Raw genomic sequence first — 121896 nt, 5'->3', positions numbered from 1 at the left:
AACAGGGTCGGCATTACTCATGTGTAGATAAGGTTGCTACTTTCTCCCAGGCCTGAAATCCTACCCCAAGAGATAAAAGGTCATTTGCCTCTGGGTCTGGTCTTCTAAAGCAATTAAGAGTTTATCAATCCATCATACATATCCATGTGATTTATTCCTAATCTGGCTTCCTGGAACTGGGATCCTGGGTGAACACCCAGAGCTTCCAACTGGAAGCATAGGTTGGGAGGAGGTTGCTACGGGCTCCCGAGGGGCCCACACTAATGATAAAGATGAAGTCCTTGCAAAGGTGAGTGTGGAGGAAGAAAGTCTTTGCCTTCCTGATACTTGCCCCAGCCACACACTTCGTTTGCCTCCCGAGGTCTTGGTTGTTTGGGAGAAGGTGTGCACGTGGGTAGTGGAGCTGGAGACTCCATGGACATGTATTCCTTCACGGCTATGTGCTCCTGTAATAATAGCTTGGGCACTCACCTGTAGGGCCAGGAGAGGATGAGGTCATGAGGACAAGGGAGGGAGGACAAGAGAGGGAGGAGGGATGTCCAGAGGGGTGTGCCCATGCTCTCCCTCTTTCACTCTCTCATATATGTACCATGCACACATTTGCATGAAGAGATGGAGTATGCAGGAGAGTGTGAGTGTAGCAGTCAGTTAGCAAGCCTTACTCCCTGATCTCTCTTTATTTCCTATTTACCTTTCTCTGATTGGTTACAAGAGCCAGCATTCTTTTCCTGAATAACTTCCAGCTCTTCCATGTTCTTTGGAAGGTAGGATACAGAGTTTACATTTACTTGCTAACTATTAAGGCCTAGTTAAGGGCCCTAATTAGTGGGACTAGGGAAACTAGATCTTTCACTGGGAGGGAATGAAATGAGACCCAAGAAGCAACTTCCTGGCCCAACAATGTGCAAGAGGCTTTAGAAAAAAGATGTAGATCTTCTTCTTAGGCTTGGGGACCCCTGGCATTGGTGAATGTTAGGCAGATGACAGTGCATTTCCACGGCTCTGCTTTCATTTCCAATGTGGTAAAGGCAGAGCTTTAGTTCTCATGTCTTATACTTGGTCTGACTTGGTAATTCAATCCTTTTCCTGCGTCCTCTGTTTCCCAATCTCTCCCAACAAGTGGCCATATGAAGTGCCTCAACCCCTCTCAGAGCTCCTCCAGGCAAATGTGGATACGTGTTTTTGTCTCCCTCCGTTTGTACATCAGGAAGTCTACGGTACACACCGTTCTTACCTTTTTTCCTCCACTTATATTTTGGAGATCTTTATATACCAAGTCCTCATTTTTGTTAAGAGCTCCATAGTATTTTGATGAAGGGTTGTACCTTGATCAGAAGGAATTATGTCACCAGATTGGCAGTTTTTAAAACCCTTTCCAGTACATGAGGAAGCAATGTAGAAGAATGACCTGACCGAGGTCACTGAGAACAGAATCCAGTTTCCTTGAAGCCAAGCCAGTCCCTGCTAGGGAACTCGGAAACCTTGCTGAGAGTTCTGATGGTGGTTTGAGGCTATCCTCTACTTCTAGCCCATTCATCTCTAGCTGGGCTGTTCCTACTTTGAATCTGAGACCACTTCCTCAGCCTGTGCTCCCACCCACTCTTGCTATCTCCCTCATGATGCTCTCTGGGCTCAAAAGGTACCAGGCTCCGCCCCAGAAGAAGAGAGAACCCTTACCTTTTGCACGAATCAGTACCTTCCAACACCAGAATGCTGTGTCCACAGCTTGGAGGCTCAGCTAGTGTCTGTACTGCAGGGTGGGCAGTCTCCTCCTCCTTCACCTCAAGAGTGAGGCATTGAGAGTCATCAGTTCCTTAAATATCTGTCCCTCTGGGGGTGATCCTTTACTCAAGCTCTTCCTTCAGCGAGATGACACCTACTCTGGCAATTAGTGGTGGTTGTAGGGGGCTGCTGGATTCAGGATTGGAGGAAATCTGAGGCCCAGGAATACTTTTCTTGTGCCCGGTGGCAGAGATTTTGCTTTTCAGTGCTGCTGGATAGGACCTGTGAGCTGAGGGGCTCAGGTTAGTACTTGGTCTTACAAGACCACTTTGGGGATGCAGAGGGGGATGTGAGCAAGTCACTACTGTTCCACACTACAGCCCCTGGAAAGGGCCCCCAAATAAACATATCAGCCAGCCCCATTCTTATCATCTGCAGTATGCCCTGCATAGGTGGATCCTTGACCAACCTACCCAAGGTTCTAGTTTTTTTTTTTTTTTTGGTATGGGGGATCAAACTCATGATCTCATTCTTGCCAAGCAGGCACTTACGCCACTGAGCTAAATCCTCAGCCTGATTCTGGTATCTTGTATGGACCTGTTGGCTAATTAACAGCCCTGCCCTGCATCCCCTCCTGCCCCAGAGTGACCCCAACTGCTATCAATTGTGTTCACAGCTACTTTTGCTCCATCCCAGGGGCAGCAGATAAGAATAGAGGAGGATGTGTCCGGGATGGCTTAACATCGAATTCCTGGGCCCTTGGGAGGGGTGACTCTCACAGCAGAAATGGCTGGGCTGCAGCTGCTGCTGGGAGCTGCCTGGGTGTGACTCCAATGTCCCCTTTCCCCAGCCTTGGTCTCTGTGGCGCCCTTGTTACTGCTGGTGGCCTCCCCATCACATTGGAAGCTTCCCGTAGCTGTCTTTGAGGCTTCCTCTAGCTCAGGGCACTTGGGCAGGTTAGGGTTGACAGTGTGTAAAAATTATGCAGAAGAGAATTATTTTGGCTTTTAAAATTTGGACTTGTGCCCATAAGGGGAGCCAATGAGCGCAAGCACGGGGCTCAGGGCGCTTGGGTAGGGGGAAAAAACGCCCAAAATCTTGAGGTACCCAGAAACAGAGAGTGGGGTAGAGAGGTAGATCACACAGACCCAGGAGCCTAGTTTTGCTCAAAATGCTCTGTTTATTGCTCTATTCAGTGACCACGGGCGAATTATAAAAAGACACCAAATGTCTTTGTCATGGAGTAAATATTTAAAGTCAGCAATAAAAACACGTGGCTCCAAGATAACACATGTTGCCAAAGAGTCATGCACGCCCTGCTGAAGGGCTCTCAACACACGCATGGACACGGGAACACACGCAGAGCGACATGAAGCGACACTCTTGGGGCAGCTTCCCCACCTTGAGGCAGGAAGATGTGTCACACAGATGGAGGGGGTGGAGTCCCCGCCCCACTCTCACTCTCAAAGCTCCCCTCTCACCCTTTCCAGGGCCCAAGCCTTGGGGCTCCACCCCCACCTGACCCCTTCCTGTCCCAGGCCTCACAGGCTGATCCCTGCCACCCCCAGGCACCTGACACCCCAAGGCACCTGGTCTGTGATGCCCACCCCAACCCAGAGACTGTTCCCAGTTGGGAGCTCCCCATGCCTGGCCTCCAGGTCCTCTGCAGTCCCACCCTCTACATCCTGTGTCTCATTGCAGTGCAGCCTGCTTGTTGGGGGAAGTAGGGTGGGGGGAGCCAAGGCAGGCACCTCTGCCTGGGTGCCGAGGGGCTGGAGCTCAGACCCCTTTCCTGGGCTGAGGAGACACAGTGTCCGGTACAGACAGCAGAGATGGATGGACAGACAGAACACGCTGTGGCAGGACACTCAAGAGTGCAGCACAGGAATATTTTGGATCAAGTAGCAATGGAACCATCGTTAAAACTGGGGTCCCCTGGCTGCACGGTATGGGTCAGGCCCCGGGGCCCCAGGCCTGGCCTGGCGAGTTCCTCCCTGTCCTCCCTCACTCGCCGTATGTACAGTAGGAAGAGCTCTGCCAGGGGTGGGGCCAGGCCAGGCTGCTCAAGGGAGGAAGGAACACACTGAGGGGAGGAGAGAGGGGCTGGGTAGGAGCAGCCCAGGTCCCACGGCAAGGTCCCTGGCTGTTGGGCAGGGCCCCGAGGACCTGGGAGGAGGCGCATGGTCACTCTGGGGACTGGCGGGACAGCTGCTTCTCATAGAGGCTCATGACGTGGTGCACAAACTGGTACTGCTCACATGTCTGGATCATGCCACCCCTGCCCAGCAGAGACGCACAGTGGGGACAGGTCGCCACAGGGACCCCAGGCCCAGAAGCACCAGTCACTACTCGCTGGGACACAGACCAGGTGTCCTATTGCTCCTGGTCTACCCATCCATCAGCCGTCTCCCCACCCTGCCCCTCCAGCTTACTCATCTGCTTGTTGCCCGGGCCTGTGCATCATCTGCCCCTGTCCCCTGTGCCACCACCCCGCCATGGGCTGACCTGTCCTGTCGGAGCTGGCACGTGGTCTTCAGGATGTCCACTACACCCTCGTGCCGCAGCTGCTGGCAGCAGATGCTGGTGGCAATGAAGCAGCCAGTCCTCCCGATCCCCGCACTGAGGGCCATGGGGGAGGGCGGGGTGAGAGGTGGGGCGGCCCAGAGGCCAGGCAGGTAGCCCTGTCCCCATGGGCACAGGAGAACCCACCTGCAGTGCACGATGATGGGGGCACAGTGGGGCCCCTCCTGCTGCGCCGCCTCCTCCACCTCCTGCACCAGATGGAGGAGTGGGGGTGCCCGGTCTGGGGTCTTCTGGTCAGGCCAGGATGTGAACCAGTAGTGCTTCAGGCCTCGTTCTTCAGTTCCGCTCTGCTCAGGGACAGAGGCCCAGCCCACATATATGTGAGCGCCCTGAGCCCACAAGTCCCGGAGACAGAGATGGGATGCAGGGAGGAGGAACATGGGAAGGAGGCGCCTTCTATCCTCTCGTCTACACCCCACTGCCCCAGGTACCAGACAGAGGCCTGAAGGCAGCCTGGCAGTCTCTGCTGGCCTGCTCTCCAGTGCTGTATCATCGACACCAGGATCATCCAAGAGGTGCCATTTCCAATTCATTGTTTTCTATGTTCCCTACCCTGACAAATGTCCCAGTGGGCCCTTAGTCACCAGGCCTGGAGCCCCAGGACTTTCTTTCCTCTGGCTGTGCTTTGTATGCCCCATTCCACTGTCCTGTCACCTTCTCCCCCCACCGCCGCTCTCTCCGTGGCCTTGTTGAGATGGGGACGGTCTATCCCCAGCACTCCTCTGCGCGTGCTGCTTCCACCCCAAAATCTGTATGTGCAAACCTAATTTCCAGTGTGAGGATGTGTAAGGGTGGTGTCGAATCTTGGACTTGCCTGCCTACAACGGGGAGAAACAAACCTGCTGTCCTTAAACCACCCAGTCTCTCATACTGTTACAGTAGCCTGAACCGACCAAGACTCCCTTCGAAGGCTCTCACTACACTCTGAGGAAAACCACTCTCCTTAGCCGCAAGCCTGGAAAGCAAGATGCCTAGTGACACCTACTCTTTGGGGCACATCTGTACTGCGTCCTTTTACTTGAGCTCCTGTGTTGTAAAAGGTTTATGACAGAATCTGTGCAGCACAGTATGTCCATGTAACACCCCCCCCCCACATACCCGTGCAAGCACACACACGTCACAGAGCTGTTGCATCATGCATGCTTTAACTGTTACCTTTTTTCTGCTCCTGGCCAACTCTCTCTTTTCCTTTCAGACCCCATCCAACACCAAGACTTCCAGGAAGCCCTCCCTGAGCATGACAGCTGGCAGGGAAGCTCTTGTACCCTCATCTATCTCTAGCATTTACCACCTTATGGGCACTTCTTGACAAGAGAATCTAGGCTTTGGACAGCTATATTCCTGGTCCTCAATTCAGAACCAAGCCCAAGGCAGGCAGTTGTAACAGTTTATGGACAAAAGCAAATGCCCTCGCACCCCAAGATGCCTTGGTTCTTCCCCAACCAGCACTGAAAGATGAACATTCCCTGCCCTGCGGCCTCTTTGTTGGGAATCTCCTTTCGAGAAGAAGGTTCCTTTAGTTCCTAGGTTACTGAGCTGTGGAAGATAGCACAGCTTTCCTGATCTTTCAGATCTTCCAGAAAGGCTGTATCTTGGAGCCATTTATGTGGGCATGGGCCTAGCATCCAATCCAGGGAAAGAGGGGACAGCTCGGAGACTTGAGTTGCAGGCCTTGAACTCATATTTTTGGAGCTGAACCTCGTGGCTGTTTCCATCGTGGACTTTGCAGCCTGTGTCTAGGTAAGGCATCTGGTCCTGGTGCCTGGCTCACCTTTCACACTTCATTTATTATAATGGACTCTACCTTCCTTAAACTCAGATCCTGTCATTTCCCAGAAACAGAACCTCCAAATAGGAAAGCTTCTTCTGTTATGCCACCCTGGAAGAAGCACAACTTCGGGGTGGGAGGGTACCTCCCCCATTCTTCTGAGCTGTTCTGCATTGCTAATATTGTGTGCTTTCCTTTTCCTTGCCATTTTCTGTAACCACAGCCTGCTCAAGCCCGCAGCAGCGAGGAGTGCCTGCCCTCTGGTGGACATGTTGGGCACTGCGGGCTAGAGCCTGGCACCCACTCTGCAGAGATGCTGACAATGCTAGAGGATGCCCTTACCCAGGAGCTCCCGGCCTCATGCAGCATGATACAGCAGCCCAGCAGCACTGACAGCAATGGTGGTTTGGGAAATGCACCTGGCACTTAGGCGTTTGGCCCCTGTGTCCATCTTCCCCTCCCTCGCTCTGCCCCTAACCAACACAGGACTCTATTTCAGCTTCAGTGGACCTGTGGGCTCTGGAGACCCCAGCCCCATCCTCCCAGCCCCAGGCCTCACCCGGAGGGAGATGAGCCGCAGCCGGTAATCCTCAGTGTGAATGACCTTCCGAATGGTGATCTCCATGCCGTCATACACCACCTGCTCCTCTGGCCAGTACTCGGTACACTTCTGCAAGGGTTCAGATGAGGCTGGGACACACCCTGTACCTCCCACACTCTCGATGCCCCTTCCCTCCCTGGAGCTGGTGGTGGCATATACAAGCCCAACAAGTGGGCTGTCAGTGTGGGGTTCAAATCTCAGCTTCATGACTCATAAGCAAATTTTCTTTTCTGGGCCTCAGTTTCCCTATTGATCTGAAAGACTTTCCTGGAAACTCAATGACATGGGCCTTTGTGGCAGCAGACAGCTAGGGTAGTTGGTGGCCTGGGAGGAGCAGATGACTTGGCCTCACCCAGCATCACATCTCATCTCAATAGAGGAGTGAATGCTCCTAGGTCCATGGAGGTGCAGTGTGGAGCACGAAGCAGCAGCACCTGGGGACGAGGCAGGCATCCTACCTCGTTCATCTCCTCGATGTTGGTGATCATGACGATGATGGGCGCGTGCTCCTGCCACACCATGCGCCAGAAGTCGGCCACCGTGCTGACGATGGGCCCCTGCGTGGCGATGTACACCTTCTCCTCCCCACGGTAGCCCTGTGACCAGCCAAGCCCACACAGTCAGAGTGAGAGGCAGTGCTGCTGGGGTCCAGTCCGTCCCTACACCAGCTTCTTCCCGGGACCCACAGAAGCCACCAGAGCGGCTTGGTGACAAGCCTGCAGGCTGGATCCCCTTCACTGGGAGCCCGTGAGGAGGGGCCTACATACCCGGATATAGTTGGCATTGATGTAGCTACTCAGAGGGTCTTCAGGGTCTGGCGAGGTCAGACACACTCTGCTGTGGGGATCTGGGGTTGGGGGAGACAGGTGAGGCTGGGAGCTAGGCCCTCTCATGCAGTCCCCACTTCTATGTCACTCTAGAGTACCTACATTTCTTGAGATCTTACTGCTTCCTTCTCCTCCCGCCCAGAAGCAAGACACTGCTCCGCTCCTGGTCTGTGAGGACTCGGATGGAGAGCAAGGGAGAGACAGGGAGGGACCCCTTGGTCTCACCTCAGTGGCATCAGTGCCTGCCCTCTGCCTGCCTCTCAAGTTTCCCTGTGCTCACTGCATCCCGTGCTCTGGAGTGGAGAAAGCCAGCCAAGAAAGCAGTGACCGGGGGACAGGTCCCAGGCAGCCCAAGTCTGATCATGCACCGTCTGTGTAACCCTGCAAAGCACAGAGCCTAAGTCTTGAGTTTCCTGATTTGTAAAATAGGCTGCGAAAGGGTCTGCTAGGGCCGCTGGGAAGATCCTCGAGGAGGCAGACGTGGAAGTGCTGCGTGAGCCGTGAAGTGGTGGATCAACACAAAATGCTGCAGAGTTGGGTGGACAGTGGAAAGAAAAAACCAGGATGAAAGGGCAACGTTCTCCATGTGTGGGATGACACTGTGGGGTTCCAGGAGCACAGCCACACGTGCTACGAGCTGCCCCCAATCCTACCCATCAGCTCCCATAGCAACAAACTCAGCAACAGCTTGTGCTTCCTGTAGAACGTGTCTCCTTGCAGCAAAAGCCTCCCTGTGCTGATTGTTAGCCCATCAGGATGGGGCTGTACTCAGGGCAGCGAGGTGGCAGATCTCACTCTGCTGCCGGCTCCATTTCATCCCTTCTCTTTGCCTCAGTTTCTCCACTGTACCAGTGGACTAAACGTACTGCCACTGTGCATATTATGGGGCCCTCGAAGGCAGTGAGAGGTGTCAAGAAGAGTCTATAAATCCGAGCCAGAGAGCCTGGCTTCAAATGACTTAGGGGAATTGAGTGTCTCCATGATTTACTTGTAATGTCAGCCTGGGCCAACTGTCCTCCTGTACCTTCTCCGTAAATTGGAGATACTCCTGCCATAATGACCTCACATACCTTACTGTTTTTGTTTTTTGAAACAGGGTCTCACTATGTAGTCTAGGATGCCTTTGGATTCACCATGTAGCCCAGCCTCAGCCTCCCAAGTGCTGGGATTATAGAGTGTGCCACCATGCTCAGCTGAAACTCACTTATCTTACAAAGGTTAAGGATGTTACCATCAGTACAGAGAGTGCCTAGACCACGAGATGATGTGGCCAGTACCTGGTAAACATGCTGGAGCGGGTACTGAATGGGTATCAAGAAAGATCTACCTGGTGGGGCAATGGGAGGTGACAGGCATAAGCCACCCTCTCCAGTCCTTTCTTAAGCCGGGGCCACTGATGTTTAAGAACCACTGAGAAAGTGGTGAGGATTCTCTTCCACAAACCCTGGCTGAGAACTGACTCTGTCTGGTTCTGTGCATGTGAGGAAGGGTCTTAGATCTACAAGTCTGGTGTCCACCCCAAAGAAGGCCCAGTGCAGACAGGCAAGCCAGTGGTGTGTGTTAAGTGAGCACTGCACTGGGGCAACACAGCAGCCCTGGACTGGGCTTCCTGGAGGAGGTGGTGCTTGGCTGGGGTTGGAGGACCTGCAGGAGGATGAGAAGGGAACCCTCTTTTGTCTGATTCAAAGGCACAGGACCAAGATCAGGAAGGTGAAGGAGGAAACTGGGCTCTGGAACTTAGAAAGGATGACAGGTGACAGTTTTGAGAAGAACGGCAGGACCAGCTTTGCACTCTGCATCCACCGGTGGTCATGGTGGACTGGATGGAGAGGAGACTGTGGAGGTCAGGTAATCACAAGGGTCACTCTAGTATCAAGAGTCAAGTTCACAGCGCTGCCCTAGCTGGTATGACTCTGCAGGGTACGTCAGTCAATGCAATGCGTACTCCCTGGAACTGGGGAACACCGAAGCCTGAACCCCAAAAAAGTCATTTGGCATGGAAGATGGAGAAGCTATATGTGAGCTATATGGGAGCTATATGTGAGAGACACAGTAGTCCTTCATGCATTAATTGGTTCAAATAGGTGCAGAATGCTGCCACAGGCCAGGCACTGTTCTGGTACCTGGACACAGTGGAGAAGGAACAGGAATTGTCCTCATGTGTCTTGTTCTCTGCTGCTCACTGTGTGGCTGACCACTCTGATGCTGCCCATCTGAAGAATGACCTAGAATGACCTCACTAGACTTGGAGCAACAGAGAGCACAAACCTCAGTGTGTCTTGGGTCTGCTGAGTCTGACCTGTCCTTTGTCCCCAAGGACAGTCTGAGGACACAGGCTGGGCATGAGTCTCTGTTGGCCTTGGGGACCTCAACACTCAGCAGTCAGCAGTCCAGGGGAGCCCAGCTGGCACATGGCCTGACTCCACCGGCTGCTCAGAGAAACCACAAAGCCCTACCTGAGCCCCTCCCTCCACACAGAGCTGAGAAGGAGAGGGTAAGAGAAGGGAAGAGGTGAACCACACTGAATAATGCATCCTGCCCTTAAATGGTGCTTTGTTTCACCGGAACTAACCTAGAGCCTGTGTAACCATAGCAACCACAAGTCGATATTTTAAAAGTTAAAAATAAGTCATGACATCTTACATGTCATTGGAGATGCTGGTGGCAAAACTGCTTTTTTAAAGCCATGCTACTCAACAAACCAAGCAGAGCAGGCTTTTGGGGATTCACTTCCAACAAGTCACACCCCCCTCCCCAAGCTAGCCCTGAGGTCTGGGTCCAGATGTGCCAGGGATAGTAAGCAGTTAGGGACTTGATGAAAGTTACCTGAAAATGACACCACAGGGACGAAATGAGAAATTAGGTCACATGGTCTAAATGCCCCAGTGGAGAAAAGCCCCTCTTGGGCCTGGAAGGGACAGCTCAGATGGCCTTGCTTGAACACACTGAGTGATGAGAAGCTCATTACAGGACAGAGGCCTGCTGGAGGATTGACAGTCTGATCACACTGAACACAGGTAGACAGAAGTGCCTGGTTTGGGGGTCACAAAGGCCCAGGCTGGAAACTCAGTTTTCTCCTTCCTAGCTGGGTGACAGCAGGTAAGACGCTTAACCTCCCTGAGCCTTAACTTTCTCTTCCCAAATCTACTCACTCTGAAGAGAGACAGGATGCAGACAGGTTTCAGGAGCCACCGCTTTTCTCTGGGTTTCTCCAGAGCCCGGCTAGCACCTGGCCTGGAAGTGGACCAACCTCTGCCCTCATGCTGGGGTGGCCTTCTCCCTTCCCCTTTGTCCCGTTACCCCTGGAGGCCTGCCCTAGGCCAAAGGTCACACCTGCAAAGGGTGAGCTCATCCCCTGTCCTGTGCAATGAGTACTCACTGGGAAGGATGGTTTTGTATCTGTTCTTCCGCACCAGCCCGGGGATGTCGTACTCTTTTGGATCCACGAAGTTCATGGGAATTTCCTGCAGAAAGAGGACCCGGGGGTGTGAGCAGGGATGCGTTGACCTTCAGAGGTGTTCAAACCAGGGGCTACTTGTCCTCAACTTCTCATCCAGAAGCTGGCTTGATGGCATGCATTTGGGTGACCAACACTGACTATTAACGTGGTAGCACCCACAAAACATTTAGAATAGTGCCTGACATGTGCTGAGTGCGTAACAAACGCTATGGTCTATGGAGGGTCAGCCTGGCACATGGTAGGCACTCTCTACATGGAAGGTGAATGAAGAACCAGACAAAATATGCCCAGGTAGGGCCAGAGATATGGCCCAGCGGCACAAGCTGCCTGCCCACCTAGCACAATGTTGTGAGTTCGAGCCCTGAAAGAAAAAGAGTGACTTTGTAATCACTGCGAATTCAGTGCTTTCTGCCTCTGCTTAATCCAGTGGTTCGGGGCTGGGGATTTAGCTCAGCAGCATAAGCGCCTACCTTACAAGCAGGCAGTCATGAGTTCGATCCCTGGTACCGATAAAAACGAAAAAGACAAAAAAAAAAAAAATCCAGTGGTTCAGCACTGGACTGCACAGTCTTGTACTACCCACTTGTGCAAAACTGCCTGTGACAGGTGCTCAGGCCAGGCTCCTTCTTTTCTGGCAGAATGTTTAACAGGGCATGCAGGATGCCAGCTTTCTTCTTAGGAGGTGACGGTGGTGGGAGCCTGCAGGGGTAGCTGAGGCCCAGGGAGAATGTTTTCCAGAGGCATCAGGGAGGAAAGGGGTGAGGAGGGTATAGGGGGGCCTGGCAGGAAGTGGACAGATCCTGCAGGCTGGGGGTGCAGTATGAGGCCACAGAAGGAGGCAGAGCAGACAGATTTTTTCTGCAGATGGTGCCAAGTTCCGAGAACTTGGAGCCGTGAGTCTGAGGGGCATAATGGGTGAGCTGCCTGGCTGGTGAGTCTGATTGAGGCAGTGAGTCTTTGAGTTGCAGGCCCTTCCTTCCTCCTCTGCCTCCTCCTCCTCCTGAGAAAGAAGTATGGGGGTCCCTGATTGGGCAAGACCCTCCAAGTAACAGAAAGTTTGTCTGACTCTGGGATTGGGTATCAGAAAGCTGGCTCTTGCCATACACTGATGAACCTCCATCTAAACCTATGCTTTTGTGACAATAAAGGGGACACTGGTCTCCTATGCCATCAATCTGTCTCATCCTTACAACAACCCTGTTCTTTCATCCCATTTTCCAGCTGAGAAAAGTGAGACTCAGAGGGGAAGCAGTTTGCCAGAGATGGTGGGAGAGCTGATAATGAGGTGACCTCAGTCTACTCCAGGTGCTAAGCTCGAGCACCAAACCCCACTGCTGGCTGTGTGGCTGAGAGGCATGCATGGAAAGGTTGGCCTGGTGTTGGTGGCTGGCTCAGAGGGACTCACAAAGAACTCGGCTTGTAGCAGGAAAGGATCCAGGGCCTTTTCGTGCAGTTCTTCAGCTCGCAGAACCCGGGAGGCACTGAGCAGGTACTCGTGGGCCAGCTCCTCACGAGGGGATACCAGATAGCCAAAGCCCTCCTCATTGCAGCCAGGGGTGCACATGTCCAGGGTCAGGGAGACATTGGAGCCCCGCCTGGAAGGCCCAGGAAAGAGGAGGTGAGACTCTGGCAAGGGGAAACTTTACCTGGGGACTTTGGGAGTGGAGAGAGGAGGGAGGGAGCAGGAGGGGGAGCCTGACAGGACCCTATCCTAAGGAGCAGTCTCAGCCCCCAGGCAAAGGCCTCTCACAGTGGGGATTCAGGGTTCCAGGTCAAGGCAAGGCCAACACAGCCCTCCCCAGCCTCTCCTGGGTCACTGCTGCCCACCCCCCAATCCTTTCCTGGGTTCCAGGCAGCCCACTGAGGAGACATGCCCAGGGTGGGCAGAGAAGCAGGGCTCTGGCCGAAAGGTCAGGTCCAGACCTCCACATGTAGTTCTGGCTGGGCAGCCTGGGGTGAGGCTGCCAATGGTTAGGCACGTCTCATCCAGCAGAGGGAGGGCTACCCCACTGCCACGGAAAGGAGAGTCCCCAGGGCAACAGGGTAGCAGCAAGGACAACTATACTGGACAAACCACTATGCGCGGTGTCTAAAATCGTTGAGTAGGATGGGCTCTCATTATGCAGGCAGCGAAATCTGAGGCCCCATGAAAGGACAAAAATTGCACAGGCTCTAAGAAGTGAATGACAGAGCTGAAACAAGTTTCCTGACTCCTCATCCAGGGCTCTTTCTGTAACCTCTGTGGCTAACTTGACCTGTTTGAGCTTCGTGACCCAGTCAGGCTCTGAGATCCCCAAGGATGCTCTAGAAAACAAGGGTTCTGTGGCCAAATGACTTCGGGAAGTGCCACATACTAGGCCCTTGCTGGTTTACAGTGGACATAGGCAGGTTAAAGGCCCTGAAAAGCCCTGCAGCCAGGTGACCTGCCCTTTACACTCCTGTGAGCCCGAGAGCACACTCCTGCTGTGCCTACCAGTGCGTGTGCAGAACAGGATCTGATAGTGTTCGCTGTGAGCCGCTTTAATCTACATCAGTCACCCGATGAGTAAATGTCTACATTGGCTAAGCTACGAGGCTAGCTCTGTCCTGGGCAACCGGAGTCAGATGGTATCCCATGGCCCAAGGAGCCCGCTCCTCCTCCACCCCTCCCACCTCTCCTGCAGACCCATGGACTTGACGGTCAGCGAGGCGGGGTCGGCCTCAGGCTTGATGTCCATTGTGCAGTCAAATACGGGTGTCTCAGGCACGGGGTCCAGGTCCAGGAAGTCATCCTCCACCTTGTCCTCCATCCACTCCGAGTAGGTGAAGGAAGGCTGGCGGCTCACAGACTGGCGCCTGTCCTCCGGAGGCAGTGGGGTCGGTGCCTCTGGGGGGGCCTTCAGGATGTGCCACACCTAGTTGGGAGCACAAGGATTTGGGGACCACAGGTTCTACCACATCAAGCCCTTCAAGTTCCCGGAGCTGTTTACAAGCCACTGCCACTTACCTAAACGGGAGCTCAGGCCCCACTCTCTTGCCAGCCACACCCTCCCCCCAGTCCCCAGTCTCTTGTGGATTCAAGCTTTTAAGTAGAGCCTGGGGTTTCCCTGCCTCGGCCCAATTCCCTACCCCAGAACACAGCAAAGCAATGTTTAGGAAGCAGGAGCGTTGCACCTCAGGCTGGGCACCTTGGTGGAAGGAGATGGGTATCTGTCCCTGTCCCACCCAGAACATCTAGCTTGCAGTCAGGAGCAGGCAGGAATTGAGACCCCGAGGGCAGAGGAGGAAAGCACTGGGTCAGGATGGGGCTCACCAAGGTGGTAACGAGGACCAGGCCCACAGACAGGGAGACCAGCAACAGACTGGGGAAGCCCCAGGTCCCGGAGCCCAGCCAGGCCTGGTGGACATAAGACAACAGGTCAGGGTGGTAGTGGGGCAGAGTTTTCTTCCATTTTCAGGGCGACAAAACAGAGGCTCTAAACACTGCATCCCACGTCTGGGATGGGGAAGGCAGAAGAACGCCAGGGGCTCGGAAGTCTCCTGGGTTTAGAGAAGCCCCTCCTGGGGTTGGGCTAGATGGGACTGGAGTCCTCCAGTGATTCCCGACCCCGACGTTCCCCAGAGCCTACTCACCGTGGGTCCCAGCTGTGTCAGGAGTGTAAGCGAGGTGCAGAGGAGGTCTGTGGCATTCTGCAACCAAATGTGGCCATAGCCGCTGAACCAGAGCACCCCACAGGCAAGCTGGGGCAGTCAGGAGGGATGGGTTGAGTTCAGAGTTGGGGCTCCCTGCTGCCCCTCTGTCACCTTCAGCCCCAACCTGGGCACCTCTTGGGTTCAGACTGGGCAGTTAAGAGTTGGGCCCAGCTGCCGTGAACCCAGAGGAGGTCCCAGGGACTGTCCCTGGAGAAAAGCTGACTAATGACAGCCATGACAAAGCCCTTCCAGAAGGGACATCACAGGTACATGCGAAAGGAAGTCTCCCAGAACAGCTCCACAGACAGGAAGTCCGCAGGATCAAGGGAGTCAAGGGTTGGGGCCCTCTTGTTCCTGGTTCTCGGGTTACGGAAGACAGGGCCTGAGGGGCTTTGCTATTCAGACTGCTGCCCAGAATCCCAGCTTTCCTCTTACACCGGTCTTGAAAATGTGGGGTTACTGAGGAAGCCCCTCGTCCTTCCGCCTGCTCAGGTGGCCATAGTGGGGAGGTAGTGGAGGGCTGGCCCCCAACCCACCCTCTCTCCAGGCTCTTTCGAGGCCTGTAATATCCTTACCAGCAACTGCAAGGCAGCGAACAGGCACAGGCTGCTCCTGATGGTGAGGGAGTGGCTCCCAGCGCCTTGAGGTGGCGGTTTCTGAGCAGGCTCTGAGGGCGGCGAGGGCGCTGGGGGCGGTGGCATCTCTCTCTGCGTGTCGGGGAGCCCTTCAACCTTGTCCAGGGCCTCCATCACTACCGGCTGGGGAAGACCTGCAGAAGGCCGGACACACAGCCAGTGGTGACCTGGGGCCCTGCTCGCACACAGGCTTTGCCGACCCACCTCGGACGGCTCCTTTAGGGGTTGCTGTGGCTTGCTCTCAATCTGGGATCAGTCAGCATGGCTCCATTTCCAGCAGTCACCCTCGATTAACAAGGCAATATTCACCTACCTTCGTCAGAAAGAGCTGAGTGTGGGTGGACAAATTATTTCTCTTTTATTTCTCCAGTAACAGAGTTAAAATGGCAGGAGGTTTTTCAGAGTTAATATCGTTGTATTTACGCAGTTCATTCTTTTCCATTTCTTAAGGAAACAAAAAACAACCACCTCAAAATCAATTAAAAAAAAAACCAAAAACCGTGAGGGTAGGGAGAGGCAGCACAACCAGGCCGTGACCTGAACAACCCACCCATGCCCGCTCTCTGGATTTTTTTCTTTCATGGTCTGTGCCCTGACTGGGGATAGAAGCTAGAATCTTGAGCAGATCATTGCCATGTGCCGCTCCCCTCGACTTTAACCCTCACACTGCAAGCGAGTAGGGACAACCAGGCTGACATGGTGGACAATCTCTGTGCAACAGAATTGAAACCCGATGTCTGGGATCCAGTTCTGGTTGTCCTGTACTAGGGTGATCTCAGCAGTCATTCCCTCTCTGAGTTTCAGTCTCTTCCCCTGGAGAATGGGGTTGGGTTCAATCCCTGGTTTTCTAACTGTGCTTTACAGAGTTTACATGTTTCAAGTGCTACTGGGACTGTTACAAGTCCCACTGAGTCCCTCTTGCTGGGCCTCAAGGGCACAAGCTCTGCTGTGCCCATTCCTGGCTCGGTTTCTGCTAGATTACTTCACCAGAGCTCAACAACTAACACATCTGAACACTGCGGGCTCAGAACTGAGCCTTTAGCTATAGGAGAAACCAGTGGCATTTCCCTGGATGAGTCCCAGATGTGGGAGATCCCCACCCAAATTCAGGTTTTTGTTTATCATCAAGAAGTGAGGGACCAGGGCTGGGGATTCAGCTCAGAGGCACAAGAGCCCAATCATGAGGCTGTGAGTTCAATCCCTGGTTGAAAAAAATAAGGTAGTAAGGGACCAACCAAAAAGAAGTGAGGGACCAACGAAAAGGATGTGTTCAGCTTGATAGCTGCGATGAAGCTGTTCACACATCGCTGTGTATATGGCACAATTGCCAGCTGAACACACAAGGCTTAATATGCACTCAATAAACCTTTCCTGAGCTTCTCCCATGGCCTAACCAACAGTGTGTGCCCCGGTGCTGGAGACACCCCTATATCAGCATCATGGGCTTTTCCTTCCCAGCTGCTGACCCTGGCTCCTAACCACTGTGTTCCAGCCACACCTTAAAGGGTCCCACAGGCGAGTCCATCACTGTGCTCTGCCTGAAACATCCCTCCAACACTCTGCTCCCTTCTTCTGCCTCCCATACACTCTGCCAAGGTAACTCCTATTCATACTGTAGCTCTCAATCAGTTTCACTGCCAGTAAGTCCTGCCCCAGTATACACCAGCACCCTGTGCCGCTCCTTTCCTACCTATGAGTGAGGCTGAGTGCTTTACATTTGTTTGTGTGGTTAAGTCTTCACAGTAGCTGGTACTGTGATTATCCACATTTTACAGATGAGGAAGAGGAGGTACAGAGTCATTAAGAAATCTGCCCACTGTCACCTAGCTGGCAACTGGCAAAGATAGGTTCAGTCTGAGGCAGGTGGATGGATTCCAGACTCCAGGTACGCTTGCTATGGTTTGCAAAAGGACCTGAAGAATATCATTTCTACTTGACTAGGAGTCTTGTGAGGGCTGGCATGGTAGCACTGAGTTTTCTTATCATAACTGCCAATAGCATAAGTGTTGGAAAGTAAGTCTACAGTGAGTATTTACTAAGTGAGTGTAGGCTGACAGGCAAGTGACGGCTTCTACTCTGTCTTCTTATCTGGTAATAGGGAATAATACAACTTTGGAAAGCTGTTATGAAGACTCTGAGTTCTACTGATAAAACACCTAGCATGGTCCCTGGCATACTGTAAGAATCCGGTAAGTGGCAGAGTGAAACAATAACACATAATTTTTTCCTAGTCTCAAGGGTGAGACAAACCAGTAAATACATGTTTACAATCCAGTGCATGAAGTGGAATCTGAGTGACACATCTATACACAGAGGGTACAGGTACTATGCGTCCATGAGCAATCAGCTCAGAAATGCCATCAGCAGATGGATCATGTGGCAAGGCAAGAGTTCCTGCCACGGACAAGGAGAGGGGTGATTTCTTAAAGGCAAGGTCCCCACCCATGCAGTGAAAGTGATGATGCCCAATGTGGATGAGTGGAAGGGGCCGGGCCCAGGATCTCCCAGCTTCTGTGACCCAGCTTTGCAATACCTACATGCATGGCACACAGAAGTACTTGATAAATGTACACAATAAATGGGGCATAAGCCAGTTGTTAACAACTCTCTCTCTGTGTGTGTGTGGGGGGGATGAGATTAGAGGTGATTTTATTTACATATCCCAAACATCTTCTAATAAACATATAAACATATTCATAGAAAGAAATAACAGTTAAAAAGAGATCAAAAGGTTCAATCTCTTCTTTTCCTTTGGTCTGTTTCCTTATTCATAGAAAAGCTACTTCAATTAGAACTCAGTGTCCAGATGTTTCTGCCAGGCTCAGAGGGGAAGAAATGTATGCCTGTGGAGAATAACTGCAAACTCACACAGGTTTAAATTTTGCTGTTTCGTTTTAAAACTCATTCTGTATGCTACACTGCTGTGTATCTGCGCTCATTTTGATATTAAAATGTTGCCCGCCAAAGCTTCGAATCAAATTATGCTTCAGGAAGACGTGTGACATTTCATCCCGTGGCTCTGCCCTCTGGGGTACATGCACCTCAGTCTGGGGGAGCACGAAACTTGCCTGCAATAACATATCATGCAGCCGTTATAAATGACTGTGTTGATGAATATTTAATAACACAGAAAGAATTTTGAAAGCATGGAGTGTGAAAGGCAAGGTTATAAAACAGCACCATCTCACTGGCCTTGAAAATGAACGAAGTATACATGTGCCTAGAAAAAGACGGAGACTGATGAAAGAGGTTACAGGTGGCCTTGAAATGCACAGTGCAGAACAAACTGAATGGCTGATATTCAGGAAGTGCTTAATAAATACTGTACACAAAAAGTGAGAATAGAAACCAGGTGTTAACAAGGTCTCTTCGGGGAGAGGATGAGATTAGGGGTGACCACTGACATTTCCTACATTTCCTCCAGTAAATACATAAACATATATTTATAGTGAGAAAATGTATTTAAAGAGATCAAAGTTCTGATAGTTCTTTTGCACACAGGACTTGGACCAGAGATGGAGGGTGGGGAGGAAAGGGGAGAGGAAGTGGATGAAAAAAAGAATGACGGTGTATCATGTACATGTTGCCAATGCTCTGTCATAATGGAATCATTATGTACTGCAAAATGGTACTAATTAAAGTAAAAACTAAAAAAAGTTCTGCGTTCCGGTACCATAAAGCCTAGTGAGTGTTTCCAGGTCTCTCAGGTCCTCTCATCTGTCATGTCGAAAGGCGTGCAATGCGATGGGATGGCTATGAGAGACCGACAGCTCTGTGAAGCCTACCCAGCAGGACAGCTGCGAGAAGTCGAGCCCATCGGAGTATGTGTGTTCATCTCTGAGTATAAGGAAAACAGCAGGTTACCTGCCTTACCCACTAAGGGAAGGAGAAAGACTGCAGGCTGATGGGTCGCTGTATGCAGACATTAGAAACAAATGAGGATTTTTAAATTTTAAAAAAAGACACGAGGCACCTGGCCTGCTGGATCGAAGTGATGGGTATTATCTGGGCACGTACTGGACTTTTTCTTTTTGAGACAGTGTCTTGCTATGCAGTTCAGGCTGGCCTTGAGTTCACTTTGTAGCCCAGGCTGGTCTTGAACTAGTAAGGATCCTCCTGCTTTATCTCCCAAATACTGGGATTATAGACGTGTCCTACCATGCTCGGTGATGACAGACTTAAAAAAAACAATTACTTATTTATTTTTGCTGTGCCCAAGACTGGGTCTTGCTATGTTAGTAAGTTCAAGCCCAGCTTGAAGTTATGATTCTTCTGCATCAGCTCTCAGAGTACTGAGGTTACAGGAGTGGCCACTATGACTGTCAGATGTACATCTTTCAGAGCACGGTTTAGTTACATGTTTTCCTGGGCAGAAATTGGACATCTTTTTATCCAGGATGGTACATTTTCAAGTGTGCATGATATAATTTGAGGGCATTCACAGATCTCAAGAATCTCCAGTTGTATGGGCAGTGGGGGTCTGTGGTAAGGAGTGTGGAAAAAGCTGGGAAGTGGAGAACTGGGCTAGGAACTCCTCTCTGATTTGTTTCTGCTCATTTGTGCATGAATCCAACATATATTCATTGGGCACCAGATACGCACGCACTGAGTATTGTCAAGACTGAGGTCGATTTCCACGGCCTTCAGGAAGCATTTACTGTGTCTATTTTGCCACCCAGTGGGCTAAGCTCTGCGACGTAGCAGTGAACGAAACAGTTCCACCTGCTCCGACCACTGGGGTGCTGGGCCCATTTGTCCTCTTGGCTTTTGTCCTGCGCCTGCATCCTGCATCATCATCTCCTTGCTCTGCCCTCTTTTTTCCTTTCAGTCTCATTCTGGGAACCATAATGTCACCTTCCTGGGATGGCTCCGGGCAGTTTCCAGAACCCTTTTGCGCATGCAGGTGCATATGCTTCTGAGGTAGACATTATCATCATCAGCCCCATTTTGTCAGGGAGAGGTGGCTGCTTGTGTCAAGGGCTGGCTTTTCAACAGTTTTTACGGTGAGGTAGCTGCTTTGCTGTATGTGAAGTCCTGACTCACAGGCAGCTTGCTGACGAGTGATTTAATATTGGGCTCCTCACGGGCTTATCCTCTTGTACAGGGTGAAGGAGATTTTCCGGGTGAAGACATTGAAGCTTAGCAAGGTTCAATGCCTTGCCCAAGTAAGATCTGAGACTAATGTCAGGGCTTGCTGACGTCACGCAATGGCTCTGTTTTGCCATGTCACAAAGGGTCACCTGAAGCAAAGCAGGGAGGACTGTGAGTTTGAGGGAGGGAGGCTGTTTCCATGGGAACCCTGAACCCTAACCAAATGCCCAGAGGTGGGTGATGGTACCTGTAGTTTAAATGCCTGGTACCCTGCTGATGAATCCTCACAGCTCAATGATGTGAAGGTCAGGAAAGTACTGCAAGGTGAGGGCTGTGTATCCTTCAGTTCCAGGCATCCTGCGTCAGGCAGGCAGGCAAATGGCCTTCAGGTGTCCCCTGCAGCACATGGGGCCTTCAGATGTCACTCTGATCCCTGCTGCCAAATCCCACCACTGGACTCTACAGCTACTCTGCCCCAAGGGCTGGTGCCGCTGGAGCCCGCAGCAGCTGCTGTCAGTGACTCATCCTTTGAGCTCCCAGGCAGAGGCTCCAAACCAGATCAGGAGGTTGGCTCAGCCTGTTCCTGTTTACAGAGGAGGGAGGCTCTGTCCCATTCAGCTTTCCAGTGTGGCCGGGAGTGACCTCCCAGCCAACCTTACACAGTCGTGAGGGACATCTGAGCCAGCCTGCTCATTGCTCAGGTGGAGAAACGGATCCAGAGAGGATACACGGCCAGTCCAAGATTGACAGCTGGTCAGTGGCAGAACTTGGGCACCCACAAGCACCATCAGCTGACAGATTTGAGCGATAACCATGTGCTAGCTTGGCTCCCAGTGGTTTATATATACATGGACACTTTCAACCTTCACAACTATCTAGCAAAGGTAGGTGTGCCTTTACCCACCCTGACCCTTTACAGATGAGGAAAGGGAGGCACAGGGAAGTCTTTGCCCAAGGTCACCCAGGCAGCCACATGATGAGCCAGCACGTCATGGACCTGATGCTATTCAGTACTCACAGCTGTGCTGTGGGCTGCATTACTTTCTCATCTTACCACACATCTTGTAGAGTCTTAAAAGCAAAGCAGTTAAGTGACTTGTCCAGGATCATACTACCTAGAAGTGATCGAACTGGGTTTTTTAAACAAAGGAAAATGGGCCTCCAAATTTAATGATCTTCCTCTTTATTTCAAATGGAAACCCAAAGAGGGATAAAGCGGGACACAGGGCTGTCAGGATTGCTTTGAAGTTTTGCTTGGGTAGAGCCTGCATACAAAATCAAGAGAGGTGCCAGAAGGGTCTAAAAGGAAGAGGCCCAGTCAGCTGTTTCTGCCACCACAGTGACCCTCTGAGAGGGACAGCCTGGCCTTGCTGGGCATGACTGTGAGCTCTGTTCTCCCTAGAAGAAGTTGGAGGGGTGATGCTTGACTTTCTGCTGGTTTTTGGGTGTGTAGCAGGCAAACTAGGGCTTGGAGGGTATGTGGTAGGGTGAAGATAGAGTCTCACAAACCGTGCTTTCATTGGACTAACATTTACTGAGCATCTGCTCGATGCCTGGTCCATCAATAAACTCACTTCCTGCACTAGAGAGGTTTTTGTGTCTCTAATCCAGCACTGACCAATAGGACTTGCATGAAAAACATTTCACTTCTCCCAACAAAGATAAATGAATGACAGAGCTCAGCTTCTGGGACTTTTTAACAGGCTCTTTCCAACTCTTCCACCCAATCATGACCAAGAGATCCACAGAAAAGGCAGCACGATGCCATGGGCCTGGCTCGGCAGTGAGTTCGTCTTGGATGGGAAGCTGGCTGAGGGCAGAGCCCACATCTTACTCCCCTCTGAATGCCCCAGGTGGGCAGGAAGGCAATGACAAAAGGAGACAGAGTCTGACATAAGAAGTCGTGGACCTGCCTGTGAGTGCTCTCCACGTACCAGTTATGTGAGTTGGGCAAGCTGTTTGATCTCTGTGCAACCCAATTCCTGTGGTGGTCTTAAAATGTGTAAATTCTTACACCAAGGTGGTGTGCATGTCCCCCTCCCTGGCTGAGTGTGAGTGAAGGAAGAAAGGAACGTGGCAGAAGTGGTGTCACAGGATGGTGAGTCTAGGTTAGAAAAGTCTGTGATCTTCGTTAGTTTCTTATAAGGAAGCTGGCTGCCCTAAAGCTGCCTGGTGGGGAAAGGAGACTTTCGGGACTGCTTTACAATTAGTGACTCACTCAAGTGTGTGACACAGGTCATAGGATGGTCCTTTTACAGATGGGAGAACAGGAGCCGAGAGGAAGTGATCTGGTCAAGGCCATCAGCGCTCAAGAATGGAAGAGCCAGGACTTGGACCAGGCTGTCTGGCTTCAGGATTGGTCCTAACCGGACTCTGCACTGCCTGCCCCCTCCTCTGTCCTGAGGGGAGGCTACCTGAGGAAGCGCTTCCAGCTCTCCCATCTGTGGCTGAGTTCACCATACCCTGGGTGTGGGGCTTTTTTGGAGAGGGAAACACAGAAAAGTAAGACTGAGACCAAGTTGATGGAAAGAGGTCTGGGAACCAGGGGTGTCTGCAGCTTAGCTGGACTTGCAGTAGGGCTGACTGCTGTCTGCAGACATCAGAGAGGCTGTACTATGCAAGGCGACACACTGGCAGGCAGGAATGGGACTCTGCCTGGAAAGCTTGAGGCAGGCAGGTCTCCAAGTAACTCAGACTAACTCCGGGTCTGGACCTTTAGAAGTCTCTACTGCAACTCTTCCTGATTCCAACAAGTAGATTTGTTTCCAAAAAGGTAGCTTCTGGTAGCCAGAGCTTTTAGACTCCTACAGACTGGGGTTTGTGGCCTGGTTTTGCTATGTGCTACTTCCTTGACCTTGCGTAAGTGACAATCTCTCTGAACTTCAGTCCTCCCCTGGAAAGCAGGTGTCCTAAAACTCATCTCAGAGGACAGTAGAGATGCCGTGAGGTAAAACGTGCCTGGGACAGGTGACTGCTCAGGAAGTGGCAGCCAAAGCCATCAGAGATGAGGAGGAGTGGGGAGGGAAGCGTGCGGGAGAGGCGGCTGTGAGGATCACCCTTTCATCTGCCAGATGAGCCCCGGAAAGATGATGGGAGTCCCACCTGGACGTGGGCAGGCACTTTGAGGCTGCCGGCTGGAAACTGGGGTCAGCGGATATAGAGTGGGCACGGACTGAGGGTGGGGAAAGCAGGGCAGCTTTGTGCCTGCCAGTTAATTAACTCCAGAATGCTAACAAGCTTTCAAAACAAAATGCAACTCAAGTATGCTTTGGATGGGGTATAATAAAACGGTTCTATCGGAAATTGCAAACAGCTTTGTTGCTGCAAACAATGGCTTGGTTCTTTGAGCCTCCCTGGAGTGGAGGCCTTAAAGTACGAGGGTGAAAAGGGTCAATGAAATCTTGAGGGTGCACCCCACCCCCACACCGGCTGAGAACAAAAAGAACCAACAGTGTAGGCCTTGGGAAAATGGTACTGGAGCCTGAGACTTAGGCACAGATGCATGAGGGGGATGGGACAGCCTGAGGGTATCTGGAAGGTGTGAGGCCTGAGGTCCCCGATGGCAGTGGGAGGCTGAGTTCTAGCTTGGGGTTCTTGGATGAGTCTGTTAAAACCCCTTAGAGGTCTAGGAAAGTCTAGATGACAAGAGCAAGACATGACCAAGACTCCCCCCAACCAACATTGGTGTCAACAGATTTCAAGCCTCTATGGGGTTCATCCCAAAAACGCACAATGGGCTCGAATTCTATCGGCTGTGTGATGCCAGGCATCCTCTTGCCTCTGTAAGCTCCCAGCCTTTCGGTGAATTCAAAGAGTGGGTCTTTAAAAGTCCTTCTAGCTCTGAAAACCTACAGCTGCTTTAAAGAAAAAAATCCTAGGCCCCCTGCTTTAGCACAATTCAATGACTTGCCTCTAATCTTAGGCTAAAGACCAAAATCCTTGCCACGGCCTTTAAGAAAGGCCAGCATGCTGTGCTCAGCTCCCCAGGCTCCACTGACATCCTCCTCCTCCAGGTTCTTTCTGCTCCAGCATCTTCTGGGTCCTCTGCTGGAACTGATTTGAAACCAGTGATTCTGTTCCAGAGTGTGAATGCCAAGGGAATTTTCACAGTCCCTATGGGAGTAAGCAAGCCAACACTCCTTCCCGTACTATTAGTGGCAGAGTGGGGGAGTAGAGGCACCACTGCCAGGGCGACTGTCAGCCAAGTGTTCAGAGACATAGCAAGGAGTACTTGCAGCAAGGTATAGGGCAGGTTAAAATATACAGTGAATGTTTAAATTCAAAAAGCTTATTATAGTAAGGACACATTTCTACCCATGCCCCCTCAAAGTACGCTCTCTCATTTCAAGCACAATCATCCCATTGTTTTGGCCACTTTATGAAGCAGTTCTGCAAGTCCTCTTTACGGAGTATATGTAGTTGTGCTGTTATGGTTACTTTGGTGTCTTGAAGTGATTCAAAACAGTCACTTTTCGTGGTCTTTTTAACTGCAGGGAAGAGCCAGAACCCGCACCAGTGCCAGACTGGTGGCTGAGGTGAATGAGGACACACCGTAATGTTCTTATGAGCCTGTCCTTCTGCTGTGTGGTATTCAAGTTCAGCATTCATTGTATTTTTTTTTTTTTTTTTTTTTTTTTTGGTATCAGGAATCAAACTCAGAACCTCAGGCTTGCCAGGCAGGAATGCGCCACTGAGCTAAATCCCCGGCCCTTTTTTGTCTTTTTGAGACAGAGTTTCGCTATGCAGTTTAGGCTGGTCTTGAACTCACTGTGCAGCCCAGGCTGTCCTTGAACTCAAGACAATCCTCCTGCCTCAGCCTCCCAAGTGCTGGGATTACAAGAATGCACCACCATTGCCCAGCTCATTCACTGTTTTTTTTTTTTTTTTTTTTACTTTTTTTTTTTTATCGGTACCAGGGATCGAACTCACAACTGCCTGCTTGCAAGGCAGGTGCTTATGCCGTTGAGCTAAACCCCAGCCCCCATTCACTGTGTTTTGAATCACACCTTGCAAACACCTGACAGAGGACTTCCGAACAGCTCCAGAGAGTGGCAAGAATGATGGGGTAAGGGTATTCAAAGAAAGGGGGAGAATGTTGAAGGGGGTTGAGGGCAGTGTGTCCTTTACTGTGATAAGTTTTTAAAATTTTAAACATGCATCGCAGATTGGGATCACACCTTGCACATATGGCAACTTGATCCTGCTGGATAAACCAACAGAGCATCAGGCTCAGCCATGCAGGTAGCTGCAGTCCCAGTGGTTTGCTCTTCTGGCTGCCTGGGAGCCATGGCTCACTGCTCCTGCCCTGCTGCTGCTGAGGATCATACCACACACTATCAGCACCGGAAACAATCAACATTTAAAGTCTGAAGCTCAGTTTCTATTGAATATGCATTGCTTTCACATCACTTTGTTTATTTATTATATTTGGTCTTTTTGAGACAGGGTCTCGCTATGCAGTTCAGGCTGGCCTTGAGTTTACTTTGTCACCCAGGCTGGTCTCGAACTCTAAATGATCCTCCTGCCTCTGCCTCCTGAGTGCTAGGATTACAGGTGTAAACCATAACGCCTGTAATCATTTTAAAGTTAAAAAAATTTAAGTCCAATTGTTGCAAGTCCGCAACCATTTGGACACAGGACAGGAAACACCACCACCCATTCTCAAGGGCAACATGCACAGGAAACACATGCCAGAGGGAGGAGCACAGCAGCAGGAGAGGAAAGGAAATAAATAAGTGAAGGAAACCAGAAAGGGGCCTTATGCAGACCACTGAAAACGCACCGTGGGCCATGACCCATGTGCATGTGACTAACAATGCTCTAAATACTCTCAGTAACCTCTGGGTTCTCCAGTAAGGAAACCAGAAACAAAACCACTGAGTTTGAAGTTGGACCAGTGTCCAACAGGAAAACAATGAAGAGAAGCTGATGGCCCTTTATCCTGTCTGCATCCTGGAAGTGGATGGGCGGGTAAAGGGCCCAACTTCTTGGCAACAGCACCCCAGACCTCAAAGGGGAAAGACCCGAGTTTTAGCTGCAGCACAGCAACTACCCAGGAGACCCTAGGTCTCTTCTTCCCTGACCTGGTTCACCGACGTGACTTCTAAGAAAAGAATGATTTTTTAAAAGATATGGAAATAACCCTTAACATAAAGAAAACCCAAATCATCTGTAATCTTGCCACACTGGGAAAGGCACTGGTTTTTCTCTTGATGTATTTTCCGGTATTTTTCTTTCTTAGTGGGTGGACTTTTTCCCTATGACTTCTGAGTCATTCTGTTTTCTTTCTACTGGGAGCGGGGATTCCATGCTTTGCTGGCTGCCTCTGTACAGGGGCATATTCTAAGAATATGTCTTCTTGGATTACAAGGATTCAACTTTTAGGCAATAGGACAGATATCCTCTAATGTGGCCCTCAATGCTCCCCACCTCCTGGCACTCACATCAATGCTCCCCACCTCCTGGCATTCACATCCATGTGCAGTCTCTCCCACATGGTACCAGGGTTAGTCTGCACGGCCGACGACACACAGCAGAGGGACAGCATGTCACCACTAATATTAGATTAGCAGAGACTGTGATTTCTGTTCTGGGCCTTCTCTTGCTCCCTTTTCCTGCCTGCTCTTTTTAATCAGTCACTCTGGAGGAACCAGCTGCCTTTGGGGGCCCACTCAGACAGCCCAGGGAGGGACCTGCTGCTTGCAGAGGAGCTCAGACCTCTGGCCAACAGGCTGCAAGGAACTCAAGTGTGCCAACAACCAGTAAAAGGGCTTAGGAGTGGAGTTTTAGCCCCTGTCAGCTCTTGCGATTCCTAGAGCAACAGTCAATGCCTTGACATGTGAGAAACTGAGCCAGAATCACAGGATGAAACCTTTCCTGAGTTCCTGACTTACAAACTGTGTGAGACAGTAAATGGCATTGCAGGATAATTTGTTGTGCAGGAAAATAAAACACAAGCAGTTTCATCTATTCCTTAGGCAATATAGACTTTCAAAACAGGCTGGAGAGACGCAAGTCTAAGAGGCTGGGGTTGGTTTTGATGCAGGATGCCAGGACCTGTGAGTGGGCTGCTCAGATTGGCACAGTGGCCCTAGGTTTGGGCCTGGTGAAGGACAGAAGCTCTATTCGAAGTAATCTTGTTCATGATGGAGAAATGCTCTGAAGCTAGACACTGTTCAACAGGAAGATAATCTTTTTGAAGATCTAATAGTCCCTGGGTCGGACAAAGTCAGATTGGCTTTCCCTAGACCTCACGTTTTGGTGCAGAACTCTGAGAAGTCGTAACTTTAACCTGACTTCTAAACTATTCATACTGACTGGGTGGATTGAAAACTGATGGCCTATTTAAACATCAGCTAAACTGAGGCAGTGTTGTGTGGACTGTGGAGGGTCCATCTGAGGATTGTTGCCTGCATGAAAAGGAGATCTGGAGAAGAAGAGTAACATTGTGGGTTCTCCTAAGCACTGCTGTTGTTTGGAGCTGTTGGTTCTCCTGGAGGAGCTTGTCATGCTGGCTTCCGTGATATAAACTTGGCTGTTATCATCAGTGAAGCTTGGGACCTTGCTGGTGAGAGTGGCTGTGATTCACTTGGGGGGAGCTCTGGTCCTTACTTTGAGCATCTTTTCCTGGTTCCAGAGGAGAAGATGTGTGCTGCTAGGTCTCCAGGAGAAGCTTGTGATGCTGGCTTCCTGATATGGACTCAGCTGTTCTTGAGAATGGTTGTGGTAATTTCAGGGGATCCCAGGTCCTTACTGTTTCCTGGCTCCAGTGCAGAACCTTCAACCTACTGGCCCAGATTCTTCCACCTCACTTGCATAGACTTTCTAGTTTCCACCACTGACCTTTTGGTCTTCCTTGTGCAGGCAGATCTGTGAACAGACCTCCATGAGTCATTGTTGTGGGCAGTAGGTCTCCAGTTACACTGGTGGGGAGCACTGTCATGGGCTCTAGGTCTTCAGCTGGACCCATGAAGGACACTGCTGTGGGGTCCAGTATGTGGACAGATTTCTGGCACTTTTTTTGTGTTTGACTTCTTGGGTGGCCATTTTAAACAATACTATAAATTCTGTGTCCTGTATGTTAATTGTTTTCCTTGCAACCCATGACTACAACACTGGACAAGGTACAAGGCAGAACACATTTTGTTTCCAAGTTTATTATCTTGATTTAAATGCTTTAGACATAACATGTATGGGGTGGGCATGAATATACATGTGTGCTCTTTGCAGCGGCAGGGAGAAGAAACTAAGGAAGAAAAGCCAAAGGACCAAAGATTTAAGCTTAATGGGGAGCAACTTAAATAACAGAAGCCTGGGGGAAAACAGGACATGGGATGGAGAGCGAGGGAAGGAAAATTCAGAAGGAAATTAGAAGGCTGCTCTAGGGAACTCAGGATGGTTGCAGACTCTGTAGACATCTATCAAGAAGTGGCATTTATTTCCCACCTCTTAAATCTGAGCAGGCCCTGTTACTTGCTGTTCAGACCCTAGACCTTAACAGATTTGAAGCTTCTATTTTTGCCCCTTTGGAATCCTCCTCCTTGGAAATCAGCTGGGGATACAAATCCAATGACCGTGAGACCGCCATGCTGTGAAGAAGCCTGAGCTAGGCATGTACAGAGGTCAAGGGGAAGAGCACTGTCTTCCAGACACACAAGGAAAGCTGCCTAAGACACTGTCTCAGCCAGCATAGGTGAGAACAGTGGACAGCTTCGGCTGACGCCACGCAGAACAGAAGAACCACCCAGCTGAGCCGCACAGAACCCTGTAGGCCATGGGAAAATAAATGGTTGTTGTCTGAAGCCACTGCATTTTCAATTTTTAGGCAGCAACCAAAACAGATGCTGAGATTTGAAAAGAACAAATGAAACTGAAGAATGTCAAAATTTTTTATTTATTTTTTGTCTGAGACAGGGTTTTACTATGCAGTTCAGGCTGGTGTTGAACTCACTTTGTCACTCAGGCTGGCCTTAAACTCACAGCAATCCTCCTGCCTCTGCTTCCCTGAGTGCTGGGATTACAGGCATGCACCAAACACACACACACACACACACACACACACACACACACACACATTTTTAGAAAGATGTAAAGAAATTTCCTGACTGCTCGGTACTTTGTCACTTGGCAAGGCCAAAATGAAAGGAGACAGCACTTGTCACTGCATGTCTTAGGAACATGGTGGATGCTCACTTATGTTCTGGTTTCTGAATGACCTTGACAGCCAGCTGTGTGAAGGCAAGGGGCTTGGACACTATAGGCTCTTTCTTCTGGGTGCATAGACTCTTTTTAGCATCCTCATACCTCCAGATAGCTCCCTATACTATCAGAACTGTCTGTGTCTTGGTGGAGGAAAATGGGCAAATGACTGCCCCCCTACCAACACTGTCCTCCTTTCCTGCTTGACTCTGAAAGCAGATAGCACTCCTCCAGCCTGAGGCTGTGATGGCGCTGTGGGGGCCTAGGCATAGGGTATTGAGTCATGGAAAAGCCACACAACATACTGCCTTGACTGGCCTGGCCTTGATGCCTGAGCCCTGGGAACAAGACAGCAAAGATGCAGAGGTTTCCTTATCATGGAAAGATCATTAGCATCATTATTAGTTACTATTTACCCAGCACTGTGTAGAAAGCACTTTGCACCATCAACTTATCATCCTCAAAAATCTTTGTGAAGATCTTACAACGTTACCATCCTTAGTTTAGTGGAGAATTTGAAGCTCGAAGCAGTTAGATAATTTACTGGAGAGCACGCTGCTGCAGGGGCTCAGCTGGGATATGCACCCAGGTCTGGGGGTCTGGGGGTCTCCCCAAAGCCCAGGTCTGTCCAGGACACCACATCTGTCCTGGTGTCTGAGAACAGCTGACCTCTACCTTTTCTGGCCAATGGGCACTTGGTGTGGTACTTCTTTAGACAATACCGCTGCAGAATGCTACCCCATTGGAGTCCTAGCACATCCAATCACGTTTTCTCTTTATCCATTCTGAAGACTCGAGTCAAAGACAAGTCACTATAGGCAGGTCTGTTTTCTCTACCTTTGCTCATCTGGGCTCCTCTATCTGCTCCCAGGACAGTTGGAACCAGCAGCAGACACCAGTTGAGGGATCTTTATAAGACCAGGGGTTAAGAGATGGGAGACAAGGGCCCTGAAGGTGGTGAGTTACCAGCTCCCTAAATGCCTGGCAGCAGTTCCTCCAGGCACAAACTGGCACCCAATTATCACCTTCCCATGGGGTCCTGTAGTCTTTGAGAGCAGGCAGCATGTCTGTCGTGCCCTTCATTGTGTCACTAATACCTGGCAAGCATTGGTGAATGCTCAATAGATTTGGCTCAATACAAGGGTCTGAGGCTGCCTTTTCAATTGGCCTTATTGGCTCTGGTGCAAGACCTCATCAGTGGCATGGTGGAACAGTGTGAAAGCCATGACCTGATCCTTCTTGACAGACAGAAGTCACTGCATGATTAGCACAATGAGGCCTTCCTCAATACAGGCCTATATCCCATTTACTTTATAAAATGGCACGCAGGTTGGGCAGGGCCTCTGCTGAGACCTAGACCTTCTTCCTGGCCTCAGAGGAGGGTCTATCTGGTGACCCTGTATTGGGATGACACAGGGAGAACACTGGGCCTTGGGCTGGCAGGGTACTGCTTCAAGGCACCAGCATTTAAGGTGCAGTGGGAGGCCCAGAGCCTCCAGCCCAAGAAGTCACCTATTCCTACCAAAAGGGCAGCATCCTAGCTGGGCACGTTGGCACATACCTATAATCCCAGCACTTGGGAGGCAGAGGCAGAAGGATCACTACAAGTTCAAGACTGGCCTGGGCTACAAAGTGAGCCCAAGGCCAGCCTGAACTGCATAGTGAGACCCATAGTGTCTCAAAAAAAAAAAACCAAAAACCAAAACCAAAACCAAACCAAACAAAAAAAGGGCATCATCCTAATTATGTAAAACCTTGAATTAATCCAGTGATTATTACATAACACACAAGGTGGCAGGGACAGTCGTGATTGTGGCCAGCTGCCAGTTGTAAAGGGACTCAGGGAGGACTCTGCTTTCCAGATCAGTCTTGACTTTTGACCTGAGCCCTGCATTCCCCTCCTCTGGCCATGCCACTCCTTATGGGGTGAGATATCCCCAAGTCCTGGAGACAGTCCCCTATAAGACTTTGATGAGTGCCTGGCCTTTATTCCCTTTCCAGGCCAAGCTCTGGCTACTAGGACTACAGAATTCCCCAGCCAAATGGCCTGCTGGCTGCATGGGTCTTTTCCCAGGAAAATCCTTCTAGGGAGGGTACACTGTTTCCTCTTCCCTTGGGTTTGAGAGTTGGCCAAAGGGCAGCCACTTGCTTCTGCTTGTGGGACCACACCTGAATACACATGCATGCATGTGGGGGTCTCCTCTGCAGTGCAGAACAGGGAGGAGGTAATTTACCACAGGGCCTTCATTTGTGATCAGGCCTGAGTCCTGAAAATGCTAGGTGCTGGGATGCCCATAGATCTGCCTGTTGGAGACAATCAAAGCAAGACTTGGTGACACTGCTGTATCCCATGTCCTGGTCATCAGCGACACTTAGTGCTATCTAGTTCCTCCCTGTATCCCAGGCTACAGCCACATTGGTGTTGGTGGTGGCAAGGAGCAGAGGGCTGAGCGTGAGCCTTGTTGCATGCCTTCTTGCAAATATGAACACCTACGCACAGAAGAGGGGGAGAGGGGTTTAAATACACCAGTGTGTTTGGGTGACTGTGAGTGAGTGAAGCGGAGCAAGCAAAGCAGAGGGAAAGAGGCGAGAAGGATGGGGACCATGCAAATGAGTGTGTACAGAAGGGAGACAGCACTGTGTACCCATGCGGTGGAGAAGGCAGTGCCTACCTGCAACCACCTCGCCTGCAACAGGACCGGGGAGTGTGCATGACTAAAGGCCTGGGAAGAAGACAGAGACTGCAGAGAATCCTAGCTTTTATGCATGTGTATGAGAGGTGGGGTGCAGTAATGGGGGAGAGACAGGCCTAAAGGGGGATGGAAAATGCTAGCGAGTCTGTCTATGTCCTGGAAGCAAGCGTGGGGGAAGCGGGTGGATGGAGCGGTGGAGCCAAGAAAGCTGATTGTGCAAGAGGAAGGAGACACGCAGGTGTGTGTCCTTTGGAGGTATGTGCCTGCCCCCACAGGGCCCTGTGGGAACGAGGCATGCCACGTGCCTGGTGACTGTGTGGGTATGTGCACGTGTGTGCGTTAGCGCGTGGCTGTGTCAAGTGAGAACACGAGTGTGCACACACACGTGGGAGTGGGGGAGGGTCTGTGTGAGCTGCCTGGGAGTGCTGAGATGCCTGGGGATGCTTTCACTCTGGAAAGATCAATCTGAGAGGACTCTATGACCCGCCTGATGCTAGCTCAGGTTTGGGTGACCATGGCTGGGAGCTGTGGCAGTGTCGCCCTGCCCAGAGGTATGTGTGGGACTGAATGAGTCACCCAGGCATGGCTGGTCCTCACTCTGCCTGCCTCTTCCCAGCGGGGAAGGCAGCGGGGAGGGGAAGAGAGGACTCAAGGGCTGTATTTTTACACCAGCCTTATGCAACTGCTTGCAGCATGCATGGCTCTCTCCTGGCCTATACACTGCTGTTCCTTTCATGTCCAGGTGGCAGTTTAGGTCAGGGGCTTTGGCTGGCAAACATTCATGGTAACCTACCCCACACCAAGTCAGGTCCACATATTTACAATGCCAAACTACCTCTGAGTCTTTCCCACCCACTTTTTAATTTCCTTTATAACACTTAGCGCTATTTGCCAGATTATCTATCTTACTCACTTACTGCCTATGTTTCCTTTAATAGCAAATGCCTATATAGCACTTGGTACGTGCCAGCCCCGTGTGAAGCTCTCTATTAATTCATCAAATCATCCTCCAACAATCCTACATTGCAGTGATTATGATTCTTGCCATTTTGTAGATGTGGGGGACCCTTGGATGACCCCACTGTATTGCTTGCTTTCTTGCAAATATGGTGGGTGTGCAGCCCCTGCTCTTACTCAGCACATAAAATACTGTGCTGTGATGGGGAGCTTTTCTTAGTGTGGTTAATGTTGAATCTCCAGGGGTTACAGTAGCACCCAGCATATGTAGGTGCTCAATTAATAGTGAATGAATGAAGAAATGAGTGTATAAATACTGGGCTTGGAGGGACTGATAAAATAGAGAGCTACTTGCCTTCACAGGGCTCACAGTTCCATGGAGGACACATAATGACTGCAACACCATCCTGGGATGGCATCATGGGAATCTACGGTGGGCTCATCTTGCCTGGCAGTAGAAAAGGCTTCTCAAAGGAGGGACACAGAAAGGGACAGGCATAGTGACACTACCTACCTCCTCCAAACTCCTCCCTGGGGACACACATCCCTTAATTCTGTCTCAGTCCACAGGGTGCTGGAAAATGACAGTAGCTCCATAGGGACAACAAGGGCAGAACGGGTGCATCTGGCTCTGGAGGTAGATTGCCTGGGCTGAATCTCGCCTCTACCAAACACCAGCTAAGTAACCTTGAACAGGAAGCCTGGCCTCCCTGGGCCTGGGTGGTCACATCTCTAAGGTGGGGGTAGCGATGGTTCCAACTTTGTAGGGTACCGTGTAAGGAAGGCAAGGCGCCAGCTTCAACGCACATGACTAACACTGTGCCTGCATTCTACCTTGTGTGCTGGCTTTGGGGGAGGAATGGAGGGAGAGAATTAAACACATTGTGCTTCTCATTATCTCTGCTATGGCTTCATCCCATTTTTCAGAAGTAGCTCAAAGCAGAACTCATCCGTGAACCTTTACCGGGGGAGGCACTACGCTACCCCAGATGTAGCAGCTGCTCGACAGGTATTTGATGAATGACTGATTACATTTTTTATGCCTCCAGGACCTTTGTAAGGATAAGTATTTATGTGGCTTTTGTTTTCTTTTACAAAGGACTGGAGGTTCACCGAGGTTAAGGGAAACACAGTCTGTGAGCAGAATAACCAGACTCACACGCCAAACCCCATGTTGTCCTCCACACCACGTTACTCCCTGGACTCCTATGCATCATGTCCTACTTTCCATGGGTTGTTCTCCTTGCCAGTGGGGCCATCCCTGCCTGTAGAACCATCTCCAAATGCTATGAGTCATCTCTGAATCACAGAACTGTTTCGGAGTTGAAAGGGACTTTTGATGTCATCTACACCTCCCACCCACTGTGGAAATTTCCTCTCCAGGGCCTATCTTCGCAATTCTTGAATGCCTCTAGCGATGAGACACTCATTTTCTTCCTCTGGACTCATTAAGTTCTATGACTGGACCACTTTTATGGTTAGAAAGTCGCATATCCTGTGGGCTATCGGGCCTCTTTCATGTGCAGGTACTGGGCTTGTGTCATCTGCCTACGACACAAACAACAGGTCTGCCCCCTTCACACAACAGCCTTCTGAGGAGTCTTCTCTTCCAGCCAGCTGTTTCCAATCTCCATGACGATGGCTCCTTCCACAGCTGGACAGGCTGTTCAAATGAGCAATGGTGCCCCTACTGGACAATGGGGGAACTGCACCAAGGGGCTCACTCAAGGGGTCTGAGCCTTTTTATCAGGAAGCAGGCACTCACACGAGTGTGAATAAGTAGCTACTTATTGCAATGTGATGAAAAAAAGCTAAAAATAGCAGGCTATGGTGGTTCATACCTGTAATCCCAGCACTCAGGAGGCTGAGGCAGGAGGCTGCTTTGAGTTTGATGCCAGCCTGGGCTACACAGTGAGTTCAGGGACAGCCTGAACTACATAGCAAGGCCTTGTCTCAAAAAAAAAAAAAAAAAAAAAATCATAGAAGAGATAAAAAACATTTATAAAAAGAAAAAATTAAAATCCTGTCTTGGTCCATCACAGCCTGGGTCTGTGATCTCCAACTGACAGAAGTGCTGCTGCCCAGTGGGGTGGGAGCCTTGGTCGTGTCTCCATTGTGACCGCCATGGCCGGGGAGCAGACAGCTAGAATCCCACCAGGGGACTTCTGGAGTCTCCAGCAGCAGCAGGTGCACACTGAGCAGGGCCCTCAGCAAGGGTGCAGGTAGCTCTGCACTACATCCTCTCCCCTCCTGGTGCAGGCTGTACTCATGTGGTTTGTGTCTCCCGTTCTTACCTATTGAGGTCTGTTCCCTGCCCTCCTACATTGCCAGCCAATGTTCTTATCCTTATTGGCCGTAGGCCCCAACCTTCCTGCTTCCCTCCATTTCCCAGCATGCTCTGGGCTGCCTGCTCTTCCTCTAAGTGAGCCTAGAGTGACTCCCAATGATAAGAGGATGGAAAGACATCAGGGATTAGAAAAACAAATCTCCATTTAAAGTTGGTTACCATTTAAAGTTGGCACACTCCTGTCATCTCTGCACCCAGGAAGCTGAAGCAGAAAGATCATTGCAAGTTTGAGACCAGCTGGGGCTCCAAGTGAGCCCAAGGCCAGCCTGAACTACATAGTGAGACCCTGTCTCAAAAACACAAAAGCCAAATCCCCCAGAAATTAAGACCTCGGAGCAGCATAATTTCTCCAGCAAGTTCACAGCCACCAGGCTCTCCTCCCCCACCCCCACCCAGTTGTCCCTGTTCTCCGGGAGCTCAGGGGCCCCCGGGGAGACTCACCTGGCAGCCTCTCACTGCAGCACATGTCCAGGGCTCCTCCTGTGCAGTCATCAGCAGTTCGGTTCTGTCTCTCTCCTGCAGTAGGAGGGAAAACGTGAGAGGAGGCTGCTGAGCTGGGATCAAGATGAAACCCTGGGCCAACAGGTTAAGGGCTTCTTCTCATGCACTCGGGGGCCCTCTGAGCAACCCAGCTTCACCAGAGACACCTGAAGGAAATACGAACCTGTCATGGGTCACTGCAAAGGCGGGAGTGGAGAACTGCAGGCATTTTCCCTGTAAAATCACCATCACCACCATCATCAACCTCTCTACCATGGAAGGAGGGCTTAGTATGTACAAAGCCCTTCACAAACTTTACTGCACTGCACAGTACACCGAGACCTCCTCAGACTCCCATGAATCAGGGATTGAAGGGGCTCAGAGAGTTAAGCAACTTGCCTAAGGTCACACAGCTCATTAGAGCTGGGTATGAAATTATAATCTGGTACTCCACGCTCAGGCTCCGATCTCTGTGCTATTCTGCCTCCTAGTTACTGTGTTTTGAATAAGAGATGAGCAGCAAGAGGGGTGTGGGCAGGACACAGTTCAGATGTGCCAGTGCCCCGTGTCTCAGGCAGCAGGTAGACCTCTTCTCCTGAAACATCTGGGAACAGTCGTAATGATGCATTTTGCACCTTCTTAATGTTCTTTTTTGAAATGAGAGTCTTCTTCTTTCTAGTTCTAAAGCTTTTCTCCTTTACCTGGTAAGCTGGAAAAAGGTTGCAGGAGATGAGCAGTACCTCATAAAATATCTTTAGAGTCGCTGTACCCCAAGGGCAGCCACGGCACCCACTGAGATCCCCTACTTTGGCAAGGGCCTGCAATGCAGATGAGAGTCGAAATGTCCCTGCCCACCCTTCAGTCTCTGACCCTTGGCAGTCACCAGCTGACCCAAGGCTGGATACACAAGCCCAGCGGGGCCCGCCAGCTCCTTTGCCTGCAGTTTATGATGTGCTCTGCAGGGCCTGGCACTTGGGTTGCTGGTGCCGAGTCACGGCCACGTGGTGCCCTGCAGGGAAGGCTGAAAGGTGGGCAGCTGGGGCCTCAGACCTGTCTTGTTCCTTCCGCTTTGAGCCTGGATGTCTGAGTCCAAGAGACCCCCCAGGATCCTCACAACAGATCCCTACATTTTAGTGAAGCTGGTAGGATCTGTGTTCTGAAACTGGCAACCCAAAGCATCTTTCCTAGGGATGCCCTGTGCAACACTCCTACACACTCAGGAGGCCGCGGTCTCTCTGCCCACCTGCCTTGCAACCAATCTTTCCCCTCTACTGGCCCTGGGGCCTATTTCAGGCCCAATCATAGATTTTACATTATTAAGGGCTGACAGGCCAGATGGAGGGAACCCTTCTGTCTCTGATACCTTGTGCTTTCCATGGAATTGTTTTATTTTTCTTCCTCATTCCACTTGCCAAGGTCTCCGAGAATCCTAAGTCCCGGAGCCCAGTCTTCTACAGAGAGAGGGACACGAAGTCTAAGGGAAATGTCTAACGCTAAGGGCTCTCTTTGTTTCATCGTCTCTGGCACCCACCTAGGCTGGATGCTAAAACATTCTCCACCCACTGCCAAAGCACATGTCCTCCATAGACCACATAGTTTACAACCTGTACAATTGGACAGGGCCAGCTTCAGAAAGAGTCATTTCCTTCAGACTAAAACCTACCACATCAAACTCCTTGAAACCACATTTTTATGGCATCCTAATTTACTTATAACAGAGAAAAATTCTTGACATAGCTTACTAGCTCTTGCACGGACTGGCTCTCTTTAACTCTCTAATTTTAATTTAATCTTTCTTTTCACTTCTGCATTCCAGCAGCTCCAGACAGGCCCTTTTCTTCACCTGTTCTCTGCCTGCAGGGCTCCTCCAGCTCGGTTTCCCAGCACATTTTACTCAGAGTCCTTGATGTGGCTGGGAATTCCGTTTTAATTTATGCCACTGCTTGACATGTCAGTCTTGGCCGTCAGACTACAGGCTACATGTGGGCTACAAAGGGCACCACGTCTGGTTTACTTACCACTGTATTTTCAAAGCCTAGCACTGTACCTGGCTCACGGTAGAGTGTTCAATTAATAAACAAACACTTGTGCAATAAGTGAATGTTGCCTCTACATTCTGGAGAAGCATAAGGGACCTCAAACACAGCCCTTATTTGAGCTATGTGTGCACAGCTCTTTGCAAAGCCACTTGGAATTTCCCCCCACAGCTGTTGTTTAGATTAGAGAACCGCAGATCTGGAGGGCCTCTCATTTCACAGAGGGGAAACTGCGGCAGAGAAAGTGGGTCTGACTTCAGGGGCCCCAGGGACTGGGTTCCAGAGCTTCTACCCCTGCCCCAGCCTCCCAATCCTGAGCTTGCTCTCTTCACCTCAGGAGGGCACCCACAGTGGTGGGGGGCACAAAGGTAACCAAAGTGTCCAGCTACCTCTGGAGGGGACTCACGTGTGACTCACACCTGCTGTCACATCTTAAGCCTCTAGGCCACCAGCCTCGTTCAGAATAGCTCAGGGCTGTGTGCGTGCTGTGGACTCTATAAATAAGCTTCCTAGAAAATGACTAATTTCATAAGCAGAAAAGCAGAAAGAGTAGTACCTCTCGGCTACAGAGGAAAATAGAGCAAGAGCCCACTGCTCTGCCCTGCCAGCGAGCAATTCCAGGCGCCCCTGGCTGAAAGCTGCATGTCTAGGCTGCTCAGGGCAGGGTTTAATCAGATTTCCAGAGGGAAGAGAGGCCCATTCAAGCTGGATGAAGAAGCCCAGTCTTGGCCACTGCGCTCCTCCCTGCCCACCAGGAGCAGAAATAGCAGCCTGTAATGGATTGCTGCAGGCTCCTTCTCTCTCCTCCTCCTCCTCCTCTACTTCTATCAGCCAGGCAACAGGAGCAGAAAATGGCCCCTGTCAACAGGCAGCAACTCACAGGGCTGGCCCCCCAATGTTGCTCTTAGAACCAGACCATCCCGCAGATAAAGGTGCTCATTCAGCAAGTGCCTCCAGCTCTGGGCCTCCAGCAAGCAAGGCCCAGAGTCACCCCAGGAGTGAGGCATGGACAAGCCAGTCCCTCTCACAGCTCCAGTCTTTCTGGGGAGACAGACAGGATTGCACCCCAATGCTTCCTTCACTGACTATAAAACAGAGGACTCAACCTGGTGTGTGGTGAGGGACAGTGGAAAGACAGGGGCTCGTTCTCAAAGGATTTTTCTAGGTGCAAGACAATATGTCTTCAGCAGTACAAATGGTAAGACCAAGGCTCAGACGCCTGAGATGCACGAATATTTGGAGCTGCCCAGAAGTAGGCTGGTCAGTGGGATGGTAAGCAGACGGGCCTCCAGGCCTCAGAGTAACCACCAGCCCAGGCAGGAATCCTGTCTTCTGAGTGGGAAGCCCTCTCTCACTGGACTGCAGCCTCTCTGAATCAAAAGGGTTGCATGGACTCCCTACACTTTGTCTGGGCTGGAGCAGGTTGGTAACAGGAAGAGGACATTAGATTCAGTGGTGGTATCTGATCTAGTCCCAAACTACTTTCATTTTTTCATTGTGACAAAAGAGTCACCATGTTAAGCCCCACAACTCGGTAGCGGTTAACACGTTATAATGTTGTGACGCATCATTATCTATTTCAGGAGTATTTTAGCATCCCAAAAGGAAAGCCCCTACATCCAACTGCTGTGACCCGTGCAGCCAGTGGGGTCTTGAGAGGGAGCAACAGGAGAGTAAGGAAAAAGTAGACACACACTAAAAGGAAAGCTAAGACTGGGTGTACCTGGCCTGTCTGATAGAGAGGCAGCGACACCCCAGCATTGTCTACGTCTTTATTTATACAGAGTAAAAAAAGGGGGGATGGTGGAAGTGCATGATAGGGCCAAAACATGCAAAGCCTCAGTGTTTTGCTGAGAACACTGAAAGGGGAACACTCTCAGAGCTGTCTGTGCTGCTGTTAACAAGAGGGAGCATTAAGGCAGACCCCTGCTGGACTGGCTTTGCTGTGGACCCAACAACTTGCTCACATGGCTCCCTCTGGTGCTCCAGGTTCCCAGGGCTGGCCTTGCTCTAGTCTGGATGTGTGGCCAAGCTCCAGCTCAGCATCTCCCCACAGCCATCCTCCGCTCCCTTCCAGCCCCCGGCAAATGCTGATTTGCTTCCTTTCTCTATGGACTTTCCCACTGGGCACATTTCATATGCACGGATTCATGCAATGTGTAGCCGTTTATATCAAGTTTCTTTCAGTTAGCATAATGTTCTCTGTCTCCACCCAAGCTGATACCATTATCAGTACTGTACTTTCATCTTTTTTTAATGGCTGAATACTTTTCCACAGTATAAACAGGACTTTGTCCATTCATCAGCTGATGGATATCTGAGTTGTTGGTTGCCTTTTGGTTATTGTGAACAGTGCTGTTACAAACTAGATTACCCTTACACATCACACTCCCAACAAGCCTGTTTTGGGAGAGATTTTCCTTCCTTTGGACCCGAGTCTTCACCTATAAGATAGTCAGAATCTAAGCCCTTTGTCACTTGAATGTCATCCCCTTTGTTGATTTGTGTCTTTGGCACTAACATTACTTTATAGTTAACTCCAACAGTGCTGGGAGCTGGAGACCCAGAACGCACCAACCACCCCAACTTTCCAAGCTCAAGGCTGCTGTGGGCAGGATGGAGTGGCTAGCAGAGGCTGTCTGGGAAGGGCTGAGGCACCATCGCTCTGTCTGGAGGTGGCAGGTACTATTACGAGGCTTCCTGGATGCTAACTCTGTCCAGTGCTCATAGAGAGGGATTACAGGTTTGGAATGCTAGGTGCAGGGGCTTGGGGGCTACCTCTAAGGTGGGTAAGGGGTGAGGAGGCGATGGGACATGAAGCCAGGATTCTGGGAGTGCAGCTGAGCCCACCCCAGGCATGCTCTCTGCCCTGGATTCCACGCCTCAGGGGTCCTTCAACACTGTCCTGCACTATCCTTTAAACTTCTGCCAAATTTTCCTCACTTTCCAAGACTCTACGGTGCACCTTTCCCTACAATCACTTCCTAATCTCCCAGGAAATCAAGTTTTGCCACCTCTGGGTCCCCTCTCCTGTCACCTGGATTATGTCTCTCTTGTCTCTCACTTTGTCCTGTTCCTGTAGTTGGCAGTTTACGCACCTGCCTTGCCCACATCTACATCCCAGGTGTTTAGCACAAGGTCTGGCCCTGCTGATGGACATATTAAAGGTCAAAAGAAGGGCAGTGGCAGGGTCCCAGCACTGGTAGCTTTGGGGTCTCTGGGCAGCAGACTCCAGCTTCCCCATCTGGAGAAGATGGCCAGGACATAGCCAGAAGAGACCCACAATGCCACCAGATTTCCATCAGCATGCTCAGGAGAGGGCAGAGGACATGCTGCTTTCATGGAGAGTAAGTGATCAGGATGGTCACCTGTGCAAATGAGTCGCAGTGTCATGTGTGCAGGTGGAGAAGATGGGGCCTTCTCCGTGGAAGGGCTGCAGGGAGCCACGGATGCACTCACTCACCCACTATCTTCAAACTTCATTTGCAAAGGGTCTAGCTGGGGAGAGTGGCAACTGAAGCACAGGAAGGACGTTTTCTCAGCAAAAAGCAAACGGAGATGTGAATGGAGGAGAGGCCAGCTTCTCATAGATGTAAAACCCAAGGATCAGGGAAGTTCAGTGACTTGCTTCAGGTCACACTCTGATTTCATGTTGACAGTATCTCTCTCTTCACTAGTGCTTGCCTATCCCTTGCCAAAGGGAGGACTCCCACGCCAGAGTTCAGCTACCTGCTACTTCTGCGCTATTCCTCTAAGACTCCTAATAAATATCTTTTTGGCCTGGGTTACCGAGAGTCAGTTTCTGTTGCTGGCAGCCAAAGAACCCAGACTGATGCTTGCATGCAGCAGAGAAGGGGAACAGATAGGCTCTGAGCCCAGGACTCCCAATGCCTAGTTCACTGCTATTTCTGTCTTACCAGGCTGCCTACCTCCTGGCCCAGCTGTCCACTGTCCAGCCATCTGTCCCCACGTCTGAGCAGACTGTAAACTTGGAGTGTTCCGGATCTTAAACACAGGGTCTGAGTGTTCTCTGGTTAGGATGTGCCTAGATGAATGATTTTCCTCCCATCCTTGGCTAAGACCCAGGGAAGATCGAATGGTGGCGGACAGGCCCAGTCTGCTAAGGGGCCTGGGCAACACAGTCTTCTATTTTCCAGGTAAGTCAGATTCAGGGAATGGGCCATTCATTTATGCGTCTCATGTTTTAAACATCTACTGCATAGAGGGCACGGTGAAGTTCTGGGAGCACGGTGAACTATAAGCATCTCCTGGCGGAGGCAGGTAAGGCTGCATATGGTACATCCGGTGGGAGATGTGCAGACTGCCAAGAGCACCACGGCCCCTCCAGAGGCAGAGGCTTCACGGAATTGCAAGAGGAGTGGGAGTCAGTAGCTATGGCTCTGGGAGGAGGGTGCTGGGACAAAAAGATGGGCACAAGCATGGACCCGGACGTGAGAGAAGCAGGGCACTGTTAGGGGGTGGCGCTAACTTCAGCCTGACAAGTCTGGCATGGAAATTGGAATCAGCTGCGAAGTTTTCCTTCTCGATCCTGTTTTCAGAGGTAAGGCTGACATGCTCTAGCTGCCTTGGAGCGGCTTGGCTACATCAAGAAATCATGCTCTAGGAGCCGAGTCTCTTGGTTCTGGGTGAGGAAGCTGTAGCCCCTTGAGGTAGAGTGTCCTGGATGGGAAGATGCAGGATAAGGGAGAGAAGTGCAGTCAGTCTCCAGGCCTGAGAAGGTGATGGAGCCCATTGGTTCTGTGATTTGATGTATGCTGTGTGTGAGGACCATAGCACGGCCAAATGGGAATGGCTTTGAGTGCATTGAGAGGGCCAGGTCTTAGCCTCTGGGGTGCAGTGCTCCTCACAAGTACATCCCACCTAGGGCACAGGCCCCAGGGGTGCCCTTCAGGCTGCGGTACCTGAGCTCTCCCCGGTGTGGTTCCCCTGCAGCATCCCTGGTGTGGCCGTTCCAGCACAGGTGCAGAAGGATACCAGGAGTAAGGGAGGGGGAATCACCTACCAGCCAAGGATGACAGGGAAACTAAGCTCTGAGCTCAGCTTAATTTCATTTAAGAAACACTTGAGGGGCTGGGGATGTAGATCAGTGGCACAAGTGCCTGCCTGGCAAATGCAAGGTCTTGAGTTCAATTTCTGATACCACAAACAAACAAAAAAACCAAAGGCATGGAGTCTTGATTTGGGAGCCAAGAGACCAGCAGAAGGTGGGCATGGCAATTCAGACAAGCAATCAGAGGCCCCTTGCTGCGTCGCCTCTCCAGCTCCTCTGCCTTTCAGACTAATTGCTTCTCCACTGCTCCTGGTGCCCCGGATCATAGTCTCTTCTTAAGCTCCAGTTTAATCTTCATTTCCTCCAGGAAGCCATGGGGGGAAATTTTCACACTGCTTTGGTCAAGCTGTGTGACCTTAGGAGAATGTCTGTGTCACTCTGGGCCTGAAATTTCTTCTCATCTGTGAAATGTGGGTGTTATCTTCCACACAGCCAGCAAGTGAGAAGAACATGGAGTGACTATGGCAGAGCTGGTAAATAGCAGGAGCACAGGAGCTGTGCAGATGACCCACAGAGGCGTAGAAGGGGCTCGTGGAGGGGATGGTGAATGTGGCAGATGCATAGATTCCCAGGAGAGTGCCATGAACTTACTGTCCTGAGAGTGCCTGGGCCTTCTAATGCCACCTAGCTGTCCTGAAGACCATGTACTCTCCTTGGGGACAACAGAATGGCACTGTCAGCCTGCATATGCTTACTCACTGGTTCAAAGGCCCAACATGAACTTAATTTTCTGCTTCCCCTGAGTGCTGGGCTGGGGCTACAGAGAGCTATGAGGAGCCCTGTCCTGCCCAAGTCTTACATGGTGGGATGGGAACAACAGATACGTGCAGGGCCCCTGCTGGCCTCAGCCCCCAAACCAGGGTGGGCCCGAGCAGCAGGGACAGCATGGAGAGCGGTGAGAGGACTCGGTCTCACGGCTGAGGCCCCAGCATTCTCTCCTGGCTCATGGTGTTCCAGCCCAGGCTCTCGAGCCCTCCCAGCCTCTTCTTAGGGCTACTCCTACTTTCAAAGTCCACGTCCTCTTTCTCTCCTGGTAGGCTGATGAGGAAGAAGCAAAAGAGCAGGAAGAAGTACTTAGAGGGCAGAAGGAAGTGGGGAAGAGGGCAGACGCCATCTTGGGGTCTCTTAGTGATGGACATCTACCCCTCCACCCTGACTGATGAGGAGAATGACAATGACAATGACAATGGTGTGAAACAGGGACAGTGTCCACCTCTATGAACCTGCAGGGGCTTCACGTGCATGAGGGGGAATGTATTACTGTGACCTGCACTTGCTAGAGGAGAAAATGGTGATTCTAAGAAGTGACCTTCTCAGGGCCACAGAGCTAGTAATTATGGACTTGTCCCCACCACCCGAGTGCCTATCCTGTCTTCTCCCCAACTTTCTAGCCTTTGTTTTGTGAAAAAGCAGATTCTGCAAACAGGAAGAGAGTGTATATGCAGCAGCTATCGTGTGCTCTTTTAGAAAACCCTCACCAGTTAGGATACAGCTAAGCAGCATACAGCCTGCCTGGCGAGTGAGGCTGCAAGTCCAGTTCCTGATACTGAAAAGAAAGAAAGGAAGGAAGAAAGAAAGAAAGCAAGCCTTCACCATAAAGGCTCCACTTGACAGATGAAGAAACTGAGACTCAGAGGTGAAGTCACTCTGCTAAACTCACACAGTAGACGAGCAGGAGGGAACGTCCTGTGCCTGTTCCTCTGACCAGGCCCCTGAAGGAGCTCCCTGTGCTGGCCTCCCTAGGAGTAGGCGACTGGCATCTTATCCAGGACATGACTGAAGGTTCCTCCCTTCAAGAAGAATCCTATGGAGCCTGGGGTGGCTGGCTTGGGGAGGGGGGCTGCAGCTGGCTCCATCAAATGAGGGACAAATGTACTCACAGGCCAAAGTCCGCCCCCCCTCCGGCAACTATGGGCTCTAGTCACAGACTACCGTGTGACCCTGGGCCAGTCATTTCTTCTGATCTGGATCTTAGCAGCACTGCATGAAAACGCAGGCACTTGAATGATCTTAATGGGCCTTTCTAGTAAGTTGGCCTTCAATTCTGGGGCTGTCAAAGCTTAAGGAGACAGGTGGCGGTGTGGCAGTGAGCCCAGCAGAGGGCGCTCACAGCTTCAGGGAAACCAGGCTTTGCTGTATGGTCCAAAGTTCCTGATCTCAGGGTGGCCGCTGGGTTGAGCCCAACTCAATTACTGATGGCGGCCATGTTCAGCTGTGATGGCCCAACGCAGCAAGTGGGCCTATCTGATAAACTGTGGGGCAGACAGGACTCTAAAGGGCAACTGAAGGACACTGAGTTCAAAGTTCATCTGGTCTAAACGTATTCTTCCAGACTTTGAAAGCATTTCACTCTGCCCTCCCTTTACGCCTCCCACCCCAACCAGGTACACAGTTTAATTTACACGGAGTAAACAGGCGATCATAAATGCGAAGGCGTGATCACACCTCTTGAGGGGGTGTGCCGCTATTTCCTTTTGGTTATTCCTTCCTGTCTATAATGCTTGCAGTGTACTTCCCACCTGGGAAATTCCCGCTCACCCTGGAAGACCCTGGGAAACTGTGCCCTGCCCGGCTCCCTCAGGCAGAGCTGGGTGCTCTCTTCCCTGGTCTCCCCTCTCCGCAGGGAGTCCTCTGCTAACACCCGTGTCCCGCCCGTGACAGCTATGGATTCCCTTGAGGGTGCTGGCTGTGCGCTGAGGCCTGTGCCAGGCATGGCTTGTGCACTGCACCACTTGTCTCTCACTACAACAGGGTGTGGAAAACACAGTCATTAATCCTCCTCCATGTCTGGAGATGGGGACTGTGGAAGACTGAGTCATTTGTTCAAGGTCACACACTTGGTAAATGGAAGCACTAGACTTGAAATTCAGTTTGTCTGAACCCTGAGCCCAGGCTCTATCTAAACCAGTAGGTGTACAGCCTCTGTCTTGGACCTTCCTCTTTCTCTGCCTGCTTTTTATTGCAGATGTTCAAAAACCATGTCTCAAACCGGGCACTGTGGTGCACACCTGTAATCTCAGCACGCAAGAGGCTGAGGCAGGAGGATCATTGTGAGTTTGAGGCCAGCCTGGGTGACAAAGTGAGCTCAAGGCCAGCCTGAATTGCACAGTGAGGCCCTGTCTCAACAACAACAACAACAACATCACCACCAAAAACACAAAACAAATTAAAACAAAAACCAAAAACAAACCAAAAAATAAAAAAAAGAAGAAAGGTGGACTACAGTCTGAATACTTAAAAATGATTCATTAAAAACACTGCAACAAGCCAGATGTGGTGATGCACACCTGTAGTCCCAGCACTCTGGGAGGCTGAGGCAGGAGTATCACAAGTTTGAACCTAGCTTGGGCAACTTAATGACTTAGTGGAACCCAATTATAAATAAAGAGTAAAATAAAAGACATATAATAGGAAGTGGGGAAACAGATCTTTCTCAAATGGCGAGATACAGGGAAAGAAGGGGATGAAGAAAGGAATTAAATGTGTTACATGCAACTTTACACAAGGAATGTAAGCATTATGTACTATAAACACATACTAATAAAGTATTTTTTTCAAAAGACTGGGCATGTAGTTCAGTGTGAAGGCCATGGGTCCCACCATCAGTACCAAAAAACCCCCCAAAACAAAACAAAATACTGCAGGAGAATATGAGGCCATTGGTGCTGGACTGTCCAACTATGAATCAAATGCTCCTCTGGGCATCCTGATCTTGGGCAGGATACTGGACTTTCCTGTACCTCTGTTTCTCCCTCTAGGAAACGGGGTAATACTGTGTGTGCAGTATGAAGATTAAATGAATTCTGATGCTCACAGAAAGGTTATTTGGTTTAGTATTTTTCAGACAAGATCTTGCTATGCAGTCCAGCTGGCCTGGAACTCACTATGTATCCCAAGGTGATCTCAATCTCATGGTAATCCTCCTGCTTCGGCCTCCTGAGTATGGGGGTACAGGCCCTCATGCCTGATTCATATAAAGTTTTACATGAGATGCATGTAAAATGCTTAGAACCGGGCTGCAGAAAGCTGAAACATCAGTTGCCATCAGCTTGTGGCAGGCTTTGCCTATCCTTATGATGGCTCTTTCTTTCCCACTGATGAGGTTCATGGAGATTCTATGATGGGTGTTTTGTTGTGCTTTAGAATGTAGTTCTAAGAAAACAAAAAACAAACAAACAATCCCTGATTTGTGGCACTTGCCCATTTCCATGGTGTAAATGCTCCACCATGGCTGATTTCAAGCTACCAACATGAGGGCTTTTGCTGCCAGTCTTGGGAGAGGCCATGAGTTTTGCTCATCTTGTGCCTGTGAAGTGACAGAACTAATACCTAATTTATCATATTACTGTGAAGAATAAGCCTGAAATTCTTAGAGGAGCACACAGGACGTAGTAAGCCTGGTGTTAGCCAATAGTCACAGTGTTCTATGTGTTAGCACACAGTGTGCTAAGTGTTAGCCAATAGAACTCAGTGCACTAGTTGTTAACCAATCAGTGCACAGTGTGCTTGGTATGTGTTAGCCAATAGCACACAGTGTACACTAGGTGTTAGCCAATAGCACACAGTATGTTAGGCATGTCAGCCAATAGCACACAGTGCACTATGTGTTAGCCAACAGCACACAGTTCTCTAGGTAAGTGTTAGCCAAGAGCTTTAACTCAGTCTCTGTGTTGCTCAAGTGGCTCTGACACTGGCCCAACCCCAGCACCTGGCCTTCTGCCCTGTGCCCTGGCAGGCAGAGGCCCTGCCTTCTAGGACCAAGGCCTTGCCTGCTTTTGCAGTTCTCCCTTCTCCTCCAGAAGTGAATTTGGCCCTCACCTGCCTTGGCTACAACCTGATCAAACATTATTTTGTGCTTCTCATCTCTGACCGCCTCTGGCTTCACTCTTTTATTCTCTGCTGCCATCTTTCACCTGCACAGCCAGTGCTGTCTGTGCCCCACATTGGATCGTATTGGATCATTCTTTCTGGCACCTGCTCTGCACCTATCTCTTACAAAGCATCTTCTCTCAGGGCTTGAATCCATGTACAGAGGGACCAGAGCTAGGTTTGCTCCCACCTGCAGCCAAGGAGCTCTAGCTCCCACCATACCCGGTTGTGGGCTCTAGTTTCCATCCTCCCAGCTGGAAGGACCATGGCAACTCAGAGTTTGGTGAAGGAGTCAGACAAACTAAGCTCAAAGCAGGGCTTGGGGGAGGCCAGGCAGAGGTTGGATCTGAGAATTTTTTGCCAGGAGAGAGAATAGCATGAACTAGGAAAAAAAAAAAAAAAAACTCCAGGTGGGACCAGGAACCAAGGCTGAGAAGGGTCTCACCTCTTGAATTCATATCTGGTAAGTAGAAGCTGAATGCCTATTACATGCCCCATATTTCCAATATCCTATTTCCTTACATCCTGTGACAGTCCATGAAGACAACATCATTATCCCACTATGCAGGAGTTGAAAAGCATGGAGAAGGATTAGGGTCCAACATGAGGGCAGATTGGTGGTCACCCTGGTCCTCAGGTGGCCAGTGGAGAAGACAGGACAGAGCTCGGTCTTGGGCCCACAGTGGCTGGTTCTCTGACTGCCTCCTGTTGGGTACAGCTGGAAACTTGGAACCTAGGTTAGCTGTCCACAGAGGTCCTCAATTACGTGTTCAATCAAACATGACAGGCTGACCATTCTGAGGTTGTACATCTTAAGGCAACTGCAGTGCTCTGGAAGAAGGATGGATTCAGGGGTAGACAGAGCTGGATAGAATGCCATATGCATCCCTGTTGGCCTGGGCCAGGGTCTTAACCTCACTGAGCCTCAGTTTCCTCCCTTGTAATACAGAAGCCCTGAGAGCTCAAGGTCATGGTAAAGATGGGGACAAGTGTGATTTGTTTAGTGGGTGCTAGGCAATCCTGAAGCAGATACCCTGCCTACTTTTCCTGTTGACCTGGTTCAAAGCTTCTTTTCCCATTTCCCTCCAAGCCGACCTGGCATAAGACTCCTGCACTTTGAACCAGGCAGTGCCATCAGCCACAAAGGTCTGTTTCCCATTTCCTCAGGCTCTTTCTTCCAGAGCCAATGAGAACAATGCAAGAGGAGTAGCTGGAGAGTGAGAAAAGCACTACTGACTCCTCTCTCCGTGGGGAGCTTCGGGCTGTTCCCAGGTTCCCTGGAGCCAGACCCAGAGCCCTCAGAAGGGTGCAGAAAGAGCCCGATTCCACAGATCCTCCTCCTGTGAAACCACCCACCTCTAGTTACACTCAGTCCTGCTTCTGCTTTCCCTTCTGCTCTTCCTGCTCTTCCCTGCTGGGTGGTGGCTTCTTGCCCTTCCAAGGTCACCTCTGCTCAGGCCTCCCCCAGAAGTCACCTCAGTGAATCAACCGCATGCTGACTTTGCCCATAGCATTTCCTTCGAGGCGTGGGACCAGGTGACAGACTGGACTCATCCTTGACTGCTCACCAGCCAGACGGTCCACAACTGGCTTCTGCAGGCTGCTCAGGCTAAGAATGGTAAGGGAGGGGCTTCCTCCTATGTCCCTAGGCCAACGCCACTGCCCGTGCAGTGTGCAGATGGGAGGCAGGAAATGCATTTTTAATTCTTTCCCGTATCCCCAGATGTGCAAGGGAGATGGAAGGTGTGATGAAGTAGGAGAAACAGGAGGAAGGGAAGAGTGAAAGAGAAGGCAAGGGCAGCAGTGCAAGCCTTGGTACCAGGGTCACAAAATGACAGCACATGCTTTAAGCCTCTCTATGGATTGTGCCCCAGTTATGTAACTCCTGGGCTCAACATCAAGGCTTTTCTTTGAAAATCTTTGGAATCCATTTCTTCCAGGCAACTTTCTCTGATTGACTCTGGGCTCCTCTTCCTCCTCCTCCACTGCTTTGCACTCATTGATGCCATGTCCTCCAGGGTAAGGGCTGGAGGTCTCTGCCTCATTGGCAGGAAATTTCAGGTTACCTCTTGCATCTGTAGTCAGATATTAGATTTCTTTGACCACCTTTGGTTCATCAGCCTCACAGTGATTTGGGATGCATTTTGCATAGTTGGTTTAAACTCAGTCTATCTTTGAGATAAATCCTGAGGCAAAAGTTGCTACAACCTTAGGTCCATTTCCTTTACTACCAGGTTCTGTGCTGGGCCTGCAGGAATACAGAACGGGGATTACTGCCCACTACCAGCTTTTGGTCCAATGGGTAGAGTAAGAAACAAATTAACTGGAAATGAAGGCTCTCTTAGGAGCGTGCTGGGGAGGGAGGGATAGGAGAGTTTCAGGGAGCTGCAAGGAAGAAACCTGAGGCACAAGCATGGGGTCCCCAAACAGTGGGGGACACTATCCAGGGAGGATACATGGTGGGTGCAAAGCCTGGACAGGTGAAGGGGCAAGGTGTGTATCTCAGTGGAGTGAGAGGCTAGGCAGGAGAGTGACCCTCCTCATATGGCCTGGCCCAGGCTCTGCACTTAGGCTAAAACACTGATTATGACCCAGGGGCCGCATTTTCTCAGGAAGAAGCAGGAAAGCATTGCCAGCTTAGAAATCTGTGTATGTCTTTGCGGTGTGTGTGCACCTCCACATAGATGGATCTTAAAAACCACTTTATGACACTGAAAAACACATACTACATGACTACATGAAGGTCAAGAATAGACAAAACTCACCCACAGGCCTGAAACCGGAGATAACTGTTACTTCTACACTCTAAGGGTCGATAGAAGAGCTCTGAGTCTGGATCTTGGTGACAGCTATGTGAATTCTAGTCATTGTCAAAACTCACTGAAGGGATCACTTCAGATCTGCACACTTATTAAAATAGATCTTAAGATTATGTGCGCGTATCTTGAGTTATCACAATGACCGAAGAGTTCACTGGCAAATGTATGGACAAAAGATGCTTTCAGAGGACTCTCCTACTGGAAGGCTTGTAGGGCCCCTGCTAAGAATCACTGCTGCACACCCTGCAGGGTCTTAAAGGAAATTGAAGAGCAAAGAGAAACTGGCTATATCTGTGTTTAAGGAAGCTGGGGCTTTGGTCAGTTAGTGACATAGCACAGAAGGTACAGAATCAAGATTTTCACCGCCACTTCCAGGCCTATATTCAGCTAACTGCAGTCACTGGCTTGAATCTGTGCAGACCCAGGAGAGGCCCCAGAAGGTTCCTCTCAGGTATCCCTGGCACCATGGGGGTTGTAAGGAGGCCATTAAGGAAGTGGCAGAAGCAGCAGATGTCAGCAAGAAAAGGAAAACACTCTACCCCTGCCTCCCTCAGAAACACCCAGGATAAAGGTGACCATCCTCCTCTGAGATAGAAGCTTGGGCAGGCTGGGCTTCCTGGGAGCCTGCAGTGACAGGAAGCAGGGCTGGCTGCTACAGAAAATCATCTTCTGAAATGCTGGGCTACATAACTCACAAGACCTCCTCCTTCAGGAAGCCCTCTAACTTCCTCTCCGGGTAGGTGACTCTCATGTTCCTCCATCCCAGTGCTCCCAATGTCTGACTGCCCACGAACTTGCAGTAGTTCCTGGAAAGTTCCTTAAGCTGAGCCCATTTCCCTACCTACCAACTGAGATAATAAAAATATCCTTAACTATTACATTGGGATGATTACATGGAGATGATGTTCTAAGTACTCAGGAGACCCGAGTGCCTACTGTCACCAGCACACGTTAATATGGACTGCTGTTACCAGGCTGCTTTCGTGGCAGCCCACTAGATATCTGTAAGCTCCTCGAGGGCAGGGTTCCCCCGGCTGTGCAGACTGCTGATGTTCCTGTATCTACCACAACTCGAGGTGAAGTAAATACCTGCATGCATGAATGAATTCCACCCACTAAGATCTCTCCTGAGAGCTTTCATTTTCCACCCACAATGCCTCTAGATCACAATAATTTTTCAGAAATGGAGGCTGGACTCATTTGTATTCCGCTCTGTCTTTCCTCCTAATGCCTCCAAGGCTGTGCAGAGCTGTTCACACAAGATTTATTTATTTTTATAGTACCAGCTTCCTCTTGGACCCTTCCCTCCTAAGCCTTCACTTGGAAGTCTTTTAAAATGTGGGGCCAACAAAAATCCTTTCCAAGAAAGGACCCTATACCGTCTTTAAAAAGTTACACACAGGGGCTGGGGATTTAGCTCAGTGGCATAAGCGCCTGCCTTGCAAGCAGGCAGTCGTGAGTTCGATCCCTGGTACCGATAAAAATGAAAAAGACAAAAAAAAAAAAAAAAAAAAGTTACACACAGGATTGCGCTGTGAGCCAGCAATTCTACCGCTATGTGTAATTACCAAAAAGAATTAAAACCAGCAGTTTAAAGAGACATCTTCAACATGCCCTGTGACCTGGCCTCCTGGTCATGTCCCATTTGTATCTCTCCAGGTTCCAGCTACAGTGTTCCTCATTCCCTTCCTGCCTCAGGACCTGGGCTCACACCATCTGCATCTGCTCATAAATTCTTTCTCTTGCACTCTCTTTATCTAATCTTGCTCCTGCCATATCCTTTTGAGGATGCTTAAAAAAAAGAGGTAGAAAAGCTATGTTCGAGGAGATTCTCAGTGCTGGTCACAATAAGGAAATGGTTAACATAAGACAGTCAGCCTTCAAGAATAAATGATGACCATCATAAGTGTAGAAGTTATGATAAAAAGTTAAGTGAAAATTGTAGGTTATAATACCACACGTGGGCTGATTTCAATTACTAAAAATTGCAGATCTTTGGAAACACTCAAAATGGGACACAGAAGACAATGGTTAATTTGACATTCGTTCTGTAGTGTCGAGTATGGCTGTGTTAATTTTCACAACCGTGTTTGTTTTTTAAAGGCTGGGTGGCACGCTTGGCAGATGATGAAATATATACAGTCAGTCTTAAAAAATCTAAGGTTGACTCCAGATGCCCACATGCTACCTGCCACCTCCATGGAGTCCTTTCAGAGAGTGTCCGGAGAGATGAATAGGGCTAGAGGACATTTTATGTTGACTCTTCAAAAAGTGATGCTAGATTTGGTATTTCCAACTGCAACAACTACCTCACCACAAAGGGGGAGGACACTTCAGGGTCTTTATTTACCATCATGGTATCTGAGGGACTGGCTATGAATGGCTGATCTTTCACCTTAACCTGGAGTTAGGAATGTCCACCACAATACTTGCTGTCACATATCTGCCAACGGTGGCACCTCTGAATGGAACTCAAGCAGATTCCCTCTCAGCCTGACACGCTGTACCCCAGGTATGGAAGAAACATTCACGGTTGCCTCAAGGTGGGTACAGAAAGTGAGTGACTTTTGTGCCAGGTGATACAAGTTCATTTTAAAAATTTTATTTATTTATTTAGTCTTTTTGAGACAGGGTCTCACTATGCCTTGGGCTCACTTTGTAGCCCAAGCTGGTTTTAAACTTGCAGCTATCCTCCTGCCTCAGCCCTCCCGAGTGCTGGAATTACAGGAGTGCGCCACCATTCCCAGTTTTATAAGTTCTGAGAAAAGTTTTTCAATTCAAGAGTTTGAGAATTTCAGAGCTTTGTAGGTGCTGGTGGCCAAGGTCCCTAGTCCCACAAGATGAGGGGATGCTTAGGAATGGGAGAAATCTTATTTCCCACAGTATTCTAGTTTAGGGTAAGGGAAGAATTTTTGGGGGGTAATAGCATCATTTAAAAATGCAACACTTTTAACTTTTTCCCTGCTCCTTAGGATGACATCAGTTTCCAGGTTCCAGAGGTGACAGACCTGCAGCACACATAGCATTCTAAGACTGGGACCACGTGCCAACTTGGCTCTTGTAAAGCATCACCGAACGCCTGGCTGTTTCTGATGATGGGAGCACCCCATCTCTGCAGCAGGATCACCTGTTGTCCTCACAGCCACCAAATCATCTAAGTGCCACTGCGGGCCACAGCCTCATTCTCTTGTTCAAAGACAGTAACATGGGCCCGCACATGGCACAGACCAGAAGAGCATGGGCATCCAGGAACCTTAGAAACTCACGTTCTATCCTGGAAACAGGGAAATTGCGTTTGGGGATGGGAAGAACCCTAGCTCAGGACACTTAATCATGGGCATATCTACACAGCTGTGCCCATCCACAGTGACAAGAACGCTGGCCTACATGTATTTTTCCTGGGGAACTGGCTACATGCTTGATGGGGTGACGTCTGATTTGAAACATGCACACATCCCCTGTGCAATTTAATGCAGATAAATGCTTTACATGATCAGCTACTCTCTGGAGTGCTAGAAATGCGTTTTCTTTAAAATGTCCATAAAATAGCAGAGAGCATTAGAGTTAAGGGAAAATGCAAAGAAGCCAGAAGGGATGCATCTTTTTGCTGGAAGGAGGATGAAGGAAGACCCAAAATGTGACCATTTTAATTGTTCTACAGTCATTTCAGGTATGTTTTATTATTTAATCTTAGTCAACAGCAGTGTTTACAGCATCAAGTCGTACTAAATAAAATATGCGAATCTGACTCAAATTTTTTACTCTAATGACAACACAGACATTTGAGTCCTCTAAACTTTATGACTGTGACTTCAGCCTCTTCTGGCTTCACTGTTGCCATAATATCTTTATTTATGGGTTCATATTAGTCTAAGAAATTCATTCAACAACTGCTCAGCGAGCCACTGCCTGGACAGTGTTGTTTCGCTAGGCCCCGAGCATCCAGGAGAATGAGGCCCAGGCTCTGGACTCATTAACACCTGGCATCTCCTCCTTGCCCCACAAGCACTGACTGGATTGGCTCTGCCCCTTTCTGTCACCTTTCCCCAGGCTCTGTTCTCTGGGGCCTATCTCTTACAGACACACCCGATGTTCCTCGAACACCTCTGAGGCTATTCTTACCCTAGGGCCTTTACATTTGCGGGTTCTTTTTCTTAGAAAACCATTCCCTCAGGCCCCCTCCCTGCATCCAGGGCTCTGTTCCAGATACCACCCCCTGAAAGCCAATTCTGTTTAAAGGGAAAATTTTCTCCACCCTTGCTTGCAGTCATCCCTCATCCTGCTTTATTCTTCTCCAGAGCCCTACTCATCACCTGAAATATTTTATCTTTGTTTAGGATTTGTTTTCTGTCTCTCCTGGTAGAGCTTAGGCAGGAAGTTAATCTTTTCCAGCAATGCATCCCCAGAGCCTGTAGCAACCTGGCCCTGAACAGATACTCATATGGAAATGGAGAATGAATGAATGGATGAATGAATGAACTAACGTCTGCAATCTGCAGTGCTTGGTACCTGCCCCCTTTCCCTCCTGCTCAGCTCTTTCTGTGAATGGCAACCTCAGCCATTCAACCTCACAGCCTTGTCATCACCCATTCCTCCCTCCCTCCAGCGACCACATCCAATCAGTTGCTGGTATAGTGACACTGGGGCTTCTTGCATCACCTCCTTTTCTCTGTCCATTCTTACAACCACTCCCAGCACAGAGCCCCATTCTGTCTCCCCTGGACCACTCCATGGCTTCTTCCTTGGGCTCCCTCCAGCAAGCTCTCTTTCTCCAGCCTGTGCTCCACCTGGGCAGCCAGAGTGAGTTTCCTCATGGCCAGTGTGGCTGTGTCTTTCCCCTACTCAAAAACTAAAGGCCACCTCCTTAGCTTTGCATTCAATGACCCCAACAGCTCTCTCCATCCTCCTACCCACCTTCCTTTCCACGATTCTTCTATCCTTTTGCTTCCAGTTGCAACTTATTCCTTTCTGGCTCTCTTAGAAGTCCTTATTCCTGTCTGCCTTTTGCTCATGCCACTTCTGCTTCTTGAGTGTTGATGCTAATATTAAGATTTTTAAGATCACTCATGTTAAGGCACAAATTTCACAAGATACACAAGAGTTTATCAGATGGCTTCATGGATGTCTTACTCTGTCTGAGCACTAAAGGACTAAGTCAGTAGGGGAGAACTGTTTTGAGAGAGGACCTAAAATCCCACATCCTTGCATGATCTGAACAAGGGAAGAAGTAGAGGGAAGATTCATGACCTGGGAGCCTAATGGTATTGACAGTTACACATTCCTAGCTTTTTCTGAGCCCTACACAGTATCCTACACATGTTACTGCTGTAAATCTGTAACTATTCCCACATAGAGTAGGAGAAGCCAGGCCCACTGCAGTTATATAAATATGTGCTTTTCCCCAATAAATAGTTCTGAATAGAGCTGAAAATCTCCGACTCCATAATCTGGTTTTTCTGATGAAGAAACTGAGATTGCAGAGAAATTATAAGCATTTACTGAAATGGTACAGCCTGTGAGGAGCAGCCTGGGCCTGGTGGGAGACCCAGAAGGACAAAGCCCGGGGCCACTGTTCATTATAAAGGGCGTGCCCAGGGCACAGTGCCATCTATGTGGACTACGAAGTCAGCAGCAGCAGCCCTTGCACTGATGCCACTTGGCCGCCCCAAGAGCTATCTATGCTCTGTGCTGTTTCTCACCCTACTCAAAAAGGAAGCTCCTGAGACAGAGCCTCAGAGCCTGATCCTGGAGATGGATCACGGTCCGTGCCAACTGTCCCATCTACAGTCTCCTTGAAGGTGACCAACTGCATCCATTTACCCTCCAGCTGAGCTTGTAGTCCCTCAACCCACCTCTGGGGGCACCCTCTCTGCACTAGGCATCAGACTCAGCTCTGGGGTCACCGCTGTCCTTGAGGGAGTCTGGTGGTGAGACACCATCAAGTCTCATGTGGCTGCAACTCAAGCTTCCTCACTGCTTTGTCTGCGATGCCAAGAGCCACAGGACACACAACAAGGAAGAAGAGGCGGCGGCCTGATTCGAGGGACCTGGAGACCTCCACAAAGAAATGATGAAAGGTGGCTGGCTGGAGTGGAAAGGGCCTGGTTGGGCCCTAACACAGGATGGGAGAGTGAGTGGGAGGCCACTCAGTCAGGTCAAAGTGGGGGAAAAAGATGAGTCCTTGAATGCCACATCACCTGGTCCAAGTGAGGACACTCAGACTCGCTGACTCCTAGAAAGGACTGGCACCCTGGCATCTAATCTCCCCCCAAGACTGCCTCACTCTCCCAAACTGAACCCCAAACCCGGACTGCTTGTAAAACAGAGTTCTCATCTGAGGCTGGATAAGGCAATCGCAAGGTCAGTTTTCTCCTTTCCCACACAGTAAGCACGACAGCACAGAACGGCACCGGCTGCTCCAGGTGGGGGCAAGGCTGGAAAGATCCATGCAGTCAATGTTGGGGTTCCGGGGCATCAATGGGACAGGTTCTACTTGTGGAGGGAGGAAAATGAATACACAAGCCAGGTACCTCAAATTCTAATGTAGATTTTCCCTACCAACTATCAGGTGACCTTGGTTGAGCCACCTCACTGGGCCTCAGTTTCCCCATCTATCAAATGAAGGGTTCCATGGTTCCTCTGGTTCTGATCCTTTAGGATACTGATTCTTGATAAGGGAAGCGCCTCCCCCCTCCCCATTCTGACTGGTTAATCTCTGGGTTTTGCAGGAGCCTGGGCCTCATCCAGGAAAATGCAATATGCTGGGGGAGGGGTACGCGCTGGGTTTTTATTTTGGGAGTGGGTGGGACACGGCTGGTTAAGGCTAAAGGGTTGGGGAAGGTGAAGCCGTGGGCAAGCTGGGACCCGCGGTTTAGAAACTAGCAGGCCACAGGCGATCCCGGCCTCTTTCCGAAGGTTCAGACTCTGGAGAGAAGATGCTACCAGGAGCCGCGCACCAGCCTGGTTCGTTGAGGCTGGGACTTGGACCCCTGTCTTCATACCTCCCCAACCACGCAAGAGCTTCGTGGGGAGTGGCTGCCGCTCCCTCCCAGGACCGACCCCCTCCTCCGCGGAGGGGAACCCCTCCCCCAGCCCGGGGGGCGCCGGGAGCCCCATGGGGGGCGTGGCGGGGGCGGTCGCCCGCGCCCGGGTCTTGAGGGCTGCACGAGATCTCAGTTTTTCTGACGCCCCAGGAGGGACCCCGCAACCTCTGCCTTCCGGCTTGACACACAAAGGCGCCGACGGGGGCGCCGCACTTACCGGCCAGAGCGGGCTCCAGGCGCCGGCGGGCGGGCGAGCCGGTGGGCAGGAGGGTGCCGGGAGGCTGAGCGCGCGCGAGGGTGCGTGTGTCTGCGTGTGTCCCTGTATGTGTCTGCGCGCGCGTGTGTGCGACGGGGGCCGCGCCGAGCTCTGTGCGTCTGCGTGTGCGGGGGCGTCCGTCGGTCGGTCCGTCCGCCTGAAGCTCAGGACCGCGCTCCGCGCGCGCGCCCTAGCTAGATCACCGAGCCGAGCGCGCTTCAGCTGCGGAGTTCCCGGCGCAGCCGCCGGGTCTGCTCGGCACCCCCGGCCCCGGCTCCGCCCCGCCCCCGGGTACTGCGCAGAGCTCCGCGGGGTTGGCAGGGTGGGGGCGGGGGCGCTCCGGCGGTGCCCACGGCCCCAGGCGGGCGGATCGCTGACCTTTGGCCTCCAATCCCCTCGCAGGCGCCCCCCACCCGCAGCCAGCCAGCCAGCTAGGAGTCCCCGCAGGCCCCGCCCCACGCCGAGGTGGCCTGGGCAGGGAGGGCGGGGGAGTCGGAGCGCCGCTTGCGTTCATTCATGATTTTCTCCTGCAGGGAGCTCTGGGTCGGGGCTGCGTGGCTACTGAGACCGCCAGGGGGACTTCGCCAGGGCCGAGCGCACCGAATCGGGATTTGGACTGACAGGCAGATAGACCGGGGTGGAGGCATGGGACACGAAGGGGTCTGAGCCGGGGTGGTGTTGGGGGGCGGGATACGGAATAGTGCTGACGCCTGCAAGGTGTGGCGCTGACCTAAAATGCGGACTCCTGCACACGCGGGGCGCACCTAGGCGCGCGGGGCGGGGTGCCCAGCACCGAACCGCCTTCGAGAGAGGCGAATGGTTTCCTGCCCCTTCCTGTTCGGTCTTTGGGGGAAGGACAGCCAGTGGCTACTTCTTCCTTCACCTGGTGGAGTCCTCCTGACAGGCGTCACGGGGCGCGCACCTGTTTTGGTTTTCTTGTGGGTACCAGGGTCCCATATGTTCAAGGGAGCCGCCCATGCCCCCCCCCCCGCCCCACATTTCAGGCGAGCACCCGGGTACTCCGAGGTTCCAGCTAATCCTAACCAATGGGGGCTTTTTGAAACACTGGGCTGCACCCTACACCCCGTTTTTGCATGAGGAACCGAGGAGAACACCACACGGCTTTTTAGCCTGGATCTGCAATACCCCCCCCCCCTTTTTTTAAATTTATCTCCCAGACTCCGCTCTTGGCCCGCCGCAGTTGATTCTCTACGCCACGGCAGCGCAGAGCTATCCTTTTATAATGTAAGTCAGATAACCTTGTTTCTTTACGGGAAATCCACCCTTGAATTTATCGGAAATCCAAGTGAAAGCTGCAGCCCCGTAATGGCCCTTCGCAAGGGGCCGGCTCCCTTTTCATTTTCTAACTTCACCTTCTGCGGTTACCGGTTACCATCCTGGGGTCCGCATGCCCTCGAACTGGCCTATCTACCGCATCGCCAACAGGGCAGCCACCTTAGGATCCCCGCACGTTGTTACATGGTGCTTTAGGCCTGAAGTGCCTCTACCCTGCGTTTTGCCTAATTTTCAAGGTCCAGTTGGAATCCACTCCTTTCCCCAGGAAGCCTCCCTGATACGTCCACACTCGCAGCCCTCACTACTTTGTGTCTGCATTGAGGAAGTTTTCTTGTTTTTTCTAGCTGCATTTTCCCCCTGGATTCACTGTCTCCTAGGAAGTTGGGGCTGGCTGGCCTGTGGCCACCGAAAATGACCTTGAAAAGCCAGTTCTGTCTCTTGAACTTTCAGAGCTATGGGCACAGTAGTGAGTGTGGTTCATGCTGCCCATCTCAAAGGGTTAAAAATGAAAATATATCTAGAAGATGGTAAAGGTTCAGAAATGATCTCAGTCCAGCGTGTGTTGCCCGCCTGTGATCCTGGCATCTGGGAAGGCTGAGGCAGGAAGATTGCAACAAGTTGGCAGCCTGGGCAAGTTAAACTTAGCAAGACATTGGCCTTGTCTCAGAAGAACAAACAGAAAAGGGCTGAGGATGTGGTCCCATTCAAAGGCTCTGTTTCCATCTTTGTTACCCATCTACCCTAAGTTTTCTTTTTTTGTAGTGAGTTTCTATTAAGTAGAACCATAGTTTAACCAGTCTCCTCACCCTGATTCTGCCCTGTCCACCTTCTTACCAAAGAGTTTTAGATTCCCACATTCATTCTCACTGAATGTCATCCTGGGAGGAATGATCCTGCCTTCTATAAGAAGGAAGAGTGGAATACCTGTTGAAGTCTTCGTAAATAAGCTGGGCCTGTTGCTTCCTTGGATTCTGTCCTCTCATCTGCACCAGCACCTTAGGAGCCAGGTGCCGTTATCACCAACCAGGAGGCTGAGCCCAGAGAGGTCCGGGACTTTCCTGCCATCAAAGCGCTCACTTGCTCTTGCTTGCTCCTGGCTTTTGCCTGACTGCTCACTGGCCAGCAGGCCTTCCTCACTACTTCCCCATGGGACGTGTCTCTGGGGATCTCTTTGCTCCGTCTAGCAGGGGAGCAAGAGACAGTGATGTAGTCATGAGGTCAGGAGGATTTCAGAGGCTGTTTGAGTCATTTTGTGTGACTCACTCTCTGTTATTGGTGGGAGGTAAAGGGGTTTGGGAAAGAGGAGGGGGAGAGAGAACAATGATCCGAGACCCCATAGCTTGTCTTACTAGTGGTTTTTCAAGGACCCTCAAGAAGTAGCAATATTTCTTGATTTTGGCCCCTCTTGCAATCCGCTGTGTTGATAATGAAATGTTTTCCTTTGGTGAAAATGTTCTTCTGTCCAGACTTCTTACTTATTTTCTTATTTATAGCCCACTTCAATCCACAAAGGAGCTGAGGTAGCTTACCAAAGAAGCAGAAAGCATAAAACAATGTTAAGCTATCAATAAGGATGAAGAACCAGGATCAAGGAAAATGTAAATAAACTTTGGGGGTAACAGCCGGGTTCAGTAATTATGGACAATTTTATTAAGTTCTTCCTGTGTGCCAAAGAATTTGCCCAATTATTTCACTTAATCCTGAGAGGAGCCCTGTGAGGTGGATACTATCATCATCTTCATTTCAAAGGAAGGGGAACTGAGGAATGAAATCTGATGTGTAGAGTCTTGTGGCTGGGAAGGGGTAGAGTCAGTCCTTGAATTCAGTTTGATACTTGAACTCACGCCCTTAGCCACTGTAGCATGTCACCTCACAAAGGGACACAAAGTCCATGCTCTGTCTTGATCTCTCCTTTTATGATGGCATATTTTGCTTTTTAATATATAGAATGTTATAATGTATACCTCAGAGGAGGGGGTGATTAAAAATTTATGACAGTAAAAGACACATTGCCATTAATCCCCCTCAAACTACCCCAAAAGGCCCTCCCCCCCTCCTTGAACATGCTTTTCTCATTGTTCTTGGTGATATGCCTTCTATTTTTACTGTGATGTTTTTAAAATCTAAACATTTACTGTATTTTTCAATCAGCTCTTCCCTATTGCATATGTTCTGTATTATATTCTATATTAATAAATTTATTTGTGAATTATGTTAGCTCTTTTGCCTACTTAATATATGCACTGTTTAAATACCTGTGTTTCCCGCACAAGACAAGATCCACATGGGTGTGAGTCCTTATCTTTCCCACCATTGATGTATTCTAGGTGTTGAGGACAATGCCTGGTATATAGTAGTTATTCATTCAATTTTTGTTGAATGCTAGAATGATTATTTTGGGGGAGATAAAACACCTATGTATCTGAAGTGGTAAAGTAGATTATTATTTTCATTAGGTCATACTCCCTTCTCTCTCCCTGTATTTTCCGCTTTTCCCCTACTTGCTTCCATGAAGAATTTGGGATAGCATTTACCTCTGAGAACAAGTCATCAGGAGAGCTTTCTGATGGTGGACCCATAGGACTGATGTCTTCAGTGGGATTTATAACCTTATTTTGACACACTCTCTAGTTGAAAGCTAGAAATTCTCCCCATATCTTTTAGGAGTCTAGGAATAGTGCTCAAGTGCCGTATCTTAAGGATTTGGGGTTTTGGATTGGTACTATGATGATGCAGATGAGAAAATAAAAGTAGCACTTTTGTAGGAAATAATCGATATGAAGGGGGAGGCCATCGTGGTGTTCTAAGATCTCACCTCTGGGCTTGTATCTTTGGCTGTGATCCTGAAGGGTGAAAAACTAATCAACCAAGGGCATTGGCAAGGTTTCTCAGAGGAGAATCTGAGTGGAGACCAACTATTGGGGAGTGTGCTGCGGAGGTGTGTGTGAGTGCGTGTGCGTGTGCGTGTGCGTGCGTGTGTGTGTGTGTGTGTGTGGTGTGATGTGAGCTCCTTGGAGGGGCTGGCTACAGATTGGACCAAGCCTCCGGGAGTGGCAGACACCAGCCTATTGGCTTGAGGTGAAGGTCGAGGTTGTCTGGCTGCTGATCTCAGGAAGTAATATCAGAAACTCTTGTCTCAGGAGGAGGGAGAATCAAAGCTTTGTCTGTTCCGCGTGCTCATTGTTTGGGGCCGCTGGAAAGCACAAGCACTGAATGGATGTATCATTGAGGGCCTACCCTGAGCTCACTGCTGCTGCAGAAGTGGGGTACACAGTGAACAAGCAACATCTCTGATGCTATGACATGCTGACACACACACATCCCTGACACACTGACAATGAGCCAGGTTAAAATATGGAATAACACATCATGTCAGGCAAAGGTCAGTGCAGTGAAGGAAAGCAGGAGGGCACGTGGATTAGACTGGAGGTGGAGAGCAATCACTTTCAGCTAGGTGCTTGAAGAGTCTCGCTGAGGAGATAGCATTTGCACAGAGATTTCATCTGTAAGAAGGAACCAGCCCCTCAGCATAGGGTAGAGCCTACTGGGCACATTTTTCTAGGGATATAAGTCAAGTGAGTGGAGAGAGGAGGGCAGGTACTAGATCACACGAGGACATGGGGGGTTTGGGGTTTTATTCTAATTGATGGGCTACTGGAAGTTTCTAGGTGGGGAGACTGATGAGGACTGGTCGTGGGCTGTGTGCATTAGAGAGCACTGAGAACTCTGCCCTCCTGTGCTGGAAGAGGTCTCAGAGGGGCAGTTATCTAGCCCAGTGCTTCCCCACTGACTGTCTCAGAATGGTCCTGGAGAGAGCACTGTTGAAAAGCGCGGAGCTGTGGCTTCTACCCCTGGAAAATCTAACTTGGCTGGAATCAAGTTGCGGTCAGTGATTTTTTAAAATATTTATTTATTTAGACAAAGTCTCACTGTGTAGTCCAGGCTGGCCTTAAACTGGTATCGCTTCTCCTGCCTCAGCCTTCTAGGTGCTCGGATTACAGGTGTGTGCCATCATGCTCCTGCTGGCTCAGTGATTTTAGAAAAGTTCCCTAAATGCTTCTGCTGATTGGCCAGGTTTGGGGGACAAGCAATCTCGTCAAGACTTTTTGGAGGAGGCTGAAAAGCAGGCAAGGAAAGTGCCCTGTGAGGTTCCATGGTACCTGAGCAGTAGTGCGTGGTGGTCTCTGGGATCACCTGCACAAAGCATCATGATTCACCTAGGCAAAGGGAGTTCACTGAGGCCACGCAGAAGCTTGAAGAGGGAGAGGGCCTGGTAAGGTGCAAGCTGGAAAGCTCCAGGAGTTTGAATGGTGGAGGATATTTCCATAGTCACAGTCAGACGTCCCCACAAAGGTGCATGAATACTGAAATTTACCTTTTTTCTGCCACTCAAGGCTAAGTTTCAGAAGAGTGAGAGCCCAGTTGGCTGGGTTCTGCTTGTGGGCTTCTTCTACTGGCTAGGGGAGGGTGGATGCACCCTTACTTGTGGTCCTATCAAGACTTTCTCCAAGACGGCATTCAAAAGGGGCTGTTAACCAAAAGAACATCTCATAATGAGCAGAGGGCTACTGTACCTGCTGCCTCAGATGGCTGTAAGATCAGTCATCACAGTCATAATACACTTATTTAATAAACATGGTGTGCTGGTCTAATGGTTGATACATTGTGTCAACTTGAGAAGTTTAGACATTTCACTAAGCAACTCAGCAGGGAGCCAGGGTCCTCACTTTGTAAACATCCTTATCCTTGCAAAAGGAGGGCAGGGAGGCACGAGTAGCCTGCTTACAATACAAGGGAGGAAAAGAGGCTTGTACAAAAGTGAAATCTAAATGTCAGTGGCTACATACCTTCTCTGAGCTTCAGTGTCCTGGCTCAGTACCTACCATACAGCCCTAATGTATTAGCTACATGAGTTAATACGTGTAATATCTATAACATGGTACCTAGCTTACTTACTTTTTTCTCACTGCTGGGACAAAATATCCAGCACCCCAAATTAAGGGAGGAAAGGTTATTTAGTTCACAGTTTGTGGAGGTTTCAGTTCATAATCAGCTGGCACCAAAGCAAAGTGGCATGACACAGGGTCAACAGCGGAAGGAGGCAGAAGACAGCAAGAGCAGCAAGAGCAGAAGAGGGAAACAAGCACTCGGATCGTCTCCCCGGGAGCTCACAAAACAAAGGGACAGCTGAGTCAAAACTGAAGCATGGGACTTCCCAGAGGAACCCTTCCTTCACCTTCCATAATACTCAGATCAGAGGGTGCAAATGAGAGACTGGAGTCTGGATCTGGACTCTAGTTCTGTTTAAACTGCAACTAAGTCAAATTAGTTACCATCATGAAAAAAAATCCTGGGCATTTCAAATAAAATTCATATTGAAAAAAAGAGCAGAAAGTCCGACAACTTCAGGCTCACATTCCTTTTCTTTTTTATCCAGGGTCTCACTATGTAGTCCAGGCTGGCCTCGAACTGGTGAATCTCCTGCCTGGGTCTCCTGAGTGCTGGGATCACAGTTGTGTACCACCCCACTCAGCCAGGCTCACATTCTTACATGACAGTGACCAAGTGGAGCTTGGCAGCAGTTGGCCCTTTGGGGTAGGCTGTATCCAGCTTGCCTCACTCTTACCCTAGTTATTGAGGCCTTGTGTTGTTATCTGTCATTCATCAACATGTTTACTTGGGTGTTTTTCCTTTTTTTTTGTGATGTTGGGGATCATACCCAGGGCCATATGGATGCAAGGCAAGAGCTCTACCACTGGGCTACATCCCCACCCCCAGGCTACTTTTCATGAAGGGCAAAGGCTGTATTTCCTGTAACATGTCTAACACCTTTCCCTATCCGCGGTTTGCTTTGTTTCCCTGGCTGTGGTATGCATTTGAGTTGTGCTGCTATCCTTCTCTTTCGTCACTGGCAGAGTGAACTAGGTGAATAAGATGATTCCAAGGGCCTTTCTGGTTCTGGCTCCACAGCTCTCCAAGTCTGTACTTCAAAAGTGAGTCGTGCTATTGACAATGCTTAATTGTTCTGCAGATGGTTTTGAGCGATTGCTCACCCTTGACTCTTTTGTTCTTGAATTATGATTTATCGAGGCCCTGTGAAGAAAGTGCCTTTTGTTTTGGGGGTTTATCCTTCACCTTTGATTTGAACAAATGAGTGTTTCAAACAATTCAGCATAGCTGCAGTTGCTAGGAAGACAGAGAAGCAGCAAAGACTTCCTGGAGACCATCAGAAAACTCCTTTCTCTTTCCTCCTTCCCGTCCTTTTTCCTCTCTTTTCTTTCTCCTTTTTTGAGTAATGATAGATATTGCAATCAGTAACCTCTCCCACAAAGACCAGTCTTAGTCACCAGCACAGTTTAGATCGTCCTGAACTCAAAGGGTTATTTTTAATACTACCTCCCACCAGCCAATTACATGCCTGGAATAATCCAGGCTTGGAAACTACATAATCATTTCACTGTGAAGACATTTGTTTTCTCTGGGCCTCAATTTCTCTATCTGTAAGAGTGGAAAACATGGCTGAAGGCCCTTGCGATTCCTGTTAGTCATAACATTGAACAAGAAACTTCCAGAGGTTTAGAGAGTAAAGTAACACTAACAGGTAACGTCTGTGCCTGTGAGTCCAGGTCACCAAGGCAATTACATAAAAGGAAGGATTTCTGTCCAACTTTCTCAGAAGATGCCATTGGCCTCAAGTATCTACCTCGCTTGTTAATTTTTTTTTTCTTTTTTATTTTGAAAAGAATAAAATCAAATGAGAAAAAAAACAAAATGGGGCCATTCAAAACAAAAGGATGGACATGATACATTACTTAAAACCACAATACAAGGTGATCTACAATGGTTACCATGATGTCTCTTGTTATCTTCAATAAAATTGCCCATATCATCAGACACAATAAAATTGAACATAGCAGTATGGAACAAAATCAATAAAAACAAAGCATTGGAGACATTATAGGACTTCAAAAGAAGGTAATAGTCAAATCAGAACGGGATTCATAGTGAATCTCATTGTCCTCAGAGTAGTTGCCTATACTCTTACACTTGATACTATCAAATATAACAGATTCAAATAAAATCAGTCAAGACAAGATAGCGATCAAACAAATCAAATTAAAATAAAATCAGTCAAAACCAGACAGTGAAAGCAATACAGAGCTTCAGATCAAGTTACTAAGAAATCAAAAATGGTTACTGTAGTATATCCTGCTATCTTTGGAATAGCTGCCCTTAAATCTAGTACAAGTAGACAGACTGGAACAGAATATAACCAAACTAAACAGAGCGATGAAAACAATGGGCTTCAAATCCTGATACAAGATTAACAATGTCCTCTGCCTTCCCTTTTTAGACAATTCCTCCCCTTTCACTTTCACAGGGTACATTGTACATTTTGTATCCCACTAACTCCTTTAGTTTTTAGATTAGAGAGGCAATCCAGTATTTATCTAAGTGGTTCTGAACCTTTTTTTAACCCCTGAGCTTGATCTCAAGTTGTATCCACTTACCTACAAGAGCTTCAAGGTTTTCCTTCCTTATAGCTTAGTAGTTCTCCATTGTATAAAAGTGTTATGTCTTTACAACCAATCTGCAGCTGATGGGCGAGCTACCCCCATTTTTTTTCTGTTCCTTGTCACATAGAGCATTATTTTCTCATCTTTGACTGTCCATCCATAAGCCTTCTTTCAGGTTAATTATATAGAGCATCTTGATGGACCCTATCTTTTGATCCACTCTGCCTGTGTTTCTTTTTATAGTGTATTGAGGCCAGCTATATTAGTGATTACAGTCAACCTTCTCTGCCATGCTATTTTTCTGCCACTGTTTGTCTACTTTCCCCCTTCATTCCCCTGTCTGTCCCATTCTGTGAGTCCCCTCTGCTGCTTTTCTTGAAACCATGATCTTTTTCCTCTCTCTCTAGAATGTCCTTCAGTATTTTTTGTAGGGTTGGATTGGTGGTCACGAACTCCCATAGTTCCTCTTTGTCATGGAAGCATCTTGTTTCTCCATTAATTTTGAGAGATAGTTTTTTTTTAATTTTAGAAAAAGATTAAGATAAAAGAGGATATAACAACGCAGGTCAGTACAGAACAATTTAAGCAACATAGTATTTCCCCACAAGACAACCTGACATAACAGTAGTTACCATAGTGTCTCTTTCCTTGAAATATTTGAGTATACCTTCATACACTATAGTATCAAACATAACAAGACAGTGTAAAACCATTCAAGAGAATGAAAGTATTACAGGGAATTCAGAACCAACTAACAGAAAATGAACAATGGTTACTATATTATCTCCTTGTCCATAAAAATTTTCATTTATACTATCACATATAATAAAATCCAATAAGATACAACATGATAAAACCAGAGACAGAAGAACAAAAGCTTGGTGGGACTTCAAAACAAGATGATATTAAATCAGCACTAGCTATTATGATGTCTTGTTTTCTTCAAAATATCTGTTCATACTGTCACAAACAATAAAATCAAACAACCCAGAATAAAACCATTCCAACTAATGAATGAAAACATTATAAGGCTTCAAAGCAATATAATGGGGAATCATGATTACCACACACTTTTATGTATTCTTACCATTTCTTACATTAGGGGAACTACTCAGTATTTACACATATGAGTTTGATTCATTTCACTTATGAGTATGGTCTCCAGTTGTACCCATTTATTTATAGATGTCTCAATGTGGTGTTTTGTACAGTGGGACCAGCTCCAGTGAGAGCGTGTCTGGCTACAGCCTTCTGCCCATGTTTTTCTTTTCTTTTCTTTTTTTCACTTTAGTTTCTTCCTGGCTCAAGAGAATCCATCACCTTCCATCTAGTTTTCTCCAGGGTGCTATATTCCAGCATCTGAGCTGTTCCTCTCAGACAGGCTTTTTACTTTGTTGCTTATTTATCTGCCATCTTCCCAGATTTTCCTGCTAATTTTTCTTTTAGCAACTTCCTTTATTGTAAAAAGGTCATGCAATGGAACTTTGAAGTGTAATATATTTAAGTCCAGTACCAACCTTGGATACTGCAGGTTCCCAGCAAAGGGGATAAGTAAAGATTTAAATGACATGAACGTCCCCTTGTGGTCATCATAAAATTGTAGAAACTCTGCCTTTACCAAATCTGTACAGTACTCAATTTGGTAAATTCTGTCTTTGTCTGACTCACAAGGTAGGCTAAAAAAGGGCATAAATGTTCTCTAAAATAAGATATAGTTCATTAATTGAAAATTTTTTTCCCAGGTATACCTCTCTGTTACACAAGGATTGGGTTGTTTCAGAAAGTAATCAACTCTCTGTTGCTAGAGACATTAAACCAAACGTTGTATAAGTTTTTCTTGAGAATTCGAGAAAATTGAAGAGTAAGATTAGACTCATTTATTCAAATGACAACTGTTCACCGAGTATCTCTTATGTTCCAGAAACTGCCCTAAGGATAGTCATGAGCAAAATAAATTTTTGTCTTAGGACCTTACATTTTACTGGAGGAAACAACCTCCAATGTTCTTTGCTAAGCAGAGATTTTAAGACTCATAAATTTCAAGTAGTGTATTTCTTTTGGCAAGAATTTGTACCAATCGTTTGTCCCCAGCTCATGATATTTGTGCATCACAATGAAAGCAGTTGAGGCCTCTGGACAGCTCCTGGACAGACAGGAGCTGTTCTGGGTCCTGAAAGCGGACTCTGAAGGATGCTGGCTCAAGGCCTTAATTCTCCAAGGTACAAATGGTCTTAGATGTAGCCTGTGGCAGAGAGGAAAGGAAGGAGAAGAACATGTACAGGTACCAGGGGTGTATATGGCCAGAAATCAATATATCAGATATAATCTCTCTTAATGTCCTTATGTTAGTGAAAGGCAAAAGATTTATGCTATCTGAAGACAAATAAGAGTATTGTCTTTATTGTAAAGATGGAGTGAAATTAGCTTCATATTGCTGTCAGTTCCTAGCATACACAATTTAAAGAATACAGTAAGTGGTTTATTTTGGTTCATATTTTCAGAGGTTTCAATCCATGATCAGCTGGCTTCAAAGCAGAAATGGTAGGACAGAGGAAAACTGCTCTCTCACAGCAGTGAGGAAGCAGAAAAAGCCACAGAACAAGGATGGGTCTGGGGACAGGATGTACATTTCAAAGGCATCCCCCACTTCCTCCAAATAGGCCCTATCTCCCATGGTCCACTCAGCTACAAACTCCTCGATGAAGTAGTTCTCTGAGAGGTTCATGGCACCATGATCGAAGGGTGCATTGAGGATCAGGCCTGTAATACCGAGTCTCCTACTTAAACTATAACATGGATAAACTGATACCCAAAGAGGATGCTTCGCTCAAAATACCAATCAATAGTCATCATTAAACAGGAATTTGTTTACATTGATAAAGAGAACAAGAATAACATGTATGAATATAAATAGTGTGAATCTATCTTTGATTAAAAATCATGTGAGATATCTTTCAGAGTTGATATATCAGGGCTTCTTAATTTTCTTTGGAATAAATTCTGAAATATTTAAATCTACAATGAGAATGCATAATTGTAAAGACTAATGTTATTCAAAATGACATGTATTTTCAGTGATCCAAAAGCTATTATATAACAATATAATATAATATATAGTATATATTTGTGATGCTTGCTCATAAATATGTGTCTACATTACTACCTTTATGTACCTCCAACATTTTATTCAATAATTTGTAGATTTTCTAGTCTCCCGGTGTGCAGTTAGCCTTTCACTCTCTGGGTACAGCAGAATTAGCTTTGTTCCTGATTTTTTGAGTGAAAGATTTCAGTATTTGACCATTTAATATGATGTTGGCTGTTGGATATGTCATAGATGGATTTTATGATATTGAGATAAAGACTTTCTATTCTAATTTTCTGTAGTTTAAAAAAATCTTGAATGGGTGCTGGACATTATAGGACAGGCCTTTTTCAGACCTCGGCCATGTGGTTTCAGTCACAGTGTAGTCTGGGAGTAACTGATTTAGAGAATGATGTTCATTACATTAACTTACTACTGTAAATTAATTTATTATTTCTTTGATTTAAGCTTCATTTCACATCCACACTAAAGTTGAGATCACTTTTGTAATTTTAGGCCAAGTTCTCTAAGCAACAGAATCTGGGTTAAGGCTGGGTGTGCAAATGAGTTATTGAGTAATGTTCTCAGGAGAAGCTCATAGAGGGATAAAGATAGGAGGCAGGAAAAAGGAGAGGGGAAGAGGGGTGGGAGGAGAAAGAGATGGGAAAGAGAAATTACCCACACATATGTTTGTAGACATTTCTTCGTTTTAACATTTTAATATATTTGCTTCATATTATTTTAAAAATAAAGTAATGGAGATAAACAGAAAGATCTGAGCAAGAAGGTGCTTTCAGGAAAGTCAAGCCCTCAGTATGATCTTCCAGGAGGCGCTGGAGAGTAGATTGCATCAGAGAGTCTGTTCCTTATGAATTTAGGGAGATGGGTTCCTGTGCACCCCCACAATGGTCAGTCACTGGCTCTTGGCAGCCTGGGTCGGGGTAGTGTGGACTGAGTTTGCTCCATCTCCCAAGGTTCATTGGTGGAATTGCAAATGTGAGCTGTTAGTGGGAAGTCTGTTAACAACATCTTCTATTGTTCCTTCTTGTACTTCTCAACCCTCTCACTTCTCATATTTTACTCACTGCATCTTGTCATAACTTCTTTATTATTCTAGATGATCCCAATTTGTGGTGGAAAGTTATAGGAGAAGGATCTTGGTTGAGTTCTACTTCCCAGTTCTGCAGATGACCCTAAAGCTGCAACTGATACTTTTCACCTCCCTTCTCTGTCACTCATCCCAGGCAGTGTTAGCCCCACTCCTGGTAGTACTCTGCATGTCGAGGATTGCTTCATAGAGACATTAGACATTCATCCCTGAGGATCTGAACTTTTTATCACATCCTTGTCAGACCTGCATGGCTTTATGTTGGATTTTCACAGATAAAGTTGGCACGGGAATGGGAAGAGAGAGCCAGTGGCAAACACATTCCTTCCTGTCCCCACTGTGTGGCAGCAATCTCGTTTCTTTGTGATGAGTGTCAGTTGCTCCTGGCAGCATGACAAAGCCTTTTATTGACTGGTGGTCTGCTGGTGTAGAAAGTAAAATGAGAAAGGAAATCGTCACTCTGTCAAGGGCAGGGAGACTCTTTTTTTTTTTTTTTTAATCGGTACCAGGGATTGAATTCATGACTGTGCACTTGCAAAGCAGGCACTTATGCCGCTGAGCTGAGCTAAATCCCCAGCCCCAGCAAGGAGACTCTTGCTGGGTATCCTGGTGCACGCCTTTTTGGGAGCACACCAATTTGGAATGTCTAGACACCTTTAGTTCAGAGTTGCAGGTGTGGGAAGCACAAATTTTCAGAATCACTGAGAATGCTGGTAAGTGGGGCTGCTTCCGCTTTCATCTTTTGGTTCCTGGACTTAAGTACTCTGCCCATGGAGGACTTTCCATTCATAATGGCTGTGGGTTTTAAATAAACCCAGCACTGCAGTTTTATCTATAAGGGATCTCTTCAGCACTGTAGGTCTTGGAGAATACGGTGCATGGTGCGATCAGTAATCTATATGTTCACAGCATTTCTTTCAAAGCACTGACTGTATCTCTTGGTCCAACCAAGTGCCATGTGTTGTATCCTGTTAGTGCTCACTCTGTGCTGGATGGGATGAGTGTGAGGCAAGTGAGGTGCCTTGATACCACCTTTAAGTTGTTGTCTATTGCTGTGCACTCCAGGAAGCTCAAGTTTATTTCCTCCTTCCTGGATTGACTTTGTGAGTACATGGATCATGGTGCTGGTAGAGGTCCTCTGGGCAGGAAAGACAGATGATTTTTCTTCTGGACTATCTGTCAACCCCAGGAGTATGAATCGATACCCCTTCTTGATCGCAAAGTTCCAACTGTAACTCACATGACAATGTCTATCTGACTGACATCCCTGAGGGACAATACCATCCTGTGTGGCCTCTGTTGCTGACAAGTTATTCAAGGTTGATAAAAAAATAAGGTGAATGGTTAAGTTAAAAAATTACTACTGTAAAAGACACAGTGCCACTGATCCCCCTCAAAATACTCCCCTCTCATAAAACACACTTATCCCACCATTTTTCCACTTTCTGATGCAGTTCTAGAAGTCGTATTTTGTATCTTTAACTGCACTGTTGTGGATGCCTTGGTGTCTTTTGTATTTCTTTTTTTTTTTTTTATTTAAGAGGAAAAAGAGAAAAACACAAAACAAACCAAAGCGGCGTAAGGGTACACGCAATATAGAACTACAAAACAAAACAAAACAAAACAAAACAAAAAACCATAACAGTAAGAAATTACCTGCTAGTAGATAACACACTATTTTCTTGAAAATAGTTCCTCAAATCACAGTATCAAAGAACACAAGGTGGACATTCAAACAGGGAGACTGCAAACAGCTGTGTTCAATGTTCCAAAAACATTGATAAAGTCAGCTATTTAACACCCCCAAACACACTTGCTGTTATATCCGTTAGAGCTCTTTTTCTTTTTTTTTTCCCTCTCTTTTTTACAACAAAATTTACACATCTTGGATTTTATTACTCCTTAGTGCTTATTACTTTCTTTGGGGGGGGGAGAATACAGTCAAATATGGCAAAACAAAGCTGTCAGTCAATACCAAGGATAGACATAGCACATGGTGTAGAACAGAGTACAAGTTTATCAACAATGGTTATCAACGTTGTCCCTTGTTTCCTTAAAAAGAATTGTCTATCTTATTAGATATTATAAAGTTGGACAAAACAGTAGAGAACAAGACCAATAAAACTTAGGCATTGTAAACATTACAGGACTTCCAAAGAAGACAATAGTCAAACCAGAATGGGTATCTTAGTGAATCTTATTGTCTTCAAAGTAGTTGCCTATGTCTTCAAACTTGATACTATCATATAGAATGGAACAGAGTCTAATCAGTCAAAACAAGATCGTGGGAGTACTACAGGACTTCAAAACAAGTTAATAGGAAATCGAAAAGAGTTACTATTTATATATCCTAATTTTTTTGAATTTTTTCTTTAATTAAGACAAACATAAGAAATGACTAAATGATTTTGCCTTGGTGTCTTGAATCAATTCAGAATGTGTACCTTTCACAGTTGTTTTGATTTTGGGGACAAGTCTGAGGTCATGGTGCCAGATCTGATGAATAAGGTGGATGAGGACACATTGTATGTTTTTATTTGATGGAAACCATTATAAAAGTTTTGAATCAATTCAAGACATTGATACAGCCATGAAAAGACACTCACAAAAGAGGACTTTTGGCCAGGTGTGGTGGCATATGCCTGTAATGCCAGCCCTGAGACAGGAAGATCATTGAGAGCTCAGTGCCAGCCTGGTCTACAGAGTGAGTTCAAGGCCATCCTGAAATGCAGAGCAAAATCCTGTCTAAAAAAAAAAAAGGACTTTCAGAACTGCTTCCGAAAGTGGCAAGAATGATGGGATAAGTGTACTTCAAGGGAGGAAGAATATTTTGAGAAGGGTTAGTCGCAATACATCTTTTACTGTAAAAATTTTAAAATGGAAATATTTACTGTATTTTTTGATTAGACAGTATATATTGTGTTAGTCAGATCCACATCATTACAGTGAAGTACCTGAGGCTAGCAGCTTTATTGAGAAAGGTTTTATTTAGTTCACAGCATTGGAGTTTCAAGTCTAAGATGCATTGACCACATTGGTTTGGCCTCTGGCGAATACAAGTAGTAACAAAAGACTCACATTGTGAAAGAGGGAGAGAACTAGGTCTCACTTGTTACAGGGCTTACCAATGTCCCAAGCACAGTCTGGGTACTGAGCTCTTTAGCATATATAACCGTGGGGAATGCTCTCCATATTCAAATCACAGCACACATTTGCCAGCTCTAGAGCAGCCATATTAACCTTGGTGATCGAAAGTATACCGTGGAGCCTGGCCATACATTTCATCAGTGCCACCAGATCTGTTCTATCCACCATCCCATTGTATTAGTGTTCAGGTGGCTGATGACACAGAGAGGCAGGCATCTGCTGTGTCTGTATTCACTTGGTTATGCCAGGCCTCTTTGCTGAGGATGCCATCTAGTGGGCATGAGTATGTGACACCAATGTGTAGTGCTGTGGTTTTTAGTGTATTCAGAACTGTAAAACATCATGCCAATCTAGTTTTAGAGCATTTTCATCACTCCCAGAAGAAGCCCCCAAAGAAGCGGTCACCCTTCAGTCCTCTTCCTCAATCCTAAGGAGGCTTCCGCTTCCCAAGCACCCGAGACTGCCTGCATCTGATGTGTCCATCCTGGGCATTTTACATAAATGGAAGCATGTAGTGTTTTTTTTTCAATACCTGAATTCTTTCAGATGCCTAAAAAGGGGAAAAATGTTTTTAAGCTTCATCTGTGCTGTAGGTTGTATTAATACTTTGTTACTTTTTAATTGCCAAATGATAGTCCATTTTATGACTAGACCACATTTTGTTTATCCATTCTACCTGATGTACATTTAGATTGTTTATACCTTTTGGCCAGCATGAATAATCCTGTCAGGAACCTTTGGGCACAAATTTTTGTGTGGATACACATTTTCATTGCTCCTGGATATACACCTCTTAGCGGAATTTCTGGGTCACATGGTAACCCTAAGGTCTGCAATTTTGAGGAACTGCTAAACTTTCCCAAAGTAGCCACACAACTTTTCATTCCTGCCAGAATTTTATGACTGTTCCACATGTCCAGTTTTTCTACCCACTGTCTCCCTCGTACCATGAGATGTGTAGGTCATGTGATCCAAATGGTACTTTGCTGATACTGCAGCCCAAACCTGCTGCACAATGTTTTCTTGGCCTTGGTTCCCCTTGACACTGGCACTGTTCTTCATCAGTCAGTAAGTGGATCAGAGCAATGTAGAAGACCACTTGGATAGCTTTTCTTTAGTATAGAACAATTATCACCATATTAGCTAAATCTGGCCCCGTTTCCATGTACTGATCTGTACAGAGCTGGTGTCTTGGTTACTTTTTTCTCATTACTAACGCCCAAAATGAAGGGAAGAAAGGTCTATTTAGCTTGCAGTTTTTGGAGCTGGCTCCAAGGCAGGGTGTAGTTAAAGGAGAATCATTCATGATAGCTGCAAGCAACAAGTGTGAAAGGGAAACAGGAAAAAAGCGTGCTGCCTTCCCTCTCCTATGTTGTATCCTGGTTATGCCCCCCTGGGTGGGTGCAGCACTCATGCCACCAATACCAGCACTACACAACGAACCAATCACAAACGCTAGACTCAGCCACCTCTATGATGGCATGAGGAGTTGGGGGGCCAGCCAGACACAAACCATGACAGCTGACTTTCTCCCTTAAACTGGCTCTAAGCAATGTAAATAGGGCTAGCTGAGGTACATATGTAATCTTTGAAGCCAGCTAACACTTTCCTTTTTCCTTTCCTCTTGTCCCCCTATAAATGGTTGAGCACAACGGAATGGCAGAGTCAATAGCTCCAGGATTGTCAACTGGGTTGAGCCCTGACTTCTTAGGGCATGAAAGTTTACACATCAGAGGCTGAGGCAATAGCCCCCTAAAGATTAAATGCTATCTCAACTGTGTTATGCAGATTGGTCATTCTGCATATCCTTTTTTCTGGCCCCCTAGCTAGCTCAGCTCACATTACTCATGTAGTTCCCACCATTCTCATAGTCACTCATCTTTAACCATTCCTTCTTCATGAATTAATAAAATCTGGCTTAAGTTTTGTGTTGTGGCCTTTGTTCCTCATCTATACTGGACTCAGGCTTGGCTGCCTCTAACGGTAAACATATCTTAGTATTTCTTGCCTTGGGTTGCACTGGAGGTGGTAGATCGAAATTAACTTGTCAGGATTGAAATAACATTTCCATGGGATTACAAATACAAACTTCCTGGATTGCAAGGAGTTCGGGAAAAGGGACTACACTATTTGGATATGATAGAGCAGTATTACCCTGTGTGAAACATGCTGCCTCCAGAACTCAAAGAAGCTCACTGAAGGAGTTGTAAGCTCCTTTCTTGGTGGCTGAATATGCAGATACAATATATGTCTTTTACTTTGAAGAGGTTAAGTCCAGCTTGCTTAAAACCATGAAATTCTTAAAAATTTCCCAGATGATAGAACACTTTGTGTGTGTGTAATATTTACCTTCTAAGTAAATAGAATACTTGCTGCTTATTGACTATTTTTTTGCAGTTTTTTAAAATTTTACTTTGAAAGTATACAACAGAACAAGTCAGAATAAAGCCAACTAAGATTGTACAGTGAAATTGGTACAGAACTTCACAGCAGGTTACCGGGATAATAGTAATAGGTATCATAGTATATTTTGTTATCTTTGTAATAGTTGTTCTTTCAATCATGTATATCAAAATGAGAAGAAATATAGAACACTATAGAACAGAATATTGAATAGAGCACTACCATTAATCAGAAAAGAGTAAAACAGTAATAAAAATATTTGCCTTCAAAGAAATGGTAGAAGGAAGTCCCGCTTATTTGCTATGGTCAGCCTCCCAGGAGATACTCAGATTTCTGGTTTCCATTTGCTAATGGGTGGGGGGGGGCAGGAGAAGAAGGAGGATAGGGGAAGTGGGATATTTGACTCTAGGCCATGTAGCAGTAGGTTCACTATTGCTAAGCAGGGAGGCAGGATGGTCATTTGCTTTCACAGTGTCCTCAGTTCCAACATGGCATGGATCTCAGGAGACACTGCTGGTTCTCCCCCTGGAAGGGCTGCAGTCTGCCACCCTGCTTCCGCTTACCAGGGAGGGGAGGTGCTTGCTTGGCTTCCCAGAATCCTAAGTTCCAACATGGCATGGATCTCAGGAGACACTGCTGGTTCTCCCCCTGGAAGGGCTGCAGTGGGCCACCCTGCCTCCACTTACCAGGGAGGGGAGGTGCTTGCTTGGCTTCCCAGAGTCCTAAGTTCCAACATGGCGCAGATCTCAGGAGACACTTGCTTATTGACTATTAGTTTGAATTAATATGATGCTTCCATGTAGTGGATTGACTTGGTAGTTTTGGAATGTCCACATGGTCCATGCCTATTTACACTGTATTCTAAGTGAGAGCACAAGTGTTATATACTTTTGTGCATCCCGCCTGAAGGAAAGCAATCTTCCTGATGGATATTAAAAAGAATGCATTTACTAAATCAAGAGCAATATCAAATAGCAGAGGCCATGTTACTATGTTCTAGTTGTGACGCCAATTGTGATTGTGTTGTAGCTGTCAGTTGCTATCAACAGATGCCATGTCCATTTGTTTACTACAAGGGTCACACCATGGAAATAAATTGGCATGCCATCAAGACAATGTGAAGGAAACATTATGGACAATTTGAGAAACAAAATAATAATAATGATAATGACAGATTATGACTCGTCAAATCATAAGAATCACTGATTCCACAATAACATAAATCTATAAACACATAAAATGAATGGGGAAAGAAGCAATGCCAACAATGGTTTCCCTTTCATTTATTCAAATCTCTGGGAGTAGCAGCACTTTCTGCTACTCTTCTGGAGTCAGTGTTGATTTGTGGGGTAGGCAATAAAGAAACCAAGTTGATGATGTCCTGGTCTAGTTTAGCTATGATCTTGAAGAACAGGAACAAAAAGTGACAGAAACTGTCACTGAAAAGTAAAATACTAATACATATTTGAGAAGGGTGTTTATCAGATATGGAGAAACTTCTATGGTCTGGAATGAAGACCTCCCAACATGAACACATCCCTTTCAGTGCACATGACCATGGCTGAAGCAAATGTTTGTGTGTGATGCTGAAAAGAAAGGCTAGGATCCACCACAATGTGGAATGTGCTAGCCTGGGGAACTTAAAGGATTCAGGAATTGTTATTTAATCCAGATGTGGTGCTACACACCTGTAATCCCAGCACTGGGAGGTTGAACCAGGAGAATTGCAAATTTGAACAGCTTAGTGAGACCTTGTCTCAAAAAATGAAAATGACTGGGGAGGTTGCTCAGTGTCAAGGCTCAGTACCAATTCTCAGTACCACACAAATAAATTGTTTTTCATAAAATATGAAAGTAAGAGATTACGTGAATGTTGATGTTGAGATAGCTAAAGAGATTTTTGAATCTGTAGATAAGCCAAATGTGACAGAACGTTATTTCCCAGAGCAAATACTCACTATGGATGGAGCCACCCACCCTATGCTGAAAGTAATGCCCGAAAGACTTTTATCCATTAGGAGGTCAAGTCGAGGTCTCAAGACTTTTAAGGACAACAGTCTCACTTGAGGACAATGTTCCAGGCTACCAACTGAAATGCTCTGTGATCTGGCATGGTGAGAACCCCAGGTCCTTCACATACATCAATAAACACACATTGTCAGTGTACTACAGAAGCAAAGAGAAGTTTTGGATGGCCCAGATCTTCTTTCAAGATGCCCTGCACCCCAATGCTATGCTAGCAAAATGGGGACACACTGTTTGACACTAACATCTTGCAAGATTTTGCTTTAATGGTGATAACACCTCTGCAATTCTTTTTTTTACTGGTAATCTTCGTCCAACACCAAAGTGCAATTTTCCTTCAGAAACTCCTCTTTGACCAAAAGGTAGGGCCTAAGAATCAAATCCAGGGCCTCATGCCTGCTAAGAAAGTGCTCTCCCACTAAGTGGTGCCCTCTGCCCACTATAGTAATGTTAAAGCCTGTCATTGAACAGGTACTAGCACTGCAACTGAGCAAGACACTGTTGAAAGTCTGGAAGCATTAAATATTTACAATTGCACCCAAGACTTTGCTTGAGGCTGGGATGGTGTCACCGAGGAATGAATGAATGGCATTTGGAAGAATGTACTCAAGAAGTTATCCTTGACTTACTTGATTTCTCAAGAATGAGGGTGTTGTAAAAATAAACAAGGCATCCATTGAGAGAACAAAACAATTTCAACCCTCATGTGGGTGTGGATGACACCTGGAGTGCTAGGGGTGGTTTCTGAGGAAGGAATAGAGGAAGAGTATTGGGACTGGAAGAGGAATCTGTGTTTGAAGAGGAGGCAAGAGAGATTGTAGAAGAGAGAGAAGAGCAGTTTCTAAGAAAATGAAGAGAAGTACTTAGCAGAAGTTTTTGCAGACTTCAGCAAGCTCCTTCAAAACTCCAAAAACATGGATCTCAACACTAAAATGTTTTCATTCATAGAGGAATGGCCACTGAACATTATTTGCTTATAAGCAAATCCATGATGAAAAGAAGAAAGAAACAAACCACTCACTATGGATGCATTTCTGAAGACAGCGGCAGGTATTTCAAGAAGAGCTTCTGGCAGGTCCTTCAGTAGAGGTTTCAGTGCAAGGCACTGTTGTTGTAGAAGGTGACCACCCGGATGAGCTATTGTCCTTGAAGACCTTCCAAGAGACACGAGCTAGAAGACAATGATTTTGATGACCCCGATCCTTGTAGTCTAGACTAACAAATGTGTTTGTGCCTTAGTTTTTAATAAAAAAGTTTAAAAAGGAAAACAAGGAAAAATGTGCGTGACTGCAGCCCTTATCTAAGGGACAAATATTACCAGTCTTTACACATATCCTTGGTGACGTAACCTCAGACTGTACACAAGGGGGAGGTAAAAGGCTACAACTATGGCCGTGCTAGAGGCAGGGCAGTGTGAGGGTATCAATGAGGTTCATTTTCAGATGTTAGGGTGCCAGGGGCAGGCCACATAGTTTGGTATAACACAGATGAACACAAATAGCTTTTTTCATATCTTTGTTAACTAGAGAAAAGAGTCTAATAAACTTTCTAGACCATATTCCATTTAACGATCTGGCTTCTATTACCTTTCCATCCTCATGTGTTATTTTTATCTTTCTTCTGTTTCCTGATATCACCCTCCAAAACCCACCCACAACAGACATGGTTAGTCCCAGAATCTCATTATGCTGAGTCTAGCTGAAGCTTTATAATCCTTCTAGACACAGCAGTCCACAGACTCTACCCATCAATTATGTTAACACGAGAGAAAGTCTTCGCATCGTTTGGTGCTCCTATGGGAGACCAGAATATGCATCCCAAAATATGAATCACAATTGAGCTGAAAACAGTTAAGAAAAAGCAGGTACAGACAGCTCTCTGAGTCCCTTCTGTTCACTTTAAAATTAAAGTTCTTTTTCTTCATCTTGTCATGTCTCTAAAAAGTCATTGCTTTTTGCTGAAGATTTTATATATGCTGGACTGCAGTCATCTCTGAGAATTATTTACTCTGAGTGTCTCCTATGTGCACATGAAATATGCATGTTAATAACTTCTCTTTGTTTTCTTCTGTTAGTTTTTCTTTTACAGGGGTCCCTTTTGCTAAAGAAGATAAAGAAAAAAATCTTCTTCCCTGAATTGTTATTTGTTTTACTAAGTTTGTTTTGTGCCTTTTAAAAAAGAGTTTTCCTGTTTCCTGGTTTCCTTCCCTTTCAGAGTCTCTGCTGAAATATCTTTTTTTTTTTTTTTTTTATTGGTACCAGGGATTGAACTCACGACTGCTTGCTTGCAAGGCAGGTGCTGCTGCTGAGCTAAATCCCCAGCCCTTGAAATACCTTTTGACTTTAACTTATGCACTTCCAAGGACTGTGGCATCAAAATATAAAACAATAACAAAACTTGTCAGGAACTGACTATGTGAATGGAAAAGAACTATGTAAAATTAGGGCTCCTGTCCTCAAAGTCCACGAGAAGGTAGCAGTGATCCCATCTCACCTCACTGTCATTATCCAGCTGGTTCTAGTTCTTAGTAGCCAACACTGTGCCATTGTGAAATCACTCAGTAACTCATCTGGTCCCTCTTTATACTTGTCAAAGAGTCCCAGTGCTTTAGAAGCGCTGATACCTGATCCTTACCAATCACCTGAAGACACCACACAAAACTTTCATTAGTGTAATAAACATTAACCAAGCTTTCATGTCCAGGCAATTTGTCCCACTGTCTGACAACAAACAGCTAGCATGACAATTTGATAATCATAATGACACCTATTTTCTATCATGCATTGTATGCATGGTTCTGAATGTTTTGTATTTTTAACATTAAATCCCCTACCAACTTTCTAAGCTGTTCACACATAAGCGTTAACTATTATGCTATTGGTGTTGAGGAAGAAGATGGCAGATAGATAACAACTGGTTACAGAGGCTCTCTGAGATAGTCAACTTAGAATTCAACATAATACAGAGTGGGGAGCCCCAAACAGAGGGAGATGAATTCTCTCATCCCAAGAAGAAATTAAAGTGACTTGCCGACCATCTGAGGTCCCATTGTGGTCCCGCCGCAGCTTGCTGAGGTCCTGCCAGGATTTGACGAGGTCCCGCTGGGACTTGCCATGCTGTCCGAGGTCCCGCTGCTTTGACATTGAATTCGGGAGCCAGTGAGCCAAAGGGAGAGCTGAGTTGGCAGGGTGCCTACATCGACCTGTGGTGAGTGACGGGAGTGGAGCCATTCCATAAATAGGAGGGCTCTGGCAGATGACATTCTGGGACTGGGCAGACTGGCAAGTACAAGGGGCAGCAGTGACTTCAGTCAATTGCTCCCTTCCCAAACAGGATTGGTGGAGTCAGCTAGGCCTTGGTCACGTGACCTGGCTGAGACTCAATAGGTTATCCGAAATCAAGAACCTACAGTGGTGGCACACCCTAACCACACTAACCCTGTGAAATCTCAGAAGTTTGACTGACAGTGCAGGCCATAGCAGTTTGACTGACCTGGAGGGGAGGTGGTGCAAAGAAATGCAGTGCACGTCATAGCAACTTGACTGATCCCTGCACCGCTGCACTCCACCCGCCACCTGTGGCACCTCTGGGCTGCCAGTGAGACCTGTCACGTGGGCCCGGAGTGACTGGGTACTTACCGACTGCCCCCGCCTCTAACCCTGCTGCGGTCACCGACCCAGAGCGAGGCGGCACAAAGTCTGCCACTGCCACCACCACCGCTGCTGCTGCCACCGCTGCTACCGCCACTGCCGCTGCCACCGTGCTCCAGCTGCCGCCAGCCAGATGGGAGGTGATGCAAAGTAATACAGTGTATGCCACAGCGCTTGACTATCCAGAGGGAGGGGCCAACATATGCTGTCCCTGTCTGAAACTCACTAGCACACTGCAGTGGGGTCATCTAGCCAGCGTGCTTCAGAAGAATTGTAACCAACAAAGAAAGAAATTGGGGCCACCTGGAAGAAGCAAAAAAGTTGGGAAGAGGAAGCAACAACAAAAAGTCCCCAGGTTCCAACTCTGAGAACATTGACCCAGGACAGGTAAATACAAAGGATAATGAGAACAGCAAACATGCAATATCAGACACGGCGTCAGTGGACATAAAGAGATATATTTGGGACATCATAGACGAGTTCAAAAAGTGAAATATTTAGCCAAGTAAAGCAAGATATAAGAAGATTAATAAAAGAGATACTAAGCACCCCTCAAGCAGACACAGATAGAAGAAGGGAGGAACTCAAAGGAGAGAACCATTTGATGAAGAATATAAAAACATATAGAATACATGAAGCAGATTCAAAGAGATCATCAGGAAATTGAAAACTCTATGGCAAGATGGCAAATCAGCTTGAAAGAAACTAAGGTTAGATAATACAAACTGGAGGACAATTTTGCAATGTGGGAGTATGAAAGGGAAAACTTTTTAAAAATAACAAGGAAACAACAGTAACAATACAAAGGCTAGAAGATGACAAAAGGATCTATAACTTGAGAATAAAGAATGTGAATGAAGAAATAGGGATACAAACAAAGGAACTACAAAGGTTATTCACAAAAATAATTAAGGAAAACTTCCCAAATATAGGAAAAGGAAATGATATGCAGATGTATGAGGCATACAGAACTTCAGCCACCTACAACCAAAACAGAGCTACACCCAGCCATATAATAATAAAGATCCCAGAAATTCAATATAAGAACAGAATATTAAAAGCTGTTAGAGATAAGAAACAGATAACCTATAAAGGAAGGCCCATCAGAATAATGGCAGGCTTCTCAACACAAACCATCAAGTCAAGAAGAGCCTGGAGGGAAATATTCTAAGCCTTGAAAGAAAATAACCTCTATCCCAGATTGATATTCCCTGATAGACTGTCTCTAGAAATTAATGGAAAAACAAGATGCTGCCAAGACAAAGAGGAACTTGGGAAATTTGCAACCACCAATCCAAGTCTAAAGAGAATACTGCAGGGCATTCTAGAGAGAGAGAAAAGTACTAGGATTCCAGGAACAGTGGCAGAGAAGCCTCAATGCATGGAGCAGAAAACAGAATGAAGAAGATAAGCAGACAACTGATGGCAAAAAAGAGCATAACAGAAAGGAGGCAGAGAAGATTTTATTTAAAACTGAAATGATTGATAGTATCAAGTCTGAGAGTATAGGCAACTATACTGAAGATGACAAGACTCTACGATACACATTCTGGTTTGATAACTGCCGGTTTTTAAAGTTCTATACTATATACAAAGTTGTGCTTTTATTAATACTGTTATGTACTGATATATTTAATTATACTATGTCTGATGATATAGCCAATTCTATTGGAGATGACAAGAAACAACACAGGAACCATGGCAGAACTTTTTGTACAACAGTCTTACATGTTTCTTTCATTTCATGTGTTTATAGGAATATGTTTTGTTTTGCCATGCTTTATTTTGTTTCTCCCTCTAATATAGAAAGGATAGAAATACATGTTAAGACTCATGCATGTGTAGAATCTGTAAACAGTTTATGATAACTGATCTTATGACAAGTGATGAAATGAACAGATACCTTGAAGAAAAGGAGACACTAAAATACCCAGTGCTGATCCTGGAGTGTCATAATGTGAAACCCAGCAATAGTATTATTCTTTTTTCAGAGTGATATTAACCTGCTTGGGTTTATTCAATGTCAACATAATTAAAGATATGGATAACTGCATGTATGTTTAAGTGTACAGGATTGATAACCATATTTCTAAGATTTTGTTGGATAGTTGAACAGAACTGGTTTCAATCTCACTGTTTGAATCCCCACTTTATGTGCTCTACTTTAGTATCTTGAATAACTATTTGTAAGAAGACAATCTATAATCATCAACTAGTGATTTCTTACTGTGTATACTTTCTTTGAAATTATGTATTATTTCTACCTGTTTTCTGTTTTGTTTAGTCTTTCTTTAAATAAATTTAAAAAAAAGGCACTACAGTACCCAGCGCTGATCACAGAGTATCATGATGTGAAATCCAGCAATACTATTACTCTTTGTTCATAATGATTTTAATCTGCTTTAGTTTGTTTAACCTAAACATAAATGAAGATATGGATAGCTGCATATATGTTTAGGTGTATGGGACTGACAACCATGTTACTAAGTTTTTGTTGGACAGTTGAACAGAACTGTTTGCAGTCTCGCCGTTTGAATTCCCACTTTACATATTCCACTCTGGTACCTTGAACAACTATTTGTAAAATGACAATATGTAAACATCAACTTGTGATTTCTTACTGTTTAGTTTTTTTCTCTGAACATATGTGTTATTTCTATGTATTTTCTGTTTTGCTTAGTCTTACTTTAAATAAAATTAAAAAAATACTATGCTATAATTATCTGTTATTTAATAAGGGTAGATTTGGTCACTTTAATGGACACTTTGTATCTTGGATGATGTACTTTGCATGTTTATCAAATTAGCTTTATTAACTAAATTTACACATAATAAAATTCTTCTAATTTTATTTACATATTTTATACCCAAAATGAGTTTTGACAAGTGTGTATGTTCATGTAACCATCACCACAGCCACCACTGCTGCCACCACTGCCAAGATCTAGAGCTAGGTAAACCCTCATAAAGCTCTGGGTAAAGCTCTGGGAGTGGATTGTAAGCTCACATGGTAACTACATTTAACTTTATAAAAACATCCACAACCTATGTTTTCCAAAGCAGTTTTATCATTCTACACCCAACAGTGACACATGAGACTTCCACTTCACCCCAGTTCTTTTTTTTTTGGGTACCAGAAATTGAACTCAGGACCTGGTGTTTGCCAGAAGGTGCTTGTGCTGTTGAGCTAAATCCTGGCCTTCACCCCAATTCTTGATAATGCTTGTATTTTCCTTTAAATTTTAGCCATTTTAATGGTATTACATAGCAGTTTTATTTTGCATTTGTTTCTGATGAACAATGATGTGGAGAAATTTTTTGTGCATATTATGTATTGAATGATCTATTGAAGTCTTTGGGTCATTTCACAACTTTTATATTTAACTATTGAATTGTAATTGTTCTTTATGTTTTTGTATACAAATCTTGTCATATATATGCACTTTGAATATTTTCGTTTTCTTATAGGATTCTTTCAAAAAAGCAGAAGTCTTAATTTTTTTTTTATTTAAGAGGAAAAAGAGAAAAACACAAAACAAACCAAAGCGGCGTAAGGGTACATGCAATACAGAACTACAAAACAAAACAAAACAAAACAAAACAAAACAAAACAAAACAAAAAACCGTAACAGTAAGAAATTACCTGCTAGTAGATTACACACTATTTTCTTGAAAATAGTTCCTCAAATCACAGTATCAAAGAACACAAGGTGGACATTCAAACAGGGAGACTGCAAACAGCTGTGTTCAATGTTCCAAAAACATTGATAAAGTCAGCTATTTAACACCCCCAAACACACTTGCTGTTATATCCGTTAGAGCTCTTTTTCTTTTTTTTTTCCCTCTCTTTTTTACAACAAAATTTACACATCTTGGATTTTATTACTCCTTAGTGCTTATTACTTTCTTTGGGGGGGGGAAGAATACAGTCAAATATGGCAAAACAAAGCTGTCAGTCAATACCAAGGATAGACATAGCACATGGTGTAGAACAGAGTACAAGTTTATCAACAATGGTTATCAACGTTGTCCCTTGTTTCCTTAAAAAGAATTGTCTATCTTATTAGATATTATAAAGTTGGACAAAACAGTAGAGAACAAGACCAATAAAACTTAGGCATTGTAAACATTACAGGACTTCCAAAGAAGACAATAGTCAAACCAGAATGGGTATCTCAGTGAATCTTATTGTCTTCAAAGTAGTTGCCTATGTCTTCAAACTTGATACTATCATATAGAATGGAACAGAGTCTAATCAGTCAAAACAAGATCGTGGGAGTACTACAGGACTTCAAAACAAGTTAATAGGAAATCGAAAAGAGTTACTATTTATATATCCTAATTTTTTTGAAGTTTTTCTTTAATTAAGACAAACATAAGAAATGACTAAATAATTTTTTTTGAAACAATAAGGGGGGGATTGAGATAAAACAGGACATAACAATATAACAATAGAGGTCACAGCATGACTGTTTCAATAACCTAGTACTTCACCACCTTATAACCTGACTTAATAGTAGTTACCATAGTGTCTTTTTCCTTGAAATATTTGGGTAAAACTTCATATACTCTAGCTTCAAATATTTTCATATCAAGAAGCCCAGAATAAAGCCTTTCTAATTAATGAGTGAAAACTTTATAAGGCTTCAAGGCCACCTAATGGGGAATCATGATTACCACATATTTTTATATATTTGAATCATTACTTACATTAGGGAAACTATTCGGTATTCACACATGCGAGATTGATTTATTTCACTTATGAGTATGGTCTCAAGCTGCACCCATTTATTGATAAATATCTCAATGTGATCCTTCTTTATAGCTGAATAATACTCCATTGTATAGAAATACCACAACTTTTTTATCCATTCCTCAGTTGATGGGCACTTGGGTTGTTTCCAAGATCTGGCGATTACAAATTGTGCTGCTATAAACATAGGTGCGCATATATCACTGTGGTATGATGCTTTCAGTTCTTCTGGGAATATGCCTAGAAGTGGAATAGCTGGAATAAATGGGATTTCCAGTCCCAACTTTTTGAGAAATCTCCAGACAGATCTCCACAAAGGCTGTACCAGTCTACACTCCCACCAGCAGTGCAGGAGAGTTCCTTTTTCCCCACAGCCTCTCCAGCATTTGTTGTCGGTTTTCTTGATCCTGGCCATTCTTTCAGGAGTGAGATGGTATCTCAGTGTGGTTTTAATTTGCATTTCTCTAATGACCAATGATGATGAGCATTTTTTCATGTATTTATTTGCCATTTGCATTTCTTCATCTGAGAATTGCATATTCATCTCAGATGCCCATTTTTGGATTGGATCTTTGAATTTCGGAGGTCTGAGTTTCTTTAATTCTTTGTATGTTTTAGACAAGAGGCCCTTGTCTGAGAGAGAGTTCACTAAAATCTTTTCCCAGTTTGTGGGGTTTCTTTTCACTATGCTGGAGATTTCTTTTGACATGCAGAAACTTTTTAATAAGAAGTGGTCCCAGTTATTGATTCTGGGAAGTATTTCCCGTGCGGTTTGAGTCCTGTTCATGAATTCTTTACCTACTCCTATGTCTCCAAGGTTTCTACCTATTTTGTCTTCCAATAGATTTAGTGTTTCTGTTTTAATATTCAGATCTTTGACCCATTTAGATTTTAATTTAGTACATGGTGATAGACATGGGTCTAGCTTTAGTTTTTGGCAAATGGAGAGCCAGTTTTTCCAGCACCATTTATTAAAGAGACTGTCGTTCTTCCAGTGAACCTGCTTGGCTCCTTTATCAAAAATAAGTTGGTTGAGTGTGTTCGTAGTTGTGGTTGTATCTTCTAATCTATTCCACTGATCTTCAGCTCTGTTTTGATTCCAATACCATGTTGATTTTACTACTGTTGCTTTGTAGTATAACTTCAAGTCAGGGATTGTGATGCCTCCTGCTTTGTCTTTGCTGCTTAGAATTGCCTTTGCGATTCTAGGTCTCTTCTGGTTCCAGATGAAATTTAGGAGTGATTTCTCTAGATCTATAAGGTATGTTGATGGTATTTCTATTGGGATTGCATTGAATCTGTATAACAGTTTTGGGAGAATGGCCATTTTCACAATGTTTGTTCTTCCTATCCATGAGCAAGGGATGTCTTTCCATTTTCTGAGATCATCTTCAATTTCCTTTTTCAGTGTATTATAATTTTCACTGTATAAGTCTTTCACTTCTTTCGTAAGAGTAATTCCTAAATATTTCATTTTTTTGCTTGCTAATGTGAATAGTCCAGTTTCTCTTATTTCCCTCTCTGTAATTTTGTTGTTCGTGTATAGGAATGCTATTGATTTCTGAGTACTGATTTTGTATCCAGCCACATTACTGAATTTATTTATTGTATCTAAGAGTATTTCAATGGAGTTTAGGGGGTCTTCTATGTAGAGTATCATGTCATCTGCAAACAATGATAATTTAACTTCTTCTTTTCCTATCTTTACCCCTTTTATTTCTCTTTCTTGCCTAATTGCTCTGGCTAGTACTTCCAGTACTCTATTAAATAGGAGTGGTGATAAAGGACATCCTTGTCTTGTACCCGATTTTAAAGTAAAGGCTTTCAATTTTTGGCCATTTAGTATGATGCTGGCTGTTGGTTTGTCATAAATGGCCTTTATTATATGGAGGTAAAGACCATTTATTCCAATTTTCTGTAAAGTTCTTATCATGAATAAGTGTTGGACCTTATCGAAGGCTTTTTCTGCATCTATAGAGATGATCATGTGATTCTTATTTTTGGCTTTATTGATATGGTGGATTACATTTATTGATTTGCGTATGTTGAACCATCCTTGCATTCCTGGGATGAATCCCACCTGGTCATGGTGTATAATCTTCTTGATGATTTGCTGGATCCTATTTGCCAATATTTTATTGAGGATTTTTGCATCTGTGTTCATTAGGGAGATCGGTCTATAGTTCTCTTTTATAGTTGGGTCTTTCTCAGGTTTTGGTACTAGAGTAATATTTGCTTCCAGGAATGACTTAGGAAGGATTGCTTCCCTTTCAATTTCATTGAATAGTTTGAGGAGTGTCAGCATTAGCTCTTCTTTATATTTCTTGTAGAATTCTGCAGTGAATCCATCTGGGCCTGGGCTCTTCTTGGTGGGCAAGGACCCAATTACATTCTCAATTTCATTAGCAGAGATTGGGTTATTCAACAGTTTTATATCCTCTTGATCTAGCTTTGGTACTTCATATGCTTCTAAGAATCTGTCTATTTCTTCTGTGTTATCAAACTTTTGAGAGTAGAGGTTTTCGAAATAGGTGTTGATGATCTTCTGTATTTCTATTGGGTCTGTAGTGATTTCTCCTTTTTCATTTCTTATTGCATGAATTTGAGCTTTTTCTTTCCTTTTTTAATAAGGTTGGCTAGGGGCTTATCGATTTTATTTATTCTTTCAAAGAACCAACTCTTCGATTCGTTGATTCTTTGGATTGTTTTCTTAGTCTCTATTGCATTGATTTCTGCTGTGATTTTTATAATTTCCTCTCTTCTTTTGGCTTTGGGCTTGACTTGCTCTTCTTTTTCTAGCTGTTTGAGGTGTAGCATCAAGTTATTTATTTGTATTCGTTCTGTTTTCCTGATGTGGGAACTCAGTGCAATAAATTTTCCTCTCAGAATGGCTTTCATTGCATCCCACAGATTCCGGAAAGTTGTATCTGCATTTTCATTTTCTTTTAGGTATTGTTTAATTTCTTCTTTAATTTCTTCTGTGACCCACTGATTACTCAAGAGTGTGTTATTTAGTTTCCATGTGTTTGCGGAATTTTTGCAGTATCCTTTGTCATTAATTTCTAATTTCAGAGCGCTATGATCTGATAATATGCAAGGGATGATTTCAACTCTTTTGCATTTGCTTAAATATGTTCTGTGAGCTAATATATGGTCTATTGTAGAAAATGTTCCATGTACTGCTGAGAAGAATGTGTATTCTGATGTTGTTGGGTGGAACATTCTGTATATGTCTATCAAACCCATTTGTTCACAGGTGTGATTCAGTTCTGTTATTTCTTTGCTCATTTTCTGTCTGGTTGATCTGTCCCTTGGTGTCAGTGGTGTATTAAGGTCTCCTGTTACAATTGTGTTACTGATAATTTGAGTTTTCATTTCTGTTAATAATTGTTTTATATAACTGGGTGCTCTGGAGTTTGGTGCGTATATATTTAAGATAGGTATCTCTTCCTCTTGGAGTTTTCCCCTTACGAGTATGTAGTGACCTTCTTTGTCCTTTATGGTCATTGTTGGTTTAAAGTTCACGTTGTCTGCAAACAGAATGGCTACTCCTGCCTTTTTTTGGATTCCTGCTGCATGAAGAATTGTTTTCCATCCTTTGACTTTCAGTCTGTGAGTATCTTTCTGGGTTAGATGGGTTTCCTGTAAACAGCATATGGTTGGATTTTGTTTCTTGATCCATTCTGCTAGTCTATTTCTTTTGATTGGTGCATTGAGACCATTTACATTAATGGTTATTACTGTTAAATGCTGGTTAATTGTAGGAATGTTATCTCTCTGCTGTTGCATCTTTATCTTTCGGTTCTGTTTAATTATTTGCTTTGCTTAGTGGTTTTTTCCTTTGTGTATCTAAACTGTCTTTCAATATTTTTTGCAGGGTTGGTTTGGTGTTCATGAAGTTCTTCAGCTGTTCTTTGTCATGGAAGTATCGTATTGCACCATCTATTTTGAATGATAGTTTTGCAGGATATATCAGTCTTGGTTGGAAATCATTTTGCTTTAGGATCTGGAATACTTCACTCCATGCTCTTCTTGACTTTATCGTTTGTGCTGAGAAGTCTGCTGTGATTCTGATAGGTTTTCCTTTATAAGTGATTTGTCTTTTCTCTCTGACAGCTTTTAATAATCTATTCTTGTGTTGGATTTCTGGGGTGGTGATTATTATATGTCTGGGTGTAGTTTTATTTTGTTTATGACTATTTGGAGTTCTATATGCTTCACTGATCCTGATGTCGGTTTCTGATCTCATGCTTGGGAAATTTTCAGCTATTACTTCTCTAAATATCCTCTTGACATCTTTTATGTTGTCCCCTTCTTTGTCATTAATCCCTATCATTCTTATGTTATTCTTCTTTGCATCGTCTTGCAGTTGTTGAATTGTTGTTTCCTGGTTCCTTGTTATTTTCAAAAGATCTTTCCTTTCCTGTTCACTAGCTGCAATCCTGTCTTCAAGGTCTGAAATTCTATCTTCACTTTCATTAAGGCGGTTTTTACAACTTTCAGTGGAGTTTTTTATTTCCTGTATATCTCTGTGCATCTGCATTATGTATTCTGCTTGTTTCTTATATTGCTCGTCTAGGGATTCTATCTTTTTGTTTAGTTCCTCCAATTTTTTATCTGTGTTTTCTTTAGATATATTTAGAATCTCTTTCATTTCTTTTATCATTTCTTCTTTTATCTGGGAGATTATTTCGAGTTTGAATTTCTTTAAAGCTTCCTGGAGTTGCTTGTCAATTTCAGTGGCTATGGTGTCCGATATATGAGGTGGATGGGATATATTTTCTTCTATATACATCGCTCCTAGGGTTTCTTGAGATGGGCTGGAGGTTTGAGGTTGTAATTTGGTCTTTCGTTTTGTCATTTTCCTATATTTCTGTGTTTCAAGTGTTACTTGAAAGCTTCCTCAGGATCTGTTGAAAATCCCCTTCTATGTTTGGAGCTACTGGGACTCTGGCGCCGCGCTACTCCAAGCCATTAGGCCTACAGAACCAGTGGCCCTCCTCTGCCTGCTCAGAACTCCGCAGTTCCAGACAAGCTGGGCCTCAGGGACACTGTGCGCCCACCTGCCCCTTGGAAGCTCCACAGTTCTTCAATCGCAGCCGGGTTAGGGTACTCACCACAGGCTGCAGTGCTTCAGGAACCTGTGGACCCTCCCTGGTTGCAGAGATATCCACAGTCCTCCAGACACGCAGAGAGGCCGGTGAGGGCACCCCAGATCTGCCCAGCTCCTCCTCTGCAGACCTATGGCCAGGCGCGGCAGCTAAACAGGCTGGGCTAGGCTGGTAGTGTGGGCCAGCCCACCTATCGGGAGCTCAGCAGGTCTCCAAATGAAGCCGGGAATGGGGAGGCTGATGTGGAAGCCTCAAACCCACCTCTCTCCTTCACTGCACCTGGAAGCCTGAGGGAACTCCAGCAGTCTGGGCGCAGAAATCCAGAGTCCTCCAGACACGCAGAGAGGCCAGTGAGGGCACCCCAGATCTGCCCAGCTCCTCCTCTGCAGACCTATGGCCCAATTTTTTTTTTTTTGAGACAAGGTCTCATCACTCAGTGCAGGCCAGCCTTAAATTTACTATGTAGCTCAGGCTGGCCTCGAATTTGCAGTGATCCTTTTGCCTCAGCCTCCCGAGTGCTGGACTACAGGCATGACACTTAGTCGTCTTACGTTTATAATGTATCAATGTTCTTCCTTCATGACTGATGCTTATTTAAGTGGTTAGCCCAGTCTGCCAAAATAGAATATGATAGGATGAGTAGTTTAAAAAGGAGAAGTCTATTTTATCGCAGTTCCGGTGGCTGGGAGTCCCTGGCCGTGTTTTGTTGAGGACTCTCATTCTGGTTTGCAGCCTGCCACCTTCTCACTCTGTCCTCGCATGTTGGAGAGACAGAGTGCTCTTTTGGTCTCTTCCATCACGGGCCCTACCCCCACAACTTCATGTAGCTGGGTCTCTGAACTAGAACCCCCTCCCCCAGCTGGCAGGGAAAACTCCCCAAGCAGATCTGTAATTCACACCTGTGACAGCAAGAAGCTTCCCCTTGCAGCTCAGCCAGCTAGCGACTGTCCCTCACAGCTCACCCTGCAGAGGGCTGATTCCATGAAAAACCACAAGACAAGTGCTGTCCCTGCCAGCACCCTCTGTGTCCAACACTGCCCTGTCTGTCACCCAACCCTAGACCTCCCCTGCTCCGGTCTTGGCAATGCCCCCTCCCTACCTAAAACTCCTGCCCTGTGAAACATGCTCTGGAGGCCAGGGATTTAGCTCAGCAGCACAAGCGCCTGCCTGGCCAGCGCGAGGTCATGAGTTCAATTGCTGGTACCAGATAAAAACAAAACAAAAAACCAAACATGTGCGCTGGAGCCTTGCTGCACCAAGTGGTCTTTTCGCCCTTGGCTGAAACTGAGCTGCACCCAGTCTGCAATAAAATCCTCCCAGATTGTTTAAACTTTGCCTGTCTCGGTGATCTCAACTGTACTTTGGTTTACCCTAACACTAATTAGTTCCCAAGGCTTCCTCTCTAAACACCATCATGTTGAGAGTTAGGGCTTCAGTGTAAGAATTTGGGAAAAATAAAACCATCTTAGTCCATTCACTTAATGTGACATATATATATATATATTTTGTCTTTTTCCTTTTCATCGGTACCAGGGATCAAACTCACGACTGCCTGCTTGCAAGACAGGCACTTATGCCTGAGCTAAATCTCCAGCCCCTTAATGTGACAAATATTTTCTTGTGTTTCCTTTTATAAAATTAAAAATTTAGCTTTTAATGTTCATTTCATGTTAATATTTGTCTATCATGTGAATTATGGATTGAGATATTTTTTCTATAGTGGTATTTCACTTTTCTGTCATTATTTCTTGAAAATATTATATTTTTTCAAATGAATTATGTGACACTTTCTTGGAAATCAGTTTACGACATATATATGGGTTTTTCTTGACCTCAATCTGTTTAGTTGATTCCTATGTCTATCCTTGTAGCCAATTCTGTAGTGATTTAGTATGTTGTAAAGTCATACAGTCTTCCAAGTTTGTTCATTTCTTTAAAAATTTCCATGCAAATTTTAGGTTCAGTCTTTTAATTTTTACAAAACATCAACTGGGATCGATTTGTCATTTATATCATTGAATCTTTAGATATATTTAGGGCCACAAACACTTTCAAAAGTATTCACTATTTCAATCTATAAGCATAGTATATCTATGAAGTTGTCTGTTCCAGTGTCTTACACTTGCAGTGTACAGATCTCTTTTATACTTGATTTTGTTTATCTGTAAATATTTCATGGTTTTGAAAATATTGTAATATTAAAAATCTTTAATTTTAGAGTGCATGCCTGTAATCTCAACACTCCAGAGGCTGAGGCACTAGGATTGTTGCAAGTTCAAGATCAGGTTGGGATACAAAGTGAGTTCAAGGCCAGCCCAAATTGCATAGTGAGACTCTGTCTGAAAAAGATCAAAAAAACAAACGAACAAAAAATGCCTAAGAGCAAAATATTTGATTTTATGTGATTTAAGGTTCATAAAAATTTGTCAAAGTGGTACAGAATGGGCCATACATTTTTCAACCTGTCCTTCACAGTGATAATATTATTTATATATAATTTTATCAAAAGCAAAAATTGACACTGGTAGAATCCTTAGGCCTTATTCAGAATTCATTAATTTTGGCACACTTACTTGCATGTGTGATACTTTATGCAATTTTATCACAGGCATAGATTTCTGTAAACTCTACTTACTCAGGATGCTGTTCTATTCCATGACTATAAAGTTCCTTCCTGCTACTCCTTTTAAAGAACAACTTTTCTTGTAAAGAAAATCTGCTGGCAATGCGTTATCTCAAGTTTTCTTTACCCATTCCTCTATTGATGGGCATAGCCGCTGTTGCCAAGATTTAGCAACTATAAATTGTGCTGTTATAAACATGGGTATACATATATCCCTGTAATATGAGAAGCTCAAATATGCATATAATATAAAACATATTTTATATAATGTACAAATAATATAAAGAGAAAAACAGAAGACAGATAATTAGAAAGTAGGGAAGTCTTTTTCAAATGGATGTAGGAACAAGCAATGGAGAGGGGAGAGAGGAGAAACACAAGAAACAGAATTGAAGGCAAAAAAAGGAAAATGGAGCTTTTTCAAATTGGAAGAGGACCTAGAGATGGAAGGAGCAGGGAGGGAGGGGAGTGGTAGAAGATTAAAAAGTTAATTAAGATGTACTATGTATATGTACAAACTCCCCATGATAAATGCAATCATTAATGTATAGCAAACATGTACTAATAAAAAATAAAAAAGAAAAATGTGTGGAACAATGAGACCTAGGTTTGCAGCCACTCAGCTCTGGATAGCAGTACTCTCCTGTCTCCTTGCTCTGAAGTGAACATAGGAGACCCTGCTCTCCCAGTGAAGGAGGGTCTGAGTGGCTAAACTAGAGGGGAGGTTATGGTGAGCTTATTATGTAGCCCAGGCTGGCCTTGACTCACAGCAATCCTCTTGCCTCAGTCTCCTGAGTGCTGGAGTTACAGGTATGTGCCACCATGATCGATTAGCAAAAATTTATTGCAAATCTTGTTATAAGCCTAATTTTGTCCTTCCATTATTTGGTTGTTAAAGTACTATCCCCCAGAATATGACTCAGAATATGACTATTTTTGGAGATGAAGTGTTTAAAGAGCTAATTTTGTTATAATAAGAACACTGCGGTGAGACATAATCCAACATGAGTGGTGTATTGATGAGACAGACAGACCAAAGTACACACACACACACACACACACACACACATGCAACCACATGAGACACAAAGAGACAAGGACTTCATCTCCAGTGGCAGGAGAAAGGTCTCAGAAAAAATTCATATAAGGTATCACTCAATGCTTGTTAAGTGGCTACCTTAAAAGATGTTTACAGTTTCAAGTGTTGAAAAGGATTTGGAGAAAATTGATCATTCATGTATTGCTGTAGAGAAAGTAAAATGATACTCTCTTACATTTTCTGAGAAAATTAAATATGCATCACCATACGACCCAGAAACATACACCAAGTATTAATCCTAGAATGAAAAGCCATATTCATTTAAAAAATCCATGCACAACTATTTGTGGAGCTTTTTTAAAATTTTATTTAAAGAGAGGCAAGCAGGCGGGCACCATCGGTTCCAGAGACTGGGCAGACTGGTATAAGTGCCCCATGTACTTTCTCCCAAGTCCAGCTAATTTGAGACCCCCCCCCCCCCCGGCCAGCTCAGCCCGGAGATGGATCCTTGTGGCTTCTTCCTGGTGCACCAGAACAGTACAGCACATCCTGGACGGGCCTGCAGCAGCCTCGGCACACCCAGCACTACTTGGTGGACTCTGGAGTTCTGAGCAGGCAAGAGGGCAGGCTCCATCAGTTCCAGAGGCTGGGCAGCCTGGCTAAGTGTCCTGCACTTTCCTCCAAGTCCAGCTAATTTGGGACCCGCCCGCTCAGCTCGGAGAGGGAACTTTGTGACTTCCCGGTGCACTGGACCAGCACAGCGGGTCCTGGGCGGGCCTAGGGTGGCCTCCTTGCTCCCCTCCTCCTGTGCTTGGGGGGGGGGTCTCTGGAGTTCTAGGTGAGCAGGCACCATCAGTTCCAGGGGTTGGGCTTGGGCCAGCCTGCCCCACCCTAGAGACCCTCTCTAAATCTGGGAAACTGGGAGGCCAGAGTCCAAGGAGCTGAGGGCATAGAAGAGGATCTCCAGCCGACCCTGGGGAAGCCTTGGAATAACACTTGATACACTTGAAACACAGAAATATAGGAAAATGACAAAACGAAAGACCGAATTACAATCTCAAACCTCCAGCCCACCCAAAGGATAGGAGCGATGTACACAGAAAAAAAATATGCCATACACCTGAAATATTGGACATAATAGCAACTGAAATAAGGAAGCAATTCCAGGAAGCTTTAAAGGAATTCAAACTAGAAATAATCTCCCAGGTAAAGAAGAAATGATAAAAGAAATGAAGGAGATGCTGAACATATCTAAAGACGACTCAGTCAAAACATTGGAGGAACTAAACAAAAAGTATCCCTGGATGAGCAATATAAGAAACAACAATACATAAAGCAGATGCACAGAGATATACAGGAAATCAAAAACTCCACTGAAAGCTATAAAAATCACCTCAATGAAAGTGAAGATAGAATTTCAGACCTTGAAGACAAGATTACAGCTAGTGAACAAGGAAGGAAAGATCTTTTAAAAATAACAAGGAATCAGGAAATAACAATTCAACAACTGCAAGATGATGCAAAGAAAAACAACATAAGATTGATAGGGATTAATGAAAAAGGAGGGGACAACATAAAGGATGTCAAGAGGATATTTAGAGAAATAATAGCTGAAAATTTTCCAAACATGAGATCGGAAACCGACATCAGGATCAGTGAAGCATATAGAACTCCAAATAGTCATAACCAAAATAAAACTACACCCAGACATATAATAATCACCATCCCAGAAATTCAACACAAGAATAGATTATTAAAAGCTCTCAGAGAGAAAAGACAGACAGAGAAAAGACTTATAAAGGAAACCCTATCAGAATCACAGCAGACTTCTCAAAACAAACAATAAAGTCAACAAGAGCGTGGAATGAAGTATTCCAGATCCTAACGCAAAATGATTTCCAACCTAGACTGATGTACCCTGAAAAACTGTCCTTCAAAATCAATGGAAAAATCAGATATTTCCATGACAAAGAACAGCTCAAGAACTTCATGATCACCAAGCAACCCTGCAAAGAATATTGAGAGACAGTTTAGATACACTTAGGAAAAACCACTAAGCAAAGAAGACAATTAAAACAGAACAGAAAGATAAAGATCAACAGCAGAAAGATAACATGTCAACAATAAACCAACATTTAACAGTTACAAATGTTAATGTAAATGTTCTCAATTCACCAATTAAAAGAAACAGGCTGGCAGAATGGATCAAAAAACAACATCCAACCATATGCGGTCTACAAGAAACCCATCTAACACAAAAGGATACTCACAGACTGAAAGCCAAAAGATGGAAAACAATACTTCATGCAACAAGCACCCCCCAAAAAGGAGGAGTAGCTAATCTGTTTGCAGACAATGTGAACTTCAAGCCAATAATGATCAGAAAAGATACAGAAGGTCACTACATATTGGTTAGGGGAAAACTTCAAGAGGAAGAGATAACTATCTTAAATATATATGCACCAAATTCCAGAGCACCCAGTTATATAAAACAAGTATTAACAGAAATGAAAAATCAGATTATCAGTAATACAATTGTAATAGGAGACCTTAACACACCATTGACACCAAAGGACAGATCAACTAGACAGAAAATCAGCAAAGAAATAATAGAACTGAATCACACCTGTGAACAAATGGACTTGATAGACATATACAGAGTGTTCCATGCAACAACGTCAGAATACACATTCTTCTCAGTAGTATATGGGACATTCTCTAAAATAGACCATATATTAGCTCATAGAACATATTTAAATAGATGCAAAAGAGCTTAAGTTATCCCTTGCATATTATCAGATCATAGCGCTATGAAATTAGAAATTAATGATAAAAGAATCTGCAAGAATCCCACAAACACATGGAAACTGAATAACACACTCTTGAGTAATCAGTGGGTCACAGGGGAAATTAAAGAAGAAATTAATACCTACAAGGAAACAAAAATGCAAATACAACTTACCAGAATCTGTGGGATGCAATGAAAGCCATCTTCAGAGGATAATTTATTGCACTGAGTTCCACATCAGGAAAACAGAATGCATACAAATAAATAATCTGATGTTACGCCTCAAACATTGAGAAAAAGAAGAGCAAGTCAAACCCAAAGCTCAAAGAAGGAGGAAATGATAAAAATTGGAGCACAAATCAATGCAATAGAGACCAAGAAAACAAGCCAAAGAATCAATGAATCAAATAGTTGGTTCTTTGAAAGAATAAATAAAACTGATATGCCCCTAGCCAACCTTATTAAAAAAAGGGAAGAAAAAGTTCAAATTCATGCAATAAGAAATGCAAAAGTTGAAATCACTACAGACTCTATAGAAATACAGAAGATCCTCAATACCTATTTCAAAAACCTCTACTCTCAAAGCTTTGCTAACACAGAATAAACAGACAGATTCCTAGAAACATATGAATTACCAAATCTAGGTCGAGAAGATGTAAAACTGCTGAATAACCCAATTACTATTAATGAAATTGAAAATGTAATTAAGTCCTTACCTACATAGAAGAGCCCAGGCCCAGATGGATTCACAGCAAAATTCTACAAGAAATACAAAGCAGACTTAAAGCCGACACTCCTCAAACTCTTCAACAATGAAATTGAAAGGGAATCAATCCTTCCTAAGTCATTCCTGGAAGCAAATATTACTCTAGTACTAAAACTTGAGAAAGACCCAACAAAAAAAGAGAACTATAGACTGATCTCCCTAACAAACACAGATGCAAAAATCATCAATAAAATATTGGCAAATAGAATGCAGCAAATCATCAAGAAGATTATACACCATGATCAAGTGGGATTCATCCCAAGCATGCAGGGATGGTTCAACATATGTAAATCAATAAATTTAATCCATCATATCAATAAAGCCAAAAGTAAGAATCACATGATCATTTCTATAGATGCAGAAAAAGCTTTTGATAAGGCCCAATATTCATTTATGATAAGAACTTTACAGAAAATTGGAATAGATTATCTTTACCAATACAATAAAGGCCATCATGACAAATCAACAGCCAATATAATACTAAATGGTCAAAAATTGAAGGCCTTTATCTTAAAATCATGCACAAGACAAGGATGTCCCTTATAACTGCTCGTATTTAATGTAGTACTGGGAATACTAGCCAGAGCAATTAGACAAGAGAGAAATACAAGAGGAAAGATAGGAAAAGAAAAAGTTAAATTATTATTATTTGCAAATGACATGATACTCTACATAGAAGACCCCCAAAACTCCATTGAAAGACTCTTAGATATAATAAATAAATTCAGTAATGTGGCTGGATACAAAATCAATACTCAAAAATCAATAGCATTCCTATAAACTAACAACAAAATCACAGACAGAGAAATAAGAGAAGCCACATCCTTCACACTAGCAACCAAAAAAAAAAAAAAAAAGAAATATTTAGGAATTACTCTCGTGAAAGAAGTGAAAGACCTATACAGGGAAAAGTATAATGCACTGAAAAAAGAAATTGAAGAGGATCACAAAAAGTGGGAAGACATCCCTTGCTTATGGATAGGAAGAATAAACATTGTGAGAATGGCCATTCTCCCAAAACTGTTATACAGATTCAGTGCATTCCCAATAAAAATACCATTGACATACCACATAGATCTCAAGAAATCAATCCTAAAATTCATCTGGAGTGATAAGAGACCTAGAATAGCAATGACAGTGCTAAGCAGCAAAGGCAAGGCAGGAAGCATCACAATCCCTGACTTGAAGTTATACTACAAAGCAACAGTAGTAAAATCAACATGGTCCTGGAATCAAAACAGAGCCGAAGATCAATGGAATAGATTAGAAGAATCAACCACAACTACAAACACACTCAACCAGTTTATCTTTGATAAAGGGGCCAAATATGTTCACTGGAAGAAGGACAGTCTGTTTAATAAATGGTACTGGAAAAACTGGCTCTTAAAATGCCGAAAACTAAAACTAGACCCATGCCTATGACAATGTACTAAATTAAGATCAAAGATCTGAATATTAAAACAGAAACACCAAATCTTTTGGAAGACAAATTGGGTAAAAACCCTGAAGACATAGGTGTAGGCAGAGAATTCACAAACAGGACTCAAACCACTTGGGAAATACTTCCCAGAATTAATAACTGGGACCACCTCTTATTAAAAAGTTTCTGCATGTCAAAAGAAATCTCCAGCATAGTGAAAAGAAAACCCAAAAACTGGGAAAAAAAATCTTAGTGAACTGTAGCTCAGACAAAGGACTTTTGTCTAAAACATATAAAGAATTAAAAAAAAATCAGACCCCCCAAATCCAAAGATCCAGTCCAAAAATGGGCATCTGAGATGAACACACATTTCTCCAATGAAGATATTCAAATGGCAAATAAATACATGAAAAAATGTTCAACATCATTACTCATCAGAGAAATGCAAATCAAAACCACACTGAGATTGCATCTCACTCCTGAAAAAATGGCCGGGATCAAGAAAACCACCACCAACAAATGCTGGAGAGGCTGTGGGGAAAAAGGAACTCTCCTGCACTGTTGGTAGGAGTGTAAACTGGTGCAACCATTGTGGTTCACACTAGCAGGAGTCTGGTCAGTCTGGGTCAGTCTGGAGATTTCTCAAAAAGTTGGGATTGGATGTTCCATTTGTTCCAGCTATTCCACTTCTAGGCGTATTCCCAGAAGAACTGAAAACATCATACTGCAGTGATATATGTGCACCTATGTTTATAGCAGCACAATTTGTAATAGCCAGATCTTGGAAATAACCTAAGTGTCCTTCAACTGAGGAATGGATAAAAAAAGTTGTGGTATTTTTATACAATGGAGTACTACTCAGCTATAAAGAAGGATCACATTGAGATATTTATAAATAAATGGACGCAGCTTGAGGCCATACTCATAAGTGAAATAAATCAAACTCACATGTATGAATACTGAATAGTCTCCCTAGTGTAATAAATGATACAAATTCATAAAAGTATGTGGTAATCATGATTCTTCATTATATGGTTTTGAAGCCTTATAAAGTTTTCACTCACTAATTGGAATGGTTTTATTCTGGGCTGTTAGAAATTATTGTCTGTGATGATATGAACAGTTTTTTTGAAGAAAACAAGACACCATAGTAGCTAGTGCTGATTTAGTATCATCTTGTTTGGAAGTCCCATCAGATAGTGGTTCTTCTGTCTCCATTGCTTTTATCATGCCGTATCTTATTGGATTTTATTATATGTGATAGCATAAACAAATTTTTTATATAGGTAAAGAGATAATATAGAAACCATTGTTTGTTTTCTGTTAGCTGGTTCTAAATACCTTGTAATACTTTCATCCTCTTGAATGGTTTCACACTGTCTTGATATGTTTGATGCTATAGTATATGAAGTTATACTCAAATATTTCAAGGAAAGAGACACTATGGTAACTACTATTAAGTCAGGTTATCTTGTGGTGAAACACTATGTTGCTTAAATTATTCTGTTTTGACCTGTATTGTTAGGCTGTTATGTCCTCTTTTATCTCAATCTCCCCCCTTTTTAAAAAACTTTTTTATTTTATTATTATTATTCTTTGATTAAGGGAAAAATTTTTTAAATTAGCAGGATATATTATAGTAACTTTTTTAATTTCCTATTAACTCGATTTGAAGCCCTGTATTGCTCTCACCATCTTGTTTTGAGTGATTTTACTCTATTCTGTTCTGTTTGATATTATCAATTTTGAGGGTATAGGCATTTACTTTGAAGGCAATAAGATTCACTCTGATGCCCATTTTGGTTTGACTATTATCTTCTTTTGAAGTTCAGTAATGTCTCCAGTGTTTAGGTTTTATTGGTTTTGTTCTGTACTGTTATGCTCAATTTTATTATACCTGATGATATAGGCAATTGTTTTTAAGGTAGCAAGGGGCATTATGTTAACTATTCTTGATTACCTGGTATTCTGTTTTTACATCATGTACTATGCCCATCCTTTGTTTTGACCAACTCTGCTTGGTTTTGTCACATTTGGTTTTATTCTCTTCCAAAAAGAGTAATAAGAACCGTGGGAGTAAGAAATCCAAAATGTTTAAATGTTATTGTAAAAAAGAGAGGAAAAGAAAATGCTCTGTGATTAATTTAGAATGAAAATGTAAAGAAAGTACTGAAAAGTCAACTTATCGAATAGACTATCTCCATGGCTACTGAAGTTAACAAGAATGAGGATGGGGTAAGCTGGAGAAAGCTTACTGAAGCAGACACACAGCCAAGAAGAGTATACAGTCAGGCACACATAGTGACGCTTCCATCAGTGAGGAACTGCATACACGGCAGCAGGTCCTGAAGGAAACAATGGAGCTGAAAATTTCCTGTCACCTAGTGATCCAGGCATTGGCCTTTTTTTGTCTTTTTCCTTTTTATCGGTGCCGGGGATCGAACTCACGACTGCCTGCTTGCAAGGCAGGCGCTTATGCCGCTGAGCTAAATTTCCAGCCCCACAGGCATTGGCCTTTCATAGTGCCATGCATTACTCACATGTGTGTTGTGAGGTGGTGGAAACAAGCTAGTAACATCAACAGAGAGCACATGCAATTCCAAAGTTACGATAATAACAACTAGGCTATTGGTTTACGTATTTACTATGTATTCATGCTTTTATTACTATTGAGAGTGTATGCCTCCTTAGAAGCATAAAATTTATTGTTCCCAATTTGGGCCAGTTGTAGGCAATGAACCAGAGAAGTGGATAGGATTTCTGTCTTGTTTCTTATTCATTGTACTCTTTGTGCCACTTTCCTGTTTTTTTGTATCTTCGGCCTCTGACACTTTGGGCTTGAAATATGTCCATAGAATAGAGTTTTGAAAGTAGGATGTATTGTTTGGTTTATTCTGCTAGGGTGACTGTCTCTGGACTCTGTAGAATTGTGGAGTTGATTCTGATTTCTCCTAGTTTAAGGCAATGACAGACATAGCTCATTGGTTATAGCATTCCAGCTTTATAATCCTTCTTAAGAGGGATTTTTAGCTTCTACTAAATAACTGGCACAGGAATTAAACTTTTTAATATATTGATTACCCTTCCTGAGCTTTTTTTAAATTTTGAAGATAGTAAAATACAACAGAACAAGACAGAACAAAGCTAGTTGAGACAATGCAGTGAAATTGGTACAGAAATTCAGAGCAGGATACCAGGATAACAGTAATAGCTACCATAGTATATCTTGTTATCTTCACAATATTGTCTGTTCAATCTGGTATAGCAAAATCAAACCAAAAACAGAACATTACAAAACCAATCAAAACAGAATATTGAATAGAGCAAAACAATTACTCAGAACAAAGCAAAACAATGAGAACAATATTTGCCTTCAAATAGAAGATGGAAGGAAATTCCCCATATTTGCTATATTGCATACAGTCATCCTCCCAAGAGATACTTGGACTTCTGGCCCCCAGTTGCTACAGGGGTTGGGGGGATGGGATGTTTAATTCTCAGTCAGCTCCCTGGTAGGTCTGCAGAGATGCTAACTGGATCACTTCCTGGCTCGCCTGCCTCTCGCTCCACCAGCCACTTACCAGGAAGGAGGGTGTGGCGTGTTGCTTTCTTGCTCAGCACTCTAAGTTCCAACAAGGTTAGATCTCAGGAGACCCAGATTGGTTCTCTTCCTGGCCACCTCTCGCTCACGTCCCTGAGCTCTTTTTATGCCTGTATTAAAAATGTCACTGTGAAGTGCCATGTCTTCCATTTCCTCCAAGCCAATTTATCTTTTTTGAAAAGATGAAAACTTTATGTGGTGATGATGATGGCAGAGATGTACGTTTAGTAAATGTAGAGTTTTTCATTCAAATTCTAAGTAAGTTAAAAAGTCCTCCCTGATCTACTGGCCATCATATACACACTTATTCATGTGCTCCTCTTGCACCAGAATATATGTCTCTGTTTTTTTCTGTTGGAGGGACTTAGGCTAGTTACACATTATGAACAGCATATACATGGACAACTGTTATCAGACTCTATTGTAATCTCCTGGAGAACAGCAACAAAAGCTCATGTGTTTTTATATCCAGCACTGGTACATTGACAATATTGGTTCTGAGCACATTCTACGACATCTCTTCAGTGCAGAATCTGTAGATGGAAAGCATATATGCTCACTGAGATTATAGAAATCATCTTTTTTATAACTTCATGTAGAGAACAGTCATAACTAAGTTTATGGTTTGAACTTCTGAGGCTTTCATTGTAGCTGCCTTCAGTCCATGTCATGGTAAAGACAAATCATGCTGTTTTATTCTGTAGACAGATTTCAGGTCACAATTTTCATAAAATTAAGATTTGGAATCTAATAACTTGATTACTTGCTCAGGTTTCTGGGAGTGAGCATGTGACTCAGTTTTTTCTTTGAGTCAGCTTGGGAATCCAAATGCCCTGAGTCCACGTCCAGTGCTTTTTGTGACCTAGTGCTCCCAGGGTCTGTGTGTGTATGTATCCCAAACCTTTCAACTCATGGAACACAGTCTAGATTGTATATTATTTGGGGAGAGAGCTAAATAACCATCTACCAGTTTTAATTCCTAGAACCCAAGCCAGCTTGTCACAGTGCATTGGACAAAAGCTGCCAGAAAACTTTTTCAAACCAAATTTCTTGGGCTATTTGTCATAGTAGAAATTCTGCATCTAAGGACATTATTTTCTCCAAAGCCAGAGTATTAAGTGAGATTTAAAGGTAGCAGAATTCATTCAGAAACAAGCTTTCTGCCTGCAGAAATGTGCCAATCACAGAACCAATGCAATTCTCTTGTAACATAGTTGAAGAGAAAAATAAGAAATCATCTTTTTTTATAACTTCACATAGAGAACAGTCATAAATAAGAAGTTTAAGGTTTGAACAGGGATTTTTCCATTGTGACGAAAATTGCAAAGAAAAGCATCAATAAGAAAGATTCAGTGAAAAAGAGGAACTTTATTGTCAAAAAGATGGAGATGTTCTTATTTCAGACTGTTTTCTCTGAGAAAAACAGAACATCCCAGTTAAGAGAAATGTGTTTAAAGACTGTGGAAATACTGCGGTATTTCAGGATCAGAAAGTTTAGAGAAGTGCAGATATGTGATGTGTATGCTCTATGTTTTCCACTATACTGAGAAATGCTTAGACTTTAAGCAGTCCAGACAGTGTTAGAGATTCTTCAGTGGCATACTATTGAAGGTTAGCCAATTAGTTAAGAGTTTCTTTGTGTCTTTTAATGTCTCCTGATCAGATGAAATTTGACTAAAATGGCTTTTCTAAGATGAATCTTTAAATGTGTTTGAAAGATAATAGCATGATTGTTGCACTGATAGTATGTATAGCTTTTGATCTCAATTTTTCTTTGTGAAACTATATAACTGTTGTCTGCTAACACTACAGGAATTCAACTACAACCTCAAGGATTGGTAAGAAATAGCAGATTTTCTGCTATACTACATTTCAAAATGCTTGATATTCAGATAAAATTATAATAATTACATTCACTATTCCCACAATATTTATTACTTTATTTTAAAGATAATAAAACCCAACAAAACAAAATATAATAAAACCCCAATCAAAACAAAGCATGAGGGCTGGGGATTTAGCTCAGTGGTACAAGTGCCTGCCTGATAAGTGCAAGGTTGTAAATTCATCCCCTGTACCAAAAAACAAAGCTGTGAAATTGGTACAGAACTTTGAAGCAGGATAATAGGAAATCAACAGTGGTTACCATAGTATTTCTTATCTTTACAATAGTTGTCCATTCCATCAGACATAACAAAGTCAAACCAAACAAAACAGAATATAACCAATCAAAACAGAACATTGAATAAAGCAAAACAATAAATTGGAACAAAATAAAACAGTAAGAAAAATAATTGGATTTCTGAAACAAGATAGAAGGAAATCTCCCATATTTGTTACACAGCATACTGTTATCTTTCCAATAGGTGCTCAGACCACTAGCCCCAGGCCTGAAAAGTTAACCAAACAACAGAGACATTCAGTTGCTTTTTGTACCTCTGTTGCTATCAAGTCAGCCTGTCCTCCCAATCAGCCAGTTGCTTGCCAGTGTGTGTGGGTTCCCTTGATTCCATGTGCTGCTAGGATCACAGGAGCTGCTTTTTGGCTTCTCTCTTCCTGGACCCCACACAGTTTGCTTGTGCAGCTTTCCAGAAGATCTAACTGGTTTCTGTTTCTTGATGGGCTCCTCCCAGCCCCAGCATGTCTTCGGCTGATCCTCACTATAATTCTAATGTCACTGATCTTCTCTTCTCAGTGTGCAACAGCTGAAGTTTAGAAACCAAATCTAGAAAGATAAGTGGGCAGAGGATAGCCAATATTTTGGCCCCAGGGTCAATGAGAACACAGGACATGACAGTCTGTAACTCTGGTGAGTCACATAACTTCCTGACCAAGGACATTTCTGGGCTATAGAGGATGGGAATACAGTGGCCAGTGTGCCAAAGGAGGGTCACTAAAGGGAAAATCTCCCAGGATTTCATAGAGAACAAGCAAAGGCCATGACTCATCCTGAGGGCTAACACTGACAGAGGAGTGCAGGGGCTTTGTGCATGGCTTCAAGATAAATACTGAGGAGACTTAACTTACCTTGATAGACAGCGAGAGGTTAATTTTAATTAAAACAGGTCTCACTTTACCTTGATCTTAAACACCCAGCAGAAAAGTACAACTAGTGATGTATAAAAAGAATACCATAGTAGTAAGCTAGATATAAAAAGGGGCACCAATTGTTGACCCCTTCTAGCAGTTTCCAGTTTCACCAGTAGCTAAGCACTGCCATGGATCATTAAGAAAAACTACAGGAAATTATACTTTGATTATATATGCTCTAACTTCTCCAAAAATTTGTTTATTCCTGCCTAGAGGCTGCCAGACTCCAAGTGATCATGCAGAGGGAATCAATGACAAAAGTGCTAGATTCCTTTACTGGGATCTACCAGATCAATCTTGTAAAGACAGTTTATAGCTGCAAAACTACACGATATTTGTCTGAGGTCCATTAGATTAACTCTCTGGAGAAGGACCCGGAGTGTGGTTGCTCTAACACTGACCCTTCTCACTTTGAGGCAGTTAGATGAGAACAGTGCCCATTTTCCCCTAAGTATACTTAGGGATACTTCTTCAGAGGCAAAAATATTATAGATATCTAAATTATTTAGAAATATTGTAGGCAGACAGATAGGTCTGGGCCTTGGGAAGGTCAATGCAGAAGACAAATGTGATACAATTATAAAACAAAAAGGGAGAATATGATTACCTCCACATGAATGATTAGATCTTTTTATCTTTACCTTAAATTTTTAAAACCTGGTAATAGAAAGTAAGTACCCTCCATAGGAACATCATCAGCAAAAGGACAAATCTGACAAGCATGCTTAGGGATCAAGTCCTGGGCTGGGGATTTAGCTCAGCCATATAAGCACCTGCCTTACAGGCTGAGCTGTTCTGAGTTTGATTCTTGGTACTAAAAAACAAAACAAAACAAAACAAAACAAAAAGTACACCATCTTAGGGATCAAGTCCTATAGAAGGACATCCAAACAGAAAGCTAATAACATGGATCAAGGCTATGCTTGTGTTAATGCAGACAATGGAGCAGTGATACGGCTGCCATCCTGGAAAACGTGACCTTGGAGAGAGCAACATCACAGCCTCATGGTAGAGCCTGTTCTACAGGCCTTACAAGGTGAGTATTCTTGAGGATGACCCTGGAGAAAAGACTGACACTGAAAGTACTGAAATCTACACAAGTTACAAAACCCATGACATGGGGACAACTAAAAATAACAATGCAAAGAAGCCATGTCCTTCCTGTGGGTTGGCACCATGCTTGGGCCATGGTGAGGAGAACAAGAAGCCAGTTCCTTCCTCCTAGTCAGCACCATTTGTGGGCCATGGGGAGGAGAATGAGACACCAGCCCCTTCTGGTGCATGGGCTGGGAGATAAGAAGAGCCAAGGTTCCAGTACTCCACGTAAGCATCCAGCTGATCAGAGAAACACAAACTGAGATGATAGCTTTGAAATAAAACACAACTTAATGTTTGTAGTGTTCAGTGTTTCACTGACTTATTAGGCCTAAACCTGGTAGTATGATCATCTATTTAAAGAATAACAATACACAGTATAGCATCAATGGGGGATCTCCTTCTAAAAGTGGTAGCCATTATTATTTTCCTATTATTTTTTGTAAAGTCTTGTATCATCTTCATTGTTTTTTGTTTTTTAAAAATTCTGTTTTATCTTTTTTTTTAAATTTTATTTAAGAGGAAAAAGAGAAAAACACAAAACAAAACAAAGCGGTGTAAGGGTACACGTAATACAGAACTACAAAAAAAAAACATAACAGTAAGAAATCACCTGTTAATAGATTACATATTATCATCTTGAAAATAGTTGCTCAAATCACAGTATCAAAGAATACAAGGTGGACATTCACACAGGGAGACTGCAAACAGCTGTGTTCAATGATCCAAAAACATTGATATAGTCAGCTATTTAACACCCCTAAACACACTTGCTGTTATATCCGTTAGAGCTCTTTTTATTTTTTTCCCTCTCTTTTTTACAACAAAATTTACACATTTTGGATTTTATTACTCCTTAGTGCTTATTACTTTTTTTGGGGGGAGAGAATACAGTCAAATATGGCAAAACAAAGCTGTCAGTCAAAACTAAGGATAGACATAGCACATGGTGTAGAACAGAGCACAAGGTTATCAACAATGGTTATTAACGTTGTCTCTTGTTTCCTTAAAAAGAATTGTCTATCTCATTAGATATTATAAAGTTGGCCAAAACAGTAGAGAACAAGACCAATAAAACTTAGGCACTGTAAACATTACAGGACTTCCAAAGAAGACAATAGTCAAACCAGAGTGGGCATCTTAGTGAATCTTATTGCCTTCAAAGTAGTTGCCTATATCCTCAAACTTGATACTATTATACAGAATGGAACAGAGTCTAATCAGTCAAAACAAGATCGTGGGAGTGTTACAGGACTTCAAAACAAGTTAATAGGAAATCAAAAAGAGTTACTATATATATATCCTAATTTTTAAAATTTTTTCCCTTAAGTAAGACAATCATAAGAAATGACTAAATAATTTTCTGTTTTATCTTGTTTGATTTTATTATATTTGATGTGATGGGCAACTATTTCAAAGATAAAAAGTTATATTAAGGTAGACATTTTGGATTACTACTATCTTGTTTTGAAGTCCTGTATCACATTCATTATTTTGCCATTAATGGTTCTATTTTGTTCTTTTTTAAAAATTTTATTTAGAGAAAGATTAAACAAAACAAAATGGGTAGAAATAATACATACGTTCAAAGAAAAAATAAACAGTAAGAAATCACTAGTTGATGTTTATATACTGTCCTCTTACAAATAGTTGTTCAAGACACAAAAGTGGTACATATAAAGTGGGAATTAAAACAGCGAGACTGCATACAGTTCTGTTCAACTATCCAACAAAAACTTAGTAATATAGTTATCAATCCTGTGCACTTAAATAAATGTACATGCAGTTATCAATATCTTCATTTATGTTGAGATTAAACAAACTAGGACAGGCTAAAATCATTCTTAACAAAGAATAATAGTATTGCTGGATTTCACATCATGACACTCCAGGATCAGCGCTGGGTATGGTAGTGTCTTTTTAAAAAAAATTTATTTAAAGAAAGGCTAAATAAAACAGAAAATGGGTAGAAATGATACATGCATTCAAAGAAAAAATAATCAGTAAAAAATCACTAGTTGATGATTATAGATTGTCCTCTTACAAATAGTTATTTAAGATACTGTCATGGTTTATGTTTGTGTCCCCCAGGCCTCATGAGTTTGCATTGTTCATTTGTGATGGTTCATTGTATAGTGCTTGGATTGATGGTGTCAGGGCTCCACCCATATAGGGGTGGAGCCAGGATGTGATGTAATGGCAGGAAGAAGGTGTGTTTTTCTCTTTGCTGGTTTGAGTTTGCTGCTGGCGGCCGCCATGAACTGCAGCCCAGCCATGCCTGCCTGTCTTGGAGCCAACTGAGTGTGGACTGAAACCTCCAAAAACTGTAAGAAATAAACTTTTCCTTTCCCAACTTGGGCATCAGGTATTTTGTCTCAGCGACGAGCACAAAGTGACTAAGACAGATACTAAAGTGGAGCATATAAAGCGGGGATTCAAACATGAGATTGCAATCAGTTCTGTTCAACTATTCAACAAAAACTTAGAAATATGGTTATCAATCCTATACACTTAAGCATACATGCAGTTATCCATATCTTCTTCAATTATGTTGACATTGAATAAACCCAAGCAGGCTAATATCACTCTGAACAAAGAATAATACTATTGCTGGGTTTACATTATGACACTCCAGGATCAACGCTGGGTATTTTAGTGTCTTTTTTCTTCAAAGTATTTGTTCATTTCATCATGTGTCATGAGATCAGTTCTCATAAACTGTTTATAGGTTCTATACATGCATGAGTCTTAACATGTATTCCTATTCTTTCTATATTAGAGGGAGAAACAAAACAAAGCAAGACGAAACAAAACATATTCCTATAAAAAAATGAAATGAAAAAGACATATAAGACCATTGTACAAGGAGTTCTACCATAATTCCTGTGTTGTCTCTAGTTATCTCCAATAGAATTGGCTATATCATCAGACATAGTATAATTGCATATACCAGTACATAACAGTATTAATAAAGACACAACTTTGTATATAGTATAAAACTTCAAAAGCAGGCAGTAATCAAAACAGAATGTGTATGATAGAGTCTTATCATCTTCAGTGTAGTTGCCTATACTCTCAGACTTGATACTATCAGTCATATAAGTTTTGAATAAAATCTGTTCATACCAAACAGCAATCAAACAAACCAGATTTAACTAGGTTCAGTCATGATAAAACAGTCCCATACAGGGCTCCAGATTAAGTTAACAGGAAATTAAAGATGATTACTGTGCTATATCCTGATGTTTTTGGGATAGCTGTCTGTGCCCTCAAATCTAATACAAATAGACAAACTGGGACAGAATAAAATCTATCTAAGCAGAGTGGTGTAAGTAATGTGGGTTTTAAATCCTGTTACACTATTAACAATATCTTCTGCCATCTTTTTTAAGACTCTCCCTCCCCTTTCTTTTTTTTTTAAATTTTGTTTAAAAGGAAAAAGAGAAAAACACAAAACAAAACAAAGCAGTGTAAGGGTACAAGTAATACAGAACTACAAAAAAAAAAAAACCAGTAAGAAATCACCAGTTAATAGATTACATAGTATCATCTTAGAAATAGTTGCTCAAATCACAGTATCAAAGAATACAAAGTGGACATTCAAACAGTGAGACTGCAAACAGTTGTGTTCAATGATCCAACCAAAAACATTAATATGGTCAGCTATTTAACACCCCTAAACACACTTGCTGTTGTATCCTTTAGAGCTCTTTTTTCCCTCTCTTTTTTACAACAAAATTTACACATTGTGGATTTTATTACTCCTTAGTTCTTATTACTTTTTTGGGGGGGAAAGAATAAAGTCAAATATGGCAAAAAAGCTGTCAGTCAAAACCAAGGATAGACATAGCACATGATGTAAAACAGAGTACAAGGTTATCAACAATGGTTATCAACGATGTCTCTTGTTTCCTTAAAAAGAATTGTCTGTCTCATTAGATATTATAAAGTTGAACAAAACAGTAGAGAACAAGACCAATAAAACTTAAGCATTGTAAATATTACAGGACTTCCAAAGGAGACAATAGTCAAACCAGAGTGGGCATTTAGTGAATCTTATTGCCTTCAAAGTAGCTGCCTATACCCTCAAACTTGATACTATCATACAGAATGGAACAGAGTCTAATCAGTCAAAACAAGATTGTGGGAGTATTACAGGACTTCAAAACAAGTTAATAGGAAATCAAAAAAAGTTACTATTATATATCCTGCTAATTTTTAAAAAATTTCTCCTTAATTAAAACAAACATAAGAAATAACTAAATAATTTTTTTGAAACAATAAGGGGGAGATTGAGATAAAACAGGGCATAACAATATAACAATACAGGTCAAAGCATGATTGTTTCAGGAACCTAGTGCTTCACCACCAAATAACCCGACTTAATAGTAGTTACCATAGTGTCTGTCTTTTTCCTTGAAATATTTGAATAAAACTTCATATACTATAGCTTCAAATATTTCCATATCAAGAAGCCCAGAATAAAGCCTTTCCAATTAATAGGTGAAAACTTTATAAGGCTTCAAGGTCACATAATGGGGAATCATGATTATCACATATTTTTATATATTTGAATCATTACTTACATTAGGGAAACTATTCGGTATTCACACATGCGAGATTGATTTCTTTCACTTATGAGTATGGTCTCAAGCTGCGCCCATTTATTGATAAATATCTCAATGTGATCCTTCTTTATAGCTGAATAATACTCCATTGTATAGAAATACCACAACTTTTTTATCCATTGCTCAGTTGATGGACACTTGGGTTGTTTCCAAGATCTGGCGATTACAAATTGTGCTGCTATAAACATAGGTGCACATATATCACTGTGGTATGATGCTTTCAGTTCTTCTGGGAATATGCCTAGAAGAGGAATAGCTGGAATAAATGGGACTTCCAATCCCAGCTTTTTGAGAAATCTCCAGACTGACCTCCACAAAGGCTGCACCAGTCTACACTCCCACCAACAGTGTAGGAGAGTTCCTTTTTCCCCACAGCCTCTCCAGCATTTGTTGTTGTTGGTTTTCTTGATCCTGGCCATTCTTTCATGAGTGAGATGGAATCTCAGTGTGGTTTTAATTTGCATTTCTCTAATAACCAATGATGATGAACATTTTTTCATGTATTTATTTGCCATTTGCATTTCTTCATCTGAGAAGTGCGTATTCATCTCAGATGCCCATTTTTGGATTGGATCTTTGAATTTTGGGGGTCTGAGTTTTTTTTTAATTCTTTATATGTTTTAGACAAGAGTCCCTTGTCTGAGAGAGAGTTCACTAAAATCTTTTCCCAGTTTGTGGGGTTTCTTTTCACTATGCTGGAGATTTCTTTTGACATGCAGACACTTTTTAATAAGAAGTGGTCCCAGTTATTAATTCTGGGAAGTATTTCCTGTGCGGTTTGAGTCCTGTTCATGAATTCTCTACCTACTCCTATGTCTCCAAGGTTTCTACCCAATTTGTCTTCCAATAGATTTAGTGTTTCTGTTTTAATATTCAGATCTTTGACACATTTAGATTTTAATTTAGTACATGGTGATAGACATGGGTCTAGCTTTAGTTTTGGGCAAATGGAGAGCCAGTTTTTCCAGTACCATTTATTAAAGAGACTGTCATTCTTCCAGTCAACCTGCTTGGCTCCTTTATCAAAGATAAGGTGGTTGAGTGTGTTTGTAGTTGTGGTTGTATCTTCTAATCTAGTCCATTGATCTTCAGCTCTGTTTTGATTCCAATACCATGTTGATTTTACTACTGTTGCTTTGTAGTATAACTTCAAGTCAGGGGTTGTGATGCCTCCTGGTTTGTGTTTGCTGCTTAGAACTGCCTTTGCGATTCTAGGTCTCTTCTGGTTCCAGATGAAATTTAGGAGTGATTTCTCTAGATCTATAAGGTATGTTGATGGTATTTCTATTGGGATTGCATTGAATCTGTCCAACAGTTTTGGGAGAATGGCCATCTTCACAATGTTTGTTCTTCCTATCCATGAGCAAGGGATGTCTTTCCATTTTCTGAGATCATCTTCAATTTCTTTTTTCAGTGTATTATAATTTTCACTGTATAAGTCTTTCACTTCTTTCATAAGGGTAATTCCTAAATATTTCATTTTTTTTGCTTGCTAATGTGTATAGTCCAGTTTCTCTTATTTCCCTCTCTGTGGTTTTGTTGTTTGTGTATAGGAATGCTATTGATTTCTGAGTATTGATTTTGTATACAGCCACATTACTGAATTTATTTATTGTATCTAAGAGTCTTTCAATGGAGTTTAGGGGGTCTTCTATGTAGTGTATCATGTCATCTGCAAACAATGATAATTTAACTTCTTCTTTTCCTATCTTTATCCCTTTTATTTCTCTCTCTTGCCTAATTGCTCTGGCTAGTACTTCTAGTACTATATTAAATAGGAGTGGTGATAAAGGACATCCTTGTCTTGTGCCTGATTTTAAAGTAAAGGCTTTCAATTTTTGGCCATTTAGTATGATGCTGGCTGTTGGTTTGTCATAAATGGCCTTTATTATATTGAGGTAAAGACCATCTATTCCAATTTTCTGTAAAGTTCTTATCATGAATGAATGTTGGACCTTATCGAAGGCTTTTTCCGCATCTATAGAAATGATCATGTGATTCTTATTTTTGGCTTTATTGATATGGTGGATTGCATTTATTGATTTGCATATGTTGAACCATCCTTGCATTCCTGGGATGAATCCCACCTGGTCATGGTGTATAATCTTCTTGATGATTTGCTGCATCCTATTTTCCAATATTTTATTGAGGATTTTTGCATCTGTGTTCATTAGGGAGATCGGTCTATAGTTCTCTTTTTTAGTTGGGTCTTTCTCAGGTTTTGGTACTAGAGTAATATTTGCTTCCAGGAATGACTTAGGAAGTATTGCTTCCCTTTCAATTTCATTGAATAGTTTGAGGAGTGTCGGCATTAGGTCTTCTTTGTATTTCTTGTAGAATTCTGCAGTGAATCCATCTGGGCCTGGGCTCTTCTTGGTGGGTAAGGACTTAATTACATTTTCAATTTCATTAACAGAGATTGGGTTATTCAACAGTTTTACATCCTCTTGATCTAGCTTTGGTACTTCATATGTTTCTAAGAATCTGCCTATTTCTTCTGTGTTATCAAACTTTTGAGAGTAGAGGTTTTCGAAATAGGTGTTGATGATCTTCTGTATTTCTATTGGGTCTGTAGTGATTTCACCTTTTTCATTTCTTATTGCATGAATTTGAGCTTTTTCTTCCCTTTTTAAAATAAGGTTGGCTAGGGGCTTATCGATTTTATTTGTTTCAAAGAACCAACTCTTTGATTCATTGATTCTTTTGATTGTTTTCTTAGTCTCTATTGCATTAATTTCTGCTCTGATTTTTGTAATTTCCTCTCTTCTTTTGGCTTTGGGCTTGACTTGCTCTTCTTTTTCTAACTGTTTGAGGCATAGCATCAAGTTATTGATTTGTATTCGTTCTGTTTTCCTGATGTGGGAACTCAGTGCAATGAATTTTCCTCTCACGATGGCTTTCATAGCATCCCACAAATTCCGGTAAGTTGTATCTGCATTTTCATTTTCTTTTAGGTATTGTTTAATTTCTTCTTTAATTTCTTCTGTGACCCACTGATTACTCAAGAGTGTGTTATTCAGTTTCCATGTGTTTGCGGGATTTTTGCAGTATCTTTTATCATTAATTTCTAATTTCAGAGCGCTATGATCCGATAACATGCAAGGGATGATTTCAACTCCTTTGCATTTGTTTAAATATGTTCTGTGAGCTAATATATGGTCTATTTTAGAGAGATCCATAAACTGCTGAGAAGAATGTGTATTCTGATGTTGTTGGGTGGAACATTCTGTATATGTCTATCAAACCATTTGTTCGCAGGTGCGATTCAGTTCTGTTATTTCTTTGCTCATTTTCTGTCTGGTTGATCTGTCCCTTTGTGTCAATGGCATATTAAGGTCTCCTGTTACAATTGTGTTACTGATAATTTGAGTTTTCATTTCTGTTAATAGTTGTTTTATATAACTGGGTGCTCTGGTTTGGTGTATATATATTTAAGATAGTTATCTCTTCCTCTTGGAGTTTTCCCCTTATGAGTATGTAGTGACCTTCTTTGTCCTTTATGGTCATTGTTGGTTTAAAGTTCACGTTGTCTGCAAACAGAATGGCTACTCCTGCCTTTTTTTTTGGATTCCTGCTGCATGAAGAATTGTTTTTCATCCTTTGACTTTCAGTCTGTGAGTATCTTTCTGGGTTAGATGGGTTTCCTGTAAACAGCATATGGTTGGATTTTGTTTCTTGATCCATTCTGCTAGTGTGTTTCTTTTGATTGGTGCATTGAGACCATTTACATTAATGGTTATTACTGTTAAATGCTGGTTTATTGTAGGAATGTTATCTCTCTGCTGTTGCATCTTTATCTTTCTGTTCTGTTTAATTATTTGCTTTGCTTAGTGGTTTTTTCCTTTGTGTATCTAAACTGTCTTTCAATATTTTTTGCAGGGTTGGTTTGGTGTTCATGAAGTTCTTTAGCTGTTCTTTGTCATGGAAGTATCGTATTTCACCATCAATTTTGAATGATAGTTTTGTAGGATATATCAGTCGAGGTTGGAAATCATTTTGCTTTAGAATCTGGAATACTTCTGTCCATGCTCTTCTTGTTTTTATTGTTTGTGCTGAGAAGTCTGCTGTGATTCTGATAGGTTTTCCTTTATAAGTGATCTGTCTTTTCTCTCTAACAGCTTTTAATAATCTATTCTTGTGTTGGATTTCTGGGGTGGTGATTATTATATGTCTGGGTGTAGTTTTATTTTGTTTATGACTATTTGGAGTTCTATATGCTTCACTGATCCTGATGTCGGTTTCTGATCTCATGCTTGGGAAATTTTCAGCTATTACTTCTCTAAATATCCTCTTGACATCTTTTATGTTGTCCCCTTCTTTGTCATTAATCCCTGTCATTCTTATGTTATTTTTCTTTGCATCGTCTTGCAGTTGTTGAATTGTTGTTTCCTGATTCCTTGTTATTTTTAAAAGATCTTTCCTTTCCTGTTCACTAGCTGCAATCCTGTCTTAAAGGTCTGAAATTCTATCTTCACTTTCATTATGGTGGTTTTTACAACTTTCAGTGGAGTTTTTTATTTCCTGTATATCTCTGTGCATCTGCATTATGTATTCTGTTTTTTTCTTATATTGCTCATCTATTGATTCTATCTTTTTGTTTAGTTCCTCCAATTTTGTATCTGTGTTTTCTTTAGAAATATTCAGAATCTCTTTCATTTCTTTATCATTTCTTCTTTTACCTGGGAGATTATTTTGAGTTTGAGTTTCTTTAAAGCTTCCTGGAGTTGCTTGTTAATTTCAGTAGCTATTGTGTCCAATATTTGAGGAGAATGGCATATATTTTCTTCTATATACATTGCTCCTAGGGTTTCTTGAGATGGGCTGGAGGTTTGAGGTTGTAATTTGGTCTTTCATTTTGTCATTTTCCTATATTTCTGTGTTTCAAGTGTTATTTGAAAGCTTTCTCAGAATCTGTTGGAAATCCCCTTCTATGTTTGCAGCTACTGAGACTCTGGCACCATGCTACCCCAAGCCTTTGGGCCTGCAGAACCAATGGCCCTCCTCTGGCTGCTCCGAACTTCGCAGTTCCAGACAACCTGGGCCTCAGGGACACTGTGTGCCCACCTGCCCCTTGGAAGCTCCACAGCTCTCCAATCGCAGCCGGGATGTGGAGGCAGATGTAGATGCCTCAAACCCCATCTCTCCACTTCACTGCACCTGGAAGCCTGGAGGGACCCAAACAGTCTGGGCTCTGGGCAGAGTGCGCTGTGCACTCACCACAGACTGCAGGGCCTCCGGATCCCACGATGCTCCACCCCCCCCCCCAGACAGCCACATTCCTCCAGACACACAGGGAGGCTGATGCAGGTTCCCCAGATCTGCCTAGCCCCTCCTCTGCACACCAATGGCTAGGTGCGGGAGGCCCAAAGAGGCTGGGCTCTGGGGACGGTGTGGGCCCGCCCACCCGTTGGAAGCTCAGCAGTTCTCCAAGTGCAGCCAGGATGGGGAGGTGGATGTAGAGGCCTCATACCCACTTCTTCACTTCACTGCATCCGGAAGACTGGAGGATCCGGAACAGTCTGGGATTTGGGCAGAGTGCACCGAACACTCACCACAGGCCACAGTGCCTCAGGAACCTGCGATCCCTCCCTGATTGTTCATATATCCACAGTCCTCCAGACACACGGGGAGGCTGATGCAGGCACCCCAGATCCACCCAGCCCCTCCTCTGCACCTCTCCCTCCCCTTTCTTTTCTCCAGAGTACACTGTGCATTTTTGGGTCTCACCAAGACCCTTGGTTTTGAATTGGGTAGGGGGAAACCTGCTTTTTACCTAATTGGTTCCAAACCTACTCTCTCCTGGACTTGACCTCTAATTGTATTCCTTTACCTATTAAAGCCTGTCTTTCCAACCTATCCAGAAATACTGGTCTAGTTGTCCCTATTACTCTCTGGTTCTCTGTCACATAGAGCATTGTTTTCTCATATTTGATTTTCAGTCCATGTACTCTTTTTCATGTTAATTATATTTCCTAGAAATAGCAACTCAGTGGACCTTACCTCCTGATTTACTCCACATGTGGTTTTTTTTTTAAAATTTAGTGTATCAAGGCCATCTATATTAGAGATTATAACCAACCTTCTCTGCCTCATTTCTGTTATGTTCCTTTTTTGCCATCAGTTGTCTGCTTGTCTTCTATTTTTAAAATTTTATGTAAGGAGAAAAGAAAAAAAAAAAACAGAAAAAGGGTACAAGATATACAAAATTTCAGAAAAAATAAACAGTAGGAAATCACTAGTTAATAGATTACATATTGTCATCTTAGAAATAGTAGTTCAAGTTACAAAATTAAAGCATATAAATTGGACATTCAAACAGTGAGACTGTAAACAATTCTGTTTAATGATCCAACAAAACTCAATAATATGGTTATCTATCTTATACACTTAAATATACATGCAGTTATGTCCTTTAAAGCACTTTCTTTCCTCTCTTTTGTATGATGACAATTACACATTTGGGTTTTATTACTCCTACAGTTCTTATTACTTTTTTTGAAGAGAGTAAAACCAAATGTGACATAACAGAACAGAGTCAGTCAAATCAAAAGGATGGACATAATACATAATGTAAAAACAAAATACAAGGTGATCAACAATGGTTAACATACTGCCTCTTGCTATCTTAAAAAGAATTGCCTATATCATCAGTTATAATAAAATAGAACAAAACAGTAAAGAACAAAACCAATAAAATCAAAACATTGGAGACATTAGAGGACTTCAAAAGAAGATAATAGTCAACCAGAATGGGCATCGTGATGAATCTTATTGTCTTCACAGTTGTTGCCTATACTTTCGAACTTGGTACTGTCAAGCAAAACAGAATAGAGGAAAATCAGTCAAAACAAGATGGTGAGAGCAATATAGGGTTTCAAATCAAATTAATAGGAAATCAAAGGAAATAAAGGAAATCCTACTATTTTTTATTTATTTTCCCTTAATTAAAAGGATAAAAATGAAAAAGTAAATAATAAAAAAAGGAAAGCAAGCACCTCCCCTCCCTGGTAAGCGGTGGTTGTCTGGCAAACTGTGGCTCTTCCAGGGGGAGAACCAGCAGCAGCTCTTGAGATCCCTGCCATGTTGGAACTTAGGACACTGGCAAGCCAAGCAAGCACCTCCCCTCCCTGGTAAGCGGTGGCAATGTGGCAGACTGCAGCCCTTCCAGGGGAAGAACCAGCAGTGTCTCCTGAGATCCATGCCGTGTTGGAACTTAGGATGCTGTGAAACCAAACAACCAGCCTGTCTCCTTGTTAAGCAAAAGTGAACCTACTGATGCTGATGCATGGCCTAGAGCCAAATATCCCATTCCTCTATCTCCCTTCTCCCTGCCCCCCCTTCCCCTCACCACCAGAAATCTGAGTGTCTCCTGGGAGGTTGACATAGCAAATAAGGGGGACTTCCTTCTACCATCTCTTTGAATGCAAATATTTTTATTACTATTTTGCTTTTTTCTGAATAATAGTACTGCTCTATTCAATATTCTGTTTTAATAAGTTCTATAGTGTTCTATATTTCATCTCATTTTTATATACGTGATTGAAAGAACAACTACTATAAAGATAACAAAATATACTGTGATACCTATTACTGTTATCCCAGTAACCTGCTGTAAAGTTCTGTACCAGTTTCACTGTACGATCTTAGTTGGCTTTATTCTGTCTTGTTCTGTTGTATACTTTCAAAATAAAATTAAAAAAATAATAAAAAAGGAGATTAAGATAAAAGAGGGCATAACAACAAAACAGCGCAGGTCAAAACATAACCATTTAAGCAAAATAATGTTTCACCACAAGATAATCCCGACATAAAAGTAGTTACCATAGTGTCTCTTTCCTTGAAATCTTTGAGTATAACTTTGTATACTGTAGCGTCAAACATATCAACACAATGTAGAACTGTTTAAGAGCATGACAGTCTTACAGGGTATTTAGAATCATCTAACAGAAAATGAACAATGGTTTCCGTATAATCTCCTTGTCTGTAAAAGTTTTTGTTTATATTATCACATATAATGAAATCCAATAAGATACAACATGTTAAGACTGATGGAGACAGAAGAACAAAAGCTTGATGGGACTTCAAAACAAGATGATATTGAATCAGCACTAGCTATTATGATGCCTTGTTTTCTCCAAAATAGCTGTTCATATCATCCAACCTTCTTTGCCTCATTTCTGTTGAGCTCTTTTTCTGTTATTAGTTGTCAGTTTGTCTTCTTAATTTCGCTTTCTGCTCCATTCATTGTGGCCTCTCTGCCAATGTTTCTGGAATCTTGGTATTTTTCTCTTTTAGAAGGTCCTGCAGTATTCTCTGTAGAGTTGAACTGGTGGTTGCAAATTCCCCTAGATCCTCTTTATCCTGGAAGCACCCTGTTTTTCCATCAATTTCTAGGGACAGTTGTGCAGGATATATTAATCTTGACTAGAGGTTATTATCTTTCAAAGCTTGAATTATTTTGCCCCACGCTCTTTGTGATTTGATGGTTTGTGCTGAGAAGTCTGCTGTAATTCTGATGGGTGTTCCCTTGTAAGTGATCTCTTTGTTGTCTCTGATGGCTTTTAATATTCTGTTCTTATATTGGATTTCTGGAATTTTGATTATTGTATGTGTGGGTGTAGCT

At 44.5% G+C, this 121896-nt stretch overlaps 1 protein-coding gene and 1 long non-coding RNA gene across 5 annotated transcripts; one reads left to right on the top strand and one right to left on the bottom strand.

The window, feature by feature from the left end:
* Positions 1 to 2882: 2882 nt before the first annotated feature.
* Positions 2883 to 58267, bottom strand: Ptpn5 (protein tyrosine phosphatase non-receptor type 5). 4 transcript variants are annotated; one of them, XM_013149800.3, is made up of 14 exons: positions 58090 to 58267; positions 35996 to 36070; positions 15209 to 15402; positions 14574 to 14681; positions 14254 to 14337; positions 13614 to 13855; positions 12367 to 12556; positions 10881 to 10965; positions 7442 to 7521; positions 7133 to 7270; positions 6633 to 6743; positions 4432 to 4592; positions 4228 to 4341; positions 2883 to 4000 (listed from the first exon to the last, which is right to left on the bottom strand). In XM_013149800.3, the coding sequence occupies exons 2-14, from the start codon at positions 36018 to 36020 to the stop codon at positions 3907 to 3909; spliced, it is 1626 nt and encodes a 541-aa protein (XP_013005254.3). In that variant the 5' UTR covers positions 36021 to 36070; positions 58090 to 58267; the 3' UTR covers positions 2883 to 3906. The 4 variants fall into 4 exon arrangements, with proteins under 4 accessions (XP_013005254.3, XP_063112883.1, XP_063112884.1 ...); XM_063256813.1 differs by having other exon boundaries at positions 14574 to 14630; XM_063256814.1 differs by lacking the exon at positions 14254 to 14337.
* Positions 58268 to 58330: 63 nt separating this feature from the next.
* Positions 58331 to 61636, top strand: LOC134477741 (uncharacterized). Its single transcript, XR_010049942.1, has 2 exons — positions 58331 to 58419; positions 58662 to 61636. It is a non-coding gene; the product is annotated as an uncharacterized LOC134477741 (long non-coding RNA).
* Positions 61637 to 121896: the final 60260 nt, after the last annotated feature.

This window comes from Cavia porcellus, unplaced genomic scaffold (genome assembly GCF_034190915.1).
Source record: "Cavia porcellus strain 051 isolate PalLab524CR breed Dunkin Hartley unplaced genomic scaffold, mCavPor4.1 scaffold_9, whole genome shotgun sequence".
In the NCBI taxonomy this organism is placed as follows: domain Eukaryota; kingdom Metazoa; phylum Chordata; class Mammalia; order Rodentia; family Caviidae; genus Cavia; species Cavia porcellus.
Note: the sequence above shows the minus strand (reverse complement) of the source record. Positions and strands in the feature narration are given on the sequence as shown.

What these genes read in the sequence shown, in the direction of transcription:
- Ptpn5 (XM_013149800.3), bottom strand. Translation starts at nt 36,020, where the DNA reads ATGTGCTGCAGTGAGAGGCTGCCAG. An exon ending in TGGTCCTCGTTACCACCTTG is followed by an intron (nt 13,856 to 14,253) that starts GTGAGCCCCATC and finishes GCTCCCAACTAG; the next exon opens with GTGTGGCACATCCTGAAGGC. An exon ending in CCCATCATCGTGCACTGCAG is followed by an intron (nt 4,342 to 4,431) that starts GTGGGTTCTCCT and finishes CATGGCCCTCAG; the next exon opens with TGCGGGGATCGGGAGGACTG.